General features: G+C 39.7%; 1 protein-coding gene across 4 annotated transcripts; it reads left to right on the top strand.

Annotated features, from left to right (window-relative positions):
• The first annotated feature begins 33218 nt into the window (after positions 1-33218).
• On the top strand, positions 33219-118302 carry CUL2 (cullin 2). Of its 4 annotated transcripts, none has more exons than XM_030837059.3 (21): positions 33219-33358; positions 49005-49145; positions 56829-56931; positions 64275-64369; positions 70483-70588; positions 75012-75094; positions 88481-88577; positions 88674-88784; positions 91555-91717; positions 96412-96536; positions 98457-98564; positions 99289-99348; positions 100266-100394; positions 100496-100582; positions 101587-101739; positions 102023-102100; positions 106979-107045; positions 110885-111087; positions 113272-113373; positions 115651-115767; positions 116535-118300. In XM_030837059.3, the coding sequence occupies exons 2-21, from the start codon at positions 49027-49029 to the stop codon at positions 116664-116666; spliced, it is 2238 nt and encodes a 745-aa protein (XP_030692919.1). In that variant the 5' UTR covers positions 33219-33358; positions 49005-49026; the 3' UTR covers positions 116667-118300. The 4 variants fall into 4 exon arrangements, with proteins under 4 accessions (XP_030692919.1, XP_030692917.1, XP_060149153.1 ...); XM_030837057.3 differs by lacking the exon at positions 33219-33358 and adding an exon at positions 33434-33574 and having other exon boundaries at positions 116535-118299; XM_030837058.3 differs by lacking the exon at positions 33219-33358 and adding an exon at positions 33436-33629.
• Positions 118303-143412: the final 25110 nt, after the last annotated feature.

Raw genomic sequence — 143412 nt, 5'->3', positions numbered from 1 at the left:
GGGCGATAGATGATGCCTGTCTCCACCTCCCTGTAAGAATGAATTTCTTAATGAGGAACACTAAGACACTAATGAAAAACTTAAATTTAAAAATTAACCAAGTCCTTTTGTGTGTGTGCTGAGGTAGGGCTGTCACAGAACATTTATTCGTAAGTAATCAATACAGCTCATGTTAGCTCAGAAAAAAAAAAAAAAAAGGAGTCATTAGAAGAAAAGAGAAGAAAAAAAGACCAGATTGCTAAACCTGAAAAATCATAACATTCGTTTTAGTCAAGGGTGACCATGTGCTGGATGAATAGATTTTTAGCTTCGAGTGATTCAGGGGAAATTGTGATCACTCTCCTTCCCAAAACATTGTTCTCCACCTACTTGTTTATTCCTAAATTTCTTTAACAACGTATACATTCTTACAGGTAGAATCCATTAGATAAAGGTCTCAAAATGCAAGTATGAGTGCTAAGTCAATGTATACTAACATGTAAATGTCATACACAATCCTTGAGAGCAGGGGGAGAGTACCTGCTCTTCTTGAGGATAGGAGAGAGTACCTGGGGTCTGAAGAGAGAGGGCAGGAGATAGCAGGAAAGGTACACGTAGTCACCTATTGCTGGTATGACAAATTCACACAAACTTAGTGGCTTAAAACACAAATTTATTATCTAGAAGTTCTATGGGCTAAAATCAAGGGGTTGGCTCCAGGGAAGAGTCCATTTCCTTGCCTTTTCCAGCTTCTAGAGGCCACCCACATTCCTTGGCTCGCGGCCCTTTTCCTCCCTCTTCAAAGCCAGCAACAGCTGGTTGAGTCCTTCTTATGCTGCCATCTCTCTGATTCTTTCTCATACCTCTCTCTTCCACTTATATGAACCCTTGTGATTACAGTGGGTCCACCTTGAGAATCCAGGATAATCTCCCCATCTCAGAATCAGGTGATTAGCAACCTTATTTCCCCCTTTACCACGTAACCTAACATATTCGACAGGTTATAGGGGTTAGGATGTGGACATCTTTGGAGGGGCCATTATTCTGCCAGCACGCAGTGAAGGATTCCAAAAGAAGCTTGAGCTCCTGAGACAAATCACCTGCTTCTCAGGGTCATCCCTTGTAAAGAATTCAAGCATTTGATTGGAAATGCCAGTAACTGATTTTTCAGTTTCTCATATTTATACTTCAAGATTATAGTAAAATCTAAAATGGTTACCAGGGATAGAGAAGAGGAGCACGGTTATATTCTCATTTTGTGTGATCAGCCACTGTAGTGTTAACAAGTGTCTTCATAATTTGCACTGAGTAGGACCTAGTCTAAATGCCAGCTTTGTTCAAATCTAATTTTCATAGATCATTTAAAGGGGAATTGTATCCACAACAATTATCCCTGTCACAGAATAGGAATTCATATCAGGCCACAAGAATCAAAGCCATGCAATTTCTTGTTTTCAAAGTATTTTTTACTATTTTCCCTATACTACCAATATTTCACTCCTAATGTGTTTGTTTTACTAATTTACTGCAGAATAGAATTAGAAAACAGATTTACTTTAAAATAATTTACACAATCCCTTTCTATTCAAGCTTTAGGCTTTAAGACTGACACATACAGTGTGCCAATTTAAATATTTGAGAATGGTAAAACAAGTCCATGTAATAGGTACTTGACTTTTATTTTTATTTTTATTTTATTTTATTTTTTTGCGGTACGCGGGCCTCTCACTGCTGTGGCCTCTCCCGTTGCGGAGCGCAGGCTCAGCGGCCATGGCTCACGTGCCCAGCTGCTCCGCAGCATGTGGGATCTTCCCGGACCGGGGCACGAACCTGCGTCCCCTGCATCGGCAAGCAGACTCTCAACCACTGCGCCACCAGGGAAGCCCAGGTACTTGACTTTCGATTCTCTAATTTGCTGTTTGGCAAGAAATGTTTCACTCTACTAGAAAGTTAACAGTTCTAGGGTCCAACAGAGAAAATATCCTTTTATGTGTGGGTGTGTGTACTTTGTTTTTTGAGTTTGGTAAACTTAAACTTCCAAAGCTAATGTGCTCTGAACTCAGCAGAATATTTAGAACGACTGTTAAAGGATGAATATTATAATACAAACTCAGGCCACAGAATTCTTTAAAACTATGAGATTATTTATAGCCATTAGACTATCCTGTCTCATTTTAAAAATAATAAATATATAATGAAAATCTACTTTCAAATATTTTTGATACTTTGTTCATCTTGGATTTTTGCATTAAATTTTATTTTTTAAATATTATATTCAAATGTTATTTATTTTGATTACTGAGTTTTTTGTGCCATCATAAATTCTGTGCCCAAGATGGGTGGCTCGCTCCTATCACAGTATCCCAGTCTTGATCTACAGCTCATATTCAAATCTTATCAATTTTCCCAACATTAGTCTCAATAGCGGTCTTCTCCCATCCATGATCCCATATGGATTCATGCATTGCACTTCTCTGTTTATGTCTCCTTATTCTGGAGCTGTTCCTCAACCTTTTCTTTCTTTCTTTTTTTTAAAATTAATTTTATTTATTTATTTTTGGCTGTGTTGGGTCTTCATTGCTGCGTGAGGGCTTTCTCTAGTTGTGGCTAGTGGGGGCTACTCTTCGTCGCGGTGCACGGGCTTCTCACTGCGGTGGCTTCTCACTGTGGTGGCTTCTCGTTGGGGAGCACAGGCTCTAGAAGTGTGGGCTCAGTATTGTGGCTTACTTGCTCTAGAGCGCAGGCTCAGTAGTTGCGGCCCACGGGCTTAGTTGCTCCACAGCATGTGGGATCTTCCCGGACCAGGGCTCAAACCCATGTCCCCTGCATTGGCAGGCGGATTCTTAACCACTGCACCACCAGGGAAGTCCCCAACCTTTTCTTTCTTAACCTTGATATTTTGAAGGGAATAGGCTAGTTATTTTGTAAAAGGTCAATTAAAAAAAAAACTATGGAGACAGACTTCATTCAAGGAGAACAGTCAACAGTGATTACATTATGGCTTAAATAGGCTTCATGGTACTATTATTTCTACTATTTTTATCATGGAAAAATATTTTTCCTTCTAAACAGTTAATTTTTCATCAAACTTTTAGAATGTAGTCCATCTATAAATTTGATATAATGTTCAAATTCAGAGATTAAAGAATTGGTAATAAAATGTCCTGAACTAACTCTTGATGCGTGAAAATCAAGATAGGATGGATTTTTCATGCTCTCAGTTCCTGGACGAGCCACTGCAGGCCCTTTGCACATGCCCGTGCCGTTCCTCTGACTGTAATGCTTTTCCCTTTCTTTTGCCTAGTTAATTTCTATTCATCCTTCAGGGCTTAGCTCATTGTATCTTCTTCAGTGAAGCTTCCCTTTACTTGGCACACTGGATTCAGCCCCTTTAACCATTTATATGCTTTCATTTTACTTAGACTTCTCTTTGGTAGCACTTATAATTTTAATTAAGTAATTATGTCAGCGTGTACTTAAAGCCTATCTCCCCTGCCAGAATATAAACTCCATGATGACATCTGTCTTATTCAACACTGTTTCCCTAATAACTTCTGAATTATTCCTCAGACTCAAAAACAGGAAGAAATGATATTATGGGTGATGCATTAAGTAACTCCCAACACAGTTGCATATTAGCCTCTTAAATACCTGTTTGTTTGCTTTTCTTCTACTTATTCAGTTGAGGGCCATGTGCTAGCGATGGTTAATAACTGTTTTCTAAAAAGATGAGGACTAAGGTCCTTTTATCCAATGAACAGGAAAAAATGTTAAAAAAGCACTTGAAGTGAGAGATTAGCCAGTGTGTCTCTGTAAAACACAAGGGAAATGATATCCATATTATTTTGTATTTAAAATGCCTTATTTTTATGCATGCTCCATCAATAATAAGTACTTTAACTAGAATTTACCAAGTTCTTGCTCTTCATAAATTGACAGCCTCTTATTTTGTAGGTTATAGTGCCATCATGTGGATACTTCATTTTCCTAAAATAAAATGTAACATTTTTGTAACAGAGACTAGAAAACTATGATTGGGAAACACAGCCATTCCCACACCCAGGCAAAACAAGTTATAATTCAGTACTGGTTCCTAAGACCAGCTGTGTATAGATTCACTTGGGGACTTCTGAATCTGAGTTGTAAGCGTACAGAATTTGGAAGCATTCATTTAAATGGTAAAAGAAGCCTTACAAGATGTGGCACAATAAAAAGAAACGAAATTGAGCTATTTGTAATGAGGTGGATAGACCTAGAGTCTGTCATACAGAGTGAAGTAAGTCAGAAAGAAAAAGACAAATACCGTATGCTAACACATATATATGGAATTTAAGGAAAAAAATGTTATGAAGAACCTAGGGGTAAGACAGGAATAGACACAGACCTACTGGAGAACGGACTTGAGGATATGGGGAGGGGGAAGGGTGAGCTGTGACAGGGCGAGAGAGAGGCATGGACATATATACACTAACAAACGTAAGGTAGATAGCTAGTGGGAAGCAGCCGCATGGCACAGGGATATGGGCTGGGTGCTTTGTGACCGCCTGGAGGGGTGGGATAGGGAGGGTGGGAGGGAGGGAGATGCAAGAGGGAAGAGATATGGGAACATATGTATATGTATAACTGATTCACTTTGTTATAAAGCAGAAACTAACACACCATTGTAAAGCAATTATACCCCAATAAAGATGTTAAAAAAAAAAAGATGTGGCACATATATACGATGGAATATTAGCCATAAAAAGAAACGAAATTGAGTTATTTGTAGTGAGGTGGATGGACCTAGAGTCTTTCATACAGAGTGAAGTAAGTTAGAGAAAAACAAATACCGTATGCTAACACATATATATAGAATCTAAAAAAAAAAAATGGTTCTGATGAACCTAGGGGCAGTACAGGGATAAAGATGGAGACATAGAGAATGGACTTGAGGACATGGGGAGGGGGAAGGGTAAGCTGGAACAAAGTGAGGGAGTAACACTGACATATACACACTAGCAAATGTAAAATAGATAGCTAGTGGGAAGCAGCTGCATAGCACAGGGAGATCAGCTCAGTGCTTTGTGACCACCTAGAGGGGTGGGATAGGGAGGGTGGGAGGGAGCCTCAAGAGGGAGGGGATATTGGGATATACGTATGCATATAGCTGATTCACTTTGTTATACAGCAGAAACTAACACAACGTTGTAAAGCAATTATACTCCAATAAAGATGTTTAAAAAAAAGAAAGAAAGAAAGAAAGAAAAAAGAAACCTTACAAATACAATAGCTGAAGATTCATGCAGTTCCTATGGATGGTCAGGTTTTTTTTTTCTTAACTTACGTTTATTGGTTTATTGTAAAGGATACAGGTGAATAGCTAGACAAAGCTAGATGAAGAGGTACATAGGTCTGGAAGTGTCCCAAGTGCAAGAGCTTCTGTCCCTTGGAGTTGGGGTGTGCCACGCCCCCAGCACGTGGATGTGTTCACCAACCTGGAAGCTCTCAGAATCCCATAGTTTAGAGATTTTAAGGAGGCTGCATCATGCAGGTAAACACCAGCTCCCTTTCCTCCCTGGAAGCTGAAAGTTCCAAGCTTCAAATCATGGCTTGGTCTTTTGGGTGACCAGACCCCAGACCAGAAGCTATCCAGGAGGCCACCAACAGTTACTTCATTAGAACAAAAGATGCTTCTACTTTTTATGGCTGAGTAATATTCCATTGTATTGGGTTGGTCAAAAAGTTCGTTCATGTTTTTCTGTACCACCTTACTGAAAAACCCGAATGAACTTTTGGCCAGCCTAGTATATATGTACCACATCTTCTTTATCCATTCCTCTGCTGATGGACATTTAGGTTGCTTCCATGTCCTAGCTATTGACATATATACAGTATTGATACTATGTATAAAATAGATAACTAATGAGAACCTACTCTATAGCACAGGGAACTACTCAGTGCTCTGTGGTGACCTAAATGGGAAGGAAATCCAAAAAAGAGGGGATATATGTATATGTACAGCTGACTCACTTTGCTGTACAGCAGAAACTAACACAACATTGTAAAGCAACTATACTCTGATGAAAATTAATTTTAAAAAAAAAGATGCTTCTATCACTCAGGAAATTCCAAGGGACTTAGGAGCTCTGTGTCAGGAACCAGGGGCAGTGACCATATACATATTTCTTATTACGTTACAATTAGCCATTCTATAGGTGCACTGAGGTATCTCACTGTCATTTTTTTTTGCATTTCCCCAGTGACTAAGGATGTTAAGTTGAGTAATGTTTCATGTGTTCATTTTCCCTCTCTATATCTTTGGTGAAGTGTCTTTGCTCATTTTTTAACTGGTTTTTAAATTTTCTTACTACTGACCTTTGAGAATTATTTACACATTCTGGATGAAAGTCCTTATTATATGTGTGTTTTGTAAGTACTTCCTCCCTGTCTCAGCTTGTATCTTTATTATCCTAATAATGGATTTCGAAGAGAAGTTTTTAACTTTGATGAAATCCAGTCTATTAATTTGTTATTTTATGGATCAAGCCTTCAGTGTCATACCTAAGAAATCTTTGCCTAAAGAACAAAGATTTTTCTTGTATGTTTTCTTCTGGAAGAATAATAATTTCAGGTTTTACTGACCAGGTTTTTAAAATTTCCTTTATTTATGGTTAGGAGGCTGTGAAAAAGAAATCATGGGCCAAAGTCTTTTTGCCATGTTCTGAAAAGGCAATATCCAAAGGTAATACTCTTTACATTAATACCCATTTTAATATAAAGAGTAAACAATCATCTCAAACTTGCCCAGGAGAGCAATAAAGTCTAAGGAAAAGCCTTCTTTATCTCAGCACATGGCAAACTCATTGCTTAGGCCAAAAATCTGATTATAATCCCTGAGGTTTTTCTTTCTCTCACTTAGAAGTGGCAAACCCATTCATGCTACCTCTAAAATAATTCCCTAATCCATCCACTTCTCACTATCTTCTATGCTAAAAACTAACCCAAGACACTAGCATCTCTTGCTGTGACATTGCGATAATATCCTAACTGGTGTCTCTGTTTCCATTCTTGCCCCCTGTTACGGACTGAATTGTGTCTCCCTACTCAAATTCATATGTCGATGTCCCAACCCCCATTACCTCTGAATGTAATCATGTTTGCAGATAAGGTCTTTAAAGAGGTGATTAAATTAAAATGAGGCCCTTAGCATGGGGACCTAATCCTATATGACTGGTATTCTCATAAGAAGAGGGAGAGATCCCAGGAGTGTGTGCACAGAGGGGTGAACGTGTGAAGAGACAGGAAGCCATCTGCAAGCCAAGGAGAGGGGCCTGGAACAGATGCTCCCTTTATGGCCCTCAGAGGAAACCAACCCACCGGCTCCTTGATCTTGGATTTCCGGCCTCCAAAACTGAGAAAACCAATTTCTGTTGTTTAAGGCAACCCAGTTCATTGTATTTTTGTTGAGGCAGCCCTAGAAATCCAATATACCCTTCTACAGCCTAGTGAATTTTCAAAATATGGTAAACCAAATCATATTGTTACCCATGCTTAAAAGCCTCCAAAGATTTCCCAATGTGGTTAAAATGAAATCTAAACTTCTTACCGTAGCGTACAAGGTCCTACAAGACCTGGTCTTTGTCTTCCTTTTCAATTTCATGCTGTAATACTCTCCTCTTTGCTTGCTATGCTCTGATCATACTGGCTGTCTTTCTAGTCCACAAACACACCAAACTCATCTCTTCTTCAGGCTTTTTTCATGTGCTGTTTCCTCTGCCTGGAAATCTTGTTCTGTAGATCATTGTGTGACTGGCACCTTCTCTGTTCAGAGAGGCCTTTGCTAATTGTCTTAGCTAACACATTACTCCCATCACTTTATTCCATTACTGTGTTTAATTTTCTTTATTAACTGCTAGATTTCAATGATCTGTTTCATTTGTTCATCTGGTTATTATCTGCCTCTCCTCACTAGAATGTAAGTTCACTGAGGCCAGGACCCTACGAATGCTGTGCCTGGCACCTAGGACATTACATGACACATAGTAGGTATGCAATAACAACACAGTGAATCAGTGAATGAAAGAAGGATGTGTAAATACGTGTATAATTCAGCCTGGTTGAAGTGTTTAGGTTTTTTTTTAAAAAAATAATTCAATAAATATTGACCACCTTTGTGACAACTGACAAGTTCTAAGGAGACTCAGGCAGTCCTATGGAGAGGACACACGGACCACATGGAAACAAGGCCTCCTCCCAGCAGTCATGGAGGGACTGAGGCCTTCTGCCAACAGCAACACGGGTGAGCCCAGAAGCAGATCTTCCAGCCAGTCAGCCCTTCAGTGATTGGAGCCCAGGCCAGTATCTTGACTGAAATCTCGTGAGAAACCCCAAGCAACAACCATTCGGCCAAACCCCTCTGAAATGCCTGACCCACAGAACCTGGGAGAAAATAAATATTTATTCTTTTAAGCCAGTGAGTTTGGGGATAATTTGTTGCACAGCAACAGATAACTGATAAATTCACAAACCTGGAATCTAGGATTCGTCCTTGATAACTTTCTCCTCCTTCAATTCCAATGTCAAAGCCATCTACCCATCTCCCAAATCTTCCATTTCTCCCTGTCTTCCCCTCCACTATCCTAGTCAGTTCTCTCTTAGGCAAGTGCAATAATTTTTAAACTGTTTAGACTGCATCCATTTTGACCTCCCTTTAGTTCTCCATACGGAGGCTAAAGTGTTCTCTTCCAAACACACAAATCTCATGAACTCCTCATTTCCCTCTAAATACTTACAATGACCTATGATAAGTGCTAAATTCAAGGTAATCTCAGAGATTACAGTACACAGAAAGGAGCAACAGGGCTTCCCTGGTGGCGCGGTGGTTGAGAGTCCGCCTGCCGATGCAGGGGACACGGGTTTGTGCCCCGGTCCGGGAGGATCCCACATGCCGCGGAGCGGCTGGGCCCGTGAGCCATGGCCGCTGAGCCTGCGCGTCCGGAGCCTGTGCTCCGCAACGGGAGGGGCCACAGCAGTGAGAGGCCCGCGTACCGCCAAAAAAAAAAAAAAAAAAAAAAAGAGCAACAAACTTATTGCGAGTAGGAATCAGGTCTCCTACTTTTTTATTAATAATTTTTCAATAGATAATATATGAACATGGTACATAATTTTGATGACACCAGAGGGCATACCATGAAAGGTACAACTCTCTCCTGTCTCTATGCCCCCAGTTCTCTCCAGAGGCTACACTTATGTAGTTTTTGAATATATCTTTCTAGATGTACTTTATAAATATCTATTGACAATTATGGGAAGTGCTTGAAGTAACCTACCCTTGTCTCTAAAATCTTGACCTTCAGCCTGCTTTCAAACCCATTTCTTATAAATTCCTTTTCAGGTCATAACCACTCTGCTTTCAAAACCATGTAAAGGCAATGCAGATATATTTTATCCTTTTTCTTTATTGCCAGAAGGAGTTATAATGATAAGAGCAAACCCACACATTTTGATTTAGCCTCCAGCCCTCTAACCCTTTAATTCTTTGTTTCAATAATTGTTGAGGAAATATTTTTTTCTCATCTTTCATAACTCTCTACATATAAAATACATTGTCTCATGCCAACATCTCATTTTGCATGTGAAATTTTTTTTCTTACACTGTTTGTTGTTGTTTTTAATTTAAGGAGGCTGCTTCTTTCAGGATCCAGGTTCATGGCTTTTCATAAAGCTTGTGACTAACATTAGTTGTACTCCCTTTATTGGATATAATTATTTAATTTTTTTGTAACCTAAATCCAGGCCATCACATTTAACCCTTGTTAAACGTCATGCTGTTTGTTTCATTTCTGGAACCTGAATATATCTTTAAGAATCTTGATTCTGCAATGACCTACAAATTGAATTAATTTGACATTGATTTATTGAGTGCCTAGTATTTGCACATTACTATGCTTTCCTAAAATTTCACCTATCTTTAGCACAACTAAGAATTAGAAAAGAAGGCCAGCGATCCCTTCTTCCCCACCACACCAAGGTTCTAGGCAACCGAGAAAAATGAGGAGTCAAAAAGACTGAGAAAGCAAAAAGGTCAGGAAAGAAAAGAGAAGGAGGCCAGAAAGTCAAGAGGCTAAGCTCAATGGGAAAAGTAGAGAAATGTCTTGCACCACCTTCTGGGCTGTGTGTGTTTCATAAATGTGTATGTATGTTTGTGTCATAGTAGCATTGTTTTTGTACAGCTAATAGACTGTATTTAAGCTCTTCCAGATGTCAGAGACAGAAATGATTTACCATAACGTTAACGAATCTTGAACTTCCTTTCCAAGGCCCTCTGTGGGGCTCTAACGTGTTTTTAATTTGTAATTTTATATTCTTTTTCTTAAAGATGACCCTTCCAATCCCAGATCTGGTGAGGTTACATTTTACCGTGAAGTTTTAGAATAAATAGAGGGGGAAGGATGAATGGGGGACAGAATATGAGGTCAATGTTAGTTCAGACAGGCTGAATGAAAATGTTTTGAGTCAAGTAGATTTTTTGTGGGACTACCCGGAAGTCTCATTGGTTTCTGGCTTTGATCATTTGCAAAAATCCAACAGATTAGACACTGAATGAAAAAATATCAAGAGAGCTTTGCATACTGATTAGAGAGCTTTTCATACTGATTTTACAACTAGTTCTTTCCCTTAATAGCATTATTCACTTTAGGTTTTATGGAATTTCAACAATTTGGACTGGAAATAATGTTGAATGTCACCTAGTTCAAGTTTCTTATTTTATTACTGAGGCACAGACATTTAAATGACTTGTGTGATGTTACAGCTACAAAACAGATCTCCTGTTTCTTGTGCTCTATTATGTCTACTCCCTCTAATTAGAAACTATTCCCTTTGGTGTGCTAAAATGAGAGCAATAAGCTGAACACTAGCTGTGCTACTACCGATGTCAAAAGCAGCTGCTCTATTCAACATCCATTTACGATAAAAACTCTCCAGAAATTGGGCATAGAGGGAACTTACCTCATCATAATAAAGGCCATATATGACAAACCCACAGCTAACATCATACTCAACTGTGAAAAGCTGAAAGCATTTCCTCTAAGATCAGGAACAAGACGAGGATGTCCACTCTCACCACTTTTATTCAACATAGTTTTGGAAGTCCCAGCCACGGCAATCAGAGAAGAAAAAGAAATAAAAGGACTCCAAATTGGAAAAGAAGAAGAAAAACTGTGACTGTTTGCAGATGACATGACACTATACATAGAAAATGCTAAAGACACTACCAATTGTCAGTTGGGGGAGACAGACATTAAATAAACAATCATGCAAATAATTACTTGATTATACTTGTGATAAGGGTTATAAAGAAAAGTACAAAAAATTATAAGGACGTGAAACAGGAACCCGATCATGTCTAAGGAGCAGGTTGGCTCTTCTGAACAAGAAACTTTTAAGCTAAATCTTGAAGGATGGTAGAAGTTATCTTAGAGAAGAGTCAGTACAGAATTGTACTGGGCAAGGGATGATTGTGGAAAGGCTCTACATTATGAAGGAGTTTGGCATCTGAGGAAGTACAAGAGCACCAATGTGGCTGGAGCATGGTACACACAGAGAGAGCAGCCAAGGCTAGAAAATGAGGCAGGCGCCAGAGCACAAAGTCTCTCTCTTCTTTTTTTTTTTTTTTTTTGCGGTACGCGGGCCTCTCACCGTTGTGGTCTCTCCCGTTGCGGAGCACAGGATCCGGATGCGCAGGCTCAGCGGCCATGGCTCACGGGCCTAGCCGCTCCGCAGCATGTGGGATCTTCCCAGACCGGGGCACGAACCCGTGTCCCCTGCATTGGCAGGCGGACTCTCAACCACTGCGCCACCAGGGAAGCTCACAAAGTCTCTTTTTAACTACTGTCTAGGAATTATAAGTTCCTCAGGTTAACTGGCTCATGCTAACCAGAGTCACATGAGGCCCATTTCCAATCAGAAAATTAATTTAACAATTGATTCCAAAGCTTACTTCCGAAATCAAGAACATTAGATTGCTAAATAAGAATACAGAATTAGACAAACGTCTGCTGTGGAAATACGTAGACCCATATGGCCCAGTAATTTCCCATTTATTCAAATCATTCATTCATGCAATTAACATTTACTGAGTGTCCCATTAGACATGTTTCTGCCTTCTTATATATTCTCTAGTGTTTTGCATAGAGTAGTTGTTCAATAGCTTTTCAATCTAGTGTTGGCAGATTTTCCCCATGGGTCTCTCACATTTCTGCTCATCTTGCAGACAGAGGCACTGACTGCTTTTGCTGCAGACGATGTTATCAAGGATGTTGTATAGCAAACAGTCCATTATAAAGCCGCTGCTTATTGAAGATTTGAGATTCCTAATCTCAGGGTTCCTGAGATACAACACAAACCCACTATGCGCTCAATGATCACCTGGGCTGCTTCATGTCATCCCTGTGGCACTTGTTGGGAGGGACATGGGAAACTAGTGTGAGCATGAAGCTCATGCTTCCTGCTGTGATGATGGACATAACAAAGTCCTTTGTCTCTGACCCAGGAGTTTTTGTGTCTTCTGACAGCATCCATGAAACTGTGGCAACTTATCTGCTTCCTAGTATAAATTCTCAGATCCTTCACAGTGCCTGACATATAGTAAGGATGACCTATATGTGAATAGGTATGTTACAGTATGAAAGGGAAGGTGTTCATATAGAAGTATGAATAGCAATACTAGTTCAGCTTGATGGTAGTGGTAGGAGGTTGGGAGAATACAGTCTTGTAGGATGAATAAAACTTTCACTCCTAGAAAAGAGTAAAGATATTCCTGAGAGAGGGAATATCTTTATTCCCAAATGCAAAGAGTCATTAAAGGGCCTGATGTGTCTAGAAATAGTTAAAAGCTTAGTAACAGGATAAATTGGGTCGGTAGCAGGAGATAATATTGGAAAGTATTAGCCCATTAAAAGCAGGTATTCCAAAACTATCAAATATGTTGTAATTGCACTGTTTTCTGACCTTATTTTCAAAATCAAATTTGCACTCAGGGAGGTAAACTTGCATCTCTGAGCAAACTTTGACTGTTCTGTACTAGTTTCAAATTCAGGTAGTGTTAATCTTTTCTAATAAATGAGACTGTTTAAATGTATAAATATGCTTGCTTTTTAGAAACCTTGTAAAACACATTAAATAAATAAATATTGGATTTTTTGACTTCTGTTTATGTCTCTTCTTGCATAAAGTTTATTTTTCATAATGTATATATATACTTCTAACACATTTCAAAATGTTTGAAAAATGTCTATCCTAAGATCAAGTGCTATAGCTTAAGTTGTTTTTCTTTTCAAATATCAATCGTCACCTTTATAATTTATATATTCTTTCCTAGCACAGATAGGTAAAGCCTATACATAGAATTGTGAAATGTGGAATCTGAAAGTAAACTTAGGACTCTTCCAGTCTAGTACTCTCTGTATGCTGGATTTAATTATTCTACCACTAAAAGTGAAAAATAATTTTCTTAATTATTAAAAAGCATTACACTAGGAGACATAATATTTCAATTTTCTGTTTTTCTTCCCACAAATTTTTACACAATTTGTGCTTTCTGTTTTTAAAAATGGAATTGAGGAGGCAGTTCAACACGACGGCGTAGGAAGATCCTGAACTCACCTCCTCCCACAGACACACCAAATCCCCAGCTACATATGGAACCCCTCTGAAAAAGACCTGAAAACTAGCTGAATAGCTCCTGCACAACAAAGGACAAAAGGACCACATTGAGATGGGCAGGAGAGGCAAATACTCCACCCACAGTGTGGTGAACCACAATCGGGAAGGATCTCACAAGGATGGAGCTTCTCCCTAAGGAGCAAGGGGTTCACACCCCACATCAGGCACCACAGCCCTTGGGACCAGTATCAGAGAGATGAGCCACCAGAACATCTGGCTTTGAAAACCAATGGGGCTTACCTCCAGGAGGCCCAAAATGCTGTAGGGAGTTGAGACTCTGCTCCTAAAGGGTTCAAGTGCAAACTCACTCACCTTGGGACCCAGTGCAAAAGCAGTGATTTGAAAAGCACCTAGACCATATGTGAAGGAGACTCATTTGCTTATCATAAATCGTCTGTCACTGGGGAAAGGGCCTGTTGGGACTCTCTCTGGGGACAGAGGCACTGGTGAGTGCCATTTTTGCACTCTTGCTCTACCTTGCTAGTGCCAGCAATTTGCCCCACCCTGGTGCTCTACCGCGACACCTCTAAAGCTGGTGTGGTGCATGGAGTCCACCCAGGGGATGCCCCTTGAGTGACTGGCTCTGGTGGTGGTGGGAGGGGCTTGCGTTTATGGACCCCATGGGACTAAAACAATCAGAGAGACAATTCTTGGCATGCTACCACCCCCAGGGCATGGCACAGATAGCAGATAGCAGACTGAAACACACCCTCAGTCTTCCTGTGAAAAAGGCCTCTTTACTTGTCCTGGAGCCTCAGCCTGATGAGCAGGTTTACCACACATCTAGAGGCTACAGAGGTGCTGTCAAAGAACAGAGGCCATCTTTGTGCTCTCCCCTGGCCTTGCTACAGCTCACCAGTACCTCCCAGAAAGAAGCTTATACATTCGTCTGGAGTCCCAGATTTTGCAACTTTGCCAAGATGACACCTCAATATCACCTTGTCTGGAGGCCAGTAGGGTTTACAATTGCAGTCCCACAGGGCTGTATATATTTTCATACTTTAAAAGATGCTGCCAGAGGGTGACTTTCAATCAGCCTAAGGTGCAAAATAAGGTTCAATCTATGCTCATGGATTGGAAGAATTAATATTGTTAAAATGTTCATACTACCCAAAGCAATCCATAGATTTAATGCAATCCCTGTCAAAATTCCAATGGCATTTTTCACAGGAACAGCACAAATAATCCTAAAATTTCTATGGAACTGACAAGGATCCCAAATAGCCAAAGCAATCTTGAGAAAGAAGAACAAAGCTGGAGGCATCACGTGATGTAATTTCAAACTATGTTGCAAAGCTACAGGAATCAAAATGGTATGGTATTGACATAAAAACAGACACATAGATCAATGGAACAGCATAGAGAGGCCAGAAATAAACAACAAAGAAAACAAGAATATACAATGGGGAAAGGACAGCCTTTCTATAAATGGTGTTGGGGATAAACAACAAGGTCATACTGTATAGCACAGGGAACTATATTCAATATTCTGTGACAAACCATAATGGAAAAGAATATATATATATACACACACACACATATATAAAACGGAGTCACTTTGCTGTACAGAAGAAATTAACACAACATTGTAAATCAACTATTCTTCAATAAAGTTTAAAAAAATGGGGTTGGGAAAACTGGAAGGCTACATGCAAAAGGATGAAATTAGACTACTATCTTATAGCACACACAAAAATTAACTCAAAATGGATTAAAGACTTGAATGTAAGACCTGAAACCATAGAACTCCTAGAAGAAAGCATAAGCCAGGGGCTTTCCTGGTAGTCTAGTGGTTAAGACTCTGCCCTTCCAATACAGGGTGCACGGGTTCGATCCCTGGTCGGGGAACTAGGATCGCACATGCTGCAGTGCAGCCAAAAATAAAGAAAGAAAGAAGAAAGTATAAGCTGTAAGCTCCTTGACATCCATCTTGGCAATGTTTTTTTTGAATCCGACTTCAACAGCAAGGGCAACAAAAGCAAAAATAAACAAGTGGGACTTCATCAAACAAAAAAGCTCCTACACAACAAAGGAAAAGGCAACCTACTGAATGGAAAAAGATATTCGCAAATCACATATCTGATAAGGGGTTAATATCCAAAAAATATAAACAATTCATACAACTCAATAAGAAAAAAAAATCCAATTTAAAATGGGCAGAGAATCTGAATAGACATTTTTCCAAAGAAGAGATACAGATACAGCACATAAAAGAGATACAGATACAGCACATAAAATGATGCTCAACATCACTACTCATCAGAGAAATAAAAGACAAAACCACAAAGAGATATCACCTCACACCTGCTGTCACGGCTAGTATTAAAAAAACAAGAAATAACAAGTGTTGGTAAAGATGTGAAGAAAAGGGAATGCTCGTGCACTGTCGGTGGGAATGTGAAATGGTACAGCCACTGTAGAAAACAGCATGGAGTTTCCTAAAAAAATTAAAAATAAAACCAGCATATGATCCAGTAATTCCACTTCTGGGTATGAATCTGAAGAAAATGAAAGCTCTAATTCAAAAAGATGTATGCACACCTATGCTCATTGCAGCATTATTTACAATAGCCAAGATACGGTAACAACCTAAGTGTCCATCAATGGATGAATGGATAAAGAAGATGTGGATATATACACAATGGGATCTAATTCAGCAATAAAAAAGAATGAAATTTTGCCATTTGTGACAACAGTGATGGACCTTGAGGGTAATATGCTAGGTGAAATAAATCAAATGGAGAATGACAAAAACTGAATGACTTCACTTACATGTGGAATCTAAAAACAAAACAAATGAACAAACAAAACAAAACTCATAGATACAGGGAAGAGATTGGTGGTTGCCATAGAGGAGGGTGGTGAGTGTGGGCAAAAAGAAGGAGGTTAAGAGGTACAAACTTCCAGTTATAAAATAAATAAGTCATGGGGATGTAATATACAGCATGGTGGCTATAGTCAATAATATTGTATTGCATATTTGAATGTTGCCAAGAGAAAAAAATTTGTAACTTTGTGTGGTGACAGATGGTAACTACACTTATTGTGGTGATCATTTCAGTGTATACAAATATCAAATCATTATGTTGTACACCTGAGACTAATATAATGTTATATGTCAATTACAACTCAATGCAAAAATAAACATATTAGCACTAAATTAGGACTTTCCCATGACTTAATTAGAAGATAGTAAGATAATTGAATAGAGAATAACATTTCCATTATATGATTCAATATCACTTAATGTCTTGTCCATGTGCTTTTAAACTTACTTAGCATACAACTCATGGTATATATTCTACACGTTTCTGAAAAAACTGGGACTCACCGATGACCAATGATGAAGAGGTTCAGTGGGAGAGATGAGGGTAGATAGATACTCACAATACACTTGCACACTTGGGACACTTGTTTCTATACTTTTTGCCATCTGGGCCATGGAACGTGTGAGTATCCTACTCCTCACTTGGTTCTGAAATTCACTGTACAGTTTATGGAAATTGAAGAAAATATTTTTAGAGTGGGTTTCTACCCTTCCTGCACCTTTGCTTATGATGAAGAACAAGTGAGGAATAAATAATGCAGAGTAAGAAGAAAAAAGTGATTACATGTAGCAGTAAATCAATAAGTATTTATAAATTTCCATAATGGACTCAGAATTGTCCTGGCACTATGGTGGGTCTGTAAATATCCATCATCATTCTCCTGAGGGTGCTTGTAATCTAGTTGCAGAAGAAAGCTGACAAAATTGGTAGAGACCAATAGAAATGTTTGTGTTGCATTGCACATCACAATCTATAAAAGCTATGAAAGATCAAAGGTGAGGAGATTCAATAGATCTAGAAGGGGAGGCTTCTGGAGGAACTGAGAATGTTGCCGAGTCTTCGTGGGAAAGAAGGAAATCCTGCCATTTGTGATGACTTGGATGAAACTTGAGGGCATTATGCTAAGTGAAATAAGTGAGACAGAGAAAGAAATACTGTGTGATCTCCACTTATACGTGGAATCTAAAATGTCTGAACTCATAGAAACAGAGAGTAGAATGGTGGTTACCAGCAGCTGGGGGAAGGGGAAATGGGGAAATGTTGGTCAAAGGGTACAAACTTCCAGTTATAAGATGAATATGTTCTGGGGGTTTAATGTACAGCGTGGTGATCATAGTTAACAATACCGCCTATATACTTGAAAGCTGCTAAGACAGTAGATCTTAAATATTCCCACTACAAAAAGGAAATGTTAATTATGAGGTGATGGACATGTTAGCTAAGCTATGGTGATAATCATTTCACAATATGTAAGTGTATCAAATTAACACATTGTACACCTTAAACTCTTACAAGGTTATGTGTCAGTTATATCTCAATAAAGCTGAAAAATGTAATATAAGAAAAATATGCAAAATTTTTTAAAAAAATAGAATCTACATAAGATAGCATCTGAATTAGGATAAAACTACATATCAACTGTTAAAATTGTAAAAAGTAATCATTTTATGATATTCCTGTAGGAATATCTTGACTTCCAGGTACTGTATCTCTTACACAAGTTTAACTTCTCCAACTCCTGACTTTCATGGATGAGGAACACTTCCTTGAAGGTTATGAGAGCTGCTCAGATGGAAGACTGAAAACTGTGTTCTGAATACATTCCCTGCTTCCCACTACCCAGAAGTCCTCTTCTCCCATTTCCTCTTTCTCCTTCTTCTCACTACCAGGTACCCATCCACAGATAGGCATTGTCCTTCTCTCCTGTTCTTTTCTGGGGTAGATTGGTCAGAAATGACTGGGTAAACTGGAGGAAAACTTAAATGAGAAAGAACTTGGACAAGAGCCCATGGTGACGTGGAAAGAAGCAGAGTGATATAAAGGAGTAATATGAGAGAGCTTGTCGGGGTGATGGAGCTCTTCTGAATCCTAATGGTGGGGCTGGCTACACTGTTCTGAAAGTTGTTAAAACTGATAGAAATGTACATCTCTCCCCCAATCAATTTTACTCCATGATAACTTAAAATAAAAATAAATAAAAAAGTGTGAAACAGTGCAAGGAGGTCAGACTTCTCATCTTTCCTATCTTCTTCAACAGTCATAAGGGAAATGTGATGAGGATCTAGGCTACAAAGTGGCTACCTGTTAGAAATATTCAATAGTATAGGTAAAAAGACCCACCACACTTACACATGGGCTGATTTCTAAGACTACATACATATTGTATGAATATGTGAATGTTTCACGTTTTCTCTTTTTTTTTTACCAGCAAAATACATCTTTTTGGAAGCAAGAGGTTGCTAACTTTTTTTTTAGGTACGTGTGATATGTGAATATTTTTATTAAATGATAAACCATTGTGCAATTTTCAGTATATTATTAGTCTTATTGGCTGACCTGTAGGGATCTAGATAAGCAAACCATAAGGTTAAAAGGGTCAATGTGTTTTTTTTCTTACTGGACTCATATTCTATTTACTGGCTCTTAACCTTGCCATACCTAAATATGCTATCTTAGAAATCCCGTTGCATAATCTTGCATTGTTCCTGTCTCCAACATGGGTGCTCAGCAGACTAAGCACTTAGGACCCATTGGGCACAAGTTAACTCTATTGATTGACCTCCTTCCTTTGCCCAGAGATTGTGACTTTACCAGTTACCCTTTCACTAAATTAGCTTCCTTCTAGACTTGCCACATTTGAATTGCTCTGCGCTCTTTACCCATTTCTCCTAGAATGAGATGGTCCACATTTCTTATTTTTATTAAGTTACAAGTTTTCCCATCTTCTCTGTTATCACACCTATTTGGGTGGATCATGACTCATGTTCTACTCTAGTGACACATTTTTTTTGTATTTAATTAAAATTTTATTAATTAGATTTTTTAACATCTTTATTGGAGTATAATTGCTTTACAATTGTGTGATAGTTTCTGCTTTATAACTAAGTGAATCAGCTATACATATACATATATCCCCATATCTCTTCCCTCTTGCGTCTCCCTCCCACCCTCCCTATCCCACCCCTCTAAGTGGTCACAAAGCACCGAGCTGATCTCCCTGTGCCATGCGGCTTCTTCCCACTAGCTATCTATTTTACATTTGGTAGTATATATAAGTTCATGCCACTCTCTTACTTTGTCCCAGCTTACCCTTCCCCCTCCCCGTGTCTTCAAGTCCATTCTCTACGTCTGTATCTTTATTCCTGTCCTGCCCCTAGGTTTTTCAGAACCTTTTTTTTTTTTTTTTAGATTCCATATATATGTGTTAGCATATGGTATTTGTTTTCCTCTTTCTGACTTACTTCACTCTGTATGACAGACTCTAGGTCCATCCACCTCACTACAAATAACTCAATTTTGTTTCTTTTTATGGTGGAGTAATATTCCATTGTATATATGTGCCACATCTTCTTTATCCATTCAGATAGTGAACTTTATGGGTATTTTTTTTTTAATTTTATTGAAGTATAGTTGATTTACAATGTTATGGGGTGTTTCTTTGAAATGAGCTCTCTTTCGACACAGCTTTGATCTTCTTAACTTTCCTGTCTGAATGTGACTGCAAAGAAATATAAAGGATTCATAGGTAATTTTTTTTTTAATTTAAAAGAGGAGGACTTCCCTGAGGGCGCAGTAGTTCAGAATCCGCCTGCCAAAGAAGGGGACATGGGTTCGAGCCCTAGTCCGGGGAGATCCCACAGGCCACGAAGCAGCTAAGCCTGTGCGCCACAACTACTGAGCCTGAGTGCCCTAGAGCCCGTGCTCCCCAACAAGAGAAGCCACCGCAATGCGACGCCCGCGCACCGCAAGGAAGAGTAGCCCCAGCTCACTGCAACTAGAGAAAGCCCGTGCACAGCAACGAAGACCCAATGCAGTGAAAAATAAATAAATAAATAAATTTATATAAAATAAATAAATAAAAGAGGATACTTTTCCTTTTCTTTTTAAATAGCTTTCAACCAGAATTGTCTAGGAGAGGCATAGATGTAAACTTTGCATCTGGTTCCACCTTCCCACATGGAAAACTCTCACGGGTTCTCAGCTTTTCTGATTAGAGACCCTGGACTTTTTCTTTTTTTAAGTGTACAGTTAAATGACGTTTTTTAAAATTAACAGACTTTATTTTTTAGAATAGTTTTAGATTTACACAGAAATTGAGCAGGTAATAGAGTTCCCACATCCCCTCTCCCTTCACCCCCAGTTTTCCCTATTAACATCTTACATTGAGAGGGCACATTTGTCACAATTAATGAATGTATTTTGATACATTATTATATATCCATATAATCCATATGTTTCAAATTTCCTTAGTTTTTACCTGATGTCCTTTTTCTTCTTTTTTTTTTTTTTTTGGCTGCACCGCGTGGCATGTTGGATCCTAGTTCCCAGACCAGGGATCGAACCCGCGTCCTCTGCACTGAAAGTGCAGAGTCTTAACCACTGGACTGACAGGGAAGTCCCCCTAATGTCCTTTTTCTGTTCCAGGATCCTCTGCAGAAACCCCATATTACATTCAGCAGTCATGTTTCCTCTTGGCTGTGACAGTTTCTCAGACTTATCTTGTTTTTGCTTGTTTGTTTTTCTGTTTGTCTTTTTCTTTCATATTTATTGAGATAGGACTTATCTTGTTTTTGATGACCTTGACAGTTTTGAGGTGTGCTGGTCAGGTATTTTGCAGAATGCCCCTCTATTGGAATTCTTCTCATGATTAGACTGGAATTTTAAGTTTGGGGGAGGAAGATCACAGTGTAAAGTGCCAGTCTCCTCACGTCACATCAAGGGGACATACTATCAGCAGTGAGTTATCATTTTTAATGTTGACCTTGATCATCTGGCTGATGTGACGTTTGTCAGGTTTCTCCACTGTGAAGTTACTCTTTTAAATTCTCTTTTTGTACTGTGTTCTTCGGAAGGAAGTCACTTTTCCTGGTCTATACTTAAGCAGTGGGGACTTATGCTCCCCTTCCTTTAGATGATATACCTACATAATTTATTTGGAATTCTCCTGCACGAGATTGTTTCTTCCCTCTCACGAAATACTTTATTCAGTCGTTCATTTACATTAGTATGGACCCATGGATATTTGCTGTATTCTGTGGGTTATAATCTTTGACTCCTTTATTTTCTTGCTCACATAGTTCTAGCTTTGGCTGATGGGAGCTCTTTCGGTCGGCTCCTGGGCCCTTTCACATACTCTTATCAGTGTGGATGTTTTTATCTTGGAGCACTTCCCTACTTTCTTACACTACACTACAAGATGTTCAGGCTCATCTTGTACATTTCCTGCCCTAGGCCTAAGTCAGATGTTTCTCCAGAGATGAACCTTGCACTTTTATGAGCACAAAACAGCTCCTTCATTAGCTATTCCAAACATAAAAACTGTTCTTCAATCTCTTTTTCTTTTTTAGTTTACTAGAAACAAAAGATGGAAAAATGTTTTAATAAATGATGTAGCCATGAAATGCAAATTTCCAGTAAAGGTTTAAGAAAAGGTGATTCAGATTTGGTATGTAGATTATAAAAATGAGACAAGGGGCTTCCCTGGTGGCACAGTGGTTGAGAGTCCGCCTGCCGATGCAGGGGACATGGATTCGTGCCCCGGTCCGCGAAGATCCCACATGCCGCGGAGCGGCTGGGCCCGTGAGCCATGGCCGCTGGGCCTGCGCGTCCGGAGCCTGTGCTCCACAGCGGGAGAGGCCACAGCAGTGAGAGGCCCGCGTACCACCAAAAAAAAAAAAAAAAAAAAAGAGAGACAAATTATTTGAAATCATAAGTCCTAGAGAAACCAGGGGTCTTTGGGTTTCACGTCTATAAAGGAAGCTTAGAAGGACAGAAAATGATTCTGGTTGGGCTCCTCAAATAGTAGGTACTATTTGCAGATTATGAAATGAACTTGGAAAATTTTGAAAGAGGAAACTATGTCCACTCACATGTGGAAACTGAATAGAAATAGACATACTTTGTTTACTGAGTTATGTAATGACAGTTTAAGGTATTCTACTTAAAATGTTTTTCATTAATTTACCTCTTTAAATATTAATTTATAAGTTACTTTGCCTGTCTAAGGATTATTTAGGTGTTCTCATAAGGACCAACATCAGAAAGATTTTGAACTGAAGAGAGCTGGCTACAAAGTAGCATATCTATTGTCATATGAGCTGATTTGTGTAAACATATTTAATCATATTCATAAAAAAATCTTGAGGAATATTTATCAACCTAAACATGGTTATCTATTTCTGTAATATTGGTAGGTTTTTTTTTTTTTTTTTACAAAAAGGCATTTATTACTTTTGAAATTGGAAAAAAATAAAGGAATTCAATAAACATTACAGAAAGCCAAAATACATTTTTAAAGTAATATATGTAGCTTTTGCTAAAAAATAAAAGAAGGAGAGGACTCAGAGATGAACTAGGGTTTGAGGTTTGGTTTGGAGGTAAAGGCCAAGTATTGCTTGAAGCAGTGTCTTGAAGGATTGGCTAGAAAGGAGACTTTTTTTTTTTTTTCTGGAATGACGAAGTAATCTCAATTTAATATTAGGGCTTTATATGCTATAACGTTTTTAGAAATGTAATTTCCCTATTACCCAGGTTGGGTAAGATATAAATTCTAGAAAGGTCTCTAGCATTTAGAATGGAGGAGTGTTACAGTGATTCATATTTGGCACTCTCTGTATTAATCCACATCTCCAGCTAGAGTTTGCAAGGAAAATGGTGAGAGCAGAGGTGCTTCATGAGTTCAGGGCAACTGTTCTCAAAATTCTGGTCCCTGGACCACTTTACACTCTTAAATATTATTGAGGAACTCAAAGAGCTATGTTTATGTGGGAGATATCTAGCACTAGTTCCCATATTAGAATTCAAAACAGAAATTAAAAACACTTAATTATTAATTTAAAAAAAACAACACATTTTAACATAAACTGCATGTCTTTATGAAAAATAATCACATTTTCCAAAATAAAAGAAATTCTTTGAGTTTTCATTCTTTTAGTGAGAAGAATGGCACTGCTTTCTGTTTTTGTGTTTCTCTTTAATATCTGGCTAAATAAAAGAGAGCTAGATTCCCTATGATTGAGGTATATGAAGAAAATAGGAGGTCTTAGGAGAAGAATTTAATAGTCTTCTTGGGTAATTGTGGATATTCTTCTCTGATACTACAGAAAATTTGACAAGTGGACATTTCTTAAAGGTTAGTTGCAATGAAAATCTGAAACGGTATCAGGTATTGTTTTGTACTCTGTTTTTTATATATGTGTAAACACAGACACACACACCCCTATCTATCCATTGGTCTGTCTTTCACTTTGAATCAATCTTTTAACCATGCATGATTTTGAAATGTCCTGCATTGGTCATTTGGAAAATATTGGTTCACTGTATCATGTACATCTTCCATATGTTGAGATATCTTATCATACAGTATCAAAAAATTACGACCATTAATAATGCTACAGTCTCATCAGAAAAGTCTTTAAGATGTCAAGCTCATGGCAGTGATAGAAGACATTTTCATGTATTGAGGTATGGTGAAAATATTCTGGCTTATAAATGATTTGGCTTGAACTTTAGACTAACTAGAACAGGCTGTCTTGGAGATTGGTTCAAGATGGCGGAGTAGAAGGACGTGCTCTCACTCCCTCTTGCGAGAACACTGGGAATCACAACTAACTGCTGAACAATCATCGACAGGAAGACACTGGAACTCACCAAAAAAGATACCCCACATCCAAAGACAAAGGAGAAGCCACAGTGAGAGGGTGGGAGGGGTGCAACCACAATAAAATCAAATCCCATAACTGCTGGGTGGGTGACTCACAAACTGGAGAACTTATACCACAGAAGTCCACCCACTGGAGTGAAGGTTCTGAGCCCCATGTCAGACTTCCCAACCTGGGGGTCCGGCCACAGGAAGAGGAATTCCTAGAGAATCAGACATTGAAGGCTAGCGGGATTTGATTGCAGGACTTCGACAGGACTGGGGGAAACAGAGACTCCACATTTGGAGGGCACACACAAGGTAGTGTGCACATCAGGACCCAGGGGGAAGGAGCAGTGACCCCTTAGGAGACTGAACCAGACCTACCTGCTAGTGTTGGAGGGTCTCCTGTGGAGGCGGGGATGGCTGTGTCTCACCGTGGGGACAAGGACACTGGCAGCAGAAGTTCTGGGAAGTACTCCTTGGTGTGAGCCCTCCCAGAGTCTGCCATTAGCCCCATGAAAGAGCTGGATAGGCCCCAGTGTTGGGTCGCCTCAGGCTAAACAACCAACAGGGAGGGAACCCAGCCCCACCCATCAGCAGTCATGCGGATTAAAGTTTTACTGAGCTCTGCCCACCAGAGCAACGGCCAGCTCTACCCACCACCAGTCCCTCCCATCCGGAAACTTGCACAAGCCTCTTAGATAGCCTCATCCACCAGAGGGCAGACAGGAGAAGCAAGAAGAACAACAATCCTGCAGCCTGTGGAACAAAAACCGCATTCACAGAAAGATAGACAAGATGAAAAGGCAGAGGGCTATGTACCAGATGAAGGAACAAGATAAACCCCAGAAAAACAACTAAATGAAGTGGAGATAGTCAACCTTCCAGAAAAAGAATTCGGAATAATGATAGTGAAGATGATCCAGGACCTCAGAAAAAGAATGGATGCAAAGATCAAGAAGATGCAAGAAATGTTTAACAAAGACCTAGAAAAATTAAAGAACAAACAAACAGAGATGAACAACACAATAACTGAAATGAAAAATACACTAGAAGGAATCAATAACAGAATAACTGAGGCAGAAGAACGGATAAGTGACCTGGAAGACAGAATGGTGGAATTCACTGCCGTGGAACAGAATAAAGAAAAAAGAATGAAAGAAATGAAGACAACCTAAGAGACCTCTGGGACAACATTAAATGCAACAACATTTGCATTATAGGGGTCCCAGAAGGAGAAGAGGGAGAGAAAGGACCCGAGAAAATATTTGAAGAGATTATAGTCGAAAACTTCCCTAACATGGGAAAGGAAATAGCCACCCAAGTCCGGGAAGCACAGAGAGTCCCATACAGGATAAACCCAAGGAGAAACATGCTGAGACACATAGTAATCAAATTGGCAAAAATTAAAGACAAAGTAAAACTATTGAAAGCAGCAAGGAAAAATTGACAAATAACATACAAGGGAACTCCCATAAGGTTAACAGCTGATTTCTTGGCAGAAACTCTACAAGCCAGAAGGGAGTGGCATGACATATTTACAGTGATGAAAGGGAAGAACCTACAACCAAGATTACTCTACCCAGCAAGGATCTCATTCAGATTTGATGGAGAAATCAAAAGCTTTACAGACAAGCAAAAGCTAAGAGAATTCAGCACCACTAAACCAGCTCTACAACAAATGCTAAAGGAACTTCTCTAAGTGGGAAAAACAAGAGAAGAAAATGACCTATAAAAACAAATCCAAAACAATTAAGAAAAAGGTAATAGGAACATACATATCGATAATTACCTTAAACATGAATGGATTATATGCTCCAGCCAAAAGACACAGGCTGGCTAAATGGATACAAAAACAAGACCCGTATATATGCTGTCTACAAGAGACCCACTTCAGACCTAGGGACACATACAGACTGAAAGTGAGGGGATGGAAAAAGATATTCCATGCAAATGGAAATCAAAAGAAAACTGGAGTAGCAATACTCATATCAGATAAAATAGACTTTATTTTATTTTATATTTTAAATTATTTATTTATTTATTTTTGGCTGTGTTTGGCCTTTGTTGCTGCGCGTGGGCTTTCTCTAGCTGCGACGAGTGGGGGCTACTCTTCATTGCAGTGTGTGGGCTTCTCATTGCAGTGGATTCTCTGGTTGCAGAGCACGGGCTCTGGGTGTGTGGGCTTCAGTAGTTGTGGCACGTGGGCTCAGTAGTTGTGGCTCACAGGCTCTAGAGTGCAGGTTCAGTAGTTGTGGTGCATGGGCTTAGTTGCTCCGTGGCATGTGGGATCTTCCCACACCAGGGCTCAAACCCATGTCCCCTGCATTGGCAGGCGTATTCTTTACCACTGCACAATCAGGGAAGCCCCTAAAATAGATTTTAAAATAAAGAATGTTACAAGAGACAAGGAAGGACACTACATAATGATCAAGGAATCAATCCAAGAAGAATATATAACAATTATAAATATATATGCACCAAACATAGGAGCACCTCAATACATAAGGCAACTGCTAACAGCTCTAAAAGAGGAAATCAACAGTAACACAATAATAATGGGGGGCTTTAACACCTCACTTACACCAATGGGCAGATCATCCAAACAGAAAATTACTAAGGAAACACAAGCTTTAAATGACACAATAGACCACATAGATTTAATTGATATTTATAGGACATTCCATTCAAAAATAGAAGATTACACTTTCTTCTCAAGTGCGCATGGAACATTCTCCAGGATAGATCACATCTTGGGTCATAAATCAAGCCTCAGGATATTTAAGAAAATTGAAATCATATTAAGCATCTTTTCTGACCACAACGCTATGAGATTAGAAATCAATCACAGGGAAAAAAAAGGTAAGAAACACAAACACATGGAGGCTAAACAATACGTTACTAAATAACCAAGAGATCACTGAAGAAATCAAAGAGGAAATCAAAAAATACCTAGAGACAAATGACAATGAACACATGACGATCCAAAACTTATGGGATGCAGCAAAAGCAGTTCTAAGAGGGAAGTTTATATCAATACAAGTCTACATCAAGAAACAGCAAATATCTGAAATAAACAATCTAACCATACACCTAAAGGAATTAGAGAAAGAAGAACAAACAAAACCCAAAATTAGCAGAAGGAAAGAAATCATAAAGATCAGAGCAGAAATAAATGAAAAAGAAATGAAGGAGACAGTAGCAAAGATCAATAAAACTAAAAGCTTGTTCTTTGAGAAGAGAAACAAAATTGATAAACCATTAGCCAGACTCATCAAGAAGAAGAGGGAGAGGACTCAAATCAATAAGATTAGAAATGAAAAAGGAGAAGTTACAACAGACACTGCAGAAATACAAAGCATTCTAAAAGATTACTACAAGCAACTCTATGCCAATAAAATAGACTGTCTGGAAGAAATCGACAAATTCTTAGAAAGGTGTAAACTTCCAAGACTGAACCAGGAAGAAATAGAAAATATGAACAGACCAATCACAAGTAATGAATTTGAAACTGTGATAAAAATCTTCCAACAAAAGTCCAGGACCAGATGGCTTCACAGGTGAATTCTATCAAACATTTAGAGAAGAGCTAACACCCATCCTTCTCAAACTCTTCCAAAAGATTTCAGAGGAAGGAACACTCCCAAACTCATTCTATGAGGCCACCATTACCCTGATACCAAAACCAGACAAAGATACGACAAAAAAACAAAATTACAGACCAATATCATTGATGAATATAGATGCAAAAATCCTCAACAAAATACTAGGAAACAGACTCCAACAACACATTAAAAGGTTCATACACCATGATCAAGCGGAATTTATCCCAGGGATGCAAGGATTCTTCAATATACGCAAATCAATCAATGTGATACACCATATTAACAAATTGGAGAATAAAAACCATATGATCATCTCAATATATGCCGAAAAAGCTTTTGACAAAATTTAACACCCGTTTATGATAAAAACTCTCCAGAAAGTGGGCATAGAGGGAACCTACTTTAACATAATAAAGGCCATATACGACAAACCCACAGCGAACATCATTCTCAATGGTGAAAAACTGAAAGCATTTCCTCTAAGATCAGGAAAAGGACAAGAATGTCCACTCTCACCATTATTATTCAACATAGTTTTGGAAGTCATAGCCACAGCAGTCAGAGAAGAAAAAGAAGTAAAAGGAATCCAAATCAGAAAAGAAGAAGTAAAATTGTCACTGTTTGCAGATGACATGATACTACACATAGAGAATCCTAAAGATGCCACCAGAAAACTACTAGAGCTAAACATTGAATTTGGTAAAGTTGCAGGATACAAAATTAATGCACAGAAATCTCTTGCATTCCTATACACTAACAATGAAAGATCAGAAACAGAAATTAAGGAAACAATCCCATTTACCATTGCAAGAAAAAGAATAAAATACTTAGGAATAAACCTACCTAGGGAGACAAAAGACCTGTATGCAGAAAACTATAAGACACTGATGAAAGAAATTCAAGATGATACAAACACATGGAAAGATATACCATGTTCTTGGATTGGAAGAATCAATATTGTGAAAATGACTATACTGCCCAAAGCAATCTACAGATTCAATGCAATCCCTATCAATTTACCAATGGCAATTTTTTTTTTTTTTTTTTTTGCGGTACGTGGGCCTCTCACTGTTGTGGCCTCTCCCGTTGCGGAGCACAGGCTCCGGACGCGCAGGCTCAGCGGCCATGGCTCACGGGCCTAGCTGCTCCGCGGCATGTGGGATCTTCCTGGACCGGGGCACGAACCCGCGTCCCCTGCATCGGCAGGCGGACTCTCAACCACTGTGCCACCAGGGAAGCCCACGGATGGCAATTTTTACGGAACTAGAACAAAAAAAACTTAAAATTTGTTTGGAGACACAAAGCACCCCAAATAGCCAAAGCTCTCTTGAGGGAAAAAAAATGGAGCTGGAGGAATCAGACTCCCTGACTTCAGACTATATTGCAAAGCTACAGTAATCAAGATGATATGGTACTGGCACAAAAACAGAAATATAGATCAGTGGAACAGGATAGAAAGCTCAGAGATAAACCATGCACCTATGGTCAACTAATCTATGACAAAGGAGGTAAGGATATACAATGGAGAAAAGACCCTGTCTTCAATAAGTGGTGCTGGGAAAACTGGACAGCTACATGTAAAAGAATGAAATTAGAACACTCCCTAACACCATACACAAAAATAAACTCAAAATGGATTAGAGACCTAAATGCAAGACTGGACACTATAAAACTTTTAGAGGAAAACACAGGAAGAACACTCTTTGACATAAATCACAGCAAGATCTTTTTTGACCCACCTCCTAGAGTAATGGAAATAAAAACAAAAATAAACAAATGGGACCTAATGAAACTTAAAAACTTTTACACAGCAAAGGAAACCATAAATAAGACGAAAAGACAACCCGCAGCATGGGAGAAAATATTTGCAAAGGAGTCAACGGACAAAGGATTAATCTCCAAAATATATAAACAGCTCAATATTAAAAAAACAAACAACCCAATCCAAAAATGGGCAGAAGACCTAAATAGACATTTATCCAAAGAAGTCATACAGATGGCCAAGAAGCACATGAAAAGTTGCTCAACATCACTAATTATTAGAGAAATGCAAATCAAAACTACAATGAGGTATCACCTCACACCAGTTAGAATGGGCATCATCAGAAAATCTACAAACAACAAATGCTGGAGAGGGTGTGGAGGAAAGGGAGCCCTCTTGTCCTGTTGGTGGGCATGTGAATTGATACAGCCACTATGGAGAACAGGATGGAGGTTCCTTAAAAAACTAAAAATAGAATTACCATATGACCCAGCAATCCCACTACTGGGCATATACCCAGAGAAAACCATAATTCAAAAAGACACATGCACCCCAATGTTCATTGCAGCACTATTTACAATAGCCAGGTCATGGAAGCAACCTAAATGCCCATCAACAGACAAATGGACAGAGAAGATGTGGTACATATATACAATGGAATATTACTCAGCCATAAAAAGGAACGAAATTGGGTCATTTGTAGAGACGTGGATGGATCTAGAGACTGTCATACAGAGTGAAGTAAGTCAGAAAGAAAAACAAATATCGTATATTAACGCATATATGTGGAACCTAGAAAAATGGTACAGATGAACTGGTTTGCAGGGCAGAAATAGAGACACAGATGTAGAGAACAAACATATGGACACCAAGGGGGGAAAGGGGTTGGGTGGTGGTGGGATGATTTGGGAGACTGGGATTGATATGTATAGACTAATATGTATAAAATGGATAACTAATAAGAACCTGCTGTATAAAAAAATAAATAAAATTCAAAAGAAAAAAGAAATGTATATGTACAATTTGTCATTTCTACTTGTATGGTATTTTTGCCACGCATATTTAGAAAAAATAAACTCAGATTTCAATCTTAAAAAAAAAAAAAAGAACAGCCTCTCTTATGACCAGTCAAACATACATTGTATATCTGCTTTAACCATTAAAGAAAAGAATGCATTAAAAATATCAAAATGGAGTAACTGTGGTTCAGGCATTCAAAATGGAGCCAGGTTGCCATTGTGGGTATGGTTTCAGACATATTATTGCAGCACTGAGAACTTAAATTTTCTGAATCAAGGACACCACCAGCAGTTCTCAAAAACAATATCTTCCAGCAGCTGACAGCTGTAATCTTATGGTCTCAAGGTCTCCCCTTTGAACTCTGCAACCGTTTTGGACCCCAACCAATTCTTACCTAACAAGCATCCTTACTTTTTGCTAGTTCCAATCCTAAGTCTTCACAAACAACTTAGGTAACTTTGTGGGTTTTGCCCATATCACCTTCCTCCATTTTTGAGCCTGGAGGAACACAATTCAGGTGTTTCTGGAAGCTGTTTCTCCTGGACTATAGTTCTCAGTTTGGCTGGAAGAAAACTCTTTTCTATTCCGATTATAGATTGTTTATTTCCATTGACAGTGTTGACATAAATTTTCCAAATTTCACTGGGAAGCTACATTTTATTATTGGCAACAAATACTGTCAGTTGTTTTGCTTGAAGTGTTAGGCTCACTTTATTCATTTTGGAGAAATGTGTCAATGCCCAAGTCAGAGTAACATTAGTTTTTTCTGTCAACTGTTCTTTCAAGGAAAAATGGCGCTCCATGAGAAACAGCTAGTTCAGCTCCCAAGTCAGCCGCTCAACTGTTTTTCTTCAAGACGACCATTGCTACTTTGGTATACAGCAAGAGTGCGTGTGTGCTTCACGTTTTTTCCCTCACAATGTTAGAAAGACGTGTACTCAGGATTGAACTTTAAAAAACTCATATTTTTTACTACTTCATCCAGGATATTCCTAAATTAAAAAAACAAAAACAAACTGGGAGAGTATGGGAGCAATGCAACGACCAGCGGGATAGTTGTGTACTACCCTCTTTTTTTTTTCTCGTCCCGCCGGGCTTGGGGGGAATCTTGGTTCCTCCACCGGGAATCCAATGCAGGCCCACGGTAGTGAAAGCGCCGAGTCCTAACCATGGGACCGCCAGGGAATTCCCTGTGCCACCCTCTTGACTCCTGCTGATGCGATGTCAGCTGTGTTATGTGAACCCAGAAAAAAAGACAAAGAACATGTCATTTACAACGCATTTTTTGGGCCTCTCACTGTTGTGGCCTCTCCCGTTGCGGAGCACAGGCTCGGGACACACAGGCTCCGGACGCACAGGCTCAGCCGCTCAGCGGCCATGACTCACGGGCCTAGCCGCTCCGCGACATGTGGGATCCTGCCGGACAGGGACACGAAGCCGTGTCCCCCATCAGCAGGCGGACTCTCAACCACTGTGCCACCAGGGAAGCCCCAAAGATTGTTTCTACCATTGGGACCCCTAAAAAGCTCTTGGAGATTTCCAGAGATCTGGGGATCACACTTAGAATTGCTGAATTAGAAGGAGAACATGTGAGAAAACAGGTCATAGAATGGAATTGAATTTAGCATATAATAATAACTTTCTTAAAAGAAGGGCTGCGGACTTCAAGTGCAGCGAGAGGCAGATTAGAAGACGAGAAAGACTGGTGGGATTTATCTGGTCGGGAGACAGGATTTTAAGTGGGCCTTAAAGGACTGGTCCAAATAGTTTGAAGAAAATCTTGTGTTGGAAGGGAAAGGCTTGCTCAGAACGCACAAAGAAGACTAGACTCTGACTTCTGAGATCTTGTAGCTACGAAAGGCTGATAAGGAATAAAGCCAGGCTTTTGTTCCCTGCGGTGTTGTGTGTACTAGGAGGTGATGGGTGCGTCTGCACTTTTGTCAACATCACCCTTAGAAATTGTATGCGAGGAAACCCTTGGACTGACAGGTGCGGAGAGGCGGGGAGTTGGGGTCACGGCTGTGAAGAGACGGGCCTCTACTGAAAATACACATTAATGTCTCAGAATGGCTACAGATAAAAACCTACTACAAAAGGAATATGTCCGAGGAAACTAATTTTGCTAATACATATTGATCTTTTGAAAAGCCCATAGAAGTAGGTGGCAAGGAGATGGTGGTGTATCAGAATGTTCACATAGTTCTGATAGAACTCAAGGGATAAATCCTTGTGTTGAGACCACTTTTCTGACACACTGTTATCAGCAGTCCCTAACTTGGGGGTCCCCGGTCCCCCGCTCGGCGAACAGCGAGGGCTCGAGGGCACTGGGAGCCGCTCGCAGCCGCTCGGAGCACGGGTCCCGTGGCCTTCCGCGATCGCACAAGAGCGGCCCTCGGCACTCGCCGTACGCGGACTCTACCATCGCCGGCGCAGGGGGGGGTTGGAGGCCGCGGAAGAGGAGCCCCGAGGGCGGTTCGGGAAAGCCGGGCATTGGAGGACAGTTGTTTCACAGCTCGCATAGCCCGCCCGCCCTTCTCCCCTTTCCACTTCCCACAGCGCCGTCCCATCCGGGAGCTCTGCCGTGTTCCCGCGGCGGCAGGTGAGTGCCCGGCCGCGGCCCCGGCCCGGGCCCCCCCCCCTTCTCGGCGGTGGCGGCGGCCGGCGGGGAGGCGCCTGCGCGCAGTAATGGCAGCGCGGTGAGCAGGGACGGAGCTGACAGCCGCCGCCGCCCACCCTCCTCGCCGGGCTTCGTCCTGCGCGCCCTCGGGCTGTCTCCCACCCCTGGCCCCTGCCCCGCGTCCCGCCTCTGCAGCAGGTAACCCGCTGAAGGCCCGGATCCGGTTGCGGGCACCGGGAAACTTCCCTTCCCGGTTAGTGGGTGGCGGGGCTGGGGCGGGGAGAGGAGTTGGGGGCACGGAGGGGGAGGGGAGGGATGGAGGGGCGGCTGGGGACCGGGTGTCCTGTGGGTGACCCCGGCTCCAGGAGCGCCAGCCCCGGAGCCCGGCCGCCCCCGGACTGCATCCCGGGCCTCCCAAGCCGGTCTTGGCCGCCCCTCCCTCGGCCTCATTTTCCTCCTAGGGAGGGAAGGTGCGAGTGCGTGTTCTCTGCTTATTTACGTCCTCACGCGGGCACAGAGCTCTGTGTGTCTGCTGGGGGCGGGGGGGGGGCGGCATCAGTCTCTTATATCCTTACTACGAGTGTTTTCACTTTTGTTTCCGCAGACAGCGAAGATTGATAGCTCTGGGGAGTAGTGTCCTATGTGCATGCTAGACCTGTCTCACCACTTAGGGTTTGGTGAAATTAGATCCTTAGACTCTCTTAAGAGCACTTAGTTACGCACCAGGGAGTCTGCACCATTCCCCATCACCCCGCAAATACGTGCATGTACATAAAACATTTGCGAGTTGCAGGCTGTTGTTATCGTTAAATCCTCTCCTTTCCCCAGGGATTCCTATTACCAGTTGAAGGACAGTACCTTGGAAGTTAAAATTTTGATAATAAGGTAAAAACTATTAACATTTGCTACAGACTGTTTGACTTTACAGTGTAAGCATCTTTGAACTAGACCTGTGCCAAATCTACACTCATAGTAAGGTATGGGAAATAATCACTTAGTTCTCATTTACTACCGACTACGTAATAGGCATTTAAACACACTCAAAAGACTGCTCCTTCCTTTTTACAATCTCACAGTTCTTTCCAAGACAGACAGTTGAACAAATTGTTTATATTTTGCCTCTTTTGCCCAAATATAGTGTTTGGAAGACCCTTCCAAAAGAGTCAGAGATGAAATAGCAGATGTACACAGTGTTTTGAGTTAATCTTCTTCCCCCCACCCCCCGCCGCGAGATGCTGTTTATAAGTTGGGGGAACATCTCTGTAGTGTGCATGCACAAAGTATGTGAAAAATACCTTTTCTATGTCTTTGAATGTTCACTTGCATCTGAAATACTGTTACTTCACTCTCCACCCTTTGGTGATTTTTTCAGTGTTTTATATGGAAAGGTAGTTTATTCATGTTTTTTATCTTCACCAGTTTGTCACTAAATTAAATGCTGTGGACCTTCTTTAAAGTCAGTTTTGCCTTGTCTAACAGTTCAATATTTATTAAGCACCTGATTCGTATGCCAAGCATTACTGGAAGCATTAGGGATGCAACCATAAACAAGACACATGAAATTTCTGCTTTCCTGGAGCTTCAATTCTGGGAGGTAAGGGAAAGTCAGAAAGTAATTAAGAAATAAAAGCAATTTCAGAGAATCATAAGTGCTATAAAGGAAGTAAAATAGAGAGTTGTGGTAGTGACTGGGATAGACTGCTTCAGATGCTGTGGTCAGGAAAGACGTGACTGAGGTGACTTTTGACCTGATACCTGAAAAGTGGGAAGGATTTAGCCTTTGGAAGTCTGAGGGAAGAGTGTTCCTGTCTGAGGGAACAGTAAATGGAAATCCCTAGAGGTGGTTTCAAGCTTGGGTTCGGCAAATTGAAAGAAACTCAGTGAAGGTGAGCTGGGACCCTCGCGAGAGAGAAGAGGTTAGGTGGTAGCCAGGGGTCAGGTCATGTGAGGTCTGTTATCCAAAGGAGCTTGCTTGGCTTTTATTCTTAAAGTACATTGAAAAGCTATTTCCTTTTTGTGAAGCTGGGAGTGATATGGTCTGGTTTACAATCTGACTGTGAAGGAGATTGGATAAGAGGAGAATAGCAGGGATACCAGTGAGAAGGCTGTGGCAGATTTGAGTAGTGACTGGAGTCCAGTAAAAAAGATTTTGAGATATATTTTATAGTTAAAAGTAGTGATTTGGCATGGTTGGATGGGAATGCAGTTGGTTGGGACAGGGGTGACTCCTGGGTTTGGGGCTTCACCTGGGGCTTGGTGATGCCACGTGTTGGGATGGGGAAGAAGTGAGGGAAGCAGGTTGTTGTATGGGGATAGGGTTGGAGGGGACGTGTTACATAGGACCTGTTAGATGTTCACGTGGAGTTGAGAAGCAGGCAGTTGGATATACACGTCTGGACTTCAGTGGAGAGGTTAGGGAGTCCTTTGTCCATTCAGCAAATAGTTTTCAAGTACTAGCTGTGGACTAGGCGGTGGGGGTGTGTAGTAGTGAAAAAATAGACAAAAATCTCTGCCTTCGTCAGATTTAAATTCTAGTAAGAGAAAGAGATGGGGAGATCTGCCTTTATCTGTTGGTTTATTATAATTATGTTTGGATAAAAACTACATTCACCTGATTCAGAATTTGAAATGTTTGATGGGATATAGAATGAAAATCTCCTCTATTTCTTGTCCCTGCAGTTTTTGTCAAGGCCAAATATGTTAGTGGTTTCTTACTCATCTTTCCAAAGATATATTTTGTGCACATGTAGGCAAATGTGTGTAGATTCTTCTCCCCATTTGGCTAAAGTGGAAGCATACTTTCCTTGCTTTGACACCTTGTATTTTTAAGAGTATTAAATAGTATTTAAAAGTTATGAAGCAGTATGAGACCACCTAAAGAAAGAATGTAGAAAGAAGAGGAGACAGTCCTGGGGCACTGCAACATTTTCTGATTTGGTCCCTGCCCTCTTTGAGTTTGGGAACTGCACATGTGGAGTTGTTTAAAGAGCTTTTATTTTTGTGAGGCTTTTTACAGAAGTTTGCACTGTTTGTGTGTGTGTGGGTGTGTGGGTGTGTTTCACCTTATCTGCCTATTTTCTTTACATGCTAAAATAATGTTTGATTATGATTGAAAGCAGCGTTTTCATGTATGTACTGTCAGTTAAATTCAGATAAATTAATGACAAGATCAAGCCCTTGAATGTTAATATTTTGAAGAAGTTTGGCTGATGTTAAATCTTAGAAAAACAAGCAGAAATTTGGAATGTTATCATGAGACATAACAAGTTATTGATACTTGAGATGTATGACTGAATTCTCTCTCAGTAACCAGTTAATAATCAAACTATTTGTTCAGAGTGATCTGGCTCTTTGCCTGGGTTTGAATCTTAACAGTGATGTTTCTATTGCATTGCAGATGTTAGCATAATCTTTGTGTTATTATCTTAAAGAATACAGACCTTCCCCGATTTACGATGGTTTGACTTAGAATTTTTCGACTTTATGATGGTACAAAAGTGATATGCCTTCAGTAGAAACCATACTTTGAATTTTGATCTTTTCTTGGGCTAGCAATATGGAGTATGATAATCTCGTGATGCTGGGCAGTGAGCCTCAGATCCCAGTCAGCCTAGCAATTACGAGGGTGAACAACCAATATACTTAGAATCATTCTGTGCCCATAAAACCATTCTGTTTTTCACTTTCAGTACAGTAGTCAAAAAATTACATGAGATATTCAATACTTTATTATAAAGTAGGCTTTGTGTTAGATGATTTTGCCCAACCGTGGACTCATGTAAGTGTCCTGAGCACGTGTAAGGTAGGCTAGGCTAAGCTATGATGTTCGTAGGTTAGGTATATTAAATGCATTTCAACCTAACGATATTTTTAACTTCTGATGGGTTTAGTGGGATGTAACCTGATCTTAAGTTGAAGAAGATCTGTATATAGATTCAAACTATGTTACTACTGTGTATTTGGAAAGGCCTGTTGGAGATACTAGAACAGTGAAGTTCCTTTGATTCTTAAAAATTTTGAGGCAGTGAGTAGTGTTAAGATCATGATATTAGCATCTGCAACAACTTTTGGGTGCAGTTAAACCCTGTTGTTTGACCTGGAGGAGGGGAGATGGAATATTCTGTAAGTTGCTTTAAGCTTTGTTATTTTGAAGAATTAAAAAATCCAGACTTACTGTGTTCTCTACTGAATTTATAATACTTTTTATATTGGTTGGCATTTTGATTTTCAGTTAGCTGTCTTTAGCCAGATAACTTCCTATGTAAATTGATCTACCTCTTTTTTTTCTGAGATTGTTCTTGATTTATGAACTGTTTTGTTTATGAACTGTTTTGTTCAGTTTGATTCTTGTGGTTATTTTTGTTATTGTTACCTCCTTTGTTTTCTTTTTTGTCTGAGATAAGTAAGCAGCTAGTTTCTAGGTTGGAGAAATATAATCTTTGGTAGAAAATATTTAATATTTCTTTTTGAAGCATTAGACACTAATTACTATGAAACGTGTGGTGAATGTGTTAAGCCTACTTGAACTCTGGAAATGTGTAGATGTTAATGTCCTATTTGAAGATTTTAGTTATCCAAGGGATTTTCATTTATATTCTTTAACATTGTAAATGATGTTACTGTTGTTATTTAATCATTGGATTATAGCCTGATTGTGTGTCGGAATTTTTCATCAATCAGGCTAATAGTTTATCATTTTTGTTTCTCTTATCATCTGTATGCTTCTTGAAGGCAGCATCTCTAGTACTTGGTAGAGAGAGGTCTGAATATTGTAAATACTTAATAAATATCTATTAACTCAGTGACTTAAGTCCTGTTCCAATGTAGGTTGCTTTTCAAATAGCGAAATGTTGGATTTACCCTGTATAGATATTCCTTGAATTTTTCAACTTTGTTTTACTTCCGTTGAAAAAAAGTACAAGATACTTAAAATTTTATTTATTTATTTATTTAGTTTTGGCTGCACTGTGCAGCATATGGAATTTTCCAATCTGTGCCCCCTGCAGTGAAAGTGTGGAGTCTTAACCCCTGGACCACCAGGGAAGTCCCCCCAAGTTTTTTAAATGTTGGAGTAATTTTAGACTTACAGAGAAGTTGCACAAATAGTACAGAGAGCCCAAGTATACTTTTCCCCCAGCCTTTTGTAATGTTAACAGCTTACATAACCAGAGCACAATGATAAAAATGAGGATAACTAACATTGTTACAATACTGTTAAACTACAGACCTTATTTGAATCTCACCAGTTTTTCCTGTAATGTCCTTTACCTCTTTCAAGATTCAATCCAGGATCAGACGCAGCATTTAGCATGTGTCTCCCTAGTCTCTTCTGATCTGTGATAGTCTTTTCTCATCTTCCATCATCTTCATGCTTGTGATGAGTGTGGTCAGTTATTTTGTAGAATGTCTCTCAACTTTGGTTTGTCTGATGTTTTCTCATAGTTAGATTGAGGTTGTACATTTTTGTCAGGAATACTAGAGAAGTGATGCTGAGTCCTACTCAGTGCGTCACATCACAGGATACAGGGTGTCAGTATATCCTATTAGAGGTGATGTTGACTCTCATTAAGGTCATGTCTGTTAAATTTCTCTGCTTGTAAAGTTACTGTTTTTCTCTTTGTAATTACTGGATATCTTGGGGGAGATTGAAACTGTGCAGAAATCCTGTTCTCAAATTTTTGCCCATTCGTTGCAGCATCCTTTGGTAGTTCTTGCTTGTAATAATTATTATAGTAGTGTTCACCTGATGGCAATTTTATATATTTCTCATTTCCTTCTACACTTATTAATTGGAATTCTTCTATAAGGGAGAACTGTCCCTTCTCCATATTTGTTTATTCCGTAATTTGTTTGTATCAGTGTTGGGTCATAGATATTTGTTTTACTCTATGGTTTATAATCTAATTCTATCATTATTTATTTTATCGCTCAAATTGTTCCACTGTGGCTTTCAGGTTAGCTCTTTGTCTTTTGGACATCCCCCATCCTCTTTAGGAAAGCACTTCTATTTTCTGGCATCATAAGATGTCCAGGCTCATATTTTCCCTGCTGCAGCCCTGGAACCAATCACTTCTCCAAATGCTGGTTCCTTCTGTTGGAGAATGGTATCTAGAAACCAAGATCTGGATGCTGTGTGTGTTCATTGCCACTGGGGTGTCATTGCTCCTAGGCCCGCTCAGTGAGCAGAGCGAGAACTATATATGTATACTAATCCATGCATACACAAACGTCTATGTTTATTTCTATATCTTTTTATCTTTGTGTGTGTGTTAAAAACCATGAGTTCACACTGATAACTCTGATTCCAATCAAGCACTATAGCATTTACACTAGCTATCCTCTTTTATTTATGACTACTATTTTCTGACAGAAATAGAGCATACTTTTCTAATAGTCATAATAATGTATGTAGTATAAAGTTACCAAAATAATGAATCCAAGGTTTTTAGATATATGTGACTTAATTTAGCTCTCAGAATAGGATAACAAATATTGCAAGTCATTGGGTTGTGCAAAGAGAGGATAATTAGAGTAACCATTTTTAATATTTGGATAGAAAGTCAGGCCTAGAAAAAAAATGCACTCTTAATTGGATTATATGTGAAAAGGCTTATTGGTCATAGCCTTGTCTAGCCTGCATGCCAAACTGGGCTTGCCTACCCATGAGAGACTCAGACAAATTCAGGTTCTCTAACTCATCCCTGATACGTATATAAGAATTTTTTTTTTTGGCCTCCCTGGTGGCACAGTGGTTGAGAGTCCGCCTGCTGATGCAGGGGACACGGGTTCGTGCCCCATTCTGGGAAGATCCCACATGCCACGGAGCGGCTAGGCCCGTGAGCCATGGCCGCTGAGCCTGCGCATCTGTATCCTGTGCTCCGGAATGGGAGAGGCCACAACAGTGAGAGGCCCGGGTACCGCAAAAAAAAAGAATTTTTTTTTTTTAAGGCTGGTTGGTATCTTAGATTCCTTGCTTAGATTGTTAAAAATGGAAAAAAGTGAGAAAGCAAGTGAAGAAGACATTAAACTTCATGCTGATAGGAGCAATGTGAAAACTTGGAAAGAAATACTGTCTGTGTAGATGTGTGGGAGAGTCTCAAGTTCATTGAGGAGAGAAGGGTCTTTAATTCTGGTCAAATTAGCTTTATTTTGGAAGCAAATGTCTTCTGTAACTTTTTTGTTGTATTATAAGTACATTCCCTACTTACCACTGTCCCCCTTCCCTTTTTTTGAGACTGAGGTTTTCATCTTGCACTATACATTTTGCCAACTGGGATGACAGACTGCTGTATTTCTCTTTACTGTTTTCTACACCAGTTTCCTCCTTTTTTTTTTTTAAGCATACTACTAGAAATTCTTAGGTAGGAAAGTCATGTGATGGAGATGACATTTGTGGTGTGGATCTTGTGTGTCAAACCTCATTGCAACAGTAAGCTTTGTACCCTGAGCCTCCAACTAACAAAGGTACCTCTTAGCTATAGCTAATGGATCACACATTCAGTACATAAGATGGAAGTATTTAGATGCATTCTTGGAGCTTATTTTCATATGAAATCATGGTAGCATTTTTGGTCAGTGTACACTAGAGACAGCCCTTGAAATGGAAAATATTGCAAAGTTAATAATGCTCTTTGATTGGGTCTTAAGTATTTTCCTTATTTTGTGTATTTAGAATATAACCTGCTCAATAAGCCCCCTGAATGTCATTTTGAAAACTAACTATGGTATGTTGACTTACCTGAAATTTTTTTAGTCCCCAGTATTATATCTTTTTGGTAATTTTTGGAATGCCAAGTTTTTGTTGCTGGTACTGATCAATACTGAAATAAAAAATTACCATTTGCTAGTTTTTTGGTTTTGTTTTGTTTTTTTAACTAAAAAGAGACAACTTTAAGCGTTTAGCCATTTACATTATTGATAATTATACTTTTGGAAGGCAACTGAAATGTTTATCAGTAGTTAAGCTGTAGTCATACTGATCAGTATGTTAAACATGTTATACATTTTACTAAAATAGTTTATACTTCAAATAAAATATCTAATTATGCACCAATGTCAGTTCTAGGCTTAAAATGGAATGTTTTGAGATTCTGTTACTGCTTTACCTGCTGAAATGTAATTATCCAAGTCACTTCTTTGTATGAAAAATGTCTAAGTGAAGAACTACACAGTATCACTCCAAATTAAAATCCATCTGATCTTTGCAAAGTTATATCTTTTGTATTTCTGCTATTACTAGTAACTTTGTTTTTAAAACATTTTTGGAGTGGGAATTTTGTTAGGCTGTGTTAACACATCATACTTTGGGGCAGTACCATGTTATTTTGGAGCTCTTTCAGCCTCAGTACCTAAAACTCACTGGAAAGTTAAGATTTTCAGGAGAAAGGAAAGGTTAGTGACAGGTCACCTTTCAGGGTTCTGAGGAGTGAGGTATGTGTATGAGGAGAAAAACTTTAAAAGCAAAAGAGATTTTAGAACATTGCTATCAGAAATCTGGATAGCTTATTAATTTGATTTTCCTGATTGCTTCTTTATTTTCATCTTTACTTTGGATTACCTAGCTATTCTCTTAGAACTGGTAACCGATTTAAAAGTCTTTGTTGTCAGAATATTAGTAAAGTATTTATTGACTTTCATGGGAAGTCAGTGATAAATTAAGAGCACAGAGAAGTTTTATTTTTTCTTAAATGATAATTGATAGATAATAAGGATTGTAAGTTAAAAGTCTTTGAAGAATTGTAAGCAGAGGGTATGATATTATCAGACTTGCATTTTTGGAAAGCTTACATTGGCCACAGTATTTGGAATGTAACAAGGGGGCAAAACAGGATACAGGTGGCTCATTTAGGAGGCAGTAGTTGGGTGAGAGGTGGTGGTTTGGATTAGGGTGATGTCAGTGGGAATGGGAAGTAGTGGTTGGATTCAAGAAATGGTTAGAAGATAGGGTTGACAGGACTTATTCATTGATTTGAAGAAGAGAGTAAGAGAAATCAAGAATGATTAATAAAATTTCTACCTTGAGGAGCTAGATGTATGAAAATATTTATTAAGATGTGAAATACTGGAAATGGATGGACATGTTGAGTTTGAGGGGTCAGGTTTATTGAGGTATAACTTACACATAGTAAAATTCACCCTAAAAAGATACACAGTTACTTGAATTTTGACAAATTTATATGGTCACATAACCACCACCACAATCAAGATATAGAATATCTTATCACCCCAGAAGTTTCCTATTTGCTCCTTTGTAGTCCATCCTGAGTCTCTGACAACCAGTAATCTGATGTATGTCCTTATATTTTTGCCTTTTTCAGCAGCCATACAATACGTAGCCTAATGAGTCTGTCTACTTTCACTTGGCATAATGCTTTTGAGAATCACCCATTGTTGTCCACGTATCAGTGATTTGGTCCATTTTAATGTTGAATAGTACACCATTGTGTGAAAGCACCACATTTTGTTTTCCATTCACTAGTTGATGGCACATTTGGGTTTCTGGGTTTTGGTAGTCATGAATAAAGGTGCTCTAAAATTTTGTGTTTAGGTTTTTCTGTAAATGTATGTCTTCATTTCTCATCTATAAATAGCCAGGAATGGGATTGCTGGGTCACATGGGAAGTGTTTGCTTAATTTTAATAGAAACTGCCTAAGTGGTTATTTCATTTTAAATTCCCACCTGCAGCAAATGAGAGTTTCAGTTGCTCCATGTCCTCATCTGCATTTGATACTGTCAGAATTTTTGAGCCATTCTAATAAGTGTATAGTGGTATCTTGTTGAAGTTGTTTTTGTTTGTTTGTTTGTTTGTTTTTTGCGTTACGCGGGCCTCTCACTGTTGTGGCCTCTTCCGTTGCGGAGCACAGGCTCCGGATGCGCAGGCTCAGTGGCCATGGCTCACGGGCCCAGCCGCTCCGCGGCATGTGGGATCCTCCCGGACCGGGGCACGAACCCGCGTCCCCTGCATTGGCAGGCGGACTCTCAACCACTGCGCCACCAGGGAAGCCCTGATACCACTCTTGATAGAGAATTCTAGGTGGTTAGTCATTTTCCCTGAGAATTTTGAAGGCATTGCTTTATATTACCTTCCAGCTTCCAGTGTTGCTCTTGTAAATCTATAGACTTTAATTTATGTAGTCGTTTTTTCCTTTCTGAAAACTTACGGAATCTTTTCTTTACCCCCAGTGTTTTAATGTGTCAAAAAGAGGTGCCTTGTTATTTATTTTTAAAATCAAATATTCTGGGTATTCAGTATGCCCTTTTAAGTTGGAAAACTAATGTTCATTAGTTCTGGGATATTTTTTCTTTGATAATTACCTCTCATTCTAATTTTCCAGAATGCATATTAATTGAATGTTAGACCTTTTGGATTAATACTACTTTTTTTTTAAGCTTTCTGATTTCTTTTATGTGCTTCCCCCCATATTTATGGAACTGTTAATGATGATGATGGTGAAGATTTTTTTTTTTACCCTTTTACTTTGGAAAATCGCAAACATACACAGAAAATGCATATTATAATAATCCCTCATGTACTTATCACTCATTCTCAACAATTATCAATTCATAAACAAGCTGTTTAATTTTGAAGCAGATCTCAGACAGCATTTATTACATCCATAAATATTTTGGCATGTGTCTCTGACAGATAAGGACTCTCAGTTTTAAAGCTCTCATAATTATTGTTATAAACATTATTTTTTAAAGTCATCAAATATCCCATCAGTTTATAAATTTCCAGGGTTATCATAAATATAATTTTTAAAAGGAGCTTAAATCTAGATCCAAATAAGATCAGTCACACTGTGGTAGATGAATGTGCCTTTTTAGTCTATTTTAGTTCAGTTTCCATTCCACATATATCTCTCTCCCACTCTCATTTTCTTTTCTCTCTTTTCCTCTTATGTGTGTGCATAGTTTATTGAAGAAATCTGATTATCCAGTAGTTTCCTGCAGTCTGGATTTTGCTGACTTGCAGGTTGATGGTTAGTAATGCTTATATGTATAATATGTATAGCATAGGAGGAATTCAGAAGGTATTTAGTAAACGGTAGTTAATGGTAATAGTGTAATTTTCTTCTCTTATCAACTAGTATAGCAGTTGTAACTTAAATTGTGTTATTAGTATCTTTAGAAGAAAACCTTGTTAATGTCAACATAAAAAGAGCTTACTGGGCTTCCCTGGTGGTGCAGTGGTTGAGAGTCCGCCTGCCGATGCAGGGGACGCGGGTTCGTGCCCCGGTCCGGGAAGATCCCACATGCCACGGAGAGGCTGGGCCCGTGAGCCATGGCCGCTGGGCCTGCGCGTCTGGAGCCTGTGCTCCGCAACGGGAGAGGCCACAACAGTGAGAGGCCCACATACTGCAAAAAGAAAAAAAGAGCTTACTAATTCATAAAAAAAAAACTATTTAACTTAAAATTACTGATATTAAACTAGGCACTTCAATTTTGGAGGACTCATCACATATCATATCAAACTTAGTAGAATGAATCCAGATACAGCCAAACAATGAAATGCTATTAAGATTAAAGAAACCCTTGTGTATTAAAATGGAATACTTTCCCAAATATACTGTTAAGTGAATATATTGTTAAGTAAGCAGTGTAATACCATTTATGTAAAACAAGTAGAAAAAGACCCTCTCTATATTCATTTATGTAAAAAGGGGGAATAACAATATATATGTATAAAATACCCTCAGACACATATAATATATGCCTCTGGTGATGGGAGCTGGTGACTAGAGCATGGGAGTGAGAGGGAGACTGAGATTTCAGAATTTACAACCATGTAAATATACCTTTTCTCCCCTCCCCTCCACGTTAAATTGCTCCAAAGTTTTTTGTTTGTTTGTTTTTTTGTGGTACTCGGGCCTTTCCGGTTGCGGAGCACAGGCTCCGGACGTGCAGGCTCAGCGGCCATGGCTCACGGGCCCAGCCGCTCTGCAGCATGTGGGATCTTCCCGGACTGGGGCACGAACCCGTGGCGGACTCTCAACCACTGCGCCACCAGGGAAGCCCGCTCCAAAGTTTTTGATATGATTATTTCACCTTAAGTGTCTGACAGCTTTATTGAGTTATGCTTCACATACCATTTCAGTGTACTCTTGAACTGTACAATTCAGTGGTTTTTAGCGCATTCACAGCGTTGTACAAACATGATGACAATCAATACTAGAACATTTTCATCACCTAATTAGCAATCACTTCCCATTTTTCTCCAAGTCCTCTAGCCCTGTGCAACCACTGAAATACTTCCTGTGTCTGTGGATTTGCCTATTCTGGATATTTCATGTACGTAAGTGGAATCCTAAAACATGTGGTCTTTTGTGACCAACTTTATTCACATAGTGTGTTTTCAAGGTTCATCTGTATTGTAGCATCTATTAGTACTCCATTCTCTTGTATTACAGAATAATAATCTGTTGTATGGATGTACTGCATTTTATTTATCCATTTATTGCTCGATAGACATTTGAGTTATTTCCACTTTTTTGGCCTTTATGAATAATGCTGCTCTGAACATTTGCGTCCAGGTTTTTGTGTGGACATGTTTTCTCTTGCATAGGAGTGGAATTGCTGGGTCATATGGTAACTATGTTTATATAAATCACTTTTGTGATTATTTAACTTACTATTATTGACAGCCATACATACTTAGAAATGGTGCTCTAAGTGAGAAAATCTAATCTAGGAATCATTTTCAAATGTAATGAAAATTTCGTAAATGTTATTGTCATAAAATATTGTCATAATGTTATCTGGAAACATAAGTAAACATGAATTTTTATTTTTCAATTTTTTTTTAAATTTGGAGACTATGATTTATTTTTAGGGGCCATAGGCACAGTACCTGTGTGCCAAAGTGTTAAAAACCCTAACATTGCATGAATGGACCCAGAAGAAAGCTAGAGGAAACTTTAGTAATGTGAGATTTGAACTTTGCAGGTGCTCAGTAGGACATAGTCTCACTGACTGGGGATGGAAGTGGTCCTGACAGGACACCAGGTGAAAGACATGATGTGGCACAGGAATGAAAACAAGACTCATATGTATTCTTGTGAGTTGTCTGACAGTTTGGGAAGTGGAGAAGAACAGTGTGGTGGTCGTGGTCTTGTTTCTTTCTTTGCCCTCTCTCTTTCACATCCTTACATAAACGCTCCATGAGTAAATGATCATTTAAACAATTGAAATAAAATGAAGACTTCTTTCACCTTGGTGTCCACATTTTCCACCCATCTAAGAATGGATTATCACTGCACATAAACCCATTCTATCAGGAACCTGTTGGTCTCAGCAGAGAAGTCAATGCCAGTCTGATTCTGCTAAAACTTCAATAAAGCTAAAAGGTAACCTGTGCAACCATTAAAATAATTTATAAGCAGGGTGTGTAGTATGATTCTATTTTTATAAGGGGAGGAAAGGAATGTGAAGCAGACAGTGACAGCTTTTTGATAGACAGTTACAGAATAGTCCCTACCTTGAAGAAACACTCATAATCACAGTTGAGCATGGTTTAATCCTCTAATAGAGTTCTGAAGTAATGCATAAGAGGGCACCTTACCTAGCTTAAGTGGGCCCAGAAAATTTCTTGAAAGCAGATATTCTGGGCCAAGGCTGAACTATCAGTAGGAGTTAGGGGAATGGGTGGAAAGGGGGAGGCAAGGAGAAGAGAAGAATTTTAGGTACAGAAAACAATGAGGATAAACGGCAGGGTGTGTGAATCAGCCTGTTGTGTTCAGTGACCTCTAAGCAGAGAAGTTACCAGATTATGATGTCAAGGAAGGGGGTCCCATGAGAAGAGCAAGGTGGAGAGGTGCTTTAGTCCAAGGTCAAACCATGGAAGCTTGGTGGGCCATGTTGCCAATGAGCTTAAACCGGATGCTATCTATAGTGGACAATCACAAACAGCTTTCAGTACCAGAGTGACATGGTCAGCTCTGTGGTTTACGTAGGTTATTTTTGTTTCTGAGTGCCAGGTCCAAGAGTCTAACTTTCTTGAAGGTCAAGAACTTTGTTTATTGACCACTGTATCCTCAGCCTAGTACAACGCCTGGCATGTATCTAAGTATTCACTAAGGATGTTAGTAAGGCAGTATAGTTGTATATTGCAGTTGAGGGCAGGGGTTACAGCACGGGTCTGAATAGCTCCATGACCTTAAAGCAAGTTTCTTAATCACTCTGTGATCAGTTTTCTTATCTAGAAAATGGGGAGAACATTGGACCCTACCTAATCAGTTTGTTGGGAGGATTAAGTGAACTTACATAAAGCACTTAGATTTGTGTTTGGCTTATAGTAAGTACTGTGTAAATATTAACAGTTGTTAGTATTTCTTTGATAAAGATTAATACAAACTGGAACTGCTGAGGGCCTGATCTCAGAGCATTCATAGGGTTGCACAGGAATGGATGGATTTAAGAAGTATTGAGTAACACAGTTAGATAGGATGTGTGAATAAGGGTGAGACGGAGTTAAGGTTAATTTTCTGATTTAGAGCTAGAGCTTTAGGTTTCCCCCTTCCCCCAGTACACACACACACACACACACACACACACACACACACACACACACACACACACACACACACACACACACACACACACACACACACGAACTACTGCTAATCCATTCTCGGTAGTTAGAGGAAGTTTAAGGCTTGTAGGTGGAGTCCCTGGTATGTTGAAGAAAGAGGGTTGATTTAGTGTGGCACACCCTCTTTTGGGTTTTTGTTTGGCTTCTCTGATTCTTTTTCTTCCCTTCCTTGGACTCCTCTTGAGTTCTTTTCTTCACAGGACAGAAACGTAAGAAGGGCCCAGGGCCACCTCCGGTTTGTGGGCTGGGACCGTGCAGCTGGTCTCCTCCCCTTGTCTCTTTTTTCCTTTCTCTCTATGCATTCCCCCCTTCTCCCCACTGTTTCCCTACCTCCTTTTTTACCACAGCGGGACACAGGAGGAAGAATGTTTCCTCCTTGTTTGGCCCTGGCTACAGACTAGCTTGGTGCTTCACAGTCCTAGTAACGAGGGAAAACTTTGGGGAAGATGTGAAGGCCTGTGCCGGAAAAGTGCTCCCTTGTGCAATTAAATTTAACTTTAGAGGTTTCTCTTTTTAATTCTGTTCTTCTGGTGTGATATTGAAAAGGATTTGGAATCTAGTTAAACTGATGCTTCAGGAAAATAAACCCTTTAATTGTCTTGTGTTTTCTCATATATGGCCTCAGTCTCCAGTTTAAGGAGTGCAAACCACAAGGATTTGGGGCCAAAACCTTTTTATTGAGTATCTCTTGTGCATTTCTCATGATGGAAGTTAACTTTTTGGCTCATTAGGTCCCAGCTTCTTTCTCTCAGCAAATTAAATGAGGCTTCTCAATCTTTGGGCCACCCTGGGTTATAAATAATTTGTGCTAAAAGCTTTTTATTTCCTAGAGTTTGCAGTGAATGCACATATGCTGTGGAGTTCCTTGTCTGGACAGTCATGAAAAGATGGCAGCCAGTGTTTATTGTTCTCACCACGTGCCAGGTTCTGGTCTCACCCCTTCCGTGCAGCATGCTGTCTAGTTGTGTGGTGCTTTAGAAACAAGTAACTGACCTTGTAGAATTCATGCTAACGTTACCATTGTTTTTAATTAACAGATTTCAACACTAAACTTGCACAATGTCTTTGAAACCAAGAGTAGTGGATTTTGATGAAACCTGGAACAAACTCCTCACGACAATCAAAGCTGTGGTCATGTTGGAGTACGTGGAGAGAGCAACATGGAACGACCGCTTCTCGTATCCTTCCAGTGGCACGGATGCCTGCACTGATCAACATGCTAGGTTCATAAGCTTGTTGAAAAGTGACAACAGGTTTAAGTTTTCCTAAGTGGAAGAACATGCCAGTGTGACTATTTTCATATATATTATTGTTCACATTTCCAAGTTCATTGCCTGTATGTGGCAGTCAACAATCTTTGATAACCTTTTGCTCAACAAATACTTTACTGAGCACTTAGTATATGTCAGGCACTACTTTAGGCTTTGGGAGTACATTTGTGAACGAAGCAAACTACTTTCCCTTCATTCTACTAAAGGAAATAGATATTAAATGGATGTAAAACACAAAACCTGATGCCAGTGCTTCTAACAACAGGTTACATCCCGTGGGGGGACGTAAAGCAAAGCGAGGGCATGAGCGTGTTTGGAGTGCGTGTGCGCGCCTCTCTAGATGGTGGTCAAGGAAGGTCTCCTTGAGGATGTTGATGATGTCGAGGATGGCGATACTTGAGCAGAGGCAGGAACCGAGGGAGGGAGCAGGTCACACAGAAACCTGGGGGGGAGTGTTCCAAGCAGAGAGCAAACAGCAAATTCAGTGGCTCTGAGATGGAAACGTTTCTTATTTGGGTTTTCTACATTTGTGATTTAGGGGTTTTATATGAAAATATAAATTTGTGGTTTCCCTAGGACAGTCTGAAACCTGCTGTCCTGCATTCCTACATGACAGCAATCTTTTTTTAAAAAATACATATATATACATACACACACACACACACACACACACACACACACTGTACATGATATGTATAATGTATGTATATTATTATAACGTTATTAATAATATTATTTTATATATACATTATATATGTAAAAAACACAGTGCAACCTCCAGCACCCAGGCTATATACTCTGGCACCAAAGGAAAAAACCACAGTATTACAATACTGTAGTTTCTTAGTACTGGGGAGGTTAAAGGGGTCTCTAGGAACCCTCAGCCACAGGTAGCTGGAGTAGAGTGGTGGGTGGCAGCCTCATCAACTCTGCCCAGTGTTTGCCAGGGGCCACGGCTGGGAGGGCCTGGGAACGGCCTGTGCCCTGGCAGACTCCGACCCGCCTCCGTCTTCCACCACAGGGACCACCACACACACCACATTCCAGGGCAAAGAAGGGGCATAGGGTCGAGGCCTGGTCTCTGGGTCTGAGTGCCATGGCAGTGCCCCAGGGCCCTGAAGGAGGCCTTGTGGACTGGGTGGACACTGTAGGGACCAGAGATTCTTTCCCCCAAAAGGGAAGGTGAGATGTGAAGGTATTATTACCAGAGTGAGCTTGGAGATTCCGAGTCCTCTCACGCGCTGTGCCGCCCTCTCCAGCAGTGTCCTGGGGCTGAAGGATGGCTGCCCTCACTGTGCGAGGTGTGTGTTCTCTAGAAAAGCTTGGATTTCATAAGACAGTGATTCAGCTTGTTCTCAATGCCTAACCTAATTGTCAATATTAAACTGAATGTTGATGCAAGAACAGTGAAGTTCTTTGAATTCATTACAATTGCAGTTGTCAGTAAGAAACATTTGTTAGGGTACCTATGTTCTAGGCACTACAGATACAGAAAATGATGGTAACATTTCTAGAAGGCTTCAGAGTTTGCAAAGATCTTTTATATTTTTAATATAGAAACAAGCCTATAAGATCAGTGGGGCAGATATAATAGATGAGGAAACTGATACTCAGAGGTGAAGGGACTTGCCCCGGGTTATGCAGGTAGTCATTCATGGAGCATACAGACTTGCATACAAGATGTCTAACATCTAATTTCCTGTACTTTCCATTGTATCTAGATGATAATTGTTATGGAGTCTGTCTTTGAAGAGCTTATTTTTGAATTAGTCTCTTAAATTTTTTTTGTGGAACATCATGAATTGTTTTTGGTGGGAATCAGTAAAAACTGAGAAAGGGTTAAAGGTTACTTGTGTGTTAATGAGGTTGGGCTAAGCACATACTCAGGTACTTTTAATGCTGTTTTAACTAAAATAATGAGCAGAGAGAGGAGAGAAAGAGTTGGTCATAGAAGATTACAAGAAAAGAGAAAATGAGCATAAGGTAAAAAATAGAGTCATTAAATGTGTTCTTATTCTTCTACAGAATATACAGTTAATTGCTGGTTTATAAATGGTTTTGAGATAGCTGACTTCCTTTGAAAGTGCCCCTTCAGTTACTGATATTTCTAAGATGTTTATTGTTTGATCCATCTAAGATGGTTCAGTTACTCTTGACCTGGTCAAGAGTTTTCTCCTCCTCCCCTGAAGTAAAAAGTATCTACAGAAACAGTAAACTGAGGAGTGGAATATCATTTTAAATTTTATTATGAAAAATAAAGGAATGGAATATCATTTTAAATTTTATTGTGAAAAAATTAGCATTTTATTATGATTTTATTTATTATGTAAAATTATGTTCCTAATTGTTCTAAAGCCAGATTCCCTCCTTTTCCCTGTTATTTTGCCCTAGAATATAAGGTTGACATCTGATACTCAGATATTTTATGTAGAAATTTTAGAGGCTATAAATCTTTAATATTTTGAAACTGGAAAAGAGCCCTCCCTACAAATTGTTCACCACCATATATTAATACTTGATCTTTTACAAAGCATTTTTTGAGGTGTATGAAATATAATGCATACATAAGTAAGATATACATGTAGAGTTGAGCAAATAATTATAAGACAGACACCTGCATTATCACCACACAGGTTAAGAAGCAGAACACTGCTGGCATCCACCAACCTTCCCCCACCAGCTGCCCCTCTCAGTTCACAAGCCTTCTCCTTTCCCTTGGAGGTAACTACTATCATATTATTCTCTTGTTTTTTAAAGAACAGCATGATTGCTTATATATACAGCCTTAAACAATATTGGTTAATTGTGTTTTGAACTTTGTATAAATGGAATCATACTGTGTACATTCTTTTGTGTCATAATTTTGTCTTTCAACATATAATGCATGTGATTAATTTGTTACAGATGATCTTGTAAAATATATATTATTAGCCCATTTTACAGTTGAGAATATAGTGGCCCAAGAGGGTTAAGATTGACTTCCCGATATTGTAGGCTAGATGCTGGGATAAAAATGCTCAAGTCTCCTTACACCCTTGAAGTGGGTATCAAAGAAACCTGGTCTGCCAGCTGAAGTGTTTAACCTGTGTAAGTATGGAACTTAGTGAACCCCTGTCTACAACATTTTTACTAAATATAACCTCTGTAAGGGCACAGATACCCGTCTGTTTTGTTCACTGCTGTATTCCCAGTATCTGGTACATATAGACACCTAGCAAATATTTGGTGAGTGAGTAGCTACTGTCAGCTGAATGCCATGAAGCATACTGTACGGATGAAAGAAGTAGCATTAATATTTAGCTAGTTCTCTTATTGTGTTGATAAGAGGGCTCTTAACCCTCATCCTTCATAAATGTACTGGGTCCAGTTATGTATGCAAGGCATTCTGGTTGATAGGTAATGTAAATAGAAGACATCAGTGTTTTCTTTTGATGCATAACAAATTACTACAGATGTAGTGGCTTAAATTTAGTGTTTCACTCTTTTATTATCTCCCAGTTCTGTAGGTCAGAGTCCATCGTGTGACTAGGTTCCCTGCTCAGGATCTCACAAGGCTGAAATCGGGGTTGGCTGGCTGTCTTCTCATCTAGAGCTCAGGGTCCACTTTTAAGCTCATTCTTGTTGTTTGGCAGAATTCAATTCCTTACAGCTATAGGACTGAGGTCCCGGTTTCCTACTTGACTTTTGGCCGTGAGCTGCTCTCATTGACTTACGGTCACTCTCCAGTTGTTGCTTGTGACCCCCTTCCATCTTCACAGCCAGCAGTGGTGAGTCAAGCCTTTCCCCTTCTGCAGCTGGTGCAGGGGGGCAGGGGCTGGTAGGGATCTGCCTTTGAAGGGCTCATGCGATTAGATTAGGCCCATCAGGGAAGTCCAGGATCATCTTCCTATTTTAGAGCCAACTGATTAGTAATCATAACTGCAGCTGCCAAGTCCCCTTGCCATGTAAAGTAACTGGGCGTGCTCTCTTATATTCACAGTCCCAGGGGTTAGGGAAGGAAGTCTTCAGAGGCCATTTTTAGAATTCTGCCTAACACAAGTAATAATGATGCTCTATAACAGAAGCTCTGTGACAGCTTAGGTGCAGTCTAGGGTCGTTTGGGACTTACTGCTTAAGAGGTATATCAAATGCTTATGATATGATAGAGGCTAGGTGTAGATGTACATTTACTATTTGCTTCCCTGGGTTGGAGTTCTTTGGTTCTTTTGGTTTATGGTCGACCCTTGAACAACACAGGTTTGAACTGCACAGGTCTGCCCATACTCAGATTTTTTTCAATAAGTATACTGTCGGTCCTGTAACCACGGGTATGGAGGACGGACTGTAAGGGGCTTGAGCATCCTCGGATTTTGGTATCCACAGTGGGTACTGGAACCAATCCTCTGTGGATACTGAGGGACAAGTGTACTTGTATTCATGATTTTCTGCCTTTTGGTAGCAGTTAGGACAATTTCCAAACCCCAGCAGTGTAACATAGGCGGTCTCCTACTTAAGGACAAGATAGATTCTAGTGAATAAATGGTTTTATGTTTAAGTCCATAGTGACTCAGTGAGGGGTTATTTAAGATTGCTTCCCTGAATGTAATTCTCCCAGATACGAAAACCTGGGTCTAAAACTATTGTCCTTATTTCAAATACATATTCTATGAGGAGTCTTTTTCAAACATAGAACAATTTTGACTGCATTGAAAAATGTTGAGGTGGGAAATCTCCATCCTTGATGATCTTCACAAGTGTTAGAAGGAGGACCTCTTAGCAACCTTGGCATCTACACTTAGCAGCCCATCAGTCTTTCTTAGATTGTGTGGATTGGAAAAGGTTGTATCTGTAGTCATCCCTGGTTGGTGCATCAGTAACAGTTTCACTCCCTTCTTCTAAATTATGTCAGAGTTCTTTTATTTAATGAGTCATTTTTTTATCCTTGCTTGCTAATTGATGATTTTATGGATACTGCATTTTTTACATGTCACATTTTTATTTTTTCGCTTACGAAATGTCAATAAAATTTTTCATTTTTTATAGTTTTGTATTGTCAGTTCTTTTTTGACCATTATTTTACCATTTTCAATTTTAAGGTAATCTTTACTTTTATTCCCATTGCAAAACATTGTTTTTGACCCACTATGCAGTAGAGTTAATAGTGTTAAAACTAAAAATTAAGCCCAAGCATAGGAAGCATCTTTTAATAGAGAAAATGAACTAAAATAAGTAATTTGCTGCTTACCAGCACTGCCTTTTGGTTGTAACAGAGTTCAGAGCTCTTGCTCCTGAACACATTTTGTTTCTGACTTTGAGAATTTGTAAGTGGAAAGTTTGTACATACAGGTATCTTTCTATTCCGGCTCCCAGAAAAGATGACTTGGAGAAGACAGTGTTTAAATCTAAATCTGACCACCTACGTTATTTGCCATTTCTGGTTTTTTAAAGTATCTTGTCTATAACCAAATCATAATTGAATGCTAGAGGGTTGAAGAGTGCTCCTCTTGGGTGCTCTTCCCAAGGCCTAACCATTTCCAGAGTGGTTGGGTATTTGAACAGGTTAAAGAAAAAGAACATATTTAGGTATATCGTTTAGGCAGTTGAGTGAAATTATGCAGTGAGACTCCAAACTATGCTGAGTTAAAATATTCATTTAAAAAATTTATTAAGGTGGACTCCATTAAAAGCAATACATGAGTACATTCTCACTGAGGAAGAGTCAAACAATATATAAGTCCTGTATGTGGAGTGAAATGGGAAAGTCTCCCTGGATTCCTACCTTGCACAGATCCCTTTCCCTCAGCAGAGAGAAGGGAAGCCCTATTAGGTGAATTTTGCTGGTCATTTCTGTTTACATATACATGCAGTGGCTATATTGAGACGTTAACTTTGTTGATGTAAAACATTTGAGCACATAATTAGCATATCATGTTGAAATTATGGTACTGAATTGCTGATTTTTCAGTATCAAGTAAGTTGTGTATTCTAGAAATGTGTATATATGGCTTAAGGGAAGATTAGAGGAGCAAATATCATCATCATGTTGGATGGAAGTTCTGGAAGTAGGTATTCAGAACTTAAAGATAATAAATGTGTCACTTCTGATTGTTGATCTAGAGCCTGGCCAAATTTAGTCATTTAAAAAAATTTTCTTCTTTCTTTTTTTTTTTGGCAGTGCTGTGTGGCTTGTGGGATCTTAGTTCCCTGAGGGATTGAACCCAGGCCCACGGCAGTGAAAACTCCGAGTCTTAACCACTGGACTGCCAGGGAATTAAAAAAAATTTAATTTAAATTTAAGTATGATATACGTGCTGACTGGTGAATGTAAAGGTGAATTCTCACAAGGTGAGCGCACCTGTGTACCCAGTAAACAGAGTGCTCCTACCAACCAGGAACCTCTGTTCCGCAGTCGCTGAAGTTAACTGCTGTCCCGGCTTCTACAACACCTAATTCTGACAGCCCTTTTACATCTAGTTTTACTAGGATAGGCTTGTGATCAGTTAAGATTTAAATTATGTCATGAACTAGGACTATTTTTTCTAAAGGCATTTTTAGCTGAAACCTGGAGGGACCCCAGGCTGATCCGGGAGCTCATGTAGTACCTTACTTTTTTTTTTTTTTTTTTTTTTTTTTTTTTTTTTTTTTTTGTAGTACCTTACTTTGAAGCTCCTTCTCCATTGATGACTTGTTCCCTCTCCCCTCCACCAAACCATGTCAATTCTCTATAGAATTTGTGTCCAGATAAATTAAAAAATTTTTCTTTCTTAGATAGTGTATATTCAAGTCTCTACTTTCTTTGTAATACAGGTGAATATTTTTTATGTTATTGCTGAAAAATAGCTCTTATATCTGTACTATTTTATTTAATCTTCCAGTCTATAAAGGTTCATTATGATATCTAAGTTGACTTAAAATAACTTAATAGTTTCTTTTTTTTTTTAACATCTTTTTTGGAGTATAATTGCTTTACAATGGTGTGTTAGTTTCTGCTTTATAACAAAGTGAATCAGCTATACATATACATATATCCCCATATCTCCTCCCTTTTGTGTTTCCCACCCACCCTCCCGATCCCTAAAATAACTTAATAGTTTCTTATTGTAACTTTTTTTGCTATAAAGAAACCTGGCACAGTGATATTACACTATTTGGGTGATATTTTTGCTTCACCATGTTTGTTTTTTAAGTATGTAAATAAAATTTTAAATATTTAATATAATAGTAATCGAACAAATATATATACATGGATACATGGAGATATTTTATTGGTTACTAATTACAATTAAAAATAAACAATGAAAGAATTTGGAGGGAACATAGGAAAGTCTGACTGAGGCCTCCCAGACAATGACATCACGTGGAGAGGGCTGCTTGCTCTTTTTGGGGTGAGGATACAAGGTAAAGAGTCAGAGCATGTGAGGTTGATTTCCCACCTCCCTTCTATCACCATTGTGTCGGGTAAGTGTCTTTCATTCTGTGTATGTATCTATATAATCCTAAACTGCAAAAATGAAATAAGGATTTTTCATTTTTTAATGCCAGACTTGAGTTAAATCTTTTGTTTTAAAGTAGTATCTTCAATGAATATGAAAACCTTAACAATTTAACTAGAGATATCTATGCTTTATGTGTGGCCTATCCTGAACCCCTTGGAGAAAGACTTTATACAGAAACTAAGATTTTTTTGGAAAATCACGTACGGCATTTGCACAAGGTAAGGATTGATATATACATGATGTAAATGTGTTTATGGCTACATAGTTATTTGACTAGTTCACTGTTTTCCAGTGCAGAACTTGTATCAGGTTAAGGTTATTTGTTTTGTTTCCTAATTAGCATTTTTCTAATATGTGTATAAGAGCTTTGGGTCAAGCTCTGTGTTAGGTTCTCCAAGGGAAGTCAGTTTAGTTGCTCCAGATCATACAACTAGTAAGTTAAAGAGTAGGGTTTCAAATCAAGATGTGTTCAATTTGAAATCAAGTGCTTACATATATCCTCTGGATGGTGTTTATAGAACCAAGTTTTCTTTACTGTTGCTTCCCACCTCTTGGTGAATCTCTGTCTTTATATTCAACATTTTAGCTGCCTCTTCATATCCTATATAAGGTCTTTAAAAACCTAGAATTAAAAAGGAGAATGGTAAATTAAAAAGTATGATAGAAAGCCTCTGTGACCAGTTATTTTGGTCAGTGTGCCATGTGCATGAGGGCGACATCACCGACTTGATCTCTGTATAAGCAGTGAATGAATTTTGTAGTATTTGGCTACACGCAGCATTTCTGACTTCTTTTGGATTACTGATCTTATCAGGAACTGGATGAGATCATTTATTCTTTGAACTAGAAACTTGACTACCTTCTTTTCCCCCCCAGTATTTTATTTTATTTATTTTTAAAAATTTTTTATTTTATATTGGAGTATAGCCAATTAACAACGTTGTGATAGTTTCAGGTGCACAGCAAAGCGACTCAGCCATACATATACGTGTATCCATTCTCCCCGAAACTCCCTTCCCATCCAGGCTGCCATATAACATTAAGTAGAGTTCCGTGCACTATACAGTAGGTCCCTGTTGGTTATCCATTTATTTTATTTATTTTATACATCTTTATTGGAGTATAATTGCTTCACAATGCTGTGTTAGTTACAGTTGTACAACAAAGTGAATCAGCCATATGCATACGTATATCCCCATATCCCCTCCCTCTTGTGTCTGCCTCCCACTCTCCCTGTCCCACCCCTCTAGGTCATCACAAAGCGCCGAGCTGATCTCCCTGTGCTATGCTGCTGCTTCCCACTAGCTATCTGTTTTACATTTGGTAGTATATATATATATGTCAGTGCTACTCTTGCTTCACCTCAGCTTCCCCCTCCCCCAATGGTGTGTCCTCAAGTCCATTCTCTATGTCTGCATCTTTATTCCTGCCCTGCCACTAGGTTCATCAGTACCATTTTTTAAAAAAATTCCACATATATGCGTTAACATATGGTATTTGTTTTTCTCTTCCTGACTGACTTCACTCTGTATGACAGGCTCTAGGTCCATCCACCTCACTACAGATTACTCAATTTCATTTCTTTTTATGGTTGAGTAGTATTCCATTGTATATATGTGCCACATCTTCTTTATCCATTCATCTGTCGATGGACACTTAGGTTGTTGCTTCCATGTCCTGGCTGTTGTAAATAGTGCTGCGGTGAACATTGGAGTACATGTCTCTTTTTGAATTATGGTTTTCTCAGGGTATATGCCCAGTAGTGGGATTGCTGGGTCATATGGTAGTTCTATTTTTAGTTTTTTAAGGAATGTCCATACTGTTCTCCATAGTGGCTCTATCAATTTACATTCCCACCAACAGTGCAGGAGGGTTCCCTTTTCTCCACACCCTCTCCAGCATTTATTGTTTCTAGATTTTTTGATAAGGGCCATTCTGACCAGTGTGAGGTGATACCTCATTGTAGTTTTGATTTGCATTTCTCTAGTAGTGATGTTGGGCATCTTTTCATGTGCCTTTTGGCTATGTGTATGTCTTCTTTGGTGAAATGTCTATATAGGTCTTATGCCCATTTCTTAATTGGGTTGCTTGCTCTTTTGATATTGAGCTCCATGAGCTGTTTGTATAGTTTGGAGACTAATCCTTTGTCTGTTGCTTCATTTACAAATACTTTCTCCCATTCTGAGGGTTGTCTTTTCGTCCAGTTTATGGTTTACTTTGCTGTGCAAAAGCTTTTAATTAGGTTCCATTTGTTTATTTTTGTTTTTTCATTACTCTAGGAGGTGGGTCAAAAAAAGATCTTGCTGTGGTTTATGTCAAAGAGTGTTTTTCCTGTATTTTCCTCTAAGAGTTTTATAGTATCCGGTCTTACATTTAGGTCTTTAACCCATTTGGAGTTTATTTTTGTGTATGGTGTTAGGTAGTATTCTAATTTCATTCTTTTACATGTAGCTGTCCACTTTTCCCACCACCACTTATTGAAGAGGCTGTCTTTTCTCCATTGTATGGTCTTGCCTCCTTTGTCGTAAATTAGGTGACCGTATGTGCATGTGTTCATCTCTGGGCTTTCTATCCTGTTCCATTGATTATATTTCTGTTTTTGTGCCAGTGCCATACTGTCTTGATTACTGTAGCTTTGTAGTATAGTTTGAAGTTGGGGAGCCTGATTCCTCCAGCTCCATTTTTCTTTCTCAAGATTGCTTTGGCTATACGAAGCCAGCATCACCCTGATACCAAAACCAGAAAAAGATATCACAAAAAAGAAAATTGTAGACCAGTATCACTGATGAACATAGATGCAAAAATTCTGAACAAAATACTAGCAAACAGAATCCAACAACGTATTAAAAGGATCATACACCATGATCAAGTGGAATTTATCCCAGGAGTGCAAGGATTCTTTAATATACACAAATCAATCAATGTGATACACCAAATTAACAAATTAAGGAATAAAAACCATACGATCATCTCAGTAGATGCAGGAAAAGCTTTTGACAAAATTCAACACTTATTTATGATAAAAACTCTCCAGAAAATGGGCATAGAGGGAACCTACCTCAGCATAATAAAGGCCATATATGGCAAACCCACAGTAAACATCATGCTCAATGGTGAAAAACTGAAAGCGTTTCCACTAAGATCAGCAACAAGACAAGGATGTCCACTCTTGCCACTCTTATTCAACATAGTTTTGGAAGTCCTAGCCACGGCAATCAGAGAAGAAAAAGAAATAAAAGGAATACAAATTGGAAAAGAAGAAGTAAAACTGTCACTGTTCACAGATGACATGATACTATACATAAAAAATCCTAAAGATGCCACCAGAAAACTACTAGAACTAATCAATGAATTTGGTAAGGTTGCAGGATACAAAATGAATGCACAGAAATCTCTTGCATTCCTATACACTAACAATGAAAAATCAGAAAGAGAAATTAAGGAAACACTCCCATTTACCATTGCAACAAAAAGAATAAAATACCTAGGAATAAACCTACTTAAGGAGGTGAAAGACTTATACTCAGAAAACTATAAAACACTGATGAAAGCAATCAAAGATGACATAAACAGATGGAAAAATATACCATGTTCTTGGATTGGAAGAATCAGTATTGTGAAAATGACCCAAAGCAATCTACAGATTCAGTGCAATCCCTATCAAACTATCAATGGCATTCTTCGCAGAATTAGAACAAAGAATTTTACAATTTGTATGGAAACACAAAAGAACCCGAATAGCGAAAGGTTATCCATTTTAATTATATCAGTGTGTACATGTCTATCCCATACTCCCTAACTATCCCTTTCCCCCATCCTTCCCCCCTGGTAACCATAAGTTCCTTCTCTAAGTCTGTGGAAGCTTGACTACCTTTTGTTAGCCCTGTGACCCTGGACAGCTCACCTAACCTACCTTGTAGATTGAACTTCATGTTCCTTTATCTGTAAAATGGAGATAAAGTAACACAGTCTGTGTAATAATATGTCTAACCCTGTACATGACTAGGAGTAGATCTTTTTCAAATGGTAATAACCCATAAGTAGAGCACAATTGATCCTGTGATATTTCCCTTATAACATTTGAAGAAAAGCTCAGTTTTTCAAAGCCTATTTTATCTATCTGTTTATTTTCTTTTATTTTGTTTTCATTGAAATGTAGTTGACATACAATATTTTGTAAGCTCAGATTTTCAGAGCCGATTTTATCTATTTTCTTTTCATTGGAATATAGTTGACATACAATATTTTGTTAGTTTCAGGTGAACTACATAGTGATTCAACATTTACATACATTATGAAATGATCACCAAATTAAGCCTAGTTACCATCTGTCCTTATACAAAGTTATTACAATATTATTGACCATATTCCTTGCACTCTACGTTACATCCCCATGACTTATTTATTTTCTAACTGGAAGTTTGTACCTCTTAATCCCTTTCACCTTTTTGGCCCCCTACTCCAGCCTTCTCCCCTCTGGCAACCACCTGTTTGTTCTCTGTATCTCTGAGTCTGTGTCTATTTTGTTTTGCTAGTTCGTTTGTTTTTCAGATTACACATATGAGTGAGATGATGCGGTATTTGTCTTTCTCTGTGTGACTTATTTCACTTAGCATGATACCCTCTGGGTTCATCCACGTTGTTTTAAATGGCGAGATTTCATTCTTTATATGGCTGAGTAATATCCCATTGTATATATATATACCACATCTTCTTTATCCATTTGTCTATTGTTGGACACTTAGGTTGCTTATGTGTCTTGGCTATTTGTAAGTAATGCTGCTATAACTGCTATGAACATTGCGGTGCATGTATCTTTTTGAATTAGTGTTTTCTTTTTCTTCAGGTAAATACCCAGGAGTGGAATTGGTGGCTCACATGGTAGTTCCGTTTTTAATTTTTTGAGGAACACCCTGTTTTCCATACTGGCTGCACCAGTTTACAGTCCCATCAGTAGTGCATGAGGGTTCCCTTTTCTATAGATCCTTGCCAGCACTTGCTATTTCTTGACTTTATTTATTTATTTATTTTTGGCTACGTTGGGTCTTCGTTGCTGCACACGGGCTTTCTCTAGTTGCGGCAAGCGGGAGCTACTCTTCATTGTGGTACGTGGGCTTCTCATTGTGGTGGCTTCTCTTGTTGTGGAGCACGGGCTCTAGGCGCGTGGGCTTCAGTATTTGTGGCACGTGGGCTCAGTAGTTGTGGCTCGCAGGCTCAGTAGTTGTGGCACACGGGTTTAGTTGCTCCACGGCAAGTGGGATCTTCCCGGACCAGGACTCGAACCCGTGTCCCCTGCATTGTCAGGCAGATTCTTAACCACTGCGCCACCAGGGAAGTCCTATTTCTTGACTTTTGATGATAACCATTCTGACAGGTGTGAGGTTATAGCTCATTCTGTTTTTGATTTGCAGGAAATGCTCTACTTTTCATTTTATATGGCAGATACATTTTAGTGTTCTAGTATGTGCATTTATCAGTTTATGAAAGTGGTTTTAATGACAAGTAATTTAACTTAGTCTTAACATTTTTCATATGTTAGTTTTGAAGTTAAAGTTCTGCTGTTGTGAGCTGGTTAGCTTTGGTTATAATATACTAGATAACTGTGTGAGTCATTTATAAATTTTGCAATTTTATGTTTTAACGTAGGTTGTAAATGTGATTTTTAAAAACTTTTTATTTTGAAATAATTTTAAGCTTATAGAAAAGTTGCAAAAATAATACAAAGACTTCTCAAATACTTTTTACCCAGCTTCATAATATTAACATCTTGCGTAACAGTGGTACAATTATTAAAACCAAGAAATTAACATTGGTATAATTGTGTGATTGAAAAATTACAATTGTGAAGTATTTTATGAAAGTTTAGAATATTTATATAATTGTATACCATATTTTCTCTCAAGTCCAGTGACAAAAAAAGAAGTTGGCTATTATGTAGATGACAAAGTAAATTGTTAATATAGCCAACAGAACTGAAAAGTTTCACCTGTGAGAGCTTTTTAAATTACTAAAGTATTGCATTATGTTGTAGATCATTTAGAACATACTGATAAGGAAAAAGAAAATAAACATCACCCATAACATACCTCCGGAATTAACCACTGTTAATACTTTTGATATATCTATTTTTAAATATATCTTTTTTTGATACATATTAACAAAAATATAATTTGATATATGTCTTTTGCATATTTTTGTTTTGTGTAGACTTCCATTTTTTATTAGAAAATGAAGTCATGTTGTATACTTTATAATGTGCTTTTTGCTTTTAATAATATTGTAGGTCTCTTTCTTTGTCATTAAATAGACTTTTGTAATTCTGGCAGTGATTGTAAAATTTTTCATTTTGTGGAGATACTGTGATTTGTTTAAATATTCCTATATTGCTGGGCATATAGATTATTTCCAGTTCATAAAGTTGTGATTATAAACAATACTTCCATGAACACCCTTGTAGCTAAGTTATTCTTGTGTTACCAAGTTTTTTTACAGGGTAAGTCCCTAGACGTGGCATTACTGGGTCATAAGTCATGAACATTTCCCTCCATATCTCTGTGTTCCAAATTGGTGGATATGGAGGCCCGGCTGTAGGGACTTGAGCACCTGCGGATTTTGGTATCCATGGTGGGGTCCTGGAAACAATTCCCCACTGATGTTGAGGAACAACCGTAGTAAGAAATTGTTCTTAGATTTATATTCTATCCAACCAGCAGCAGTAGTTCCTAAGTGGGCCCTATTCCCCACCATTATTAATAGTGGTTGCGATTTTTAATTTATTTACCATATGATAGGCAAAAAAGTACTATTTATAGGCTATTCCTATCATCCTGAGACTTAATTGGTAAAACTCCAAGTTTAAAAGCATAGCTTTCATCAAGAGTTAATTGGATGAGTGTTGAGGTCATGTCTTGCCTAAGGTCATGCGGACGGTTGATGGAAGAACCGAAGTAAGAGCAGCGGTGGCCTCGGGAATGTCTGTCCTGTCCAGTGGATTTTTATTGTTAGACTGGATTTCCATTAAAATTAACTTTTTAAACATCAGCCCTCAGATTTCAGTTTGATTTTCATTTTTCAAAAAATAGTAGGTTTTTATTAAATAAATATAAAATAACTTATTTGGGGAATATGGAAAATGTGTCAATTTTCATAAGTAATCTTATTCACAATAGTGAATAATATGAGGTGATGACATAACTGCAGGCTGATCAAAAGTGATGGACGTGAGGAAACACAATAGAATTACATTCTGTTTTCATCTGATCTAATATTCTAGCCCAAAGAACAGCATCAAACCATTATATTTTGTTTTTTTATCTTAGAGAATGAAACAGTTACTCTCTAGTATGGACGCTTCACTTTCATATCTAAGATTCACATTTTTTTCTATCTCTTTAATTGTTACTAAAGATAGTTAAAAATAAGAATGTAATTTGTAAATGTAATATATAGTGCTTGAATTATGTCACTTATTTAAGAACATTAGTTTTTGATAAATTTCATAGCTTACAAATGAAAATGATTAGTGCTTTCTGAGTAAAAAATATTTTTCTTCTTTTTTTAGAGAGTTCTGGAGTCTGAAGAGCAAGTACTTGTTATGTGTCATAGGTACTGGGAGGAATACAGCAAGGGTGCAGACTATATGGACTGCTTGTATAGGTAAGTACACTTTTAGACTCTCGACAGTCTAAACAGTATTGCCTGCATTTGGTAATTGCAGGAGTTTTTTGTTTTTACTACCTACTACCCATGAAAATGAGCAGAACTAAAGCATTACCTGATGTATGGACTTTTCTCTGCTATGGGGAAAGGTCTGTAGTGTGGGTCATGTGGGTATTTGGGAGCCAGGCAGTGTATGGAAACTTATTCTGTGAAAACTAAAACTGTATTTGATGGCATAGCTCTGTTTCTTCAGTTGTCTGGGACTGTGTAACACACATTAAATCTTGACAGATCCGAAGTGAAACTTCAGCTTGGATGAAACTTGTAGTGAATCTAAGCTCGTGCCCCCCTCTAGCATGCTCTTGTTTGACTCTAGGGTTCAGCATTTTATGTTTCATGGAAGTACCTGGCAGTTTTCTCTTGACGTTCTCCCGCCCTTTCCTCTAGACGTACTGAATTACTGGCAGTGTTGTGATGCCTTGTGGTCTCATATCATCCCGCCTTTCCTTGTGCTATTCTGTCTGTGTGGATTGCTTTTCTTCCTTTCCCTGAATGACTAGTTCCCATTCCCCGCTCTGAACTCCCCTCTCCTTGCCTCAGTCTCCTGCTTAGATCTTTGGTGTTAACTGCCACTCATGTATGTTCCTGTGGCACCCTGGGCTGGTCCTCTCTAACTCATCCACGTAGACGGTGGAAATAAGTACAGTACCTAGGTACACAGGCAGAGACCCATTTGTTGAAGGACAGTGGATAAATAGGGAATAGTGCTGTTAAGCACCTGGGCCTTGTGGCCTGTGATGGTTGCAGTGATAATTTTGCCCTGTGCATTGTGGCTTGGGCCACAGATGAACCCCTGCCTCAGTTTCTTGCTGGAGAAGAGGAGTAGAGCTAGGTCTCAAAGCGTTTCCTGCACAGGTGCATGGGGCCAAGGCATGGTCGCCTTGGTGTGTCTGTCCTTTGCTTTACTGGTTCGTATTCCCTTTGGTTTTTATAACAACACTGGACTTTACTAGATGTAAGCTGCCTATGTTGGAAACTGGAACTCACTTCTAAATGGCCAGTAGCTCTATTTCCTCTTAGAAGAGCAAAATATAATAAAACCAGAAACCAGCAATTGCTAACATGGGCAAGGTTCGCTGGGGCTTTGGCTTTTACAGAACATGTCTGCCATCCATTAAACATCCTGACATTTGATTTCCCCCCTCCATCCACCAAAGTGGCCTAGTCATAAATAAAACTTTAAGAATTCCTTAGCTAAACCGTGGGGGAGAGCGGGGGGAGTTTTAAGGATCAGAGTGAGAGCATACGCGTGTTTTTGTCACTGCTGAGAAGCTGGGGCCACTGGTATATGGATGACAAAACAGTGCTTCGACTGTGTGCCGTGCAGTGGATCCCTCGTTAGCTGAGATACTTCAGTAAAGATTCAAGTTGTTTTTCTGTTCTTTCTTAGTTTTCTGGGGCACCGTTCTCTTGGTTCTCCTGCACCTCTCTTTACCAAAATCAAATTGGTATTATTGAAAGTAGTACTATTAAATGGGTACTGTTGATGAACTTTTATTAAATTTTGCAATATATATGATATATACACATATGTATGTGTATATATAAAGCCATATGAGATAGTTGGTTTTTTACAATGGAGGAAAACTAAGAGTCAGAGAGGTCAAGGTCCCTGAGCTGGAAAAATTACAAGGGCAGAATTTAAACCCAGATCAGTCTGAATAAATCCATTTAACTTCTTCATTCTACCTAGCCTCATTCTAGAGAGTCATTGCAGTCACTTACATAGGTTCTATTCTCATCCTTTAGCTACACTCTGCATTCTTTCTAGGATGATCTCTATTACTCCTGGTTTTAGCTACAACCTAGATGTTGATAACCACCAAAATAAATGTTTATTGAAGGTGGTCTAAGTTTCAGAGGAATATTCTTACCTAGCTGCCTGTACCTCCAGGATGTTCTGTGGGTACATCGTACTACTGCAGATGTTCACAACTGAGCTTGTTATCTTTTACACACACACTGCCCCAGAAATACTCATTTTGGTTAATGGTAGTCCTGGACATCCAGATGTATAGGCCGGAAGTCTCAGTTATCCTTCACCTAGGGTTATCCTCTCTACCTGACCCCTCTTGGTCAGATCCTCCAAATGTCTCTTAAATTTATTATTTCCTTTGCAGTGCTATTATAGTATTGTAGTTCAAGCTTTTTATTGTTTCGGACCTGGACTATTATTGATAACATCCCTGTAACCAGTCTCCCAGCCTTTGATTTCTAATTTATTCTATTTAGTAAACTTCTCAAGTGCAAATTTGATCACCGTCCAAAATCACTTAGTAACTTTCCACTGTCTGTAGTAAAGACTTAGAACCAATGGCTCATGGGATTCACTTATAGAGTGTTTTGTTTGACCTCTGTGGGGTTGGCTTCATGTGACTGATTTATTTAATTATATTGGTAGACTGGGTGGTGAGATCCTTCTCATAGAGGGTACATTTGATTAGATAATTAGATAAAAACTGTAATTAGTATAAAAACTAGATAATTAGATAAAAACTGCTTGATAGTCTTTGCTTGTTGGGTAGTAGGTTATCCAGGCTATCTCTTGTTATTAATCTTAGTCTATAAGGAAATCTGTGTGAAGAAATGTAAAGGAAAAAAATCAGTTTTATTTCAAAGCATTTTTCGGTATTATTGTTTTGAAGTAATTTCTAGCCTTTTCTTTACTCTGATTGATTTATAAGATGGATATGCATTAGCATAGGTGACTTAAGGATTCCAATTTTAAAGAAAAATAATGATGCTCCTACGCCACCTTTCCTGCTGCTACATATCTGTTTAGGCCCTGCGGGCCCTTGAAGTGGGATACTTAAAGTATTACCTTGAGAACTAACGACTCTTGAAATCCAGTAGGTATTAGTATGGGAACAGTTCTTATAATAGATTTTTTAAAAGATAGATTGAAATGCCTGATTTCTTAGAGGCTTCACAGTTACCTTAGGCTATTAGTTCTTGTTAGTTAATACTGTTGTGTTACTGCTGATACTCCAGAAAAGCAAAGGATACTTATCAATCACTTTGTTGCCAGAATAAATTATGAAAACATGTACTACTGCATGAGTTAGACCTGAGCAGAACAGTCAGGTATTGACTGTGTGGTAGAGTATTGACTATTTAAAGAAATTATTGAAAGTTATTTTACTTTACGATTTCCTAGAATATATATCTTTATTTAAAAACAAATGTGTGGTTAATAAATCTCATTGTAAAATACTACAGTGACTTGGAAATTAAGAATGGCGTCTGAATCAAAGTGAAAAATTATGCTACTTACATTTTAAATCATATCTATAAATTATTTTAAAAGCTTCTCTATCAAGCTTAAACTGTCAAGAGTAGAAATCTAATGAGAAGAATATAGATGATGAAAGTTAGTGTAAAATTTATTCCATGCGGGAAAGAGAATAGTGACTTGTCCTATCAGATATAAAACGTATAAAGCTCCACTGAAACAGTGTATTGGCTGTGGAATATACACACAGATCTCTAGTGAATCCAGACTTCTGCAGATCTAGCAGCTACTCTTCAGAGTCAGCAAACTCCTACGCTGAGAAGTTTACACTTACTGTATAGGAATAAGGGGGCTGCTGTAGGCTTCTGAATAGGGAGTTGATATCCTGAAAGCAGAATTTTTAGGTAAATTGGATATGCCAGAAATGGGAAATAGAGATCAGTCATGAGAATGTTGCACATGATCCAAGCAGAGAGTCAACGAATGGCATTGACAGTGAAAAGGAAAATAATGGGAGGAGGTGAGGAATAGTGTGAGAGAACAGGAGGACCAGCTGAGTAAAGGAGGTAAACGGAAGGATGAGATAAGTGATGCTAATGTTTTAGGTAGGATTACTGGGATGGCCATGGTACAGTGACCAGAAAAGGAATGGTTTGGAGCAAAGGGTCTTATAGAAAGGCACATGTAATGGTGCAGATATGACTAAGTTCCCCCTACTCGGCACTTTTCACTGTTGATATGTTACATTTGTTTATGTTTTTATGTCCTACCAGATGGGTAAGCTCTCTGGGCAGAGACTACATTTTTGTTTTTCGTTTTTCTATCCTCAGTGCCTTGTCGTACCTGGCATGCAGTACGCACTTGGTCAGTACTTGCTGAATGAGAGTGGGAGACCTCGTGAGTTTTCTGGCCCAGCTCTGCCACTTAGTAGCTGATGGACCTTTGCCGAGTTCTTTAAGCTGTCTAAGCTGCAATTTTCTTACACGTAAAATGAGGATCCTAATAGTACCCCATATATCTACCTCCTAGTATTCAGCCAGCTGCAATGCTTACGCCTGTCTCTGACACACGATAGGCGCTCCATAAGTGTCAGTGATTACTTTTATTTCCTGACATTCATGCTTTTATGATCTGTCTCCAGGCTGCTTTTCCAAGTTTGTGTTCTAATGTTAGCTTTTGCCATCCGTGCTGCTGGAACGTTACCCGTTTATTCATTTCGTAATTCGGAGAAGTATTTTTCGAGGACTGCCTGTCTGCCTGCCACTGTTCTGGACACTGTCTGCCAGACCTCACATTCTAGAGAGGAGGTGGATGTACAAAACCAGTAGACAAAGAAAAGAACAGGATTATTTCTCATAGTAGCAAGTGCTGTGAAGAAAACAGTTATGTATTAGATAGTTACTTCATTGGGGGTGGGAAGTGAAGGCTAGTTTGGTTTGGGGTCAGGTCAGGCCTGAGAGAGGTGTGTTTGAGCCGAGACCAGAGTGACAGAGGCCAGAGGTGAAATGCCCTACCCCAGGGAATCTGTTTCAGGTGAAGCAGCCGTTTCTCTCCAGCTCTTGCTTCCGTCTCAGTCCTGTTCCCCTTTTCTCAGCTGGAAGGCGTGGTGGAAGCACATCAGGAAATTATTAGGGTTACAGTGAGAATGGAAGGGAAAGCTAAATGATATTTTGAAGGAAATGGCTTTGTAACCAGTGGACAGAAGAGACTAAAATGTCACATGGAGCACCAAGGTTGTAAGCCCTGGAGTCCAGAGCTGGAAGTGAGTGAATGTGGGAGGGAACTTGTGTAAGTGGTGGTGGCCGTAGCGCTTTATTATTTTTCATCGTCTGCTAGGATTGTCAGTGGAGTTATGCAGTTGAAATTTTTGTTTTCTTTGCTTGCAGTTTCAGTTGTCTGAACATTCAGCAGACCTTTCATTTTGATTCAGTGAACGTGGGAAAGTGTGTGTTTTAATACAGAGATTTTGTGGTTGTTGCCTAAATACTTGTATTGTCAATAGCTATTTTCACCTTGGCAGAAGCTGTCAAACGAATAGTTTTAGGTGTTGAGCATTAAAGGCCTTGTGGTGAAATCTGGGATGGTGAAAAGTGATGCTTGAATATTACATGCCTTTGTACACATTTTATTTAATCTTAGAACTCTTTATTCATCTTAGTAGTTCTCAGAGTTCATCATAGTTATTAGTCTTTCTTTATAAAGCTGTTTACCCCTGGTAGACAAAGTGATCTTGAATCTGTCAGTTTTGCCCATACTTCTTACTGTCTGTAACAATCTATTGCATTTTCTCACCTACTGATTGTGATTTTTTTGTTTGTTTAAAAATGAAAAGTTATGTATTTAATGGTGATAAAATATAGAGAACTTTCTTGACTTTGATCTTTTAACCATTTTCTGTTTAATTCTTTGCAAAGTGAACTTGGCTTATTTAACAAGAAGAATCCGGGAATGAGCAAATTAGACTGTAGAGGGTTGACCCTTGGATAGGAGCTGTTGGGCTATAAGAGTATTGGAAAGTTTTAGAACAAAACCCCTGAGTTTTTTTAAGTGAGACTGTGGTAATAGGGGTTTTTTCTTTTTTGCTACTCTAGAGGTCTTACTCTTTGTCTCTTAGGGCCTAGCAAAGGGAGTTGGGCTGGTAATTTTTATCTTTTTTAAAAATTATATTTCTAATTTATATATAATTAGTTCCTTTTGGATGTATTACTGAACTACTCTACAGTTGATTATAACCCTAAAATTATTGCTCTAAAGTTGCACGTTACTTGTTTTCCTACTGATTTTGACAGTGTCTATTGATATTATGTTTGTTTTTCAGGTATCTCAACACCCAGTTTATTAAAAAGAATAAATTGACAGAAGCTGACCTTCAGTATGGTTATGGTGGTGTAGATATGAATGAACCACTTATGGAGATAGGAGAGGTAGGACATTCTTTAAATGACTGGCAAACATAAGAGTGTTTTTATATACTGAGGAAATTTGATTCACTGTCCTTTTCTTAAGGACACTGAGTGGACTATCTTAAAATTGTCAAGATTTAAAACATCCTAGGGAATAATTCCCTGGCGGTCCAGTGATTAAGACTCTGTGCTTCCAATGCAGGGGGACGCGGGTTCGATCCCTTGTTGGGGAACTAAGTTCCTGAAAGCTGCGTGGCCAAAGGGAAAAAAAAAATATCCTGAATGTTAAGTAAATGAAATACTGTTATGATTTCCTAAGAATCTTCGGATAGATGAGACGAACAGAAAAGATGTGATGAGTATTATTTTAATAGTTAAATTAATGGTGGATGAATGACAGAAGGTTAATAGTTCTGCTGTATGAAAAATCTCATAAAAAATATTTAGAAAATGTTGAGACTCTTACGGTTGAAAAGTGTGAAGGACATGGACTTAAAAGAGAACCTACAAGAGAGGAAACGCAAATTTGTGGATGCAACAAATTTATTTTAACTTTAAAAAGTAATTAAAGAGGGCTTCCCTGGTGGCGCAGTGTTTGAGAGTCCGCCTGCCAATGCTGGGGACGTGGGTTCGTGCCCCGGGCCGGGAAGATCCCACATGCCGCGGAGCGGCTGGGCCCGTGAGCCATGGCCGCTGAGCCTGCACGTCCGGAGCCTGTGCTCTGCAATGGGAGAGGCTACAACAGTGAGAGGCCCGCGTCCTGCAAAAAAAAAAAAAAAAAATTTAAGAAATTCAGAGTAAAACAATAAAGTGTGCAGTTCAACCAATTCACTCAAATTTTTGAGGTACAGTTCAGATTTAAATGTGGAAAATTATAATAATATATAAAACATATACTGACTATGCAAGAAATACTCTGGTGCGGTGTTTTTTAAAAAATTATTTATTTATTTTTGGCTGTGTTGGGTCTTCGTTTCTGTGCGAGAGCTTTCTCTAGTTGTGGCAAGCGGGGGCCACTCTTCATCACGGTGCGCGGGCCTCTCACTGTCGTGGCCTCTTGTTGCGGAGCACAGGCTCCAGACGCACAGGCTCAGTAGTTGTGGCTCACGGGCCTAGTTGCTCCGCGGCATGTGGGATCTTACCAGACCAGGGATCGAACCTGTGTCCCCTGCATTAGCAGGCAGATTCTCAAGCACTGCGCCACCAGGGAAGCCCTAGTGCAGTGTTTTTTTATTCATGTCGTACATATTTATCGAGTCGCCAGACATTGGGGATACAATGGTGAACAGACAGAAGGTCCGCTCTCCTCATGGGGAAGCAGATGCCAACAAAGTAGAGAAATTAATGTTAAATTTTGTTGGGTGTCAGTGAAGGAAATAAACAACTAAGATGCAGCATTAGTAGAAATTTAAATTAGAATAACCCTTTTAGAAAGAAATTTATCAGTGTCTTTCAGTAGACTTTAAAATGTTCAATACCTGTTGACCAGGTAATCCCACGTCTGGTAATTTGTACTGCAAAACTAATACGGAAAAAACGGTTTAAATATTTAAAAGTATTCCTTGCAGTCATTAATAAGGGTGACTAATGGGCTAACAGTCTAAATTTCCAATACCCAATAAAAATCACACATAGAAGACTATATACAATATGATTTTGTTATGAAAGTAGGCAAAGGGATAAATTAGTAGAAAACAGTTCATAGAAACATTAACAAAGGGGAAAATGGTTTTTGAAAATATTTGGACACAACATTATATGTTTAATAGGAATAAAGCTGTAGAGGGGAAAGGATGTAGAGAAACAGATCAGTGGGAAATACCAGAATCTTAATAGCAGTTGCTTTAGTTTGTAGGATTATAAGTGAATGTTTTATTTTATAATCGTTCCTTATCACTAACGCCGTCATGCCCACTCCTCTTCCCAGGGGAAATCACTATAAACAATTAGATTTATATCTTTTCTGAATTTTACCTGCGCATTTACATATAAATATATATATACACACATAATAGTTTTGACATCAGAGCATACATAAAATTCTGCAACTTGTATTTCTTGCCTTTTGTTTAACAAGTAGGGGTATCAAATAATTATTAATTATTTATTAAACTATTCCCCTTAGTTTTCATTTTTTTGTTGTCACAAACAATACTGTGTGAACATCATTGTTCATTTGTTCACTTATTAAATATATTTTGAATCCCTCTGTGTGCTAGACACTGTACTATATGCTGGGAATATGGTAATGAGTAAAGTAAACAGAAATCTTACAATCATGGAGTTACATTTGTGTATATATCTGCTGCTACATGAGCAGAAATTTTCATGGAGTGGGTACCGGGAAGTGGATTTTCTGGGTCAAAGCACAGCCTGAACTTTGATAGCCCTGCCACCTTGCCTTTCAAAGGCTTTACCAGTTTGCCCTCCTACTACAGCTATAAAATCCCATTTTCTTATGTATTATCTTCTTTGTGCTAATGAAAAAGAAAAAGAAGGCAAAACCTGAAGATTGTTCCTTGTGGGAAAACAGATGCTTTTACTTATTTTTATAAAATTACCAGTGATCAGAAAAAAGTTATCCCAGGGAAACAGTAGAGAGACTAAAAACAGAATCATACCTGTGTGGATGCAGCTACGTTGGAAACAGGAGAAATCAATTTTTTTTTTTAGGAGCAATCAGTTTTTGATACTGGAATAATTTGTACTCTGTATGAGAAAAATTTATTGGAGTTTAAAGGCTTTCATGTGAAGGCAAAACTTGAAAACTTTGGAAGGCAGCATAGGAGCACACATATCTCCTCAAGGTTGACCTTAGGGAGCAAAAGAGTTCTTAAAAGACACAAGAATGCAGACAATAACGGAAAAGATTGATAAATTTGAGCACATTAAAATATAATATATTTTTACTTAAAAAATGCTGTAAAGAAATTCAAAAGTCAAGTCACAAACTATGACAAAGTGTGATATGTAAAACTGTCAAGGGATTAATTTCCACGATATATAAAGAACTACGAGGTCGCATTGAGAGCAAGACAAACATTAATGGAATAATGGGCAAAAGAGATGAATGGACAGTTTACAGAGAAAAAAGAAAACTGAAATGCACAAAAATCATAAAAAGATGTCCAGCCTTATTCAGGAAATTGCCAGTTAAAACATGAAGGAGGTCCATTTTATGTCCATCACATTGGCAAAGTCTGACCGGAGCCTGGCAGTAGCAGTTGTTGTCAGGATGTTGGCTTCAAGTGTAACGTGGAAAACCACTTGGCTTTGTTTAGTAAAGCTGCACGGCTCCTGTCGGCCAGCATCTCCACTCGTCGGTGTGTATCAGGGAACCGCTTGCTTATGACCACCAGAAGGTGAATACAGGAACAGCCGCAGTGTTCTCAGTGGCAAAAGCTGGGATCACAAACAGTGTCATCAGCAGTAGAAAGTAAAAGCTGATCATAGTGTCTTCATACAAGAGGATACTATATAGCAATGCCAGTGATTGAACTATAAACGCTATCAATTTGGTTGGATTTCAATAAGTTACAGTTAAAAAATTATACATAAGAAATAAGATTAAAAAATAACAAAAAATAAATTTAAAAATAACAACAAACAAAACAAACCAAAACAAAAATCATACATGGAAGAGCATACAATGTGATTTTGTTATCAAGGTCAGAAACAGTCAACTTCAGGACTTCCCTGGTGGTCCAGTGGTTAGGACTCCGTGCTTCCATTGCAGGGGGCACGGGTTTGATACTTGGTCGGGGAACTAAGATCCCACATGCCACGTGGTGCGGCCAAAAAAAAAAAGAAATAGTCAACTTCAAAAATATCATATGGGGATAGTTACACACTTGGTAGAGCTGTAAGGAAGGGAATGATTTAACACAAAACGCAGGATAGTGATAATCTCTGAGGGGAAAGAAAGGAGGAGGACATTTGGGGCAACAGTAATGGTGAAGTCGTATTTCTTAAATTGGGTGTTGAATACAGGTATGTTTATTTTATTATTCTTTAAATTGACTTATTCTTTTATGTTTGTATGAGAGGTGTTATAATTTCAAAAACCAGCCAACAGCCAAATCACATTATTTTATTTAACATAACTCCTTTGTTTCCATTATAGTTTTGGTGTCTATAGCCCTTCCCTAATATTGGGCATTTAACAATCAATAAATTAAGGTTTTATAAAAATCAGTTATTTCTGTAAGATTTTCAATTAATGATAAAAGCTTAATTCCGTTGTTTGTACAAGTCTGATATGATAGTCATTGTCATTTTAAATTAGAAATTTATTTTCCTTATATTCAATTTTTATTTGAATTTTGAAGTAGAGTTATAAATACTTCATTTGATGGGTGTTTTTACTTTTAAAAGAAGTCTTGAACAAATGTTTAAATCAAATACTGAGTAATTCAGCCTTGATGATTTTCCTTTTTCCTGGCAGCTAGCATTGGATATGTGGAGGAAATTGATGGTTGAACCACTTCAGACCATCCTCATCCGAATGCTGCTCCGAGAAATCAAAAAGTGAGTACTGACATTGATCTTCCTGAGTCAGTTCGAATTTGCTGTTTGAAATGGTCTAAAATAGTGAACGGTTGCATGGCTGTCAACTGCACATAGGCCTCGTTTTACTGTAACAAGCCTCATTTTCCATTCTAATGCCAATATTTTAAAATCGTTTTATAATCTTTTGGTTTTGGGGGGCACATTTCACTATGACCTAATATGCTTCGTAAATAAATAAGTCCCTGAAGGAAGTGACTTGTTTTGTAATCCTGAAACATCTTGGATCTTGTAGGCAGTGCTGAGTTGTTTGAACATATTCTCAGCTGAAACCCTGATGACAATAACCTACTCAGGAAAACAGATTCTTCCAGTTGTTGGTCACCTTAATAATCAGTTAACTTGTGAGGTAAATTTATGAGAAAAGGGCTTCCCACTGTCCTCATGGCCCAGAGTGGTTGACTCTTTACCTAACTGCTGTGTGAATAACGTTTGGCACCAAGTAAGTTATCCTGTGGAGTCCAGAGTAGAACATTCTTGGTCAGCTCTGGCCTAGAAGATTCTTACTAGACCTCAGCTCTGGGGAATCCGAAACTGAAATCGCTCACACAGATAAATTTTAGGTGACTGGAACTACTGTGAAAGGAATGCTGTAGACCAGTGAATTGCTGTGTGATAATGGCCAACTCCCTCTGAAACTGCTTTCATTAAGAAGACCCAAATACGGAGTTTTTTATGTGAGGAAAAAAGCAGAGCGTTGTTCTTACTATGGGGCTCCTAATAAGAAATAAGAGGTTAAGAAAAAAAGCCACAAAAGGAGAGACTATTTTAATAATTAATGTTAACACCAAATAGAAAATATGTGGTAGGAGTTAGTAACTTGGTTTTTAAAAATGGTCACTCACACTTTTCATGATTCTACTGTTTCCAAAGGTGATGAGAGAGAGGAAAGGCAGTAGTGAAGCAGTAGGGTGGAACAGTTTTCTTCCTTCCTCTTTCTCCACTGAACTATGACTGACTAAAAGAACACGTCCAACGAGAGTTACAGGCTCTAGTATAATTTCCTTTGCTAAGAAATATTAGCTTTCTTCTTGACTTAGAATTCAGCTATTTTACGTTAAAAGTATAATGAAAATATTGTTATAATTTTCTAAATGCACTTTTAATGAAATGTCTTTTTTTTTTTTTTAAAGAATTTTATTTATTTATGGCTGCGTTGGGTCTTCGTTTCTGTGCGAGGGCTTTCTCTAGTTGTGGCAAGCGGGGGCCACTCTTCATCGCGGTGCGTGGGCCTCTCACTACCGCAGCCTCTCTTGTTGCGGAGCACAGGCTCCAGATGTGCAGGCTCAGTAGTTGTGGCTCACAGGCCCAGTCACTCTGTGGCATGTGGGGTCTTCCCAGACCAGGGTGCGAACCTGTGTCCCTTGCATTGGCAGGCAGACTCCCAACCACTGCGCCACCAGGGAAGCCCCGAAATGTCTCTTTTAATATAATTTTGATCCAACCTAGTAAATTTTCCTTAAGTGTGATTGTTAACTTGTTAAAAATGAATTTTATGAAAAACTAAAGAAAATATAACTGAGAAAAATAATACAACAGTAGGATACTAATTCTGGAAAAGACATAGGGACTATATGTTTAGAGACATTAGGGCAACTTGTTTTGGTTTTGTTGTTAAAATCAGTTTCCATTAAAGTATTATTCAACATGCTTTACTAATATCTCATTTATTTTTTATGTCTACTCTATTAGGTAGGTATTATCTTACATTTTACAGCTAAAGGTACTAAGGCTTAATAATAATAATAAAATATGGAAACTGTATACCAAGCAGTGATCTAAAAACTTTACGTGTGAATCCCATTTAATCTTCACCCTAGGTGATTGGTACAGTTTACCATTTTACAGTTGTGTTGCTCTATTCAGCTCCCATCTTCTTAATTCCAGAGATTCAAATCTGGAATTTTTAACTCTAAATCCATGATGCCTGTCATTTCAATCCGCAGAATGTTTCTTCCACTCCTAGCTCCAGTACTTGAGCTTAATGATGAATATATTTTGGTTTTATAATGCTTTGAGTATTCTAGTGTTTTCACACGTATTTTCTTTATTTGATCTCAAGGAGGCCAGGCAGGTTTTATTTATAAGTAAGCAAATTGAACTTCAATAAGGAAAAATGACTTACTGAACTTGATGTAGGTAGGAAAGAGACTCCATGTCTTTAAGCTTCCAATTTGGGTCTTTCTGCTACATTGCTTTAACATCTATTTACCCTTTGTCATGTGAGATATCATGGACAGATAGGGTGACAGTAAAGCATGATGAGAGAGTGGTAAATTGCCCAGAGCACTGGGAAAAGTAGATTGAAAAAGGTGAGATGAAGTGGGGAGGATTATACAGTGAAAAGATTTCAGAGCAAGGACAAATGACATGCCGGCAATCCCTAACAGATAGACGTGGTTTTATTCCTGCCTAGATAGGTCTCCCTTAGTGCTAACATTATTTAATGTAGTCTGAGAGGTTATTTTTTATCATAATAGCCAAGAGTTACTAAAAGAAAAGACATGTGTCTTTCCTAGTTCTTAAATATATTTAGTACTTGGTACACTGTTTACCCTTGGACGTCAACATTTTTTAGATACTGCTGCTTTAAAACTGTTCCCAGGGTTTTACGTTTGTTTAGCCCTGTGATTCTTAAGCACTTGTCCTTTAGCTAAAATTCTTGCTTCCACCGCTCAGGTGCTTATCTGATACTAATGATACAGCTCTTTTCCTACAACTTGGGTTAGATAATCCCTACCTCAGTTAATTGTTCTTTATTTTACCCAAGTAATATACTTTCTCCATCTTTTCACTGTGTGCTCTTAGCTTCATCAGTAGATGAATTAATTTGGTTAGCACCTTTAGGAAAAGAGTAGTTCCTAATGTAACTTTGGTTGTGCAGAGGTATATTTTATGCTGCACCATCACCTGCATCTCTAGGAGTTTTTGTATAGAATCACACATAGAACTGTCCTTCATTTTCTTATTGTAAGAGAAATATACAGATCATAAAAATTCCCCAACTCACAGGTAGTGTGTTGATCTTCTTGGAAGATTTCACAAAGTTGAGGGCCATCTCAGCCTTGAAAGAGGTAAAGTTATCTGTCAAGCTAATAGAGGACTTTTTCTTGTGAAATCAAAATGTTCTGCTAAGTGAAAATTCTTACTAGGCATGAATGCTGAAATGCTCAGTAAACTGTAATACAATTTCATGACTTTTGAAAAAAGTTGTATTGGGTGGAGTAGGGTTTCTGTAGATCAGAAAAGACGGTCTAAAAAGTTCACAGGCAGGAAAACAAGACAGCAACATAAAGTGACGTAAAAGGCTAAACGACCATGTATCCTCTGCTTTTAAGGTACAGACTAGGTCCAGGCTCTTTTTTTGATTAATTGTATTCTATAAAGGTGGCTTCTTTTGAGGTATATAAGCGCTACAGGAATAATCCCAGCTTCATGCATTTTAGAGAAACTGTTTCAGTGAAGTACTAGATTTAAAAGTGGAATGTAGGTTGCAGAATTTTTTTGTTTGCTTAAGAGAGTCAATGAAACAATTGTTTAATTTTCTTCATGGTATCATGAAATCTGTACACATAAAATTTAATTGATAATCCAAAAGTAAAAGTGCTCCTTCTATATAAGGAAGAAAGATACAAGTGATGTAGTCATAGGTTGTGTATCTGCATGTTTTTCACAGTGTCTGCTTCACTAAGGAAAGATAAAAGTAATTCTATTCATATAATAACTTGTCTTTTATAATAAAATAGTAGAATTGCCAATTGGGGCTTTCAGCGTAGTAACAACCTAACATTGTTTTTAATTTTAATAAATAAAATGCTGTAACTTTGTGGATCTAAATGTTACAGTGTAAGAATATGAAATTAGAGAGAAGAAAGTAGATACATTTTTAAATGCAGGTAAAAGGATTTGCTTAGATGCTTAAAGATACTGTTGAAAACACAGACTTTTTAATGCTAAATGGATTCAGAATTGCTTTCCTTTTTTCCAGTAGCTCCACAGTTAACTTTCTAGTGTCAAGTAGTCTTTGAACAAAAGTAGAAACTTTAAGTTTTAAAATTTTTTAAAAAATATTTTATTTATTTATTTTTGGCTGCATTGGGTCTTAGTTGCTGTGCGTGGGCTTTCTCTCTAGTTGCGGCGAATAGGGTCTACTCTTCGTTGCGGTGGGCGGGCTTCTCATTGCAGTGGCTTCTCTTATTGCGGAGCACAGGCTCTAGGCGTGCGGGCTTCAGTAGTTGTGGTGCCTGGGCTCAGTAGTTGTGGCACACAGGCTTAGTTGCTCCGTGGCCTGTGGGATTTTCCTGGACCAGGGCTCGAACCCATGTCCCTTGCATTGGCAGGTGGATTCTTAACCACTGTGCCACCAGAGAAACCCCAAAATAAAAACTATAAATAAAATTCTTTCTTTCCCTTTGAATTAGGAACAATCTATAACATAGGCTGCTATGGCTGATTTGTGTTTTCTCTGGCATGTTCATATGTTTGTTATTCTATTTCTTAACTGTTAAGAAATTATAGATTTCATTGAGGAAAAATATCTTGGATAAAAATAAAATTTAGGGCTTCCCTGGTGGCGCAGTGGTTGAGAGTCCGCCTGCCGATGCAGGGGACATGAGTTCGTGCCCCGGTCCGGGAAGATCCCACATGCCACAGAGCGGCTGGGCCCGTGAGCCATGGCCGCTGAGCCTGCGCTTCCAGAGCCTGTGCTCTGCAACGGGAGAGGCCACAACAGTGAGAAGCCCGCGTACAGCAAAAACAAACAAACAAACAAACAAAATAAATAAATAAAATTTAATGTAGTAGTTTTTATTCTTTTGTATCTCAGTTTCTGAGAGATGTTTTAAATTTCCCAGCTCATTTTAGATTTATGGATTTTCATCGGTGCAGTTGTTAGTTTTTGTTTTATGAATTTTGAGGCTCTGTTGTTAGTTGAATAAATATCAGGGTTATTCTGTTCATGGTTAATTGTTTTTATTGTTATGTAGTAACTTTATTTATCTTGTGCTCTTTTTCTGTATTCTGTCACATATTAATATTGTTATAACAGTTTTCTTTTGGACTTTTGGGGATTTTGCTGTGTGTGTGTATCATTTTAGTGTAAAATTAAATATAGATACAGGAGGCCATACAACACAAATGTACAGCTTAATGAATTATTATAAAGTGAATGTGCTTGTTACTGCCACCTAGGTTAAGGACTAGAACCATGCGAGCCTCCCCTGAGACCCTTGTGTGTGTCCTATCCCCTCCCTTTCTCCCATAGTAACCACTACCCAACTTTTGAGGCAATCACTTTCTTCTATTTCCTTATGGTTTTTTCACCCATGTGTGCATTCCTAGACTCTGTAGTTTAGTCTTGTCTATCCTAAAAAAACCTGCTCTAGACTGTGCCCAGACTGAGCTAGACTGAGCTAGACTGCGCCCAGACTGCACCCTGACTGCTCCCAGACTGCACCCAGACTGCCCCCCCAAGACTGCTCCAGACTGCACCCAGACTGCAGCAGACTGCGCCAAACTGCCCCCAGACTGCGCCAGACCACACCCAGGCTGCGCCAGACTGGGCCCAGACTGCTCCAGACTGCACCAGACTGTGCCCAGACTTCTAATCTAACACATCTTTTAATCAATAGGTTTCTCCTCCATCCCTTTTTTTTTTAACTTGTAACTTATTTGTTCATGAATCCTGGCCATTTGATCTTTAGACTTTACCACTGTCTGGATTTTGCTGATTGCATGCATGAGGCCCATTTATACGTGTTTCTTTGTCCTCTGTTTCCTGTAAATTGGCAGTTCAGTGTTTTACTCAGACTCAGGTTGGTTCTTGCCAGCAAAACCAAAGATATTTTGTTCTTTGGTAATGTCTGATTTTTCACTCTTTTTTTGATGTAAGCAGCCACTGATGCTAAATGCTGACATCTTTTACTGTATTGGGGTTTGTAAAAAGTTGCCACCTTAATTCTGTCATTCGGTTTTCATTTTTTAACTTGAAAAATTTTATAAAAATATTCTTACCCTTATCTACTATTTGGTTATCATATAGGAAGGGCGAAATAACTGCTTGTTTCTTTTCTTTTCTTTACCCAGTTGTCAGGATAATGAGTTGGTTTGCTGTCATGTTCAAAAAGTGGCCAATTAGCTTTTTTTTTTTCCAACATACTGTGATGAAACTTATAGACTTTATATTTGACTTGTTCCTATTCATTGTCTAACTTTATTAAAGTTTAAATAGCCTCTCTTTGGTTAGTTGGTGCCAGAGCCTTTTTGAAGTGACCCTAGTCATCATTGATAACTTTCTTGCTATCTAGTATGTCAGTGTATTCCAGGCTTATCTTGTACATTTTCTTCCCCAGACCTGGTACCAGCTACTCAGTGAAAAACTTAGTTCCAAATACACAATGACATGTACATGCATTCTTGAAAACCTTTGAGTGTTCCAGATCCTTTCCTCAATCTTCCTCTCCACAGAGGTAATCCCTGTTATCATTTGGTTAACTGTCTTTTCAAACCTTTTTCTATGAATTTTTATATCTATGTAGAGAAATAAATATGATACAGAATACAATACAGAATATTGTTCTGTTTTCTTTTTTTAAGTATAGAATTTTTTCTTTTTTTCTAACTTCTGAAAATCATTTATGATGTACTTCTTTTAAAATTCAGGTTTATATCTTGATAATTTTTCTATGTTTGTACGTAGAGATCTTCCTCATTCTTCCTAAACTCTATATAATATTTGGTATGGCTCTACCTCAATTTTTAAACTCTTCTCCTAGTAATGTCTATTAGGTTGTTTCCAGCTTTTCCATTACTACAACTCTTGGTTCTGTCATGCGCAGGTGCAGATGTTTGGAGCCATAGAGTATGTGCATTTAGAATTAATGTTGCTCTCTGTAAAGTACCTGTTCTTCCAAAGGCAGAGTATGGGAACCCGTTTCTCTACTACTCATCAAGTCTTGCCAGTCTGAAGGTGAACTGTTTCCTTGATTTTCCAGTGCCTCCTGAGGTGCTCTGGGGTTGGGGCCAAGCAGTCTGGGGGCAGTCTGGCGCAGTCTGGGTGCAGTCTGGCGCAGTCTGGGTGCAGCCTGGGTGCAGTCTGGAGCAGTCTGGCGCAGTCTGGAGCAGTCTGGAGCAGCCTGGGGGCAGTCTGGGAGCAGTCTGGAGCAGCCTGGGGGCAGCCTGGGAGCAGTCCGGAGCAGCCTGGTGCAATCAGGGAGCAGTCTGGCACAGTTGGGAGCAGTCTGGCCGCAGTCTGGAGCAGTTTGGCCGCAGTCTGGAGCAGTCTGGGTGCAGTCTGGGCGCAGTCCGGGTGCAGTCTGGGAGCAGTTTGGCGCAGTCTGGGGACAGTCTGGGGGCAGTTTGGCGCAGTCTGGCCGCAGTCTGGAGCAGTTTGGCCGCAGTCTGGGAGCAGTGTGGGTGCAGTCTGGCCGCAGTCTGGCGCAGTCTGGCCACAGTCTGGAACAGTCTGGCCGCAGTTTGGCGCAGTCTGGGGGCAGTCTGGGGGTAGTCTGGGCACAGTCTGGGAGCAGTCTGGCACAGTCTGGCGCAGTCTGGAACAGTCTGGGGGCAGTCTGGGGGCAGTCTGGAGCAGTCTGGAGCAGTCTGGAGCAGTCTGGGAGCAGCAGTCTGGGGGCAGTCTGGCGGCAGTCTGGGGGCAGTCTGGGGGCAGTCTGGCGCAGTCTGGGGGCAGTCTGGGAGCAGTCTGGTGCAGTCTGGAGCAGTCTGGAGCAGTCTGGCGCAGTCTGGGAGCAGTCTGGCGCAGTCTGGGGGCAGTCTGGAGCAGTCTGGAGCAGTCTGGAGCAGTCTGGGAGCAGTCTGGGCGCAGTCTGGAGCAGTCTGGCGCAGTCTGGGAGCAGTCTGGAGCAGTCTGGCGCAGTCTGGCGCAGTCTGGAGCAGTCTGGCGCAGTCCGGGGGCAGTCCGGGGGCAGTCTGGGAGCAGTCTGGGAGCAGTCTGGGAGCAGTCTGACGCAGTCTGGGAGCAGTCTGGAGCAGTCTGGCGCAGTCCGGAGCAGTCTGGCGCAGTCCGGAGCAGTCTGGGGGCAGTCTGGGAGCAGTCTGGGCGCAGTCTGGAGCAGTCTGGAGCAGTCTGGGGGCAGTCTGGGAGCAGTCTGGGAGCAGTCTGGCGCAGTCTGGGGGCAGTCTGGAGCAGTCTGGCGCAGTCTGGAGCAGTCTGGAGCAGTCCGGGCGCAGTCCGGGGGCAGTCCGGGGGCAGTCCGGCGCAGTCCGGAGCAGTCCGGCGCAGTCCGGAGCAGTCTGGCGCAGTCTGGAGCAGTCTGGCGCAGTCCGGAGCAGTCTGGGGGCAGTCTGGGAGCAGTCTGGGCGCAGTCTGGAGCAGTCTGGAGCAGTCTGGGGGCAGTCTGGGAGCAGTCTGGGAGCAGTCTGGGCGCAGTCTGGAGCAGTCTGGCGCAGTCTGGAGCAGTCTGGGGGCAGTCTGGGAGCAGTCTGGGAGCAGTCTGGCGCAGTCTGGGAGCAGTCTGGAGCAGTCTGGCGCAGTCCGGAGCAGTCTGGCGCAGTCTGGGGGCAGTCTGGAGCAGTCTGGAGCAGTCTGGGAGCAGTCTGGGCGCAGTCTGGAGCAGTCTGGCGCAGTCTGGGAGCAGTCTGGAGCAGTCTGGCGCAGTCTGGCGCAGTCTGGAGCAGTCTGGCGCAGTCCGGGGGCAGTCCGGGGGCAGTCTGGGAGCAGTCTGGGAGCAGTCTGGCGCAGTCTGGGAGCAGTCTGGAGCAGTCTGGCGCAGTCCGGAGCAGTCTGGCGCAGTCCGGAGCAGTCTGGCGCAGTCTGGAGCAGTCTGGGGGCAGTCTGGGAGCAGTCTGGGCGCAGTCTGGAGCAGTCTGGAGCAGTCTGGGGGCAGTCTGGGAGCAGTCTGGGAGCAGTCTGGCGCAGTCTGGGGGCAGTCTGGAGCAGTCTGGCGCAGTCTGGAGCAGTCTGGCGCAGTCTGGCGCAGTCCGGGGGCAGTCCGGGGGCAGTCCGGGGGCAGTCTGGGAGCAGTCTGGGAGCAGTCTGGCGCAGTCTGGAGCAGTCTGGCGCAGTCTGGAGCAGTCTGGCGCAGTCCGGAGCAGTCTGGCGCAGTCTGGAGCAGTCTGGCGCAGTCCGGAGCAGTCTGGGGGCAGTCTGGGCGCAGTCTGGGCGCAGTCTGGCGCAGTCTGGGGGCAGTCTGGAGCAGTCTGGAGCAGTCTGGGCGCAGTCTGGGCGCAGTCTGGAGCAGTCTGGCGCAGTCTGGGAGCAGTCTGGAGCAGTCTGGCGCAGTCTGGAGCAGTCTGGCGCAGTCCGGGGGCAGTCCGGGGGCAGTCTGGGAGCAGTCTGGGAGCAGTCTGGCGCAGTCTGGGAGCAGTCTGGAGCAGTCTGTCGCAGTCTGGAGCAGTCTGGCGCAGTCCGGAGCAGTCTGGCGCAGTCCGGAGCAGTCTGGCGCAGTCCGGAGCAGTCTGGGGGCAGTCTGGGAGCAGTCTGGGCGCAGTCTGGAGCAGTCTGGAGCAGTCTGGGGGCAGTCTGGGAGCAGTCTGGGAGCAGTCTGGGCGCAGTCTGGAGCAGTCTGGCGCAGTCTGGAGCAGTCTGGGGGCAGTCTGGGAGCAGTCTGGGAGCAGTCTGGCGCAGTCTGGGAGCAGTCTGGCGCAGTCTGGGAGCAGTCTGGAGCAGTCTGGCGCAGTCCGGAGCAGTCCGGCGCAGTCCGGAGCAGTCTGGGAGCAGTCTGGGCGCAGTCTGGAGCAGTCTGGAGCAGTCTGGGCGCAGTCTGGGAGCAGTCTGGGCGCAGTCTGGGAGCAGTCTGGCGCAGTCTGGAGCAGTCTGGCGCAGTCTGGAGCAGTCTGGGAGCAGTCTGGAGCAGTCTGGCGCTGTCTGGAGCAGTCTGGCGCAGTCTGGGAGCAGTCTGGCGCAGTCTGGAGCAATCTGGGAGCAGTCTGGAGCAGTCTGGAGCAGTCTGGAGCAGTCTGGCGCAGTCTGGGAGCAGTCTGGCGCAGTCCGGAGCAGTCGGGGGGCAGTCTGGGCGCAGTCTGGGAGCAGTCTGGGCGCAGTCTGGCGCAGTCTGGGAGCAGTCTGGGAGCAGTCTGGCGCAGTCTGGCGCAGTCTGGGAGCAGTCCGGCGCAGTCTGGCGCAGTCTGGGAGCAGTCTGGCGCAGTCTGGAGCAGTCTGGCGCAGTCCGGAGCAGTCTGGGGGCAGTCTGGGAGCAGTCTGGGCGCAGTCTGGAGCAGTCTGGAGCAGTCTGGGGGCAGTCTGGGAGCAGTCTGGGCGCAGTCTGGGAGCAGTCTGGCGCAGTCCGGAGCAGTCTGGGGGCAGTCTGGGAGCAGTCTGGCGCAGTCCGGAGCAGTCTGGGGGCAGTCTGGGCGCAGTCTGGGGGCAGTCTGGGAGCAGTCTGGCGCAGTCTGGAGCAGTCTGGGAGCAGTCTGGGCGCAGTCTGGAGCAGTCTGGGCGCAGTCTGGGAGCAGTCTGGGCTCAGTCTGGGAGCAGTCTGGAGCAGTCTGGCGCAGTCTGGGGGCAGTATCGGGGCAGTCTGGGGCAGTCTGGGGGCAGTCTGGGCGCAGGCGCTTCCCTTCCTCGTGGTACCACACTCACTGCTCCTGCAGGGACACGCAGAGCAGCTAGTCTGCTGATGACCTTGCTGGTTTTGTGCCAGCCCGCTTTCAGTAACACCACTTCTTGCCTGTCCTCCTTCACTATCTTCCACCCCCTCCCTTTAGCAGTTCTTTCTCTTGTGCATTTTGGTCTGTACTTTGTTTTTCTGTGCTATCTAGTCTTCATTCTCTTTTTTTCAATTTCTACAGGTCCAAGGGCTACAGCCAACAATGGAGTGTTAAAAAGTATCCTTCCTGTCACCTCTCAGATTTGGAGTGAGAGCAGGAGGCTGCATTTAATTTGTTGGAACCATATTCTCATTTTAATCATAGGGGGTGAATGGGAGTTTCACCAAGAGATTAATTTACCCATTGTCACATATCAGAATCAGGACTTTTGAGAGTTCCAGCCTAACTTTTAATGACCATCGCAAACCTGGTCTGCTCTCTAAAATGCCTTGGTTTTAAAATCACAATTAGTGCTTTTTTTGGTCTCTTAGCTTTCTTCTCCTCTCTAATTTATTGAAAATGCTTCCATTTTGCGCCTATCTGTACTTAAAATACTAGCTTATTGATGGTTTACTCATGTACCAGGCACTGTGCTACGTACTTTCTTGGATTATGCATAATCTGTACCATATCCTCGTGAGAGTACATACATTTCTTACCCCCACTTTACAGAAGGGGACATCTCTGAGTACTAAAGGTTAATAAGCACCTGCACAAGGTGACATATTAATGCAGCCAGAACTTGAACCTAGGTAGTCTGACTCCAAAACCCTGGTCTTAGGGGCTACAATAAACTATTCCTATTAGTTCCCATCCTCCCAGCTGAGTGATTTCATTATGGTTGTTGTAGGCATTTTCCACTTAGTTCTGTCAAGATCAAATAATGAGCCATATTCTAAAAATTCTTCATATTCTTTTCTCAAGCCTCGTCTCTTGGGATCACTGTTCTTAGATGAGACCAGAGCTTATTCAGATAACCAGCTTAGTCATTGCTTTTATATAGTACTAACTTAGCATCATTTCAGTTTATTTTCATTATCTGTCAGCCTAATAGAAATAAATTACAATGATTTTCTATTGTACCTTTTGTGCAGTTATCAAAGTGTATGGTGAATTGAGTAATTATGCCTAAGAGTTTCTGAGTTCAGATGTTCTTCTTACAGGAGAGGACAATTTAGTTATTAAGCAGTAGGAATGTCGATGTTCTTTCTAGGCACTGCCTTACCTGATTCCCGCTTCTCTGGGCCTTTTGGGGTCAGAAACAAATGGCAGGAGTGCTGAGAATAGCAGCAGTGGACGTTTTCCTGGTGCTGAGCAGGGACAGTAGGATTTGGTCATGAAAATAATTTTAGGTAACCTGATTTTCCAAATATTTAGATATTTCTCACTTTTGACTGATTTTCATTTGGTCCCAGACAAAGTTAAAAGGCAAAAAGTAATGCGCTCCAAATCAATGGAATAGGTTATATCATTATTTCAGCAGATTTAATTTGGGCTTAAGAGGGAAGGTCAGCAGAGGAAAGGAGCTCACCATGTGTCACCTTGTATGAACTCATCGTTCTTATTAGTTCTTATATCAAAATGTAGACTTTGTAACTACATTTCTGTGACTGTCAGAAGGACTGTAGCCATATTAATTCAAGCACAACAAACTTTTCCCAGAATATCCAGATAATTAATGGGAGACAGAATGAGGATTAGAGGGAGGCAGAGGCAGGGAGGGACACTGATATATAAAGGTAATTGCCACAATACTTTCCTTAAATGTTAGAAAATCTTTATATCCCAGTACGAAAACCAGAAGATTTTACTAGGAAATGATGATAATATATTTTTCTGTTGCTTTCTTTGTAAAATAATTATTAATTCAAAGAAAAAAATATTTTAAAGTGAGGTGGAAGATTACCATGGAAAGGTAAACCTTTGACTGTATAATGGTTTGATTTGAGCATTATTACTGGAGTCAGAAACTTCCAACACAGAGCCAGACCGTTTTACTGTGGCTTTAGGTCCACTCTTATTTTTTTCCTATTTCATTTTCCTATTTCTGTAATTATAAAAGCCAAACTTCACCTTCATTTCTTATTGTGATTAAGACTTGCATCACAGTAGTACCCTTGACTAAGTAGGAACTTACCAAAATGTCACATGAATAACTGAGATGATTTTAGATCCCTTTGTAACTGTAACAGAATATAGAAATATTACAACATATCTCACTAAATTTCTAAGTAGAGAAATACCTTTGTGCTTAAATGAAAGCAACTCAGTGGCTCTGGCAGACCTCTTAGAGAGAGAACAACAGTTATTAGTCATTTTAATGAGCGATATATTGTATTAGAGTGTACCTTTGAGGAATGAGTCTCATCAGGTTACTGTAGGCATACTTGTGATGGTTCAAAGACTGCATTCTCAGACCACATCCTCTTAGTAATAGAGTTTGTGGTGAGTGAAATTCAAATATTCTTAACCACTGGTATTTAAAGTCTTGAATTGATAGGCTCATAGCTACTTTATTAAAATTGAAGAAGTATCATCTTAGTGTCAACATAGTATCTTTAATTTTACAGTTAAGCTTTTCTGTTGTTTATTGAAATCTAATATGTACATAAACTATCATAAATACTAATTCAGCTGCAATATGAAAAATCATTTTTAAGCATCTTGTGCATTGACCTTTAAAATGCTTTATACATAATGTGATTAGACCAATAGAATAAGCAGCCGTATTGTGGCATACTTTGGTATATTCCCATAGATATTTGTATTCTCAAGAATGTTTTGTGTTATACCTTGTTTTAGTGATCGTGGTGGAGAAGACCCAAACCAGAAAGTAATCCATGGGGTTATTAACTCCTTTGTTCATGTTGAACAGTATAAGAAAAAATTCCCCTTAAAGGTAAAAAGCCTCCTTTAAAAACATAAATAATTAGACCTTTAATTTCTTAAGTTGCCTGTTCTAATTTTTTAAATATGATTTAATTGATTTATTTAGTTTTATCAGGAAATCTTTGAGTCTCCCTTCCTGACTGAAACAGGAGAGTATTACAAACAAGAAGCTTCAAATTTATTACAAGAATCAAATTGCTCACAGTATATGGAAAAGGTAAGAAAACATTATGTTAACTACATCATCTATTATATATCAGGCATGGTTTTATTTAATATTAGTTATCTTAGTTAATATATTTTTTTGGTGGAAAAAGTTCTTTTTTTTTGATCATTACACTGAGTTATAGTTAATGTACAACACCTATTGATAAATCATTGTTCCTGCTATGGCATTTTCCATAGAAAAGGTGCTATTCCAGTTTTCATTGTGGTTGATGCTTTCTGATAAAATCCTGATTGCTAGATTTGCTTGTCTTTAAAATTAATATATATTCATATTCTTGGCAAAATAAACTATATTTTGTGCTTAGTAGATAAGGGAATAGGGTAAGTACAAAAGCTAAGGGTTGGGGTTTTTATCTTCCTCTAAAATGGAAGGAAAAAAATAGTAAAAATATAATAATTCTAGATACTTGGTCTTTTTGGTCTGTTAAGTTTGTGGAAGGCTGAGAAAAACCTCCACGAGAAATTTTAATCATTAAACCAACACACTGATAACCATATTTATAATTCCATGTATATTTTCTCAGTAAAAGAATAGTGAGATTATAAATTCAGTCATCAGATAAGATATGTTAGAAATTTTAACTAGATTGTTTCATCAGCAGTGTTGGATTTCAAGCATTTTATTATCAGATGATTTTTGTTAGTTTGTTTACCTTTAAGAAAGGTAAAATGGGGACTTCCCTGGTGGCGCAGTGGTTAAGACTCCACACTCCCAATGTAGGGGGCCTGGGTTCGATCCCTGGGTGGGGAACTAGATCCCACATTCATGCCACAACTAAGAGTTCACATGCTGCAACTAAGGAGCCCGCCTGCTGCGACTACGACCCAGTGCAACCAAATAAATATGTAAATAAATATATATTTTTTTAAGAAAAGGTAAAATGTTTCAAGTGGAATAGCTGTAGTGAGGCTTCCATAGGCCATAGGTCAGGAAATATCAGTACTTACTGATATGATACAATGGTGAATATTCCACAAAGCCCAGGTCCAGGAGTCTGAGTTGTTTAATTCTTTTCATGCTTTGTCACTCTTTAGCTCTGGGACCTTGAGGAAGTTATCTAGGACATTTTCCTCCGTTAAGTGCAGGCTACACTAAGTCAGTGGGTCTTAGCACTTAGCCCTTTTTACATCTTAGACTCTTGTTAAAGGTTCTAGATCCAATCCTGAGAAGTACACACAGAATATCAGGGATACATACTCTCCTTGTTATATCTGGTTCTCAAAAACAGGCTATTGGCAAACAATGGAAACAACCCAAATGCCTTTCAGGAGTTGAAAAGACAGGCAAAATGTGTATACATACAATGGAATATCATTCAGCCTTAAAAAGGAATAAAGTTCTGACACATGCTACAACATGCATTAACTTTGAGAATATTATGTTGAGTGAAATAAGCCAGACACAAAAGGACAAACATCGTATGGTTCCACTTATATAAAATATCCAGAATAGACAAAATAATACAAAAAGTATTATAGATTAGAAGTTATTGGGAGGGGAGGATAGGGAGTTATAGCTTAGTGGTTACACAGTTTCTGTTTGGTGTAATGAAAAAGTTTTGGAAATAGACAGTTGCACAACATTGTGAATATAATTAATGCTACTGAATTGTACACTTAAAAATGGTTAAAATGACAAATTTTATGTTACATATATTTTACCACAATTTAAAAAAACTAATAATGTAATATACCAAAAACCACTGAATTGTATACTTTAAATGGGTGAATCATATTATATGTAAACTAGATCTCAAACTATTAAAAGGAAGGCCATTGGAGATTATATTTGGAAAATAACATTTATAAGAATAGGTCATTTAATTAACAGACAATTCATATGGCCTTCCTACTTCCCTTTCTGTATCTTTCCTCTAGTTTTGGCTTTTTCTGCCAGCTACAGGTGGTTTATTTGAAGCCCTGCATTGAGGCACTCCAAACTTAATCTACTTTTTATTGATATGCACACTGCCCCCCATTTTCATTATTTTATTTTTTTCCTTTTCTCATCCTCCCTTGCCTCCCTCAGACCCACATTCTAATTCCTTTTTTATTTAGTTAATCCATAAGCAGGTTAAAGTCATGTTTGTATACTAAACATGGCTAGGTCTGTTTTTCTTTTGAGGTAGAAATTAGCCAGATTCTCTGGCTATTATCTTTATTATCTGGTTCTTGTTGATGTTAACCAGTGTATTGTTTGTACCTCAGTGGTTTTTTAATAGGATAAGCTTTAATAAAGATCTTGATTGAAATATTTGACTATGACTAAATTTTTTTTACTTTAAAAAAATTTAGTGGAATATTTAATGTGATAGTTCACTATCATGTACATACTGTTTGTTTTGTAAGATGAATCAACATAAAGTAATTAGCTTAATCTACATGATCCAGTTGATGTAAATTACTTTCTAGTTTGATAGTTAAATATTCATAAAGTGACCACCTATTCTGGTTTTTAATGATCTTTACCCATGTTTCCTATTGCATATAGGTTGTCTATATGTAGGATGATTGGGGTCAATAAATGAGGGCAAAATGCAGACCATTTAACTTTTCATAAGACCGTGCTGTTCATAAGACAGTGCTGAAATGTAGGTGACATCTAGCAGCTTAATAAAATTTTGAAATGACTTATGGAATGTGAGTTTAAATTAGTTATATAATTCTTATTTGTAAGTTACTTTGCCATGTAAGTTACTTATTGATATTACAGGTGTTTTCTCATAGTAGTTTCTGACTGTAAGAATATATTTCTAAAGGTTCTAGGTAGATTAAAAGATGAAGAAATTCGATGTCGAAAATACTTACATCCAAGTTCATATACTAAAGTAATTCATGAATGTCAGCAACGAATGGTAGCAGACCACTTACAGTTCTTACATGCAGAATGTCATAATATCATCCGACAAGAGAAAAAAAATGGTAAGTGATACCAAACATCAATGTGAATAGAAATTAAATTATAAACCCACTTTTTACATCATCTTCCAGCTACCTTAGACTTCCAACATATTTAAGTAATAGTCTCTAAAATATTCGATATGCCTTTTTACGTAATCTATTTTAAAAGATTGTTTTGGAAAAGTATATTTTCAAACTGTATTCTAAAGTCAAAAGAAAAACTGGGAAAATATGTTTACACATTTTTAAAAATCACAGGGGCTAATTTCCTGAATATATTAAGAGTTTCTAGTAAATAAGAGGAGAAAAGACAAAGAACATGAAAATGAAATATAAATAGATTTTAAATATGTGAAGATGCTCAGTCTCACTCAAAATAGGGGAAATACAAAATGAAAATACAATGAAATGTTAACAATAAGCAGTGAATAAAATGGAATTTTTAAGAAAAAAGCAATAAGGATTTTTAAATAGCAGGGAATAAATGTAACAAGATATGTGTCAGACCTACACAGAAAACTAAACATTCATGAAAGCAACATTGATTTATAGATCCAGGGCAATCTTCTCAAAACCCAAGATTCTTTTTTTACACTCTGAAACTCTGAAAGTTATACTTACTCTTCAAGACAATTTTGAAGAGCATGATGCGAAAACTGCGGGATAGCATGACTTGTAAAAACCACAGTAATTAGGAATATGAGGCGTTGGTGCAAGGATAGGCAAAGAGACGAATGGAATAAAATAAAAAGCCAAGAAATAACCCATACATATGTAGATACTTCATTTAAGACTAAGGCAGCCCTGCAGAGCAGTGGGTGAAGGATAGTGTTTTGAACACACAGCGCCAGGTCTGTTGGATATCCATGTGGGAAAAAAGCAAAATTTGATCTCTACCTCAAACACCATATACAAAATCGATCAATTCATTTTGGGCTTTTGATCTCAATGTAAAGCAGTAACACTTCCAGAAGATAATATAGGAGAATAACTTCATGACCTTGGAGGTAGAGAAAAATATTTTAAATAAGACACAGAAAGCACTAACCACAAGGAAAGATTGATCAAGTTGACTACTTTATCATTAAAAACTTTGGATCATTAAAAAACCATTAAGACCATTGGATCATCAAAATAGCATCACAATGACAGTCATAGGACAAAGGAGCCAAGAATACACAATGGGAAAAGGACAATCCCTTTAATAAATGTTTTTGAAAAAACTGGACAGCCACATGCAAAAGAATGAAACTGAACCACTGTCTTATATCCTACATAAAAATTAACTCAAAATGAATTAACACTTGAACCTAAGACCTGAAGCCATAAAACTCCTAGAAAAAAACAAAGGCGATAAGCTCCTTGACATCCGTCTTGGTGATGATTTTTTGAATCTGACACCAAAAGCAAAGGCAACAAAAGCAAAAATAAACAAGTGGGACTCCATCAAACTAAAAAGCTTCTGCACAGCAAAGGAAACCATCAGCAAAATGAAAAGGTGACCTACTGAATGGGAGAAAATATTTGCAAATCACTTATCTGATAAGGGGTTAATATCCAAAATATATAAAAGACTCATACAACTCAATAGCAAAAAGACTGATTAAAAAATGAGAAGATCAGGGCTTCCCTGGTGGCACAGTGGTTGAGAGTCCTCTGCCGATGCAGGGGACATGGGTTCGTGCCCCGGTCTGGGAAGATCCCACATGCCGTAGAGCGGTTAGGCCTGTGAGCCATGGCTGCTGAGCCGGCGCGTCCGGAGCCTGTGCTCTGCAACAGGAGAGGCCACAACAGTGAGAGGCCCACGTACCACAAAAAAGAAAAGAAAAGAAAAGATCTGAACAGACATTTTTCTAAAGAAGACTTACAGATGGCCAGCAGGTACATGAAAAGGTTCTCAACATTATTAATCATCAGGGAAATGCAACTCCAAACCCCAGTAAGATATCACCTCACACCTGTTAGCATGACTGTTATCAAAAAGGATAGAAATAACAAATGTTGGCGAGGATGTGAAGAAAAGGGAACCATCGTGTACAGTTGTGGGATAAAAATGAAAAATAAAACTATGATGTGATCTAGCAATTCTACTTCTGGGCATTTATCCAAAGAAAACAAAAACACCCCCAAAAATATATGAACCCTGTTCATATATGTTCATTGCAGCATTATTTACAATAAACAAAATAAGGAAACAACCTAAGTGTCCATTGATAGGTGAATGGCTGAAAATAAACACACACACACACACACACAGAAATATCAGTCAGCCATTAAAAAAAAAAAATGAAATCTACTATTTTGCAACAACATGGATCGACCTCGAGGGCATTGTGCTAAGTGAAATAAGTCAGACAGAGAAAGACAAATATCGTGTGATCTCACTTATACGTGGAATCTAAAAAACAAAACACATGAACTCATGGATACAGAGAAGAGCTTGGTGGTTGCCAGAGTCAGTGGGGATGGCTGAAGGGAGTCAAAAGGTTTAATAACTTCCAGTTATTAAAAAAATAAGTCATGGGGATGTAATAATGTATAGCATGATGACTATAGGTAATAATACCATGTTGCATATTTGAAAGTTGCTAAGAGAGTAGATTTTAAAAGTTCTCGCAGATATCGTATAATGACGCTTATGTGTGTAATCTAGAAAAATGGTATAGATGATTTTATTTACAAAGCAGAAATAGAGACACAGAGGTATGGATACCAAGGGAGAAAGGGGTGTGGTGGGAGGAATTGGGAGACTGGGATTGACACATATACATTATTGATACTATGTATAAAATAGACAACTAATGAGAACCTACTTCATAGCACAGGGAACTCTACCTAATGCACTGTGGTAACCTAAATGGGAGGGAAGTCCCAAAGGGGGGAGATATCTGTATGTGTATGGCTGATTCATTTCTTGTGCAGTGGAGGCTAACACAACATTGTAAAGCAGCCATACTCCAATAAAAATTAATAAAAAAAAAAAATAAAAAAGTTCTCATCACAAGAAAAAAGTTGTAAATATGTACGGTGACAGATGTTAACTCGACAGATTGTGGTGATCAGTCTGCAGTGTATACCAATATCATTATGTTATAAACCTGAAACTAATATATGTCAGTTATAACTCAAAAAGAAAAAAAAAAGGCTGTCATACGGTTATATATTTGCAATCCCTGAAAAAGGTTTATGTCCAAAATATAAAATAGTCAAGAAGTTTGAACAGGCACTGCAGAATAGAGGTTATCCAAATGGCCAATAAACATATAAAAAGGCTCTCAATCTCACTAAAACAGAGGAGTGCAAATTAAAACCAAACTAAGGTATCAGTACTTAGTCACATTTTGATATAAAATGAAAAAGACTGAAAATAATAAGTGTGTGGAAGTGTATAGAGTAACAGGAACTTGTTATATGTTGGACCTAGAGTATAAATCAATGCAACCACCTTGAGACACTGCCAGTGAGCGACTGCTAATGCTGAGCAAACACATCTCTTGCGGTCCAGCTGTTGCTCTCATAGGTGTTCAACCCCCCACCCAAAATGCATGCACACATACACAAAAGGACATGCACAAGCATGCTCACAGCAACATTGTAATAGCTCCAAACTGGAAACAGCTCAAATGTCCAGTAACAGCAGAATGAATTAAAGTACTGCATATTCACACAATAAAATATTATAGGAGAGTGAAAAGGAACACATTATAGCTTCATACAACACAGGTGAACCTTATGAACATGTTGAACCAAAGAAACCAAGCATGAAAGAATTGTATGATTTCATTTGTATAAATGGTTCAAAAGAGGCAAGCTGAACCTGTGGTTTGGTTTAGTTTAGTAAGTAACTAATCTGTCACGACAGTGATTACCGTTGCAGAAGAACAGGAGGGGTAGTGATTGGGAAGAGGTATGAAGGGGACTTCTGAGTGGAGGTCATGTCTCTTTCTTACTGTGGGTGGTGATAACTTTGGGAGGGGGGTTCACTCGTGATAATTCATTGAGATACACACTTACGGTTTGTACATTTTTCTGTGTGTGTGTTATACTTCAGTAAAAAGTTTAAAATAAAACCCACTACACTGAGATATCATTTTCCACCTCTCAGTGCAAAGATCACAACATTTGTTGGCAAGGGAGCTCCTGGCCACTGGGAGCTCTGTCTAGAAGGTCCTTCTGCAAGACTAAGCTTTGCATGGCAGTCCCACTTCCAGGGATTTATACTGCAGATATTCTTGCCCATATGCAGGATTATTAATTGTAACATTGCAATATCAAGAGATTGGAAACAACCAAATTCCCATCAATTGTTAAGGAATTGTTGTAATGTAGCCATAAAGTGGAGTGCTAAGCAGTTGTAAAATATGAGGAAATGCTTTGTGTACTGATGTAAAAAGATCTCTAAGTTAAAGTGTTGTTTATAGTACGCTACCCTATTTGTATAAAATATAAATACGCTACCCTATTTGTATAAAAAGGGGCAGAGGGAAGAATAGCGTATTTGCTTGAATGGGTAGGAAACAGCTTTGAGAAGATACTAAACAACCACAACGTTGCTTTCCCAGGGGAGGAGGATGGGGTGATTGGGAGAAAGGTGTGGGGATCTGGCTCTGCATACTCTTCTGTAATTCTGCATTTGGAACCATATATTACCTATTATATTAAAAAAATTTTTAAACTATTTGGAAATTTAATAATAAATTTCTTTTTCCCCTCAGACATGGCAAATATGTATGTCTTACTCCGTGCTGTGTCCACTGGTTTACCTCATATGATTCAGGAGCTGCAAAATCATATCCATGATGAGGGCCTTAGAGCAACCAGTAATCTTACTCAGGAAAATGTGAGTTACATAAGGAACTGGAAAATTTTTCTCTTAATCAGATTATCATGGAGTTTTTCTTTTGACTTTACTGTTTAAAAGCATGAAAGAAAAGTCCTACCATGCCAATAAATGAAACGTCTTTATTAAAATGTTCAAACCTAGAAGTTGTTGGACACATTTTGGAATTATCAATTATTAGAAAATCAGTGAATAAGATAAACTTCTTCCTACACACTGTCATGTTCATTTAGCAATTGTTAATTAATTTCTCACAGAAAAGTATGTTTGATCTTTCCTTTTTTTTTAATTAATAATTAATTTTTGGCTGTGTTGGGTCTTCGTTGCTGCGCGCTGGCTTTCTCTAGTTGCGGTGAGCGGGGGCTACTCTTCGTTGTGGTGCGCGGGCTTCTCATTGCGGTGGCTTCTCTTGTTGCAGAGCATGGGCTCTAGGTGTGCGGGTTTCAGTAGTTGCAGCGCATGGGCTCAGTAGTGTGGCTCGCGGGCTCTAGAGCGCAGGCTCAGTAGTTGTGGCTCACGGGCTTAGTTGCTCCACAGCATGTGGGATCTTCCTGGACCAGGGCTCGAACCCATGTCCCCTGCATTAGCAGGCAGATTCTTAACCACTGCGCCGCCATGGAAGTCCCTGTTTGCTGTTTCTAAACAGTCTTGTTTCTGTGTAACTGGCATTAATGTTTAGTTAGTTGTAGTGGTAATGGTATTAATCAGTGATAATATAGACAACTTACAATTTGATTTCCTTTTACATGCCCTGGATTTGATAGCCCGGGAAGCAAATTTGGATTAAAACTATCTTCCCTAAATATATGCTTACTACCCAAAATACCCAGCAGTGACCTTCATATCCTTAATCCCCATCTTAAGAGTTCCCTGCCATTTAAATTACTGTTTACAATAAGGTGTCTCCTATCAAAGTGTGTTCCTATTGTCAAATTTTGTTGGACCACCTTCTTTGTTTTTACTAGTGATGGTTGACAAATAAGATAGACATGACATCACATGTCACTTCTCTTTCCTATGTAGAGCTGTTTGCTCCTCCTGTGATGCAGTGATCTGTGTATAGACCTCATTGTTCAGGAGCATTTATTAAATGCTGATCTCCTTAGTTGTAGGTTTATTTGTCTTTGGCAGATAATTCTTAGATGTTATGTCCTGCCACAGCAATGCATAAGCTTTCCCATTTTTTGTAAAACTATTAATTTATATTGCTTACATCTAATAGCCTGTATTATTTATTAGGTTTCTTAGTTTATATTAGTTTTACAGATTCAGGGTGTGGAATGACATTGGGCACAGAGGCATAGAGTTTGGTGTCAAGGCCTGGGAGATGCAAATACAAGAGAATGCGTTTGTAGGAGACTCAGATAATTTTAGCTGACTTAGAAGTCTTAGGTCTAACTTCATAGTTATCTCCATTAAGAATGAAAACTCACTTTTGCACTACTAGGTATTTCTTCTCTCTGAGATGTGGGGAACTGTACTGCCCAACTCTAGGGGTCTCAGTTTTCACAGATAATGGCTTTTTAACTTCTCCTCTCTCTCTCAGCCTTCAGTGCCTTTGAAGGCCGTTTTTATTTACATAATCCTCTATGAAAGTGATAGGCCTGGTAGTTCTGAGATTGTATCTTGTTACACTTAAGATACAGAATTCCAGCACCAGAAAGAAGTGTTTTTTCCATGGGTTCTTCTAGCAGAGGAACTACAGTCCTGCATTTACAGTGTTGAATGACAGCTAACTTCAACATCAAAGTTTTAGATTTTAAAGACCGTCTTAGCTAAAAACATTTTTTGAGGGTGTGTGTCGTGTGTAACATTATTTGCTTAGGGAAAACTTTACTCTTAAACAACTCTTCACTAAGCCAAATTATACCCTTGAACTTCTTAAAATGTGGTTTTGTACTTTGTATTTCATATTTTTAGATGCCAACACTATTTGTGGAGTCAGTTCTGGAAGTACATGGTAAATTTGTTCAGCTTATCAACACTGTTCTGAATGGTGATCAGCACTTTATGAGTGCGTTGGATAAGGTAATTTTTTAATACATATATTCTTATCTATATATGATTTTCTTCATTTAATCATTATTCTTTAAGGTAGTTTCAGAATTAGGGCTTCTAATTGTGAGATTTCTAATCTGGAGATGGAGATTCACCTTAACCAACCAATTTCATAGTGAAAGTCAAAATAGAAGTGTGTAACTTAACTTTTAAGTGAGTAATTGAATGATTGAATGCTTGAATTATATGGGAATTGAACTTCCCGTGATTATGCTATAAAAGGAGACTTGTTAATACACTAGTATGTTCTGAAAAATACATGTATAATTTCAATATTCTTTAGTGCTCATTTTTCCTTTGAATATAATACTTAGGCTATAATGAATAATATTTGAAAGAAAAGTAAATATTATATTTTACAAATTTTTAAATTTAAATTTGCCTACATGGTTGTTGTAAGATTTTTGAAAATATAGTCTTATTTTATGTGTATTCAAATATCAGTAATGAGTTGTGAAGAGTATCTTTCAGTAGGAACAGGATTATATGTAATCATTATATAATTACCATGAGGGACACTGTGAGAGGAGTTTACCCTGTGTTAGATATGACAACAGTATTAACAAACTACCCCCAAAATGCCATGTTTTATGTGGGGTAGTAATTTTTGGACGTACAGATTATAGCATATATAGAGCCAGCTGTGTTTTTACCCTATTAATGGTGGCTAATTCCTGGTCTGTCTTCTATATAGGCCCTTACATCAGTTGTAAATTACAGAGAACCCAAGTCTGTTTGCAAAGCACCTGAATTGGTAAGTTTGATGGTTGCATAAATGTAAACATATGAAAAGTCAGCATTAGAAAATGAAAACTGAGGTGAATGTCAAATTAATTTGTTTTTGTAGCATTTTTTAAAATGTAGTTGAAATTAATTATTAAAAATAAAAACATATCAACACTGTATATCATTTGGCTTTTATTTAAGGAATGCAGTAGGTCACGTCTGTAGCCTTTTCTTAAGAAATAATTGAAGGAGAAAATATTCCATTTTACAATGTTTGGGTTGGAAAGTATGACTGCTTTAAAATAATTTGCATTACTTTACATGGAGATTTTATTTTATCTGAGATCTAAAGGGAATTTGATGAAAAATGATAACCTTTAAAGGAAACTTGCTTACAAGGTTGTTGTGAGATTTTTAAAAAGTACTTATGTAATGTCAGAAATGACAGAACTGCTCAAAACTCACCTAGGTGTTCCATCAAAACTTAATTACTGGGCTTCCCTGGTGGCGCAGTGGTTGAGAGTCCGCCTGCCGATGCAGGGGACACGGGTCCGTGCCCCGGTCCGGGAAGATCCCACATGCCGCGGAGTGGCTGGGCCTGTGAGCCATGACCGCTGAGCCTGCGCATCCGGAGCCTGTGCTCCGCAACAGGAGAGGCCACAACAGTGAGAGGCCCACGTACCGCAAAAAAAAAAAAAAAAAAAAAAACTTAATTACTTATATCATTGCTGTATTGATCATTCAGAGTTGATTAGATTTTTTACTGTTTATAGTTTTTTAAAAATTTCCCTGATGACATATATTTCAAGTTCTTTAGTGCATGTCCATGATTATTAAAACATAAGCTTGAGGATGGCAAAGACCGTGATCTTATTTTGTGTTGTTGCCACTGTGCCTCCTTTGAGAAGGGCCCTCTGAAAGCGTTACTGTCAATTTCTATTTGAGCTCGCTAAGTACTGTGACAACTTGCTGAAGAAATCAGCCAAGGGGATGACAGAGAATGAAGTAGAGGACAAGCTCACGAGCTTTATTACTGTCTTTAAATATATCGACGATAAGGATGTTTTTCAAAAGGTAAGTTGTGAATCGAGAGGTTTTATGTGTCAGCTTTGATTTATTTTTGAACTTTAAATCATCAGAAAGGAAGTAATCTTTTAAAATATTTTTTAATGTAGTTCTACGCAAGAATGCTGGCGAAACGTTTAATTCATGGGTTATCCATGTCTATGGATTCTGAAGAAGCCATGATCAATAAATTAAAGGTACTGTAGGCCTTTGATATGATAGTGTCCTAGAAATTATTCCACTAGCACACAAAGATGTTCACTGTAGCAATATGAGTAATAACAGGAAATAATTCATCAACAGTTGACTGGTTAAATGTAAAGTGGTGTAGTCTCATGGTGGGATATGCAAATGCTGTATTAAAGGACAAAGTCTCTCTATATGTTGATATAGAATCATCCACAAGATAACGTGTTAACTTTACAAAAACCTTGTATTACGTATAAATGAACACACCTAAAATATTCCTTTAAGTACAAGTTTTGTGGAGTGCATTTGAATTTCAGTTCACTTTTATGTCATTTTAGCTTACACACTGATAAGATAAGCAGTTGCTAATTTTATTTATCCTGAGTTTTTCAATAGTTGATAATTTTCCTGTATGGTATACATTGAATATGTGGTCCTTTTTAAATATACCAAAAATAATTTACCCTTTAATTTTTAGAGGTAATGTTAACAAAGCTTTTTATATCCCAAGATTAGAGATCCAGATTTTCTGACCTGGTGATGGCAGAGTTTTGAATAACTTCAAAGAAATAGATTTCTTCATTACTCAGTTAATGGTGTTAAAAATCTGCCTCAGTACCCCTCCTTTTTAACAAATATTCCCAGTTATCTTTCATGTGTATTTGATACTATCTGTAAACATTATAAGGTATCATCTTACATTCAGTAATGGAGCATTTTGTACTGCTGAAATGATATACAGATTTATAGAAAAGTTCTTGTTTTAAAGGGAAATTTGTTGTTTCATGAATATATGTTTTCATTCACTTATTTAATCTGCATTAAAAAAAAAAGGAACTTTTGAAAGGTTTTGAATAGCTGCTTTGGGTCATGAATAATACAGGCCTTTGGTGTAAGTGTACAAGCAGGACCTTTGACCATAGACCTAGCAGTAGCAAAGCATTCTTAATAATCAGTATGGTTTATTGTTTTTGTTTTTAAGTCATATGTTTTTTAAAACTTTCTTTTACAGCAAGCCTGTGGTTATGAATTTACCAGCAAGCTACATCGGATGTACACAGATATGAGTGTCAGTGCGGATCTGAACAATAAGTTCAACAATTTTATCAAAAATCAAGACACAGTAATAGATTTGGGAATTAGTTTTCAAATATATGTTCTACAGGTATGAATATTTGTTTCATTGTGAGCATTTACTAACCATTTCAAATACTCTGATACAAATGATTAATAGATTGATGCCTGATTACCTTTCTTTCAACCAGAATATTATAGCTTCTAAAGTTATATGTTATATTGATCTGGAATGAACCGTGCCTTGATAGTAATGCTGGTGGGTTTTATCAACATTTTGAGGAAGGAGAAAAAGGTGCTTTAGTTGCTTAAATTATTTTATAAACATTTACTTTCAAGTGAGATGTTTAACTATTTGACTTTTCTCCTTCTAGGCTGGTGCATGGCCTCTTACTCAGGCTCCTTCATCTACATTTGCGATTCCCCAGGAATTGGAAAAAAGTGTACAGATGGCAAGTTGGCAGAAAATATATTGGAAGACCTAAGGAATTTTAATAATTATCTTCACGTTATATCACTTTAAATATTTCTCCGAAGTCTTGAGGGCTCACGTGATATAAAAATATATTCACAAATTATTGTTATTCTGCCTTGTTATTGTTATTCTTCCTCAGTACCCTCCCTAAAAAGGAGGGTACTGAGGAAGACTGTAAATTATTGTAGTTTCTAATATTAAAACTAAAATGCTAAGGGTGTCAGTTCTTTGTCAAAGCATGTCTCTTATTCTTAGTAAACCTGTTATCTGTCTTAAGTAGTTCTAAATTACAAGGATTTTGATATTATAAGAAAGTTTAGAATCCAGTACTTACAACAATCATTTTCTAATTTTTCATTTGAATATTGAGCCATCTTTATAATTCATTTATCCCTTATAATAGTTATTTTTATTCTGGGCTGTAATTTAGGTAAATATATGTAGAATGTGAAATATTCTAGAAAAAATAGATTGAAGCTGGAAAATTCAAGTAAAAATGGCTTTAAAGTGTGACTGAATAGAAACCATAGACTTCTTACCCAAAGCTTTTAAAGAGTCTGTGGAGACTACATCTTTAACAGCTGTTGAGATGTAACTTGTACCATACGGCTTAGTCATGTAGTCTTGTAGTCATTGTATCAGGCTGCCGTAACAAAATACCACAGCCTGGGCGGCTTGTGAATGACAGAGATTGATTTCTTATGGTTCTGGAGGCTGGAAGTCTGAGGCCAGGGTGCCAGCACGGTGGGATGAGGGCCTAAGGTGACAGACTTCCTGCTGTGTCCTCACATGGTGGAAGGGGCTAGGAATCTCTGTGGGGTCTCTTTCATAAGAGCACTAATGCCATAGATGAGGGCTCCATCCTCATGATCTAAGCACCTCCCAAAGGCCCCACCTTCTAAAACCATCACATTGGGCGTCAGGATTTCAATATGAATTTGGGGAGACACAACATTCAGGCCACAGCACTATACAGTTCACTCAAAGTGTACACTTTCATTGGTTTTCAGTATATTCACAGAGCTTTGCAACCACCAGCACCATTTTAGAACATTTTAATTACCCTAAAAGAAACCCCCTACGTATCAGTAGTCACTCCTCGCCTTCCCCAACTCCCTCCCCTCTCCCTAGCCCTAGGCAATCTGCTTTCTTTCTCTGTAGATTTGCCTGTTCTGGACATCTCATATAGAGCTATGTCACGCGTGCTTTTGTGACTGCCTTCATTCACTTTGCAGAAGAATGTCAAGGTCCATCCATGTTTGAGTCTGTGCCAGTAGTTCATCCCTTTTTATTGCCAAATAATATTCCATTGTATGGAGACACCACACTTTATTTATCCATTCATCAGCTGTTGGACGTTTGGGCTGTTTTGACTTTGGGGTGTGTAAGTAATGCTGCTATGGACATTCACGTACAAGTTTTTGAGTGGATGAACATGTTTTCGTTTCTTTTGAAACTGACCCTTTTTGATTCTCTAACTCACCAAAGGAGGCTTATCTTTTAATAGTCTTTTACTTGGGCAGTAACTTGAGGTTGTGAACCAGTGAGTTATGCATATGTTTATGAAGTTTAAAATGAAAATGGTATTTCATTACACTATTTACTAGAGATGTTCACAGTGTGTAGTTTGAATCATTACATTATGTATGTATGTTATTTTTGCTTCTTTCAAAATAAGGATTATAAATCAAGTAACACAGTGTAAGCTCCGGAATCATAACTCCTGATTTTAAATGTCTGCTCTTCCGTTTACTGTGCTCTGTGACTTTGTTCAAATAACTTCCGAATTTTTTGTTAACTGATAATACTACTACTCAGAGTGTTAATATGAAGATGAAATATGTAAAGCGCTTAGTCTGGTATATAAGAAGTACTCAATAAATGCTGAAAGTAGAAGTAATAGTTAATAGTGATAGTAGTGGTAATAGCAGAGTAGCCAGGTAGATTTCAAGATACCATGCATAAGGTGGACTTTCCGAATAGGAGTCTAATTTAGGATTTTCTGCGTCTTTGAAAAGGCATGATAGTGCAAACCATCTTAGAAACTTCATGAAGAAGAGCATTTGTTTGGATGGGCAGAATATGATCCCAGGGCAGGGGATGGGGTAACCAGGTGTAAAGCACTTTGATGTATTTGTGACCAGGCAAGAGAAAGAAAACTGACCCCTCACCTTTGACAGTCTTAAACCTTATTTCTTCTTAAGAGCCTGCTTTTCCAATCGAAATTAAGGGACAGGGTGGGGGCTGGCAGAACTAAAATCTCCTTTAAGTTTGTTATTCTTCTCTTTCTCCTTGAAATAATTATTTGCCAGTAATTATTGGAGTACTGGAATCAACCCCTTAAACTTTATTTATTAACATATGACCTTCCCCAGGTTCCAGTGTCCTCATTTACAAACAGGAAGTGGGTTTCTTTCTGACTATAAATTATGATTCCAAGCATATCATTCTCTCAGTTTGGACTTTCTCTAATTACCAGTAGAGGGAGTTTGTCCTTAACATTTCTCCTAGTAAATCCAAGTTTTCAACCACATAAGAATGAAAATCCATCTGTGTATTTATTATTTTATTTTTCACATGTAAATTAATTCCCTTTGCTTTAATGGTCGTCTAGATATTTCCCATCTTTCCCTTAAATATAGCTGTTTATCAGAAATCACATCCATTTTACACGTATCTTAAAACCATGGAAATTAAGCTTTAATTGAAAGCAATTTATTTTGGGGACTTCCCTGGCGGTCCAGTGGTTGAGACTTTGCCTTCCAGTCGGGGCAGGTGGGGACGCAGGTCGATCCCTGGGTGGGGAGCTAGGATCCCACGTGCCTCGGGGCAAAAAAAACAGAACATAAAACAGAAGCAATAGTGTAACAAATTCAATAAAGACTTTAAAAATGGTCCACATCAGAAAATCTTAAAAAAAAAAAAAGGTACTTTATTTTGCATATTAGACCAGTATATCTTAAATCTACTTTTGTACCTGGTCCACAAACCTGAATAATAACTAAAGAAATATAAGGTAGTGTATATTAGTGCAGCTCTCTGTTTGAAGTGAATACGCTCATCAAATATGAAACATTCATTTTTAAGGCCCCTTGAGTTTCAATTAATGCCCTCAAATGGTATTTGAAAGATGCTCTCTGTTAGCCTGATTATTATAACTATTAAGCCTGACTTTAACATGAGAAGTTTAGTCAAGGTATATTTATTACTAATAAACTTTGATAACACAGTTATTTAATGATATCGTTAAGCAAGATGTTACAACTTTTGTCTTTTAATACCAGATGAATTGATACTACTCTCATTTGGAACTGAATCTTTTTGTTCTTGACTAGCTATGGATATGAGAATCTTTATAATCAGATTTTAAATTTAAGGATAAAGGAATGCTTTCTTTGGCATATTGATACATCAATAAAACTTTAATGATGGTACTAGTTGCTAGGGCTATAAAGAGGTAAAGCATGTGCTTTCAGAGCTTGGAATATACATCCTAAAGCTAGTTTTGCACTTACATAATTTGTAAAGAGCATTTTAAACTTTGGTTTTCTCAGTTTCAAAAATGTTTTATTTTGCTTTTGTCCATAAATTCCTTATAAATGTTTCATAATTACAACTTGTATAGTAGTAATTGAATTTTATTGACACCCAGGGAGATTATTAGTCAGAGCATACCTCTGGGATCCTTTTATGCCATACTTTGATTTTTTTCTTCGTCTAGATTAGGACGAGGCAGAAAATCATGAGTATTCCCGGTGCCAGTCATTTCCTATTTATCATGCCAAAGGGCTGGTGAATTTGCTCATAGAGGAGAATGCTGCACCATTGGAGGGAAAAAATGCTCAAGTTTCAGCTTCCCAGGACTATCTTGGAATAAATTGCTACAAGAATTCACCAGTTCTCCTGGCTGGCAGCTGTGAACTTTTGTTGTAAGGAGTGGGCGTAGTGCAGCTTACAGGTCAAATGTTGCTGATTGCTTTATTTAAACTTCATTTTGAAAGTACAGAAAGTAAAGTTTGAAGTACAGATAAAAGCTTTAGGTATATCACATATGGCTCGTCATGCTAAAAGTATGTCCACAATTCTGAATTGTGATGTGATGAATATATTTATTTTTCAGTTTTATATGGAAGTTGAGTTTTTACCTTTTTTACATTTCAGTATCATTTTCTCGCTGTAGATTATGTACTAGCTCTTTAGAAGATATGAACTCTCTATTTTTTGGACTGATGTCCTACATTCAATCTGAGGGAGGAATTTTTAAAATTTTAAAGCTATGTTAATAGAATGTTAAATTTAATTTTTCACAATAATGTCAACAAAAGATACAAAGACAGGCCTCTGAAGCTTTGCTTGTATTAGTGTTTGACTGTATGTGGAAGTTAAATTGTGGATGTCACTTTTGGAGTGATCACTGATATTATTCAACCCGTCCGTTCAGCAAGGGTATATGTTGGCAAATAGGAGACTAGAAATGAAGGTTTGATTTATATTTTCATGTTGAAATGCGTATGGTAGTGGTTTTGGTCAGGGATTTTATTTATAAAGTCCAAATTGATACCATTCAAAATGATAATTTCTGAATTTATACAAAAAGTTAAATTTGCAGGGCTGTGGTTTGGTGGAAAGAACCACAGACAGGGTTTTAAGTGAAAAGAGCTGGCCTGATATTTATATGATCTTCGTCAGGAACTTGCATAGATGTGTTTTCTCATCTGTAAAATGAGTAAATATACCAGATGGGCTCTAATGTCTTCTCTAACATGAATTTTTTTACTTTTTTAGTGTAGTGATAGCCAAGTAAGTTAGGTTGTAGAAGCTGAAAATAATTTGATTCCTTTTTTCTTTTTTACAGTTTGAATTATTTTACAGCCAGCATTTCAGTGGAAGGAAGCTTACATGGTTACATTATCTTTGTACAGGTAAAATGCATTTAATTATATCTAGTTTAATGAAATTTACCTGATATGATTATGTTAAAAATTTGGAAATCGATTTCATAGGCCCTAATTGTAGTTGTTGTTTTTTTCCTGATTTTAGTTTTTAACGTTTTCTTCTTCATCTTCCTTTCTGGTTACCATTAAAGCAACTAATAATGAAGTTCAAGTGAAGCATTTTTTTTCTTTTAATTTGCATTCCTTTTATTATGAGTAAAGTTGAGCACGTTTTTATATGGTTAAAGCAAGTGCAGCATTTTTAATAGTGTTTTATAATTATGCTACTTATAAGGAGTTTCTGAATTTTATAATGGTTTCCTATATTTCTGTAACAAATCACTTTTTATAGATACTAGGAATTTTATTTAGAAAGCCAGGCTTGATGAAACATATCTTAAAAACCTCTTCTCTCTAGATATGGCAGATATCCTCAAAAATTTCATTAACTATTATAGCATCACAAGGAGACCTAACCATTTGATTTTTATTTGTGGTACTGTAGTGAACGGCAGTAGTAAACGCTTTTTCCAGAATGTCCCAATTAACTTCCAGTACTTTCCAGTTTTAGAAAAGTTTAATCAAAATCTAATCATTTCCTTAGCTTCTTCCTGGAACAGTGGGGTCTACTAATTGGAAAGTAGGATTAATACTTTGAGTGATTGGAGCCTCTATTCAGTTTCTCTAAGCTGCCTGAAGATGTTAGCCAAAGCAAACACTCAGAATTTCTCTACTTTTGCTAAAGCTATGCTTTGAAAAGTACATTAAATCAACTTTCTCTTTGTATAAGAGGGAAAGGATGGCCGTGTATGTTAATGTCTCTTAGAAATGGTACAAGAAAATCTGATTAGTTGCCATACCTTTATTTAGGAAATTCACTCACCTAAGAGAAATTTCATCTAAGTAGTTTCTTGTAAGTACCATTTATTTGACTACTTTATATTTGGAATATGATGTCTCATTTTGTTAGTAATACATATTAGTACATAATAATTAGTACATAGTAATACATATCTTTACAAGTTTATGTTTATTGAACAAATTGGGCATTTTAATTTTTTCAGTAGTTTGTGAAATAAAGAGATGTTCATTGATATTCTTAGTAAGTGGTCGCTTAGTAGTTGGCCTTTAATTTTACATCTATTGTGAATTTTTTATATTCTCATTTAGTAAATATAATTGATTTTAAGGAAAAAAACATTGCTGGACCAGTGTTTTAATGTATTTGGATTAAGTTTACTTTTACTTCCCCTAAATATCTATCTTGGGGAGTTTAAACTCCTTTGCATTACCTCAGCAATAATCATTCTGTCTCCTAAAGTAGTTTTAATGAGGGATTTACTATTTTGGTGTTTGGCAACTAGTTATATATTCAGATTAAGATATTATTGGTGAGAATACTTCTTTGGTGGTCCTGTGTACTTGTGTTGCATTACATCAGAAGGCACGTGGTGTCAGACTGTCCCACTGTGAGAGGCAGTAAAGTGGTCACTTGGTTGATTGAGGTGATGTTTCCATTGTGAGGAGACCTTTTCAATTAGCAGGTGATATGAGGGGTGACACTTAGGTCCCAAATGAATACCATCTTCCAGGAACAACTGTATCTGATGGTTGTAGCATCCACTGGTGATCATTGCTTGAATCAGTTATCTTCTTCCTGGTTGCAGATCAGTGATACTCTGTCATGCACTCAGCATTTAGTAGCTGACATTCTTCTGTAAAAAAAACTTTCCCTTAGAGACTAGGTTGCTGATAGGTAGTAGAGGAGTAACTTGGATTAAAGTATTGTGAGAGTTCTGCCTACTCTTTATTTCTGGTAATTGTTAATGACCAATTCAATTATGGTTGTCTGATTTTTCAAGTATGTATGTATTGGAATGTTTTATTCTAGCTTGCAGGTTCTTAAAGTTTGTCAACCTATTCTGAAGGTTAAATGACCTCTTTGTCATTTTCCTTTTCTATTTACACAGCAGTAATTAAGTGAATCATCCAGATTTGGGATTTCCTTTCCTTCCTCCACCCCTTCCCCAGTCTTTCCAGCCATGAGCTGAGTAATAAGAGAGTGGTGCTGAAAAAAAGTGGAAAGAGGTCCATGTACCCCGACACCGATAATTTATTGAAAAATAGCAAGAAAAAGTCATAAAACACAACTAACAAGTTTTCCTGTTTTTAAGGGATGCAGAGTGGATTTGATATCAGTAAATGATACTTAGACCCCTTACTTGCATTGTCTCCTAATGCTCTTTGGGTTCTTGTGGCAGAAGCCTCATTCTGTTTCCAAACCCATGGTAGTACATTGCAACATCTGTGACAGCTAGGTGATGGTCCTAGCTTAATCATGTAGGTGCTTGAGGCATTATTTTATACTTGTTTCTGGGATATGATTAAGCAGTCATTGCACAAATGGTGTAATGCAGTTTACATGATGTTTTTTTTTTTTGCCTCTCACCGCGTTTTCTAAGCTTTAATGTTGAGATGAGGCTCTTAAAGTGCTCTTTATACTAATTGTTAGTAGGACAGTCCTAATGACTGTAGTCTACGTAAACTCTACATGAATTGGATATTCCAATTAATTAAACTTCCTTTCATGAAAACTCAGAGATTAGGAATTTTTTCTCTAGGTGTTCCTATCCAAATAATTTTGAAAAATATTTCTGAATATCAGTTTTTAAAAAAATAAGTCGAGGCATAATGCAAGTTAGCATAGGCATCTGTGTGGTCATAGTAAGCTGGAGAATTGACTTATATCCTTTAAAGTCTTTAATTACATAATGAATTAATATATATTATTAAATAATAAAGGAAGCACACAATCTTGATCAGAGTTACTAATTACCACTACTAACAGGGAGAATGCAGCCTCTGGGGTAAGTTCATGTAACATACAGCTTCCTTGAGTTAAAATATAGAGCCCTAAAACCAAATCTCATGCTGATATAGTTTATAATTCATTAACAGTCAAATAATGCAGGATGTGTGTGTGTGTGCTTGTGTAAGAGAGAGAAAGAGAAATACAATCACTAAACCATAACTTTATTCTTTAGGAAGCAGTTCTTTGACTTGCATTAACTGTTTTTACATGTTGCAAATGCATAACTGTTTTACACACTGTTTGTTAACAAGCTCTTCAGTGTGCTGCCCCCTGGAATGGGTAGAACTGTAGTTGGCCTAAGCCTGATGTACCTTTCTAGCTCTCAGGGTAGTGTAGGGTCCAGAACATTGTTATTCCATCAACTATTTCAACAAAATAATGCATCTGCCTGTTTGTCTCTCTTCCCATTTGTGTTTGTTCCTAGAAAATTACTGGGGAGAAAAACATTATTTATGAAACAAAATAGCATTGTTATATTTTGGCAGAAATTATGGTTTAGACACTTTAGTACAGGTGTCCTCCTGTATGCTTGAACCTTCCCTGGGGTAGATGAGATACACACACAGGAGGCAGTTGCTGGTAGCAGGCTATCATGCTCTCCCTTTGTCTGTCTGTTTCTCCTCCTACTTCCACCTCTTCTTACTTTTTTTCTGCCTGAGTCTTAGCCTTCCTATTACTATTTAAAGACATTGTTTGAGCTTACTGGTAATGTTATGATAGCTTAACCATGACTTATACTACATACTCAAAACTAAGAGCCGTCCCCTCCATCCCCCCCACCCCCGCAAACAGATGATTACATTGCTGGCAGGAATAGCTTTGCAACAATTTAACCAAGAGTTCTTGGTTCACTCTTTCAGGAGAAAATATCTGAAATAAACAATTATTACTGAGGTAATTTTGGAATGCTTCTTTGAATGCTGAGTTTATTGTCACAATTTTGTTTTAATTGTAGGTGAAGTTAAAATGAACTATTTGGGCAAACCATACGTAGCTATGGTCACAACATACCAAATGGCAGTTCTTCTTGCCTTTAACAACAGTGAAACCGTCAGCTATAAAGAACTTCAAGACAGCACTCAGATGAACGAAAAGGAACTGACAAAAACAATCAAATCATTACTCGATGTGAAAATGATTAACCATGATTCAGAAAAGGTATGGGGTAATAGTTCAAGGAATTTAAGCATTATAAGTATTAAAGCTTTTTCATGGGATGTTTGCAGTTTTAAAAGTAAGGTTATAATTGTTAATGCCCTTTGTTCTTTGAGAAGCACTCGAATCAGCTACATTACTTCAGGCTCCTTATGGCCAAGAACTTGAGGCGTCACAGAGAAGGCTGTCTAAGTTGGTACTCGTGTGCCCTTTATAGATTGATCTTATTTGTCCTATACTGTGACAGTTTACTGAAAAATTATTAAAGAGTTGACAGCAGAAGGATTCTGGTTAATTGAGGTTTTAAAACTGTAGTCTGTCCTAAATCTTGCTGGGTTTTTCCCCCCATATGTTTAGTTAATATTTAATTACATGGTTCTGTGATAGGAAATGACAGCCTGTTGATGTCTATTTATACACATATTTAATATGTGTAACTCCATCTCAGGTGCTGTCACTCTCATGTCCCTGAATTTCAGGACTCAACTAACCCCCATATATATATATATATATTTTTAATTAATTTGTTTATTTTTGGCTGCATTGGGTCTTCATTGCTGCATGTGGGCTTTCTCTAGTTGTGGTGAGCAGGGGCTACTCTTCATTGAGGTGCGGGGGCTTCTCATTGCGGTGGCTTCTCTTGTTGCGGAGCACGGGCTCTAGGTGCACGGGCTTCAATAGTTGTGGCACACAGGCTCAGTAGTTGTGGCTCATGGGCTCTAGGGCACAGGCTCAGTAGTTGTGGTGCATGGGCTTAGTTGCTCCGCGGCATGTGGGATCTTCCCGGACCAGGGCTCGAACCCGTGTCTCCTGCATTGGCAGGTGGATTCTTAACCACTGTGCCACCGCACAGTGGAAGTCCAACCCCCATATGTTTTTAATATCTGTCCTGAGAATTAGCAAGCTGATAGTATATTCCTTTTTTCTTTATAACTTTTTTTTCTAGTAACATGTTTTTGTTTTTAAAGTATGTCTTGGATATTTAAATGGTTAAAAAAGCAACAGATATGGGTTAAATTTCCTGCTTCAGATTATTGTGCCGATAAGAAAAAAGTCTTGTAAATGATGCTTCATTTTAATTTTGGTTCATGGCCTACGACTTATTTCTCTCATGAGTTCATTTTGCTAATGATGACTTTCGTAGCCTATAATTGAACAGCTCTAAATGGCATATATGCTGAAATTCAAATCAAGCTTTTCTTAATTTTGAGAAACGATTAATTTTTCTGACTTCAGAAACTTAACAAAATATTAAGTTCTTAATATTAAGGTTTTAATTAAGTCAATGAATTATAAGTAAAAGTTTTTAAGTTTAAAATTTTAAGTTTAAATTTTTAAGCTTAAGTGCCTAAAAAGTTAAGTATTTTTCTAAAGCATGTTATTTTTACTGCCCAAAAATGTACAAAATAAATATTGATAGGTTGTTTGCACATTAAATTTTAATTATGAATCTGGCATTCTTTAATAGAGTTTCTTTGGCTATTATTGAGAAAGTGCCATCTGCCAAGTGCTTCGTGGTCCTGCTGGTGGACAGATTCCACCGTATGACATGCGTGGCTTTCTTAAGCCCAGTAGAGCTTAAGAGCTAAAAATTGGCTTAACAACTTCCACTTGAGAAAAGTCCACTCGCTTTTGGCAGAGTGAATAAAATGGGTGTTGAGGGCTGATGTCAGAATCACACCGGGGTGGTGAGGAAGTGATGCTTGTGTGCCATTGGAACCAGTTGGCTTCTCTAGTCAGGTTATTTTAATTGGTATTTTGTTACTGCAGCATTCCAAAAAAAAAAAATTTGGTTGTTTGGTTTTTCAAAATGTGATGGAAAACTTATGAGCCTCGCTATTTCATAAAAATTTAAATGTTAAAATTCTGTTTAAGCCAATGAGCTTGACTCTCGTCAGATTTATCTGGTGGTCATGTATTAAACAGTTGGGCCAGAAAATAGCTTTATTCTAAATCTAAGCTGATTGAAATTCTATCAAGCATAAAATTAGGAAAGAATTGTTTTTTCCTTCATTGTTTGACAGAAGACAATTATTTTTCTCTTAAATAATATTTATAATGTAAAAGATTACGAGAGTTGAGTCTTTTTTCCTTGGTCATTATTTAATTTCATGGCATATTATTTGCAGCAATTGTTATTTAGTGATTTTATTTTTATAAATGTAAATGAATTATTTTTAATTGTAGGAAGACATTGATGCAGAATCTTCATTTTCATTAAATATGAACTTTAGCAGTAAAAGAACAAAATTTAAAATTACTACATCAATGCAGAAAGACACACCACAGGTAAATGCTTTCTAATGTCGTTTCTTTTGGAAATATTTAAGCATTGGACTTTACAAGTGGTAATATTGAGACCAATGCAAAACTTTTCATATCAAAATTATGATACATCTTCTCTGGTTTATTTTTTGCATTGACTAACCTTATAAACAGTATTTTAGATTTTAAAAACAGTAGTATAATGAGTATCTTAGGGAAAAGCTATCGTAGTTTAGTCATATTTGCTCTTTTGTTTTTGTTTTTTTCTCCCAGTTTTAATAATTGTCACACAGCACAGTATAAGTTTAAGCAGTACAGCATAATGATTTGACTTACCTACATCATGAAATGATTATCACAGTAAGTTTAGTGAACATCCATCATCTCATATAGATACAAAATTAAATAAATAGGAAAAAAACTTTTCATTGTGATGAGAACTTGTAGGATTTCCTCTCAACAGCTTTCATAGATAACACAGAGCAGTGTTAATTGTATTTATCATGTTTACATTCCATCTCTAATCATCATTTATCTTATAATTTCTTATAATAATATCTTATAACTTCTGACCCCCTTCATCCAATTTCCCCTCTCCCCACCCCCACCCCCTGCCTCTGGTAACCACAAATCTGATCTCTTTTTCTGTGAGTTTGTTTGTTTTTGAAGTATAATTGACACTGTGTTAGTTCTTGTTACACAACATAGTGACTCAATATTTCTGTACATTTCAAAATGATCCCCATGACCGGTCTAGTTACAATGTGTCACCATACAAAGATATTACATAAATTACTCCACACTGTACATTCCATACCCATGACTCATTTATTTTGCCACTGGAAGTTTATAACTCTTAATCTCCCTCACCTATTTTTCTCTTCCCCTCATCTGCCTTCCTTCTGGCAACCACCTGTTTTTTTCTCTGTATCTGTAATTCTGTTTGTGTTTTGCTGTGTTCGTTCATTTGTTTTGTTTTTCAGATTTCACATATATGTGAAATCTTACAGCATATGTCTTTGTGTGACTTATTTCACTTAGCATAATACCCTCTAGGCCCATCTATGTTGTTGCAAATGGCAAGATTTCATTCTTTTTTTACGGCTGAGTAATAGACCATTGTGTATATATATCATGTCTTCTTTATCCATTCATCTATTGATGGGCCTTAGGTTGCTTCCATATCTTTGCTATTGTAAATAATGCCACAATGAACATAGTCATATTTGCTCTTAAACTGTATTAGCATATATGGATTTGCTTTGTATTCTTTCCAAAAATTTCTACCTTGAATAGTAATATAATCTCATATTTTTCATTTGTAAAATATCAGAAGGTTTTACAACACATTTTTCAAAGAAAAGTTGTAGAAAATGCTTCTCAAACTTTCCTGTGCAAATGAACCACGGGGGATGGTGTTAAAATTCAAATTGTGAGCTTGTTGGTCTGGAGTGGGGTCCGACCCCGGGTGAGCCGTTTGCACGGTGAACATCTGCTGTTGCTTGTTTCACCTCAGCAGCAGTTGTTCTGGGGCAGCCTATTCATATCACTGAAGTTTCCTGATTGCCTCCTATGTGCCACCCTGACCTTGGGCTCGGGGCAGGATGTGAAGGTATCAGAGATAACAGGCCGCTCCAGGGACTTACTCCCCCATGGGAGACAAATGTTAATTGCTGTTAAATTTGAACCCTAAAATGTTCAAGATCTCATTTTCCTGTAGGCTAACGATACTAATTTGTAATATGGATTGTATTTTCTCTTTTAAAAGCTGTTATGAGATCCCTACTGATGTGGCATTGCCTGCTTGTGCCTCTCCTCCACTGTCTTTCCTTGAGCTCCATGCAGAGAGGCCCTTCTGGCCCATCCTTGCTGGCTTCTCTGCTGGAGTCAAATGGAGCCCTTCACAGCTCTTGCCCTTGAAGCCTGCTCCAGTGTGCACTTGGAGCCAGTTACTAAAGTCTACAAGCTTTGTGGTATAAGTTTTTACTCATTGATAGGACAGCAGTCTTGAAAACTATTACTCTGTGTCACTTAAGTTCTCCTTTATTGACTACTTGCACTGAGTACAATTTACAGTAGTGTTCATTTTTTAAAAAATAACCTTCCAACTTTAAGTTAAGAAATTATACATAACTCACTGTAAATATTCTTTTGGTAATGGTTATGTTATATTGGGCACATAATTGTATAATTTGATTCTCAGTATTGATTGGAGATTTATTTAAACTCACAAATAAAATGAGTTAAAAACAAGTGCAGTGAATTAATGTCTCATTGGCTTTTTTTGTCCTTGTAAAACAGGAAATGGAGCAGACGAGAAGTGCTGTAGATGAAGATCGGAAAATGTACCTCCAAGCTGCTATAGTTCGTATCATGAAAGCACGAAAAGTACTTCGGCATAATGCCCTTATTCAGGAGGTAAAAGGGGGAAAAGTCCTCAAGACCTCTTGGGGCAGAGGGTATTAGGATTAGGAATGTTTCTTTGTGAAGATGTTACAGAAATAATACGACTCCCAAATAACATAAAGAAATGCTTCATTACTTAATGAGAACAGTACTCACTTAAAATTTCAGTATTAAACTCATGTTTGAATTTAGAGGTCTAAGTCTTACCGATTCAGTCTTGTGTCCAGTTATTGAAGGACATGGACCACATCACACACTCACTCGTTCCATGAATACACGAGCATCTACCATGTGTGGAGCACCGTGCTGGTCACCATGGGGTGCAGAGCAGCTCAGGATGTGGCTCCTGCTGTTTTGGAGTTCAGTCTAGTAGGGAAGAAACGCGTTATTGAAATAATATGGGAGTAAATATAAAATTACACTCACATGCAACAAAGAAAAGGTATACAGTAGCATGAGAATGTGTATAAAGGTCTTGACATGGGGGTGTGGCGGAAAGCTTTCCTGAGCAGGTGTTACTTCAGCTAAGAGCTGAAAGTTTAGTAGGGGTTGAGTGGAAGCTTGAGGGGTGTATATGAGTAGTTAGATAGATGAATTAGTTTATGGTTTAATTTAGTTATATATGACTATTATTTTATTTTGCTGTATCCATGTTCTTCACAGTTTTTATCCCTTCACAACGTAAAGGTCGGGCTTTTTCCTTAGTTTGCATAAAAAGTTATTTGCTCCAGTGCCCCCCTGGTGAGAAGAGCACTTAAACATCCGTGTCTCTCCCACAGGTGATTAGCCAGTCAAGAGCTCGGTTTAACCCTAGTATCAGCATGATTAAGAAGTGCATTGAAGTTCTCATAGACAAACAGTACATCGAACGCAGCCAGGCGTCAGCAGATGAGTACAGCTACGTAGCGTGACGCGCGCACCCCCGGTGTGGATGTGAGAAGGTCATTGCCATCGCCATCCGGTGTGTCCTGTGGGAGAAAGCAGGCCTGTGCCTCCATAATTTGGCCATTTGGCAGCCCCTGTTTCTCTGCTGTTTACAACATCACCAGTGCCACGTCATGAGCGTCAGAGAAAATGCCTAGAGATATTTCAAGCTCATGTCATTATGACATTTCTTAAAACTTTATTAAAAAAGAATGAGTGAAGTATTGCTGAAATGTGGAAATTTGGCTGGGTACCATGCTTTTTCTCCCCTTCACGTTTGCAGTTGATGTTTTTTTTTTTTTTTTTTTAATGTATCTTAAAGGACATAAGATAAAAAACTTAAATATTGTAATATGACAGATAACCTAATAATTGTATCTACATTAAAATGACAAACATGATATTGCTGCTTGTCAAATAAAAAAATAAAGAAATAGAATGCCTTTTTTATGTGGATGGAATATCACAAAATAATACATATAAATGTCCGTGAGTTTTCAAAGCAGCTCATGCAACTTTAGTTGCATTTGTATCTGAACAGTGTAATTCACTTATACTCCTATTTAAATCCTACATGAAAAACGTCTAGATTGTTGTTTTTGAATGCATAAAGATGCATTCATCATAAAGAATGTTTTATTTTTATGGATTAGAACTACATTGGATTTGAGCATTTTGAATAGTGAGATTTAATTCCATCAAGAGTTTCTGGTGGTGTCCTGCTGCAGCTCAGAACCAAAAGTGAGGGGAATGTGTGTGACCTCACATGTGGCTCAGAAAGACTGTCATTCAAAGGTTGTCTTACTTTTGTTGCCACAGTGTGTCAGTTCTAATGTAGACTAATGCCCCGCCTCTGCTGCTTTCCCTTCTCCCTTCCTCTGGGTTGTAGGTGGTCTTGTGTTCCCGGTGTATTCCTCCCATACTCCTGCCTGCCTGTTACCCTTCCACCCCCTACCACGTTCACACTAGAGTCACTCTCCGACGTCACAGGTGTTCTTAGCAGTGCATAAGCTAAACACTTTTCTTTTTTTTGGTTTTTTAATCTGTGTGATGCGTTACACCAGCTGCCACTTGCCTAGACATGAAAGTCCATTATTTTGTTTATTATATATATCAACAGCACCATTAGAATGCTCTGGTCTGTTTTCATATTTGTTATCTATCTACCCTTCCCCCACCACAACACACACATACAATTTCTTTTAAGCTGAGATATTTTAAAGCATATCCTACATGTATCATTTCACTTACAATACTTCAGTTTATATCTCTAACAGAAAAGACCTTTAAAAAAAACCACAACCACAGTTACTTTGCTACACTTAACAAATAAACAGTAACTTCATATCACTTAATATAGGGTCCATATTCAAACTTCTCTTATTGTTGCAAAAATGGCTTTTCAGTTGGTTCGTTTGATGGCACTTCTAACTCATGTCTCTTAAGTGTTTAAAAAATCTACTGAGCTTTTAATGACTTCTATACTGTATTTCTCATTTTCCCTTTTTTCCCCCAGAGAGAAAATAACGGCAAACCATGTAATACTGTACGTCCACTGTCAAAAAAACAAACCTTTGTTTTTATAACTTGATAAAGTTTTCCAAATTGATTCCTTTTTTTCTTAAATATTTATAAATGTTAAATTAAGTCTTATCCTGATGCCTAATTGTCAAGAAAATATATTGAAAAATGGACAAAATACTTGTGCTGAGGTCGACGGAAGTGACTGACAGGAGTTGTTGTCCCACCCTTTTCCCCATTGCACCTGAAAGGAGACATATTGGAGACACGCTTGTCATGCCCTTCACCGAGCCCGCTCCCGAGAGGGCGGTGAGTAGGATGGGTTTAGCGCACTTTCTGCGGGGGAGCAGGAGCTTGGGAAGAGCTGAGGCTGTCGGGTGGGGTCAGGCAGTGGATGTCACAGTGCCAAACCTTGGCACACAGCTCTGTGCGTGGTGCCCAGTGCTGTGGGCAGGAGGGGTCGGAGCAACAGAAGGGCAAGGCGAGGGAGGAGAGGAACGGCTCTCAACGCTGTAGCTTAGAAAACGAAAAGAACGTGACCAAAACTTTCAGAAGCTAAAAAAGAAATCCTAAAGACTGAGGTGGTTAACATGTGAGCCAGGGATGTATTTTACAACCAAACAATGTGCAGCTCTTGTCAACACTTTGCTCTTTCCCTTCGAAACCAGATATTTGCATTGCTGCTGGAGGTGCAGGTTTATCCTAGGGTTTGCTCCAATACTTTACGAGAATTGCCTTAATATAAACAAAAGGATAGACACTCTGGGGTTTGTGTTTTACGTTATAACTTACGATCTTGATAGGATTTTATAACTTGTGTATGCTGTAATGCTATAACGTTCCTGTTAATTGTTTTTAAACCCTTATTGAAGGCAGACTGTGGCTGGTGCTTCCACATCTTATTTGTTTGATCTTCAGACAATCCTGTTAAATAGGCAGCGTTCCTCTCTTTTCGCAGGTGAGGAAACTAAATGTAGAGTGTTTTCCAGGAGTCATTGCCAGGAACTGCAGAACCTGAATTTAAAACCCAGGTAGGGGCTTCCCTGGTGGCGCAGTGGTTGAGAGTCCGCCTGCCAATGCAGGGGATACGGGTTCGTGTCCCGGTCCGGGAAAATCCCACATGCTGCGGAGCGGCTGGGCCCGTGAGCCACGGCCGCTGAGCCTGTGCGTCCAGAGCCTGTGCTCCGCAACGGGAGAGGCCACAGCAGTGAGAGGCCTGCGTACAGCAAAACAAACAAAAAACCCAGGCAGGACTGTGGACCTAATAAATACAGTCTATTTATATAGAGTAGCCTGTGCATTAGATAGAAATAACTTCATGTTGTACATGAAGAATAGTTTTTCCTGACTTTTCAGAATAAAAGTTTGTGTCTAGTTAATTTGTGATATAATAAACATTTTCTATTTTAGTTTCTTAAGGTACTTATTTAAGCTGTAAATATACATGGTTAAGTGACTTGGCTCAAAACTGATTCATGGCAGAGAGTACTTGTGAATTTAATATTTTACATTCACATGCACAAGTATAGAACATTTATTTCAAGTGCATATATTAAATGCAAGCCTGTTTTCAATTAGAAGTTTTTGAGCTCTATGGTAGCAATGGGTAATTTATTGAGCTCTTAATTTTTGGTCCCTAGGACAGATTCTTGGTTGAGCGAGATCAGAGTAAAGATGTGAGCTTTCAAAATACTACTCCTAAGGGCAGTTGTAAATGCGCCGTCGCTAAATGAGTGGAAATTAATACAGAAAAGCTCACTGGTTGAAGATTGGTATGTTCATGGAGCATACCTTAGGCTGAAGCAATTAAATCAGGCAATCCTAGGTGAGACGTAAGCCCCATTGGTTGGAGTTCGTTAAAGGTGGGGCTTCACTGATGGGCAGGAATGATTTTGACCTGCTGTGACTGTGCCCCCTGGGAAATAAAAGGTTTTCCTCCCCAGCCTTCATCCAATGTTCAGGCAGTCCCCCTTCCTTTGTCACCTAACAGCCATGCCCTGGGGCCAGCTCTTGTGTGGGTCCCATTGCTGCAACCAGCAGCAGCCAAGATACGGTCTGTGCCCACGTGGAGCGTTTAGACTTGGGACAGTCGGACGTGAACATGCCATTCCAAGTGTAGGTGCTCGCGAAGGGAACTCCTGGCTCTCGGAGGAGGTCTTGTAAGAGAAGTTGAAAGGCAGAAAAAGGCAGGAGAGTGCAGGGGCAACAGCATGGATCCCGAGCGGATCCAGAATACCTGTGTGCCTGAGCGGCTGGTGTCTACGTGGGTGAACTCCATTTGCGTGAAAAGAAAAAAGATGATGGTCATGTTTTCTTAGGTGGTGGGTGCATGAATATTCCTTTAATTATGGTGTGTAGTGTATATATTTCTATTTTTGGTGTTCGTGAACTGTTTCAGAGTATTTGCAAAGTTCAGTGGGAAATGGCTACGCTGCTTTCGTGTGCAGAATGGACTCTGGAGGGAGGGCAGAAGTCAGTTGTGTGAACGCAGGAGGCCTGGGCAGAAGCGGCCGTTAGGAGAGGAGCAGTGGCGCCCTCTAGAGGGGGCAGTGGATAGAGCTGACACCACTTCCCAGTGAGTTGGGTGAGCGAGGAGAGGGGTGAGTGAGATGACCCCAGACTCTTTCTTGGCTGTCACAGTGATGCCATCCAGTGAGATGGGGGACCTGGACGAGGCCAGAGTGGAGAAGGAGCGGATGAGCTCTGTTCCAGGCACCTCGCACACGACGTGCCTGTCGTGCCTGTGAGATAATCCAGTGGAGGTGGCGGTTGTTCGTACCGGCCTGGTGCTCCGCCTTGTAGATGCTCTGAACCTGAACCTCAGAATCCAATCCTGGAGGCTGCTTAATCCGTTCTCACTCCCCTGACTCTTTAGCCCTTGAATTAATTTCCAGGACAAATGCAACTAGAGAGTAACAGACATTTACTACCACACGAATACAGTACATACGTCTTAAATCATGAAAACAAGAATGAACAGGGATGAGAATATCTAGTTGTTTATACACGTTCTAGGGTTTGTCTTCCTAGAACTTCATACGGTGGTCTTTGTCACCCTACTTGGAGGCGAGGACCCGTTTGTAGAAGCAGCAACATTGAGCCATAAGTCAAAGTGCCATATGATCATTTCTTATGTTCACAATCTTTGTTAGTGTTAGGCACTTACCTAGAGGGAGGAATATACCTGTGTTTTGCGTTCTCCCGGCAACTTTAACGGTACTGTTTTTCAGCAAAAGGAAGAAACCTTTGAGAACCAACTTGTGGAAAAGAACTTAAATAAGAAAGGCAGGGTTTTTTCAGTTTTCGTTTATTGTTTTCTTTTTCTCCATTGTTTACTATTTATAGTTACAATAATTGAAGAATTGCAGCCTGTGTTGAGGTTTACAGCCATGGGGAGAGGGGTAAAGTGAGTGGGTTGCTAATTTTATCCTCTGTGGCCAGATCAGTATTTTCCTTGGAAGAACTTTGGTGTTGCAGGAAAACGATGGAAATGTTCTGTGACTTTTATAACCGCCCTGTTTAGGTATCATTACAGGGTGGTACTGTCCCAGCACAGCACTTGATCCTGTGCTGAGAGCCTGACCTTCTCAGAGTGGGTGGGTTTCATTAGTTTGTCTTCTGGGGAAGAAAGGATAGACACAGAGAAGCAAAGATCTACTTTTAGCAGAAATAAGCTGGTTTAACATAAACTGTACCTAACATGTGGCTCAAGGAGGTCACTGATGCAACGGAAGTCCTCTGACAAAGGAAAAGCTGAATAGAAAAAAAAAAAAAAGCTGTTTTAGCATTTTAGTCATATACTGCTGAGGTGACTAAATTCAAATCAATGCCGTGCGTGGAGGAAATCTCTGAGACGCCGTGTTTAGGCAGTACGTTTAAAAATAACCATCTCTCGATGGTGGCAGCCAGGGAAGATGTGGTTCTCCAGCCACCTGGAGAAACGGTAAACTGGAAACGCGTGGTGTAGGAAGGGACGGGGAAGGGGGGCGGGAAAGGAGGGGGGATGCCGTCGCTGCTTGTACACCACCTGCTCTACCTGGGTTGGGCCACCCCGGGCACTGCTCCACGAAGCAGGGCCAGAGGCACTCAGGCTGAAGAAGAGGTGTCCACAGCCTGACCCCGCCGCCTCTGCCCTTTTCCACGCTGGCATCGGCCCGTGTCCAAACAGAGAGAGCCGGTTTGCATTCCTTCACGAGGCCAGCCTTGATCTGGAAAAGTCAATCAGGCTCACTGCTGACCCAGTCATTTATTTTTATTTATTTATTTATATTTATTTTAAACATTGAAGGTTTTGTTTTTGTTTCTGTTTTAATTTTGGCTGTGTTGGGTCTTCGTTTCTGTGCGAGGGCTTTCTCCAGTTGCGGTGAGCGGGGGCCACTCTTCATCGTGGTGCGCGGGCCTCTCATTGTCGCGGCCTCTCTTGTTGCGGAGCACAGGCGCCAGACGTGCAGGCCCAGTAGTTGTGGCTCAACGGGCCTAGTTGCTCCGTGGCATGTGGAATCTTCCCAGACCAGGGCTCGAACCCATGTCCCCTGCATTGGCAGGCAGATTCTCAACCACTGCGCCACCAGGGAAGCCCCTGACCCAGTCATTTAAATCCCAGCTGACTCGATCCAAAAGCTCTGGCACCAGTGGGAGTTCCCCAAAGTGACCAATCTGGGATTCTCCGGGAAGCAGAGCTAAAGGACCAGGCAGCTAGCTAATGCATCTTTGCCCCTGCCAGACCATCAATCCCCCCAGGGGTGACTCATAAAGGGGCAAGGATGGGGCCAACTCAGGGAGCTCAGGGGACTCAGTGGAGCACTGTGCTGTGGTTTCTGAAAAAACACTTGAGAGATGCGAGGTGTGATGTGAACTCAGGATTAGGGTCAGTCCGCTTCTGCCTGAAGGGCTTACTTCGTTAACTGTTTTGCAGTGGGTGTGTACGTTCATTTTAATGAGACTCGTCTAATACCCTGTATTTAGTTACACGTTGATTGTCGTTTGCTCCCAATTACTGCCCCAGGTTGGTTAGTGTTCCCCCGAAACTGCATGTCCACCCAGAACCTGTGAATGTGACCTTATTTGGAAATAGGGTCTTTGCAGTTGTAATCAAGTTAAGGTGAGGTCACACTGGGTTAGTGTGGGCCCTGATACAATGATGGGGTCCTTATAAGAAAAGGGAGATTTGGACACAGACATACAGGAGAGACAGCCACGTGAAGATAGAGGCAGAGATTGGAGTGATGTAGCCACAAGCATCAGAAATAACCAGTAGAGACCAGGAAGAGGCAAGAAAGGGTCCTCTGGAGCCTTCAGAGAGAGGCCAACTCTGCCGACACCTTGGTTTTGGGCTATTAGCCCCCAGAACTGTGAGAGAATAAATTTTGCTATTTTAAGCCACCAGGTTTATGGTACTTTGTTATGGCAGTCCTAGAAAACGTATACAGTTCCCTTTATACATTTTTAAAATGGGTGTGCTTAAATTTTTGTGGGTTTTTATATTTTAAGTATTTTATACTTTAATTTGGAGATTACACTTTGGTATAAAAATCAACTAAATACAAATTTTTCTGATTTTTCCTTAAAAAGACATTGAGGAATAGCTCCCAAAGAATCACCGTTTACCAGATGAAGAATATATACACGAACAAAAAAATCAAATGCCCACTTTGCATGTATGATTGGTTAGCGTATTTGGAGAGAGAAGATTGTCCTTAAATCTTATTCAGTCCACCAGAAACTGCTCTGCTCCCTGGACAGAGCTTTTGCTTCTGTTTCTGCTGTATCTTCCTGCAAGTGCTCACCACCAATCCCACACGTACCAGGAGAACATGGGGAAGGATCGGAGCAACCCAAGTCTGCGGCCAGAACTATTCAAGAAGACCTGTGCTCATGGTGAGTATGTAGCATCTTGTCTGCACGTAAAGTACGAAACGCATGATAAGGAAACTCACAAAGAAGAAAAGCTCTGGTCAGATCCCAGCATCTGGATCAGCAGATTACTAGTTATCTGCTGAAAAAAGCAAGCAGTTTTCCAGTAAGCAGTCTTCTTGCTGGTTCTTCCTCTTCTCCCCAATCTCTTCATGTACAGGCGTCTCAGACTTTCTTTTCTCTATCAACTCTGGTGATCTCACTCAGTGCAATGGCTTAAATGCCAACGGCGTCCAAAATCATAACATTGAGTCCAGGCCTCTCTCCCACACTCCAATGGCCAACTCAGTCTCCATACCTGGATGGCCAGTGGGCGTCTCTGACTGAGCATATCCACAGCTGAATTCCCAGGCCTCCTCCAGCTGCCCCGCACGTGTGCCACTTACAACCTTGCCTGGCTTAGTTGATGGCCACTCCTTCCTTCCAGTTTCTCAGGCCAAAACCTTGGAGGTTTCTTTCCTCACCTCTTCTTTCACAGCCCACATGTTGGCTCTGCTTTTAGAACCTATTCAGAGGCTGGCAGGCGGGTTGCCTGAGACAAGGACGGGATGCAGCAGAGAGGCAGCAGGCAGTAGCTGCAGTCGGCACCCCGAGATGGCTGCAGGCTGAGGAAGAGCGAACGCTGCCATCAGGAAAGGAGTCGGCGGACATCAGGGCCCGGCCACCGAGCCTGGACCGTGCAAGCCGAGGACAGGGTTTCCATAACAGGGATCTGAGCACGGGGCAGGCGGAGAACCCATGTCACCCCCTGCCGAGAGGTAATTCTTTACAACTTCCTTCCTTAACCCAAGAGGAGCCTGAGAGTCTCAGACACAGGAGGATGTTCACGCAGCAGACGTGGACGCCAGACAGGCCCGAGCCAGCAGTGTGGACCAGATCCCTCTTCTACTACCGCAGGGGCTGCTCTGGAGGCTGGAACGAGGCTGCGCCTGCAGAGGAAGTCAAGAGGCCCCCGTTTGGAGAGACTTTGAGAGAGAGGGTGGAGGAAGAGGTTGCCATGGGGGACCGTTTCTGAAACATTCGATTCCAGCAAGGAGGCCAGTGTGCATGCTGAGGGCCAGGGACAGCAGCTTCCAGGCCTTGTGTCTCAGGGGCCTCAGTAGGAACCATGGTTGGAGCTGGATTAGGCCCTAAGAGTCAAGTGGGTAAACTCCTCACCCTGTAAGCGTGAAGGGCATCACCATGTCCTCAGGTGGCCCCTGCTTTCCTGTCTCCCCGGCTTCCCAAGTCTCCCCAACTGCACACACTGCACTCCATCCCCAGGCCACATGTGCTCTGCTAGACCCTCCCAGGGCCAGCTGGCCATGGGCCCCGCGAAGCAGCCTCAGACCGCGGCTCCTTTTGCTTCTCCTTTCTACCCTCGCGTCTCATTCCACTGGCCAAGGCCTTCGGGCTGGGCTTTAACCAAGGGTGGGTCTGCTCCCCTCCCCCGAGCTGCTCCTAAGACTGGGCCTTGGCCAGAACCCGGGTGCTGATGCGGCCCTGCTGCCCCCCACTCCCACCCCAAGAGCTGTTACGGTCCTTGGAGGAAGGACCTTCCAGATGCTGTCTCACACCCCCAGCTGTGGGGCCTCTCCCGCTCAGGAACGCCTGGTCCTGGGACTGCCCGGAAGATGCTGAGTCCCCTGCGTTCTCTCACCCTGGGCTTGGGGTGCCTGGAAGCCTTGCCGTGTCGGTTTTCCGTTCCCTGGTGCACCACTGTCCACAGGCTTCTCCCCTATCGAGCTTGCTTCTTTATGCCTCATTCCCAGGCTCCCCTCTTGGTTCCAGCTTGGTTCTCTGGAGCAGCAGAGGACACAAGTAATCCCCTGCTACGAGGGAACTCTTCACAACTTCTCTGCTGCAAGCTAAGCACCCTCACTTATGCTGGTCTCCATACCGAGCTCCATGATGGTGTGCACTTTGCTGGGAGGCACCACCCATGGGGACCAGACTAAGTGTTCAAGTGCTCAGAGCTGAGGAGGCTCACGACCTGCCTCTGAGCATTTGGGGTGAAGGAGGAGTCTACGTAAGACAAAGGTTTGCTTTTGAGTCCAGTCCCTGGTTACGTTTTTGGTGTAAATGCAATTCTTTCACGCTCAGCAGCAACACCCAGGGAGGCCCCTCGATTCTCAGCTCAAGTCCATGTTCTCGGTGCTCCCATGGACCAAGTGAGGGGATCCTCCAGGCTCTCTGGAGGCACGAGAAAGGCCACCTGCTCTTTTTCTGGAAGGAAGAGTACTGAGGGCATCTTCCCTGACCCTAGGCTGCAATTGCTGGGGCAACAAGAACGTGCTCTGTGGAGGCAAGCTGCCTACAGGCCGCTGTGCTGCTGTGCGCTGAGGGGTCTGCGAACATCTCAGGCCAAACCTCCTTCCAAACATGACCCTGACCTCAGTGGCTAAAATTCCTCTATTTGGGGCTCCTTTGGGTTTGGTTGTGCAAACTGGTGTTCTGGGTGGGCTCACAGGTTTCGAACGCCTCTGCTTTTCCACCAGACAAACCAGCAAGAGGCCTTTCTCTCTGTGCAAAGGGGTTGGGTCACAGGTCTCGAGCTCTGGTTGGAAGGAGACAGTCGGAAGGGCCCTGGAAGTGGGAGGATCAGCCCAGGAGACTGGGAAAGGCAGGGCCACGGGGAGGAAGCGGGATTTGGAAAACAAATGTTTCCCACTGTGCCCTCCTGGAGACCTCTCTCCCCCTCTGGTGGTGTGAGTTCTGGCAGACAGAGGGTTTCCTAGGGAGTAACATGGATGGCAGCACTTTGTCGTGTTGTGACAACTGGTGTGTGTGTGCGTGCATGTGCACACGTGTGTGCACGTGTATGTGTATGTATGTGTGTATGAGTGCATACACGCATATAGACGTGTGCGTGTCTGCACGTGTACACGCATGTGTTCCTGCACACGTAGACGTGTGTACATGTGTGTATGTGTATTGTGCGTGGGTGTTGTGCATGTGTATGTGTGTGCATGTGTGTGTGTGTGCATGCCTGCACGTGCACCGCAGGCTGCAGGAGCTAAAGCTCTGGGCCCTCACTTGTCAGGAGGCCTCTCTATCTCCAGCCCAAGCTGAACTGCAGACATCTTAAACAAAAATAATTTTGCTAGCTGCCTGAAATGACCCCGACCAGGTTACATAGTATCTCTTGCTGAAAAATAACTGGGGCATTGTTGTGAGGATGAAATGAGACAGCTTCTCTGAGTGCCATTCACTGGGCCTGACATATTAATTTAATTGTTTGATAAATACTATGTGCCTGCCACCAGCACCAATAAGAACCAGTACTCTAAATGTTTCTCTCTTCTCTCTGCAGCCGAAGAATAAGTCCTTTCATGGGCATCGTCATGGCTGCTTGCCCCTGGATGACAACAGCAAGCTCATGGCAGGCTTTCTTTCCTAACCCCTTTCAGCCACCAGCTTCCTTTCAGATGCAACAGAAGCTGAGGCCAGCAGGCGGGTGAAGCTGGCAGGCCTCCTGCTTTACCCCCAGCTTCCTTTCCTGGGCAGAAGGGGAGTGGGACCAGCAGGAGGGAGCCCTTGGCCATGACCAGAGCTCCGCATCTGGAGAGAGAGAGGATCTGGGGAAGACCCGTGCGCTTAACCCGTCTCCCAGGCAGTGGTCCCCCAGCCCTGAGTCTGCAGAGGGTTCATTCTGCAGCGGGGGAGCCCAGACAGCAGAGCTGCCCTGTTCCCTGTCAGCCTGCGGCTGCCGTAGCACCTGACACAGGGCAGCCAATGGTGGACCTTTCACTACTCTTGGGATTGCAAAAGTGTCCCCTGAGTGGGTCTGGACCCCAAGAGTATATAGAGCCATGAGTGAGCAAAGGAAAGGAACAGCCCGCCAGAAGGGATCTGACCTGTGGAAAAACAAGAATCCGCAGAGACATTCAACCACTTGAACCAAAAGTAATAAAAAGTAAAATCGAAGAGAATTATGGCATAAAAATACTTTGTGGAAACAAGAAACATGACTCTTGCATTTAAAATTTCAATTGATGAATTAAAGTAGAGGATGGTTGAGATCTGATTAGTGGCCCAGAAGATTCAGTGAAAAGAAAAGTCTCAAAATGTAGAACAGGGCTTCCCTGGTGGCGCAGTGGTTAAGAATCTACCTGCCAATGAAGGGGACATGGGTTTCGAGCCCTTGTCCGGGAAGATCCTACGTGCCTCGGAGCAACGAAGCTTGTGCGCCACAACTACTGAGCCTGCACTCTAGAGCCCATGAGCCAAAAGTACTGAAGCCCGCACGCCTAGAGCCCGTGCTCCGCAACAAGAGAAACCACCACAATGAGAAGCCCGCGCACCGCAACTAAGAGTAGCCCCCACTCGCCGCAACTAGGGAAAGCCCACGCACAGCAATGAAGACCCAACGCAGCCAAAAAAATGTAGAACAAAATTACAAACAGATGGAAATATTAAAGGAAGAGATAACATACTTGAAAGTTAGAAGACCTTACATGTGGATAGTAAAATTCCCAGAAAGGTAAAAGAACCAGGTAGAGGAGAAGCAATAATTTAAAAAATAATAATAATAATAAATTCCTGTGTGCTAAGAAAAAGACTTGAGCGCTCAAAGTGAATAAATTTACCAGATCCCAGTCTGGATTAATAAAACAGCCACTTAAGGAATATCCTAGTAAAATTTCTGAATTCCAAGAGAAAAGAGAAAAATCTTTCATACTCTGAACTAAAAGGAAAAGAATCAGCAAGGCACTGGATTTGTCTTCTAGAACACTGAAAGCTAGAAATGGTGGAATAACATTTAAAACTACTGAGAGAAAAGCAGCCAAGATTACTGTACAATTATTAGGGTAAAAGACAAATATTCAACATTGTGCAAAGATTCAGAGAATAAATCATAATCTACTTCCATTTGATGAACATATTATACTTGAGGACTCTAATCAAACTACAAATAAAGCAGAAAAAAAGACCTCAAGATTGGAGTGATGGGCAATGAGCTTTGCAGTGTGTGTGTTGTGATATATGTAAAATGATAGCATGGTCCGGAATGTGTAACGTAAGTGCTAGATAAGGATCTTGGAGTAGAAACGATGCTACAAGCAAAACTGTAATAATAGCCGGGAACTAAAAGCACTAAACTACCTGATCGTGCAGTGGCCTGTGTGATCCATCTGGGTCCAGGAACCTGCAGGGTAGTTGTAACGTTCTCAAGCTTCCTTCTTCATGAGGTAATGGAGTGCCATGGTGGAGAGACATCGTTTGCTCTGTGTTTTGTTTTTACGTACAGTGGTAGAGAAATATTTGTCCCTGTGTACCAGGTGTAGGATGGTATCCACTAGGAAAATGGAAAATTATGGTAGAACTTTGCATTTCTCAAGTCAGCTAAGGACTAACAAAAATCCACACCTGCCCCTTGCCTCATCCCCACTCCCCAGCCCCACATCCTGGAAGGTCTCCATTTCCTTGGCTAAGGATACAGAAACTTGAAGAGACCACACAGAACTAGAAAAGTTGTGTGTTTTGGTGTAGCTGGAATCCTGGATCTGAGAGGCTTAATTCTGTTATGCTTCACAGTCGTATATTTTTAGGACTTGCAATTCTGTTCAGGGAGAATTTATACAAACAACTCTAATACTTCCATTTCAGGAGTGAACACAGACATGCAGATCTGCTGGTTCTTGAGCCCAATTCAGAGCCATCAAGGCCTCGTCTCTGGAGCTGGAGTGGGAGTCGGAGGCAGTATCCAGGCACCCTGAGTGGCCCCTCGGCATCCATCTTTCCGGTAGGAAAGCAGCTTGCCTGTAAATCTCCTAACTAACAAGAAGGAAAAGGGAGATGGGAAGGAGAATGTGATCACATCAGCAAACTCAAGGAAAAGAGAAGAAACAACAGTATAAAATAAATAGTAAACAAAGTAGTACGTAAGGTTTAAAACCTATAATCTTTGTTACACTAAGTGTGCATAGGCTGAGTTCCCTATTATAGTAAAATACAGAAATCGTAACCTATATGTTGTTTATAAGAAGCACACTTAAACCAATCAAGATAGGATGAAAATGAAGGAATAGGCAAAGTGATCCAGGCAAATACAGGGAGGAAAACACCCAGAAGTGGCAATATTAACCTTAGACCAAGTAGTGTTTAAGATTACTAATACAAAACAAAATAGAAAGAGGCCTTATAATAAAGGCAGACTTTATGAAAAAAATATAATCAGTATAAATCTGTATTCACCAAACAACATAGCAGCTAAACGTATAAAGCAAAAATGATTAGGAATGCAAAGAGAATGTTGTAAAAGTGTGACTGTAGTTGAAGATTTAAGAAATAAACTTCTTTTTAAGGAAATTTCCAAACATACATAGAAGAGGAGAGAATTACACTATGTTATAAAAGTGTTATGACTCCTGTGTTTTCATCACCCAGCTTCAAAAATTATCAACATGGTGCCAATTATGGTAGGAGATTTTAATGTATCAATCTCAGAATTGCCAACCTATTAGATAAAAAGGCATGTAAAAACAGAGAAATTGAACAAGATAATCAACAAATACAGTTTAATAGATATGCAGTTTTATATACAGAGAACTTTGCATTCCAGAAATACACTAGTCCCCCTTTATCTGTGAGGGATACATTCCAAGACCCCCAGTGGATGGCTGAAACCGTGGACGGTGCCAAACCCTATATATGCTATGTTTTCTCCTATACATACCTATGATAAAGTTTAATTTATAAATTAGGCACAGTAAGAGATTAATAACAATAACCAGTAGTAAAATAGAAAAATTATAACAATATACTATAATAAAAGTTATGTAAATGTGGTCCCTCATTCTCAAAATGCCTTACTGTACACATTTAATGTCTTTTCCATCTTAACTAAGCACTTATCACACACTGTGGCTGTAACTTTTGCAGTTTGAGTTTCGGCAGCAAAACTAGCATGAATTTGTTTTTTCTTCTTCACAATTTCATCGATAGAAGATTCATTATCTTAGCAACCTCAGCATATGATTTTATTTCCTTATTAAGTCAAGAACTTCTGCCTTTTCACTTACTGAAGCATTTGCAGCTTCTCTTCGGCATATTCGCATTGCCAGCATCACTCCTCTTGCGTTTTGGGGTCAATATTAAGTAGAATAAGGGTTATTAGAATACAAACTTTTTGATACCATGACAGTCAGTCTGATAATTGAGTCAGCTAATGACCAAGAAACAGACATTCCTTCAAAGAAGAAATACAAATGGTCAATGAGCGCATGAAAAACATGCCCAGTATCATTAGTCACTAGGGAAATGCAAATCAACCAACAAAAAGCAACCACTTCATACCCCCTAGGATGGCTGTAAGAACTAGTGTGAGCAAAGATGTGGAGAAATGAGAATCCTTTGCTGGTGGGAAGATAATAAAATGGTGCAGCTGCCCTGGAAAATGTGTCAGTTCCTCCAAAATGTAAACATAGAATGCGATCCAGCAATTCCCTCTTGGGTATATACTCAGCAGAGTTGAAAACTTACATTCATACAAAAAGTTGTGTACAAGTATTTATAGTCACATTGTTCATAATACCAAAAAATGGAGCAACAACCCAAATATCCATCATCTGAAGAATGGAAAAGTAAAACGTAGTGTATCCATACAATGGAGTGTTATTCAGCCACAAAAAGGGATGGAATTCTGATACGTGCCACCTACAACATGGATGAACCTTGAATACATGATGCTAAGTGAAGGAAGCCAGTCCTGTAAGACCACATAGTGTATGATTCCATTTATGTGAAATGTCCAGAATACACAAATCCATAGAGACAGAAAGTAGATAAATTGTTGCTGTGGGCTGGGAAGAGGGGGATGTGGAGTGAATGCTACTGGCTATGGAGTTTCTTTTTGAAATGATAAAAATCTTCCATTCATAGGGGTGATATTTGCACAACATTGTGAATATATTATCAACCACTTAATTATATACTTTAAATGGTGAATTTTACGGTATGTGAGCTATATATATCTCAATAAAAGTTAAATATATGTATATTTCACATATAGATATTTATGGAAAAGACCAATGACAGAGAAAACCTTAATTTTAAAAAGCAGAAAGTTTACTGGCTACGTTATCTACGTGATCATAGCAATTCAGTTAGATAGGTAAGAAATAATAAAAGTACACATTACAAAGATGGCCAAAATGATATTTAAAACTTGAAAGTTAAGAAACACTCTCCACCATTATGATCCAATAATACGAAGTGCTGGTGAGGATGTGGAGCTACTGGAATGCTCATACATTGCTGGTGGGAATGCAAAATAGTACAGACACTGGGGAAAACCGTTTGACCATTTGTATAAAGTTAAACACAAACCTACCATGTGACCCAGCAATCCCGCTTCTGGATACTCACCTAAGTAAAACAAAAACCTATGTTCACACAAAAACCTCTGTGGGGATATTTTTAGCAGTTTATTGATAATTGCTGAGACCTGAAAACAACCCAAATGTCCGTCAGCTGCTGCCTAGATAAACTGGTACATGCATACAATGGGAAACTGCTTGGCAATTAAAAGAAATGAACTATTGACACATGCAGCAGTGTACATGAATCTCAAATGTATCATGTTAAGTGAGAGAAGCCAGACTCAAAAGGTTCAAATTCTAGGACTCCATTTGTATGATGTTCTAGAAAAGGAAAAACTACAGGGATGGAGAACAGATCAGTGACGGCCAGGGTCTAAGACTTGGTGGAGAGTTTGACTGCAAAGTGGTAACACACAGGAATAACGTGGCGGGCAGGGGAAGTGTGATGGACCTGTTAGTATCTCCATTGTTGTGGTTGTGAGATGGCATTTGTCAGAATGTATAGAACTGTAATTAAAAAGAGTCAATTTTACTGAATGTAAATTTGAAAAGAAAGAAAGAAAAATATCCTTCAAAATAACCCTTGGAACCAAAAAACAAAACAAAACCCACCAAAAATCAAAATTAAAGTTTCTTTAACACTCTGTGCCAAAATATACAGGGTGTAGTTAAAGCTATATTCCAAAGAAAAGTTATAGCCTTAAATCCCTTCATAATTAAAGAATAAAAACAAAAATATAAAATAACTTAGCAGTCGTTTTTAAAAATTAAAAAAGAAAAATAAGATTAAAAGAAAGTACAAGAAAAAGAATTAAAAACATTAATGCTGAAATCAGTGAAATAAAAAACCAAAGTATTTTTACAAGAATAAATCCTAGAGTTATTTGAATAACTCAATATGGAAAAAGCCCTCTGAGCCTGATTACAAGTTGAAAAAGGAAAAAGGAGATATAGCCACAGCTACATAGATATTAAAATAATTTTAAGAGACTATCACTTGCAATTCTTTGACAAAACTTGAAAACTTAGAGGTAAGGGATGATTTCTTAGAAAAAGTACAATTGTCAAAATTGATGAAAGAATAATAGAACAATTACTGTAGAAAAAAGTGAAATGTTGTTTGAGAATCTGCCATTAACACAATGTCACAGTTGAGTTCTATCTAATCTTTAAAGAACAGTTCATTCCAAGGTTATTTAAACTATTCCAGGCCATAAAAATAGTTCATTCACTCATTTATGAGTCCTGCATCATTTACATCAAAACTTGAAAGACAAATCAAATAATGAAGTTATAAATTAATCTCCCTTATAAATAGAGATGCAAAAAATTTTAAGTAAAATATTAGCAAACTGACTCAAGCAACATATCAAAAATTGATAAATTCTGATTAGGAATGCAAGGAAATATCAGGAAATCTATTGATATAATTCAATCACAAATTCAGAATATCAATAAAATCCTTATCTATAATCATACCAACAGATGCAGAAGAGTCATTTGATAATAATCAGCATTTATTTTTTTAAAAAAAACTAAAATAGGCATAGAATGAAAGAAAATGACTTGTGCATAATTATATCAGATTCACTGGAGTGAAGAACATAACTCAAAACAAAAACTAAGAAAAAAGCTGTGTCTATTACTGATAATATCTTACACTTTCATGGCTCTTCATTCTTGTCAAAACACTTTCAGAAACATCGTCCCACTGTTCTCACAACTCTGTGAAGCCCGAATTTGAGAACAAACTTTAATGGTGCTGTGCTTCATTTTTCATGTTTGGAAAAGAAGACTTGATCTAAGTGATGCCTGAGACCCACGCGGTGATGAACCCACTTCTGGCTGAAGTCGCCAAGTCAGAGCAGCAGAGGACACAGAGACCCGCGGTTTCCAGCCCCACTTCCTTCCCTGTGCCTCGTGGAGAAACCAGGGCCTGAGTCCTCCTCATTCCAGGCAAGTACAGGCTCTGGAGCCCCAGCTGTTGGGCTATGTTTTTGTTGCCATTTTGGAAGAAGAAAATTAAGAAAAACCATCCTGTTTAGGGTTTGCCCTTTTGGGGTGGGGGAGGATGAATTTTCATTTTCTTGTAATTTCAAACATGCAAAAATGTTGGAAGCATAGCACAAAGAACCCTGTTACGCCCCTTCCCAGATGCACCAATTATTTACATTTTGCTCAATTTGGTTTATTTGAGCAATAAATCACTCTATTACTCTATTTATGTAAACATTCTTTTTCCTGAACTGATTGAGAATAAGTTGCTGATCCTGTACACCTTTTGCCACTAAATACTTGAGTGTGTTCTCTTGCATAACCACAGGGCAATCAGAAGCAGGAGACATTTATAAACCACCACTAGCTAATAACAATCCCGATTTACATTTTATATTTTTCTCATCTGGAATCGAAGCCCAGATGATGCAGTATCATTTCTCTTCAGTCTATTTCAATGTGGAAACATTTCTCAATATTTCATTGTCCTTTGTGAGCTTATGGAAGAGCAGGAGGCAGTTCTATAGAATTTCTCCGAAAAGGAGAGAAGCATCCCCGAGACCCAGGCACTGGCAGATCCCGCCAGTTGGGCCGTGGTGCTGCTCTGAGCAGCCGGCATCCACAGGAAGGAGTCAGTGTTCTGCTGAAGCCCAGCGATATCACAGAACCCCAGGGCCACCCTGTGACCATGCTGGTCATGACAAAAACAAAACCACCTTCTGATCATGTCTCAACACAGAGAAAACACGACCATTGCCAAAGCTGCAAAGTACCAGACACCCGCTCTGGCTAATAAGTGACAGCTGCTCCAGCCTGCCCTCCCCATAGACAGGGTTAAGACGTCTGGGCATAACTTACCCCTGTGTCTCAACAGTAACCAACCCAGAGCAAAGCCCATGCCCTTAAACCCTCCTCCATACCACCTGTCCCAAATCCCATAGGTCCTCCTAACACGCTTTGATAGGATGAAGAATAAGGCCGGCTTGTCCAAACGCAGGGATGCTGCTGTTGTCCAAACACAGGGATGCTACTGGCCATCTTTGATTGATCCTCCCAACTGGGGCTGGTTTGGGGTTTCCTTGTGATTAGACAAAGAAGCTGACACATCTAGGATGGACACTGAATTTTAGAAAATAACTTGGCCTGGGTGGCTTTTCAACAACCAGTTGAATACATTTTCCTTAAACGTGATCTGAGAGATCACGGGGTCCCCGTGGTGGGCCAGAGGGGCCCTGCAGTCACTTTGGCCATCCTCAGACAATTCTCCAAATTATTGTGGAGTATCTTGTTGTCCCAGAAAGTAAGGATGCTTTCCCGGACGGGTAGTAGAAATGGCAGTTCCTCAGTCGGAACTGGCTCCTTTTCTCTGAAATGCTTGTTCATATCCTTTGTCTATTTTCTACTGGGTTGTGTTTTCTTACTGATTTCTAAGAGGTCTTTATGTATATTTGGTAGTAATCTTTCATCAATGATATTTATGGCAATACCTTCTTCCAGTTTGTAATTTGTCTTTTCACTTTCTTTAGGGTGTCTTCTGTTTGTTTGTTTGTTAAATTGTGTGTTTTTTTATTTTTTACTTTTTATCGTGGAAAATTTCAAACACATAAGAGTCGAAAGTATAATACAATGAATCCCCAGATACCTGGGTTTTAACAATACAGCAGTTTTTAACAATTATCAATGAGTGACTGAAGGTATTTTTGTTTGTTTGTTTTTTAGTTTTTGTTTGTTTTGGGTTCTTTTGGGTTTTTTTGCGGTACGCGGGCCTCTCACTGTTGTGGCCTCTCCCATTGCAGAGCACAGGCTCCGGACGCGCAGGCTCAGCGGCCATGGCTCACGGGCCTAGCCGCTCCACAGCATGTGTGATCTTCCCAGACCGGGGCACGAACCCGTGTCCCCTGCATCGGCAGGCGGACTCTCAACCACTGCACCACCAGGGAAGTCCTGAAGGTATTTTTGATGAAAAAAAGTTATTAATTTTAGGTAGTCAAGTTTATCGGTATTTTATCATTAGAGATTCTTTGGTCTTATTTATTTTTAAAATAAATAAGTATCTTTTGGGATAATTTTAGATTTACGGAAGAGTTGCAAGAATGGTAAGTGCAGAGTTCCCGTCTCCCCTGACCAGTTTCCATTTTCCCTAACGTTATCCTACATTACCATGGGACATTGTTAAAATTAAGACACCAACACTGGTGCATTACTATTAACTAAACACCAGACTCTGTTTGGATTTTGCTGATTTTTCCATTCACAGCCTTTTCTGTTCCAGGACCTCACGCAGGAAACCACAGTGCATCTGTTTGTCACATCTCTTAATCTGCTCCAGGACCGTTTCTCCGGCTTTCTTTACTTTTCATGCCCTGACACTTTTGAGGAGTAGTGGTCAAGTATTTTGTAGATAAGGCCTTATTTAAAAATTAGTCCTTACTTGCAGGCTAGAAGAAGTCACCTATGTTTTCTTCTAAAAGTTAAAATTTTTTCTCTTGACATTCAAGTTCTTAATCTATTCAGGATTTACTTGTATAGTGAGGATCCATGTTCATTTCTTTTTCCATAGAGATAACCTATTTTTTGTCATTGAGCAGTTTCTCTTTTCCCCAAGGATGTGCCATGACCCCTAGGTCATATTTTAATGTTCCTCTTTTGCATGGTTCTGTTTCAGGCTATTTCATTCCATTGGTCACTTTGCCTGTCTGCCAATAACACAGTTGCCTTAATTACTCTAGCTTTATCCTGAGTCTTTGTGTTTGGCAGTGGTAGTCTTGTCTCTTTCATCTTCTTCTTCAGAAGTGTCTTGGATAGTCTTTGCTCTTCCTCGTACATTTGTCATGTTTCATAAAAATGAACACATAAATTCTGTTGTGAACTTTGATGGGAGTTGCATTAACGCTATAGATCATTATGTGAATTATGACGCTTTTAGGTTAAACTTTCCTGCCCGTCAACATAAAATATCATTCCCTTTATTTGGGTCTTCTTTAATGTTTTTCAATAAAGGTATACAACTTACTGTGTATAGGGCTTGCATATCATTTATTAGATTTATTTCTAGGTTCATTAGGGTTTTTGTTACTATTAAATGGTGTCTTCTTAAAATGAAATTTTCATTTATATGTTTATATATATCATCTTGCCAAACTCTCTTTCCTTTTTATATCTAGTAATTCATTTGTTAATTCCCTTTAGTTTCCTATGAAGACAATCATATCATCATAAAATATTATGATGATATTTCAGTCCTTATGACTTGAATTTCTTTTTCTTGTCTTGTGCTGGCTGGGACATGTTGAATGGACATGGTAATAGTGGACATTGTTGCCTTCTTTCTGACTTTATAGGACACTATTCCTACTGTTTTTTTAAATTCAAAGCTATACTTGCCTCATGAAATGAATTGAGGAGTAAACTTTTTTCTTTATTATAGATATGTCTGTATAAAATTAGAATAATCTATTCCTCAAATAGGTTGACTTGCCTGTAAGACAAACTGGGCTTGGTGTTTTCTTTAATGGGAAAGAGCCCATTTCTGACATACATCATGTTTAGAAAGTCACTAATTTTTCAAATGAAAACCTACTTATGACATTTATTTTTCCAGTAAAAAAGACTCTCCTTATCTATCTATCTATCTATCTGCCTATCTATCTATCTATCATGAAACCTTTGTAGTAGCTGACTCTGCTGTGTGGCTTTTGGGTTAAATATTAGCTGAACACTTTTGAAGGGCAAGTTTCTGATTAAAGAAACTGATTTCTTAAGTGCATTTTAAATAAACACACACACGCATTTACATCATACCAAAATACTTCTGAGAAAATGACAGTGTTTTAAAGTAAATTAATTCTCTGTGTGTGGATTGTTAAAAATCTCTTTTGTGATTCAGGCTGACTTCTTTTTGACACTACATTCACGTCTCATCATGTCCCTCCTGACTTGCTGAAACATGATTACCTGGAAAGGAAGTTCTCCTAGGAAGAGAGATGAGTTCTGTGAGAAAGAGGAAGACAGACAGGCGTCCATAGCAAGGCTGGGCGTGTTTCTTAGGTCTCCTTTAAGATTCAGTCCTTGAAGAACAGGTTGAACTCTTGCTCCCAAAGATAAGATCAACTTTTCAGAGGAAATGTCAAAAATTTAAGAAATAAGAGCAAAGCTGTTATTAATCATACCTTCACTCACATAGCTGTTTTGAATGCCTCCAATGTGCAAGGTACCATAGTTGACACTAAGGATACAAGGAATAAATATGAAGCAGTTCTTGCCCTCAAGCAACTCACGGTCTAACAGTATTAAGTTGATAATTAAATATGCACAGGGTATTGTGGAAGGTGAAAGTGTGTGTTCAAAGACAGCTTCCGGGGGGAAATGGTGCTCCAGAGTAGGAACTAAGCCTACAGGTGGTCCACAGTACAGAATCAACACTTTGTTTTCAGTAAACAATGAATGATGACTCTCTTCTACTACTAGGTCTGAGTTGAACTACCTAACACCCCAATTGCCTTACTGAAGCCAGCAAAAAAGCCAGACAATATGTTTAAAAAACATAGTCTTCCTAAAAGCATCAAAGAACTAAACAGATCGTGAAGAGTTACAAGGACAGGATGTGGGATGAGATAGGAATCCAGAGAACGAAGTCCAGTATTGGCACTGCTTTTGCCTAGAGGACACTTGTTGACCCAGAAGAGGTGGGTGAGTGGCTGGCAGCACAGGGATAGCCTTCCAGGACTAGGAGGACAAGCAATGGACTCAGGGAGGTGCGAGGGTGTGGGCAGTCTTCAAGGGCTGTACCATAGGAATAAAGGAAAACCTGAAGTAACCATGATATTAACTGCAGCCTACTTTCAAGTCCTTTGGATTGTCTAGAAAAATCTCAACTGTTACAATATTGAGGTAATAATGATGGTTGGTGTGCCTAAGACCTTAGCAGAAACTTAAGAAAAGCATCTCTGGAGGAAAATAACACCTATGCTTGGTCACAGCTTATTTCTATAAACAATTGTAAAACTGCAATAATCCATGCAAGATCAAATATAACCCACTACGTGAGGCGCTGAGGCAAATAAAAGAATCAGCACAACCAACAGGCACTAGGAATAGACTCAGAGATACTCTAAGGTGCAGTTAACTAGACAGAAACTGTAAAATCACAATACCTGTTATGTTCATGGAGATAAGCCAAACTTTAAAATTTTAGCAAAATATTATTTAAAAAAAAATGACATTGCATATGTGAAAAAGAACTGCATCTGTCCGGATCCAGACAGAAAGTCAACCCCAGATAGGCTGTGCACTAAATGTGAAAGGTAAAACAATGAAACTTTTAGAAGATAAATAACATAGAAGAATATTTTCCTGACCTTGCATTAACACTATTTTTGTTTTTAAAAAAGATCAATACATTTGCCTACATTAAAATTAGGAACTTCTGTTCATGAAAAGACACTAGGGGGAGAATAGAAAGGCCAGCACAGACTGGGAAAAAATGCTTGCAGCCTGTCTAGCTGACAAAGCAGCTTCTATCTAGAATATTTAAAGATGTGCTGCCAATCCATAAGAAAAGGACAGATAACCCAGCAGAAAAATTGGCAAGAGAATGAACTTTACAAAAACAGAAATCCAGAGGGTTAATAAACATATGAAAGGACGCTCAATTGCTTTACTAATCAAGGAAATTAAAATTAAAATCACAATAATATACCACTACCCACCTACAGAATGTCTAAAATTTTAGAAACTGACTTCCAGGATGTGAGGCTACTGAAAAATTCATGCATTACTGGTGGCAGTAAATTAGAGCAATCACTTTAGGAAACTGATGGCTGTCTCCTAACATTGAAAATACATATACATACCGTGTGACCCAGCAATTCTACTCCTACCTTTATACCCCCCACATATGCTCCTAGGAATTAACAGAGGTGTGTCCGAATGTGCACAGTGGCATTGTTTCAAATAACCCAAGACTGGAAAGAACCCAAGTGTCCATCAACAGCAGAATGGGTAGGTGGTGGTGTATTCGCGTACGAAATGCAAAGAGAGTTGTTTTCGCTGGAAGCCATGATGACAACGTGGATGGAGGGGCTCAGGTAACCGCGAAGTGATGCAGAGGAGCAGACCCTGAGCTACAGAAGAGTGAACGTGCCCCCGGAGACGCCCCCAGACCTGCAGTCCTGTCTGCTTCCACCTCCCCCACCCCTTCTCCTTCTTGCAGTAAACGGGGCGTTTCTTTCCCCATCTGCCCCATGCTCTGGATCCCTCTCACTTTTTAAAAATATTTATTTATTTATTTTTGGCTACGTTGGGTCTTTGTTGCTGCGCACGGGATTCCTCTAGTTGCGGCAAGCAGGGGCTACTCTTCCTTGCGGTGCGCGGGCTTCTCATTGCGGTGGCTTCTCTTGTTGCGGAGCACGGGCTCTAGGCGCACAGGCTTCAGTAGTTGTGGCAAGTGGGCTCAGTAGTCGTGGCTCGTGGGCTTCAGTAGTCGTGGCTCCTGTGCTCTAGAGCGCAGGCTCAGTAGTTGTGGCACACGGGCTTAGTTGCTCCACGGCATGCGGGATCTTCCTGGACCAGGGCGCGAACCCGTGTCCCCTGCATTGGCAGGCGGATTCTTAACCACTGCGCCGCTAGGGAAGAACCACACCACACACACTTCTGAATCTTTAACTCTTCCTCCTGATGGAGCCCCCTCCTCTCCCAGTCTCCTTACCTCGGCAGCCCTGTGTCACTGTTGCCTCCCTGCTGAAGTGTATGCTCCCTGTGGGCAAGGCACCCATCTGCCTGGACCACCCCATGCGGTGGGGGTTCGGAGGGCCTGGCCACACCGAGGAGGCTCGGTGACCTGTGTCTGAGGGCTGCACTGTCCCACCGCTGCCTCGACTGGCAACGAACGTGATGCTTTGCAGGGCCCTTCCTCTTTTCTGGGTTCCCCTCTCTTTGCCTGTGAATGAGCTCTCCTCCAGAGCTCCATGGCCCTCTGATCTTGGCACTGGGCCCTAGGACCTGTGACCTGGAGTGCTGTGAAGTGGATGGAGAGGGGAATAGTCTCCCCCACCTTGTTCCTCCACCTAGTTCTCAGAGGAGGTGCTGGGATGCGAAGCAGCAGGCAGGGGGGGAGTCAGCTCAGTTAAACTGTGTGCCAGGGTCTGGGATAGGCTTCCCATATTTCCCCCTGTATTTTATTTATCTGTTTATTTATTTATCTATTTATTTATGCAGGTCAGGAAGTATATTAGTTTGCTGGGGCTGCCTTAACCAAATACAGAGACTGGGCAGCTTAAACAATAGAAATGTACTGTCTTTCTGTTCTGGAGGTGGGAAGTCTGAGATCAAGGTGCCAGTAGGGTTGGTTCCTCCTGAGGCTGTGAGGGAGAATCTGCTCCAGACCTCATTCCCTGGCTTGTGGACAGTCATCTTCATTCACTGTCCTCCCATCATCTTCCCTTTGTGTGTGTCTGTCTATGTGTCCAAATTTCCCTTTTTTATAAGAACACAGTCATATGGGATTGGGACCCACCTAATGGTCTCATTTAAACTGGATTGCTTCTTTTTTTAAATTAATTTTTATTGGAGTATAGTTGCTTTACAATGTTGTCTTAGCTTCTACTGCAAAATGAATCAGCCATATATATACGTAAATCCCCTCTGTTTTGGATTGCCTTCCCATTTGGGTAACCACAGTGCATTAGGTAGAGTTCCCTGTACTATATAGTAGGTTCTCATTAGTTGTCTATTTTATACATAGTATCAATAGTGTATATATGTCAATCCCAATCTCCCAATTCCTCCCACCACCCACTGTATTTTTTAAATATTTATTTAGTTATTTATTTATGGCCGTGCCATACAGGCATGCGGGATCTCAGTGCCCCGACCAGGGATCCAACCCATGTCCCCTGCAGTGAAAGCACGGAATCTTAACCACTGGACTGCCAGGGAAGTCCCCCATCCTCTATTTTAAAAATAATTTAATTCTCAAATCAACCCCCTAAAGTGGTTTTTACAGGAGAGTGAGCTGAGGTTTAGAAAAGGTGAGTCAGGTCCCCGCCTTCCCCTCGCCCGGCTGCCTCCGCGGGACACGTGCCGGGACCAGCATCAGGCTCTATCCCTAGTCTGAACCTGGCTTCTACTTCCTGAGGCTCTGAGGCCTTGAGCAGGTGGCTGAACCTCTCTGAGCCTCAGTGTAAGTTAGGGAACTGGGTAGGACCCCCCCCCCCCCCGCTGGCTGGCGTCAACAGGCCCGGGGGAGCTGAGGGGCAGGGTTGCGGGCTGGGAGTTGGGGTGCATGGCAGTCTCTGCCATGTCCCGTGGCCAAGTTCGAGGGGAGCTGGAACAGGTAGGGCCTCCGGGGCAGGCGGGCTGGAGGGAGGGTCCCTCACCTGTGCTGGACCTCGGGGAAGATGGGAGTCCGGGGGTCTGCAGTACCTTTCCTAACCCCTGAGTGGCCACCACAGGACATATAATGTAGGACATTCCTACAGGGCACTGGACACTCCAGAATCCCCTTCCTCTGACCCTCAGGTCCATTTCTATCCCCTTTTCTAGTTCCACCTCAGGTCACACCTGTCTCTTGAGTTCGGAAGAGGCTGGAATCTTCCCAAGGTCTCTGTCACCTGTCTCTCCTCTCACGGCCTCTCAGCTGTCATCTCTTTACCGACTGTTGCTGTCACCTCCTTACCGTCTCCTTCCTTCTTATCTCCTCACACTGTCCTCTCAGCCGCTACAGATCAAGATCCTGCTCAGTCTTCAGAGCCATCTCTGCTGATCTCTTCAATCCGAGCTGAAAGCCGAAAGCTGAAAGCTCTTTGTTGGAAATCCTCCGATGCCCCTTTTCGCGTTGCGGGAGCCATTTGTGTTCTGTCATTCTGTGGGCTTCTCTGTTTGCACACAGTTGACGGGGAACTCCTTGAGGGCTTTGTCCATGTCGCCCCTCAGCCTGGCCTCCGACCTGCCTGAGGGAGCAGCACATGAGCGACCGCAGAGCTGGTCCTTCTTTCCATGTCTG

This window comes from Globicephala melas, chromosome 2 (genome assembly GCF_963455315.2).
Source record: "Globicephala melas chromosome 2, mGloMel1.2, whole genome shotgun sequence".
In the NCBI taxonomy this organism is placed as follows: domain Eukaryota; kingdom Metazoa; phylum Chordata; class Mammalia; order Artiodactyla; family Delphinidae; genus Globicephala; species Globicephala melas.
This window is presented reverse-complemented; position numbering and strand designations above follow the sequence as displayed.

Excerpts from the sequence above, each read along its gene's own strand:
- CUL2 (XM_030837059.3), top strand. The coding sequence starts at position 49,027 with ATGTCTTTGAAACCAAGAGTAGTGGATTTTGATGAAACCTGGAACAAA. Across the intron at positions 91,718-96,411 it reads CCGACAAGAGAAAAAAAATG|ACATGGCAAATATGTATGTC; the intron begins GTAAGTGATACC and ends TTTTCCCCTCAG. Across the intron at positions 99,349-100,265 it reads TTTGCAAAGCACCTGAATTG|CTCGCTAAGTACTGTGACAA; the intron begins GTAAGTTTGATG and ends TTTCTATTTGAG.